Source organism: Sebastes umbrosus, chromosome 15 (assembly GCF_015220745.1).
Source record: "Sebastes umbrosus isolate fSebUmb1 chromosome 15, fSebUmb1.pri, whole genome shotgun sequence".
NCBI classification, from domain to species: Eukaryota; Metazoa; Chordata; class Actinopteri; order Perciformes; family Sebastidae; genus Sebastes; species Sebastes umbrosus.
Genome location: NC_051283.1, coordinates 26,897,611 through 27,041,789, shown reverse-complemented (window position 1 = coordinate 27,041,789; position 144,179 = coordinate 26,897,611). Strand labels below are relative to the sequence as shown.

At 40.8% G+C, this 144,179-nt stretch overlaps 7 protein-coding genes across 15 annotated transcripts in view; 5 read left to right on the top strand and 2 right to left on the bottom strand.

The window, feature by feature from the left end:
• LOC119503749 (zinc finger protein 2-like) overlaps positions 1–4,955 on the top strand; it is a 15,863-nt gene extending 10,908 nt beyond the window's left edge. The window contains exons 2-3 of one of the 2 annotated variants that reach the window (XM_037795710.1): positions 629–808; positions 2,617–4,955. In XM_037795710.1, coding sequence (XP_037651638.1) covers positions 629–808; positions 2,617–4,736 — 2,300 coding nt within the window. In that variant the 3' untranslated portion in view covers positions 4,737–4,955. The remainder of the gene's footprint in view (positions 1–628; positions 809–2,616) is intronic. The other variant, XM_037795711.1, reaches the window with a different exon arrangement.
• A 20,164-nt stretch (positions 4,956–25,119) lies between these two features.
• On the top strand, positions 25,120–42,861 carry eppk1 (epiplakin 1). The gene is made up of 3 exons (XM_037795637.1): positions 25,120–25,244; positions 30,914–31,011; positions 32,350–42,861. Exon 3 carries the CDS (start codon positions 32,364–32,366, stop codon positions 41,904–41,906), a length of 9,543 nt encoding a protein of 3,180 aa, XP_037651565.1. The 5' UTR covers positions 25,120–25,244; positions 30,914–31,011; positions 32,350–32,363; the 3' UTR covers positions 41,907–42,861.
• A 310-nt stretch (positions 42,862–43,171) lies between these two features.
• On the bottom strand, positions 43,172–50,481 carry fbxl6 (F-box and leucine-rich repeat protein 6). The gene is given in 11 exon segments (XM_037795758.1): positions 43,172–43,678; positions 43,886–44,129; positions 44,981–45,215; positions 45,701–45,814; positions 45,898–46,005; positions 46,548–46,679; positions 47,202–47,265; positions 47,395–47,553; positions 48,603–48,796; positions 48,798–49,218; positions 50,364–50,481. Coding segments are annotated over 10 exon segments (1,722 nt in total). The 5' UTR covers positions 49,140–49,218; positions 50,364–50,481; the 3' UTR covers positions 43,172–43,548.
• Positions 50,482–51,751: 1,270 nt separating this feature from the next.
• LOC119503742 lies at positions 51,752–57,249 on the top strand. Of its 3 annotated transcripts, none has more exons than XM_037795690.1 (3): positions 51,752–51,849; positions 53,909–53,975; positions 54,259–57,249. In XM_037795690.1, exons 1-3 carry the CDS (start codon positions 51,766–51,768, stop codon positions 56,808–56,810), a joined length of 2,703 nt encoding a protein of 900 aa, XP_037651618.1. In that variant the 5' UTR covers positions 51,752–51,765; the 3' UTR covers positions 56,811–57,249. The 3 variants fall into 3 exon arrangements, with proteins under 3 accessions (XP_037651618.1, XP_037651619.1, XP_037651620.1); XM_037795691.1 differs by lacking the exon at positions 51,752–51,849 and adding an exon at positions 51,859–51,984; XM_037795692.1 differs by lacking the exon at positions 51,752–51,849 and adding an exon at positions 52,836–52,859.
• A 2,869-nt stretch (positions 57,250–60,118) lies between these two features.
• Positions 60,119–65,783, top strand: slc52a2 (solute carrier family 52 member 2). Its single transcript, XM_037795785.1, has 4 exons — positions 60,119–60,416; positions 61,787–62,636; positions 62,750–62,873; positions 63,476–65,783. The coding sequence occupies exons 1-4, from the start codon at positions 60,287–60,289 to the stop codon at positions 63,683–63,685; spliced, it is 1,314 nt and encodes a 437-aa protein (XP_037651713.1). The 5' UTR covers positions 60,119–60,286; the 3' UTR covers positions 63,686–65,783.
• Positions 65,784–69,560: 3,777 nt separating this feature from the next.
• Positions 69,561–73,414, top strand: si:ch73-196l6.5 (riboflavin transporter 2). Its single transcript, XM_037795782.1, has 3 exons — positions 69,561–70,573; positions 72,316–72,439; positions 72,577–73,414. Exons 1-3 carry the CDS (start codon positions 69,576–69,578, stop codon positions 72,784–72,786), a joined length of 1,332 nt encoding a protein of 443 aa, XP_037651710.1. The 5' UTR covers positions 69,561–69,575; the 3' UTR covers positions 72,787–73,414.
• Positions 73,415–79,987: 6,573 nt separating this feature from the next.
• Positions 79,988–131,206, bottom strand: nfatc1 (nuclear factor of activated T cells 1). 6 transcript variants are annotated; one of them, XM_037795694.1, is made up of 11 exons: positions 130,841–131,204; positions 127,631–128,666; positions 127,181–127,340; positions 120,373–120,578; positions 117,701–117,873; positions 112,865–113,005; positions 101,625–101,680; positions 97,387–97,519; positions 92,933–93,550; positions 84,720–84,837; positions 79,988–81,313 (listed from the first exon to the last, which is right to left on the bottom strand). In XM_037795694.1, exons 1-11 carry the CDS (start codon positions 130,857–130,859, stop codon positions 81,307–81,309), a joined length of 2,667 nt encoding a protein of 888 aa, XP_037651622.1. In that variant the 5' UTR covers positions 130,860–131,204; the 3' UTR covers positions 79,988–81,306. The 6 variants fall into 6 exon arrangements, with proteins under 6 accessions (XP_037651622.1, XP_037651625.1, XP_037651623.1 ...); XM_037795697.1 differs by lacking the exon at positions 84,720–84,837 and having other exon boundaries at positions 97,387–97,484; positions 130,841–131,206; XM_037795695.1 differs by lacking the exon at positions 84,720–84,837 and having other exon boundaries at positions 130,841–131,198.
• Between the last annotated feature and the right edge of the window lie 12,973 nt (positions 131,207–144,179).

Below are 144,179 nucleotides of genomic sequence, written 5' to 3'. Positions count from 1 at the left end.
GATTACAGCCATTTGATTGAATATGATGGAGTCATTATATTTTTTGACTTTTACAAGGCCTTTGACATGGTTGAAAATCCATGTATTATAAAAACACTGGAATATTTTGTTTTTGGGAAAAAGTTGATAATTCGATTTTTATGTTATATTAATATTATTAATATATATATATTAATATATGTATTAATGTAATTAATATTATTAACATATATATTAATATTATTAATATATATATATATTAATATTATATATATATATATATATATATATATATATATATATATATATATACTGTATATATATGTGCAAGGATCAGAACGTAAATGGTCCAAATTATGTAATTATGTGTACACATTTTGTTCAGTTTTTCAACATTGCAGTAGAAACAATATAGAAAATATATACGATATACATTTTTTATCGTTTTGATGATATCATATTGCCCAGCCTTAATTTCACAGTATACTGGATTTGAAGTATCTGTGATGACTTATCTGCGCTGGCGCACCGGTGGTGTGTTATACGTCAACCAGTCAGAGCTAAAGGGAGCAGCAATGACTGAGGAACGGGGATTCAAACTAATTCAGTTGTTTCTTGATGTCTCTATGTGCGTCATTCTGTCCTGCAGACGTCCAGCTGCTGTTGGTGAGTAAAGAAGAGGTTCCCCCTGAGCAGCAGGAGTGGAGCTCCAGTCTGGACCAGGAGGACCCAGAGCCCCCACACATTAAAGAGGAACAGGAGGAACTCTGGAGCAGTCAGGAGGGAGAGCAACTTCATATCACCAAGTTCAATGATGAACAAGGTTCAGGTATGAACAATGTGGATGTGTGTATTTAACCCTCTGGGGTCTAATCCATTTATTTTTTTGCTATTTTTGGTCCGCCTGCTCTCCTTTTGTAATAATTACTGTAGAATCTCAAAACTATAATGCACAATTGACAAATTGGGCTATCAGAATATGTAGGCTGCAAGGATGTCACATGAATGTATAAATAATTTAAATTACCATAAAGAGAAGAGAAAAAACAAAACGAAAATTGATTATTGCAGAAATGTATTCAAACCACACAGAGAACAATAAGGAACAAGGTTTTGGGCTTTTGAAAAATGTTCTCTCAAGTCTTGGGTATCAGGGGAAAAAAATTATCATTCTTTCCAACACATATAAAAAAATATTTTCATTTTTTACAGAGAAGTCGTTTTTCTGTCTGTTTTTTTTCAAAAAGTTACCTTTGCCCTGCCTTTGAGCAGTTCCTGTCAGCAGTGAAGCAGAGAGCCACACTACACTCCATACACTTCCAGGTGTTAGTCTGATTGACCTGCCTGGTCTGCCTGCACTGTACACAGGTCTTGGGTCCATATCTGGCCCTCCTCCTTGCATCAGGTTGATGTAGATCAGCCACTCTGTGGCAGGAGGGACAGCAGATGTGACTCCACACATCTGGGCTGTGAGCTCCAGCTGGAAGGCCCTGTGGTTCATGGCTTCCTCCTGCTTCTCTCTGCAGAGCTCCTTGTCTGTTGCTGGGGAGGATGCTCTTCAGGTTCTTCAGCAGCCTGTTGCTCATCATGATAAATTACACCGCCCACATTGTTTCTGTGGTCATACTGCTTAAAGGGACTATTTGTAACTTTCAGAATTGCTTGTTAACAGCGACACCTGTGGCCGTTAAGTCAACGAAAGTCAGCGTCGGGCTCACGCTTGCTCTCTCTAAATATACCTGAATGAGCATCGCTCAAAACAGTGAGGCGACACACGTCAGCTAAAACCACAATATCACTCTATATTTCACCTGCTTGGCAGTAATGTTAGCTGACATGACGAAGGTCTCTCCATGAATCACTGCTGGCTTTTCCTGCTCCAGTGGCTTTTCCTGCTCCAGTGTCTCCCTCTCCGGAGGGAGACGACGGAGAGGGAGACACCAGAGGCTGAGCAGGAAAAGCGGGCCGTCACTTCACAGGACATGGGAAATCTCTGTTGGTCTGGAGGAGCTGCAGCAGTTATTTCTGCACAAACCTCCACTGTATATTCACTAGATATTCCCAGAGCTAAACTAACTCTTCTGCAGGGTGGAGTGAGCGCGCGTTCACATCTAGAGGTGGAGCGAGACAGCGAGGACGCGCGCAGCTTGTGTCAGTGAAGGCAGGCAGGCAGCGGAAGAGAGACAGCGGCCTCACGCGAGCGTGCATATGCGAGCGCGCATGTGTCCCAACCCGGTACACTTATACGCTTAAAAAGTTACAAACAGTCCCATATAGACTCTTTTTTTTTGGTGGGGGGTCTTTAGGGGGAGATAGCAGGTCAGCAGTAGATGTCATATAGAAGTGGTTTACATGATTTGAAAGCCATTTAACCGTTTTCTACCACTGAAGAAAATTGATAAAAATGATCAATAATCCCTCTAAAATACCACAATAAGACACCAAGACCTTGAGGAACACTATAGAGGAAGCCATGCCACCATCATCAAAACAGCAAATGAGGGAACATCTTCTGAAAGAATGGTGCTCTGTGTAAGGTGGAGCAATATCACTGAAAAATCTAGTCTTAATTTTTTATCCTTACTTTCATGACTTTTAGTAAATTTACACATTAAACGTGTTTCCTGTTCTCTGCAGACATCCAGCAGCTGTTGGTGAGTAAAGAAGAGGTTCCCCCTGAGCAGCAGGAGTGGAGCTCCAGTCTGAACCAGGAGGACCCAGAGCCCCCACACATTAAAGAGGAACAGGAGGAACTCTGGAGCAGTCCGTCAGAAACATCCTGGAACTCCTATCCAGATCGACATTTACGGCCTGAAAATGACAACAAGACTTCAGACACTTCAAAGTTTACGACTAAAGTCAGTAATGATGATCGGACGGAGAACAGAGAAGCTCAATCAACTTTAAACTCCCTGAAGATTATTGAAGTCCCTGTCGGTGATCTGAGATGTAAAACTGGCAAGAAAACATACAGCTGCTCTGAGTGTGGGAAATTATTTGGCCGTAGCCCACATCTTAAGATACACATGAGAATTCACACAGGAGAGAAACCGTTCAGTTGCCCATTCTGTGGTAAAAGTTTTTCACAAAAAGTCAATCTGACATATCACATGTCCGTCCACACAGGAGAGAAACGATTCAGCTGTCGTTTCTGTGACGAAAGATTCACCTGGTACACTCAGCTCAAGAGTCATCGGTGTGTTTGTGAGTCCTCTCAGCTTCACCAGAGTCACACTGAGGACAACAGAGAGGGAGAGACCGGTGAGAAATCATTCAGCTGCTCCGAGTGTGGAAAAATATTCAGCCGCAAGGATAATCTGAACATACACATGAGGATTCACACAGGAGAGAGACCGTTCGGCTGCTCTGTTTGTGGTAAAAGTTTTAAACATGGAGGACATCTGACACAGCACATGTCCGTCCACACAAAGGAGAACAGGTTCAGCTGCAGAGTTTGTGACAAAAGATTCACTTGGCTTTATCAGCTCAAGAGACACAAGTGTGGTGGTGAATCCTCTCAGCGTCAGGAACTCCCGACCAGTCAGGAGGGAGAGCAGCTTCAAGGGCTTGAGGAGGCTGATATCACCAAGTTCCCATTCATTCCTGTCCCTGTGAAGAGTGAAGATGATGAAGAGAAACCTCAGTCCTCACAGCTTCATCAAAGACAAACTGAACAGATGGAAACAGAAGCTGATGGAGAGGACTGTGGAGGACCAGAACCAGCAAGGAACACAGATCCAGATACACATTTACAACCTGATAGTGATGACAAGGCAGGAGACTCTGAATATAAGGTTGAATTCAGTGATGATGACTGGACGGAGACCAGAGATCCTCAGTCAGGTTTAAACTCTGATATAGGATGTAACACCAGTAAGAAATCGTTCAGCTGCTCCGACTGTGGGAAAGTATTTGGCCGAAAGGAACATCTACAGAATCATGTGAGAATTCACACAGGAGAGAGACCGTTCAGCTGCTCCGATTGTGGTAAAACATTTGGCTGTAAGAGGTCACTGCTGGGCCACACGATGAGTCACACGGGAGAGAAACCATTCAGCTGCTCTCAGTGTGGGAAAAGATTTGGCCGGATGGTCAATCTGAAGACTCACGAAAGACTTCACACAGGAGAGAGACCGTTCACCTGCCCATTTTGTGGTAAAGGTTTTACACAAAAGGTTCACATGACTCAACACATGGCCGTCCACACGGGAGAGAAACAGTTCAGCTGCAGCATTTGTGACAAAAAGTTCACGTGGCTCTCGGGCTTCAGACGACACAAGTGTGGCAGCGAGCTGTCCGACCTCGACGATAGCCAAACTGAGGAGAACTCGGAGGTAGAACCAGGCGAGAAACCATTTCGCTGCCGTCAGTGTGGCAACAGATTTAATCACAAGCACAACTTGAAGGCTCACATGAGAATTCACACAGGAGAGAAACCATTCAGTTGCTCTGTTTGTGCTAAAGGTTTCACTGCAAGTGGAGCTCTGAAGAAACACTTGAGAACTCATTCGGGAGAGAAACCGTTCAGCTGCTCCGTTTGTGGCATAAGTTTTACACAGGGAGGGAATCTGAAAAGACACATGGCACAGCACAAGGGAGAAACACAAGAGAAACCGTTCAGCTGCTCCATCTGTGGCAAAAACTTCACACAAGTGTCAAACATGAAGCGACACATGGCACAACACGCCATGACTGAAACAGGAGGTAAAGCTGTGAGCGGTTCCGATCTTACACAGGATCAGCAGGAAGAAACCTAGAGGTCGTATCGTCACTGACTGCAAACTGATAGTAGAAACAGATATTTAACGTATTTTATTGTATTATAACTTTGTTTTGTTGTAATTTTGTATTTATTTAAATAATAACAGGGCACGTACACTACCTACTCCTTAAATCATTGATCGTTTGGTCTGTAAAATGTCAGAAAGTATTAAGCTTCAATTTGATGTCTTGTTTGATAAAGAGTCCAAAACACAGAGATTCAGTTTATCATCATATAAGAATATGTAAAGCTGGGTTAGTCCCAGAGTTCTATAATCAGAGTAGGGATGCACCGATACCGATACCAGTATCGGATATCGGGTCCAATACTGTGCTCATGTACTCGTACTCGTACTCGTACTCGTACTTGCAAAAACGAGCCGGTCGCAGCACACTGCGTCATATGCGGGACTCCCGAGCCTGCCGTGTTTGCTCACACCCTCCAGCTGGCTGTTAACGAGGGTCTTTTAGCACAGAGAAGTACTCGTATCGGTACTCGGTATCGGCGAGTACCCAAATGTAAGTACTTGTACTTGTATTCGGTCGGAAAAAGTGGTATCCCTAAATCCGAGTATTTGACTGTTATTGATTACTAAAAGAGTTGCTGAAGGATTTTCTGTCAATCAATGAATTGTTGCAGCTCAATCCAATGTTTCCATGTGAACACTTTTAACCATCAGACTGATGAAATGAGGAAGACAGACTTCAGATCGGCTCTCATGAGGATAAACTGCAGGATCAGCCGACATTTCTACCTGAACCTTACTGGGACCTGTAGTTGAATTAATAACTTTTAAAAGCTTAAACTGTCATTTACAAACAAAGATCAATGCATGTACTGTGTTGAAATTGTTAGTTATTAATTGAGTCTCAGCTCCTGAGTAAATACCACGTATCAGGAATTTATTTCTTGAACAAGTGTTGACTCAAAATATACTACTGTGTTTGTGTGTTAGGGGATATGGCCGCGAAGAAGTTCCGAGATATGCCACTTTATGACTCCTACTGAAAATTTCATGAAAAAAGTAAGAGTAAAGTATGCCCAAAAATGTCATGAAAAAAAGTCATAGTCAAGTATGTCAAAAAATTTCATGAAAAAAAGTCATAGTCAAGTATGTCAAAAAATTTCATGAAAAAAGGTCATAGTATAGTATTTCGAAAAATTTCATGAAAAAAAGTCATAGTATAGTATTTCGAAAAATTTCATGAAAAAAAGTCATAGTCAAGTATGTCAACAAATTTCATGAAAAAAAGTCATAGATAGTATTTCGAAAAATTTTATGAAAAAAAGTCATAGTCAAGTATGTCAACAAATTTCATGAAAAAAAGTCATAGTCAAGTATGTCAAAAAATTTCATGAAAAAAAGTCATAGTATAGTATTTCGAAAAATTTCATGAAAAAAAGTCATAGTATAGTATTTCGAAAAATTTCATGAAAAAAAGTCATAGTCAAGTATGTCAAAAAATTTCATGAAAAAAAGTCATAGTATAGTATGTCAAAAAATTTCATGAAAAAAAGTCATAATCAAGTATGTCAAAAAATTTCATGAAAAAAAGTCATAGTATAGTATTTCGAAAAATTTCATGAAAAAAAGTCATAGTCAAGTATGTCAACAAATTTCATGAAAAAAAGTCATAGTATAGTATTTCGAAAAATTTCATGAAAAAAAGTCATAGTATAATATTTCGAAAAATTTCATGAAAAAAAGTCATAGTATAGTATTTAGAAAAATTTCATGAAAAAAAGTCATAGTCAAGTATGTCAAAAAATTTCATGAAAAAAAGTCATAGTCAAGTATGTCAAAACATTTCATGAAAAAAAGTCATAGTATAGTATTTCGAAAAATTTGATGAAAAAAAGTCATAGTCAAGTATGTCAAAAAATTTCATGAAAAAAAGTCATAGTCAAGTATGTCAAAAAATTTCATGAAAAAAAGTCGTAGTATAGTATTTCGAAAAATTTCATGAAAAAAAGTCATAGTATAGTATTTCGAAAAATTTCATGAAAAAAAGTCATAGTCAAGTATGTCAACAAATTTCATGAAAAAAAGTCATAGTCAAGTATGTCAAAAAATTTCATGAAAAAAAGTCATAGTCAAGTATGTCAAAAAATTTCATGAAAAAAAGTCATAGTATAGTATTTCGAAAAATTTCATGAAAAAAAGTCATAGTATAGTATTTCGAAAAATTTCATGAAAAAAAGTCATAGTCAAGTATGTCAACAAATTTCATGAAAAAAAGTCATAGTCAAGTATGTCAAAAAATTTCATGAAAAAAAGTCATAGTATAGTATTTCGAAAAATTTCATGAAAAAAAGTCATAGTCAAGTATGTCAAAAAATTTCATGAAAAAAAGTCATAGTATAGTATTTCGAAAAATTTTATGAAAAAAAGTCATAGTCAAGTATGTCAAAAAATTTCATGAAAAAAAGTCATAGTATAGTATTTCGAAAAATTTCATGAAAAAAAGTCATAGTATAGTATTTCGAAAAATGTCATGAAAAAAAGTCATAGTATAGTATTTCGAAAAATTTCATGAAAAAAAGTCATAGTATAGTATTTCGAAAAATTTCATGAAAAAGTCATAGTATAGTATTTCGAAAAATTTCATGAAAAAAAGTCATAGTCAAGTATGTCAAAAAATTTCATGAAAAAAAGTCATAGTATAGTATTTCGAAAAATTTCATGAAATAAAGATAGTATAGTATTTCGAAAAATTTCATGAAAAAAAGTCATAGTTTACCATGTCGAAAAATTTAATGAAAAAAGTGATAGTAAAGTATGCCCAAAAATGTCATGAAAAAAAGTCATAGTATAGTATGTCGAAAATTTCATTTAAAAAAAGTCATAGTATAGTATGTCGAACAATTTCATTTAAAAAAAGTCATAGTATAGTATGTCAATAATGTCATGAAAAAAAGTCATAGTATAGTATGTCGAAAAATTTCATGAAAAAAAGTCATAGTATAGTATGTCAAAAATTCATAGTATGGAATTTTAAAAAAAAGCTCATAGTATAGTATATCGAATAAAGTCATATTATAGTATACTAAAAAAAGTAATAATAACCACCCCCACTCCAATCAGGTGCATTGAACGGCCAGCTGAGTGGAGCAGTGCGTCCCCTAATGTTCTCGCTGGACATGTACCTCTGGATTTAACATTCTAAACATGACCACTGTCTATTTGTATAACAGTTTAGCCACAAATTCACAGACTGACCGTACACGGTCCAGACATATATACTCAGTTTTGCCCCGAGTCTTGTTTGCTTTATGTCACCGGGGTGCATGCTGGGCAGCAAGGAGTAAGACCCAAATGCAAACAGTAGAGCAGACAGGAACAGTTCAGGAATTTAATCACAAAATGATAAGTGAACAAACTTACCGAATCATGCGACAGGAGGGTCAAATCCAGCAGGAAGGTAGAATCATCCGTTCGTGGATCAGGCTGGCAGGTCTGGAGGGAGTGAGTGGTAGTGGACTGACTGCAGGGCTTCTGTAATCCTAACGCACCCTTGTAATGTGCATGTACACTTTGTAATAATGTCCACTAGGGGGAGCGGGCACACTTTGAGGTCCCGTCCCAAGTTCTGTCACTCTCAATACCTCCAATGGTCTGTCAGGCTGAGCTCACAATCCTTCTACCAGCCACACTGCTCCATCTGAAATAATAACTTAAAGGGATTATTTGTGACTTTCAGAAATGCTTGTTAACAGCGACACCTGTGGCCGTTAAATCAACGAAAGTCAGCGTCGGGCTCACGCTTTCTCGCTCTAAATAGACATTTTGTGCATCACACAAAACAGTGAGGCGACACACGTCAGCTAAAACCACAATATTACTGTATATTTCAGCTGCTTGGCAGTAATGTTAGCTGACCAGACAAAGGTCTCTCCATGAATCACTGCTGATCCTAGTATTGGCTTTTCCTGCCTCAGCCTCCAGGACTAAAGTAGGAAAAGCATTATCGTCTCCGACCGGGTGCAGCAGGGAGACACCGGCACCCGGTCGGAGACGATAAAGTTTTCTCGCTGTGGAGCCCCGTCACTTCACAAGACACGGAAAACCTCTGTTGGTCTGGAGGAGCTGCAGCATTTATTTCTGCACAAACATCCACTGTACATTCACTAGATATTCTCAGAGCTAAACTAACTCTCCTGCAGGGTGTAGTAAGGGCGCATGCACGTGAGGTGGAGCAAGACAGCGAAAACGCGCGCGGTGTGTGACGAAAGGCAGGCAGGCAAATTTTGCAAGAATTTAATTTTTTGGTAATTGGATGGCAAGCACTTCTGTTGTGTAAACTGCTCAGAAACCCCCTTAATGTCAATCTAGCTAGGAAATCCATCCATCCTCTGAATGCTCTAGGTCTCTAGTTTGCGGCTGTAAAGTTTCATGAGGCTGTGATTATCCTAGAGGTCACCACAGGTCATTTTATACAGTGAGGTCAAGTTAAAAAAAAAATGGTCTCACTACAATGAAATGGCTCCTATGGGGACTAACATCATCACACATGATTACAGTTGGGCTCATTGGATCCACAAGAGTCTCAGTTTTACAGTGATACTCAATTTATGTAATTTCAAGACTGTTTATGGACCCCAGTATGCAGAAATATTAAAATACACCATTTTATAATATGCGGAAATAACAGATTTATACTGCATTCAAAAAACTGCATGTGATTATCATAAAGTGGGCATGTCTGTAAAGGGGAGACTCGTGGGTACCCATACAACCCATTTACATTCACACATCTTCAGGTCAGAGGTCAAGGTATGGTAAGGCATGGTTGGTACCAATGGATTCTTTAGGTTTTTCTAGTTTCATATGATTCCAGTATCTTCTACCTTTAAAACTGAGCCCACTACAACCTCTGAAAGACCAAATGCAATTTATTTTTTCTTTTGTAGGCCATTAATAAACTCACGTCACCTCAGATTTATCTTGTGACCCTTTGGAGGGATCCTGACCCCTATGTTGGGAACCACTGGATGAAACTACCTAGTATATAAAGTAGTTACAGCTACAACAGTAAAATGCTGCTTAAGCATTGATGCATCAATATTAACAATCTAATATAACATATCTAATAACATATCAGTCAATTATTGGGTCAATTATCTGCAGAATGAGAACTTTTACTTTTGATACTTTTAGCTGATAATACTTCTGTACTTTCACTTAAGTAGGATTTGGGAATGCAGGACTTTTACTTGTAAGGAAGTACTTCTACATTGTTGTAGTTCTCCTTGAGTAAAAATATCTTAATACTTCTTCCACCACTGGTAATCACATTGAACCTAAATGTGGATGTGGAGCAGATGATGCAGAACACCACAGTAGGTGTACATCACACTGTGCTGGTTTCTTACTGATATTTGTCACTAAAGTGTCGGAGCTTAATGAAGGATTCCAGGAGGAGGCGTATACAGTGTGACAACGCACCCCTCTGGCTTCTCCATGCCGGTGGGACTTTCACCAGACTGATTCATGTTGGCATCAGCAAACCTCGAGGAGTTTACTGAAGTGCAGCTAGCAGGAGGTGAGGATTGTGTGTGTGTGTGTGTGTGTGTGTGTGTGTGTGTGTGTGTGTGCGTGTGTTTGTGTGTGTGTGTGTGTGTGTGTGTGTGCGTGTGTTTGTGTGTGTGTGTGTGGTGTGTGTGGGCGCTTCTGAATTCCTGAGAATACTTCAACCAAATGAATCACTTCAGCTCTCTTCCTCTGTCTTTATCTCTCTCCCTGGTGGGTTTCAGCCCCAGTGGAGACATCTTTGTTAGTTTTAGTAGACGTTGTCGCCACTTTCAGTCATCTGTCTGAAAGGCCACGAGAAAGAGGTGAGTCAGGTGAGACAAAACATCATACTGCATGAACTGCTAGCAACTCTATGAGGCTGTACTTAGAGCTAAATGCTAACATCACCTCATCAGTATGTTGATGTTTAGCGGTCATGTCTAGATAAAGGACCCTGAGGCTAGTACAGCTGAGCCATTAGCAGATATTTAGTCATGAACCAAAATGTTGGACGAACTGAAGGTTCTGAATGATGATGATGATGATGATGATGATGATGATGATGATGAAAGTCAGGGAAGTAATTACAGTTCATCCTGACGGGGACATGAATGTCTGCACCAAATTTCATGGCAATCCAACGGCTAGTTGCTGAGACATTTCACTCAAAACCACAACTGTCAACCTCATGGGGGTGCTAAGTCAAAGGAAAGTCAGTAGTACACATTGTCTGAGGACCTTTTGTGCCAATTCATCTGGTAAATATCACAGCTACAAACTCATCACTACAGTCGGCCGCCGTAATGGCCGCTTCAGCAGAATCTTAAAGCTCCCATATTGTAAAAAGTGAGATTTTCAGGTCTTTTACATTATAAAGCAGGTTTAAGTGTTATATAAATACTGGTAAACTATCAAATGCTCAATATACGGCGGGGAGACAGGGCGCAGCCAGCCCTTTGACCACGGTGCGGCGAGTTCTGGGCGGGGAGCACTGTAAAGCTGCGGCAGCGAGCCACCTTCGCCCCGAGCCTTTCCAAGCCGAACTAGAGCCGGACGCGGCGCACCGCCTCGTATGCGGGACTCCCCAGCCTGCCGTGTGTCGCTCACACCCTCCAGCTGGCTGTTAACGAGGGTCTTTTGGCACAGAGAAGTATTCGTATCGGTACTCAGTATCGGCGAGTACCCAAATGTAAGTACTTGTACTCGGTCTGAAAAAAAGTGGTATCGGTGCATCCCTACTTACTGACTTTTGGTGAAGTTCACCGTGTTGAATGAAAAATATGTCACCTGCGTGACTCGAGTAGAAAAGCACTTGCTGCACTTGATGCATGACCGTGCTACCTACTTGAGCTTGCAGCTATGAAATGTTGAGATATTTCACTGGATAAGTGAAAACTTTGGGGATTAGGACACAGAAAAGAACCCCTATCAGTCAGCACAGACTAAATACAGCAAGTCAACACTGGTCTTTGTATGAATGTACGTCTGCAGAAGAAGTTCCAGAGCACAACACCACCCTTACCTGCCCGGGCCCGGACCTTCAAAGACTAAGAGGATCTCACTCCCACTCTTACTGTCATCACTCTCAGTAGTTTGTACAGTATGAATGTTTAAACTCTATAATGTAAGTGAAAAGATAGCATGGGTCTTGAAATTCTTACTAGCTTCTCCTGACTTTCACATATGACCTTGTACGGATTCCCCCCACCTCCAAATATTCACTTTTGTCCAGATTCCAGGTGATAAACTCATATAATATGTTACATATTATAACACACAGGTCTGACACTCTGGAGGGGAGAGACTTCAATCAATAAAACTTTTCTATTTTCTATTGTGGTCTGCTTTCACTACACAGACTCTGTCTTGAAAATCATGTCATGCCTAAATCAGGACTATAATCAGATTTTATTATGTGCAGCATGTTCCCAGATTTCAATTTAATATAACGGGTAAAGACATGCCAACACAAGCCAGTATGTGCTAGCATACAGAAATATGCAAATTGAAAAACAGTATATGACTACGACTGGCTTGTGCAACTTCTGAGGGGAATTCATAACTTCAGAGAGGCTACTGTGTCAGCTGGTTATGTAACTCTCTTCACAGAGAACACAAGAGCAGCTTTAGAGGAGCTGGTTTTGATTTAACAGATGGCTGGAGCTTCAGTAATACTCCCAGAATGTTTGGCAAACATTTCCCTGCTTTTATTTCTTTCTGTAAAGGGTGAGCGCAGCCACAGCTTCAGTCCTCACAAGCCCTCCGTCTACCCATAAAGTTTTTCCAGGCCAAATGTCCGTGGTGGAAGAAGGATTCTTTCCTTTCCTTTTGTATCGTCAGCAAAATGTACTTAAAGTATCGAAAGTGAAAGAACTCATTATGTAGTAAAATGGCCCACTGCCATGGTTATAGTACTGGATTATGAATGCATTAAAGGGGAACTACGGCCATTCCTATGGCCTAAGACGGTACAAAGAATATTAGTAAACATGAAGAACTCTCTCCTAAATCCAAAAACTAGAGCGCTAATACTCAAACCAGTGATGTCATAGGGTATAAAGTGTGGAGCCGCTCCATAGACAATGAATGGGGAGAGATGTTCTAGATGACACTGAGAGCATCCAGGGGTGTATATGGGAACATTTTCTGTTTCACAACTGAAAACACTACAATAGAATAAAGCTCAATTAACCCTACTGTTGTCTCTGGGTCAAATTTGACCCGTTTTCAAACTTCATTATATCATAAATATGGATGTCTTTCACCTAATTGCCCCAAAATTACATGGATGGTTCCCTTATATGGTCTTTGCAATAAACAAATTAATGACCACTACTTTCATTGCATTATGGGTATTTTATTCAAAATTATAACACCTGCAGTGTTCCCACAATGTGTCACACTGTCACTAAACATTTTTTTAATATAATAATATTTATAATATTCTGACTAAACTTTGACATATACCGGTCTGTGATAATCCATCAACATATGTTCCTCCAATTTTGAGTATAGTCCAAATAATTCATAATTTCTGCATTTTTTCCTAAAAGAATTAGGTTTAACTTCATATAAATTAGGTTTATTGACCATGAATTACAAAAAAAAGTGTAAAACTTGTGGTAATGAGTTGGAATGAAGTTGGTCAAAAGGGTGTAATACAGAATCGGGTGATAATTTATAATGTATGCTTTAAAAACAGTCAAACCAGACCGGGTCAATTTGGACCCGGCAAGACAAAAGTTGCATGGTCGACGGGAAGACAACAGGAGGGTTAGGTATAAACAAGAAAACAAACATTCTGTGGGTCTTCCATTCATTGTCTATGGAGCAGCAACAGACTTTATACTTGATGACATCACAAGTTTGAGACTTACTTCTCTGGTTTCTGGCTTTGAGAGAGAGGAGGTAATGTTCAAACATATTGATTGAACTGTACTAACCATGGGAATAACATATTGGAATTCTTAATTTGGGCGGTGTTCCCCCCTTTAATATGTCAACAGCATTTTAAAGGTGCCCTGTGGAGTTTTTTCTTGTAAACAAAGTTTCTGTTCTGTTCAGCGGCTCACCAAAACACAGTGTGTAAACACAAACAACAAACAAATCAAATGCATTTCCTTCCTCATTAAAACATTTGCAAACCCAGATTTCTTTTTTTTCATTTTAGTTTTAATACCTGCCTTGTTTACATCCGTGTTTGCTTGCTAGCGTTCTTCTTCTTCGTCCCTTCCTTTGGTTGCTGCTTCTGTTGCCCCGTCACCGCCACCTTGCACAACAACAAACAAAATGGAGACCCATTTATGAAATGCTTCATGCTTCATAGTGCCTGTCCTGGTCAAAAACTCAACAAAGGATATCGCTGGGTAGTTCAGTCTTTAAAATTACATCATACTGATTGTATGTTTTGAATATAAAATCTTAAAGAGTGCTTCAGGGATGACGTATTTTTGTAGGCTAACCAGGAAGTTAGCATCGCTCTGGTTCTCTCAACAAAAAGCCAACGGGATTCCTCCATTGGGTTTTGAATTATTGCAGAAAATAAGCTCTGTGGCCAACAAATGTTTATGATACTTACACTTTTTGTTCAGCAAGATAATCTCCACTAATGAACACCACTTCTAAGATTTTTAAAGTGTGAATGCAATCACCAGAAGTAAAAAGCTAACGTTAGGCTATAAACGAACTACACCACGGTCACATGAGAGCGAGTATACACAACGAGGCTGCAAAGGCGGACGAGTCGGCGTGATGACGTTTAGTAGTCTCATGTAGCCTCTTGTTAGCAACCGCCTTTTTTAAGATACATAACGACTTCAAAATTCACAAGCGGGATATTTTTACTTTTCTTAGAACAAAACGTTAAAATCTTTTCAGCTTGTTTTAACCACAGACCTTATTTCAGGCATCTAACTAAAAACCCATCGACTTCCAGATGAGGGAACCGGAAGTGCTAAAATGCTAACTCATTTCCGGGTTTTAGGACTCATTCCTGTAGCGCTCTATAGACCTCAACGTCTGGCCTATTTCGTCACGGTTAAAGGAGCTGCAAGAGAATTTGTTTGAACCAGACATTCAAATCCAAGCAGACACATACAATTTGCATAAAAGCATTTTTTTTGTTGGAAAAATCACCTGTTTCAACATCATATGCCAACAAGAATCTATGTGATTATGTGTACAGCAGTAAACATTGTGTGTAGCTCGAATTAACTAGAAAGTGTAGCTGTCAAATATAAGCAGTGGAGTAAAAAGTACAATATTTCCTTCTGAACGGTTAGTGGAGTATAGGTATGAAATAGCAGAAATTAAAAATACTCAAGTACCTCAAATGTGTACTTATGGGTAGAGCACACAGTAAATATATACTTACTTTCCAGCCCGCCAAACATCTACAGGGGAAACATCCAACAGTTCACAGAGCTCACTGGCTGCTGTGAAAGGCCTGCGGTTGCCACAGTAGCTCATTGTCAGATCCCTCGTTTAAAGCATTGCAGTTTGCAGTTTGTATTAAATTACCAGCAATGTGCCAGATAAAGCTTGACATCTTACCAAAACACTTTATAATGACCTTTTAGGTACACGCCTAAAAGAAGCATGCACGCAGAAAAAAGTTTTCCTCAGAAGCTACACCCTTTTGCGCCTTTCCCTGCAATGTGATGATAGAAGAGTCTGCTGTGGTGACAGGGGACACGGTGATGAACAATGATTAAACCAGGCAGGAAATTTCATGTAAACTGTCCCACGGAAACTAGTTTGGTTTGATTTCATAATCAGCACAACTAGGAGAACACTTGTGCAAGTAGTTTCTTGTTATTTTCTGTATTTGTTGGCAGGAGTATATCTATACTGATCAGCTATAACATTAAGACCACTGACAGGTGAAGTGAATAACATTGATTAGCTTGTTACAATGGCACCTGGCAGTGGGTGGGATATATTAGGCAGCAAGTGAACATTTTGTCCTTGAAGTTGATGTGTTGGAAGCAGAAAAAATGGGCAGGCGTAAGGATGTGAGCGATTTTGACAAGGACCAAATAGTGCTGGCTAGACGACTTGGTCAGAGCATCTCCAGAACTGCAGCTCTTGTGGGATGTTCCCGGTCTGCAGTGGTCAGGACCTACCAAAAGTGGTCCAAGGAAGGAGCCAGGGTCAGACCCGAGGCTCATTGATGCACGTGGGGAGCGAAGGCTAGCCCGTGTTGTCCGATCCAATAGAAGAGCTACTGGAGCTCAAATTGATGAAACAGTTAATGCTGGTTCTGATAGAAAGGTGTCAGAACACACAGTGCATCGCTGTTTGTTGCGTATGTGGCTGCGTAGCTGCAGACTGGTCAGGGTTTCCACGCTGACCCGTGTCTACCGCCAAGAGCGCCCACAGTGGGCACGTCATGAGCATCAGAACTGGACCACGGAGCAATGGAAGAAGGTGGCCCAGTCTGATGAATCACGTTTTTTCTTTCACATCATGTGGATAGCGACGAGTTCGAGGTGTTGACTCGGCCTCCAAATTCTCCAGATCTCAATCCAATGGAGCATCTGTGGGATGTGCTGGACAAACAAGTCCGATCCACGGAGAGGCCCCACCTCGCAACTTATACAGGACTTAAAGTATCTGCTGCTGATGGCTTGGTGCCAGAGACCACAGCAGACCTTCAGAGGTCTAGTGGAGTCCATGCCTCGACGGGTCAGGGCTGTTTTGGCGGCAAAAGGAGGACCTACTCAATATTAGGCAGGTGGTCATAATGTTATGGCTGATCGGTGTATGTTGAATCAATATTGTACATTTACTTAATTATTGGTAAGAAAGCGAATAAGCTTATTTCCCCAAATCTTGAACTAATCCTTTAACACAGAATTCACTATTTGATACTTCTTTTTTATTATAATTACGAAGCATTAAACCTGCAGTATGCAGAATGTTTTTGGCATCAAAACCTTTCAGCATATTGCAATTCAAGTGTTCCGAGAGAAAACTAGACTTCTGCACCTCCTCATTGCTCTGTTTTATAAAATATAATATAACTTTTTTTTAATCATATTTGCCCCATTTCTACCCACTGCAGCTTTAATAAGCAGGTTTCACTGGAGATTCTTGGGGAAGAGGCACAAGTTGTGTTCACGTCTTACAGAGTTCACATGTACTGTATATCAAATAACCTAGAACATTATGTTCAATATGTCACACGACTGTTCTCCAGCACACCAAGCTCTAACGTTTTCAGCTATCTCACCTGCAGCAGGGTAGTGTCACTTTGATGAAGGCAAGATAGAATAAAGATCAAGTGGATAAAAATAGTTGTTAACGATTAGATTTGTGTTTATACTTCCACAGTTGAGCACTTTTGGCATGTGTAATTAATTAGGGAGTCAACAGCTCACTGTCAGGGTGCCCAAAGCTGTCAGGACTTTTGTTCACTACTGATTCATGTGAAGAGAAAGGCTGGGTGTGCCAGAGATAACACCTGCTTATAAAACCTATCCAGTGTGGTCCTGGAATGCAGAACACCACGTGTTTGAGGGGGCGAGGTTCAGATTAAGGCGTATCAACAGTCGACAGATCATTGAGTGTTCCCAAGAATCAAGAACAGTGAAACTATAGACGAGCATGTTGCAACGAATTAAGTGTGATGTCAACGGGGTTCAGGGACAGGAGCTGCAGAATATGTTGATGCAGCATTTTGCTGTCGATCCATATCATAGAGATATGTGCATTCTATAGTTGTGCAGCTAGATCTTCGTGACTGGTTCTCACTCCTTCAAGGGGTGAGTTTCAGATTAGGAATTGGGTTTAGAGTAGGGCTGTCAGAGTTAACGCAATAACTCGTTAATGCAAATTTGTTTTAACGCCACTAATTTCTTTAACGCATTAACGCAACTCAGTTTTAAAAACTAGAGTGAAGATACTGGCATCATATGAAACTAAAGAACCTAAGGAATCCATTGGTACCAAACATGTCATACTAACTTGTCACAAAGGAGGCTAAATAACGCTCCACATTTATGTTAAATTTTGGTGAGGAAAAACTACCATGGCCATTTACAAAGGGGTCCCTTGACCTCTGACCTTCAGATATGTGAATGAAAATGGGTTCTATGGGTACCCACGAGTCTCCCCTTTACAGAAATGCCCACTTTATGATAATAACATGCAGTTTGGGGGCAAGTCAGAGTCAAGTCAGCACACTGACACACTGACAGCTGTTGTTGCCTGTTGGGCTGCAGTTTGACATGTTATGATTTGAGCATATTTCTTTATGTTAAATGCAGTACCTGTGAGGGTTTCTGGACAATATATGTCATTGTTTGGTGTTGTTAATTGATTTACAATAATAAATATATACATACATTTACATAAAGCAGCATCTTTGTCCACTCCCATGTTGATAAGAGTATTAAATACTTGGCAAATCTCCCTTTAAGGTACATTTTAAACGGATAAAAAAGTGTGATTAATTTGCGATTAATTGCGATTAACTATGGACAATCATGCAATTAATCGATTGTCAGTCTTAGTTTAGACTTAAAGTGACAGTTAGGACAAGGATTAGGTAAGAGACACGGTTTGCATGCAAGCAGCGGAGAGCTTGGTATGAAAAGTTCGTCGTCAATAGAGAGAGAGTCGTTCTGATTTTTAAATAATCTGAACAAAAAGCACATAATCTTGGCAATTTACTTTTCGATGCATCTAAAGAAAAGCGGACAGATATTAATGAGGTGAGGCAGTCGGGATCTCTCAGAGCAGAGTGAGCTGGGCGTGGTGCTGGCAAGAATCGACAATGGAAAAACATTCTTGGCCGGTGTGGTACATTAGTTTCAGGCAGACTGAAACAGATTGAGTAATATCCTGCAGACGCTTCAACAATGTGGACAGTTAATGAAGAAAAATTCCACTCAAAAGTGGGCAACCTTGTTGGAATTGTGCCCTGATATTGCACAATAGTTTTTTTTTCTATAAATAATAAAGTACAGTCTAAAGTTACGTCAGCGCAGTTTACAGTTTAAGCCCGATACTCGGCTCAGGATCAGAGCAACAACGGGGGCCTCCGGCTGACAAAGTACTTCTGTGTTCTGCTAAAAAGCAATAATCCCTGAGGTGAGTTCCCCGATCTACCTCCTGATTCTGCATCGATGCATCCTTAAATACAAGGCTCCAATCAATATTTTCTATATTAGCAATGGGTCAATTGAATATGTGTAATATATGAAAGCGGTCTCTCATAGTGATGAACCCACAGAGAAGCACCTGCAGCTCCCATCAGCTTTATAGAGGTATTTTAGCGGTAAGTGCTATTAAAGCTGAAGTAGGCGAAATTGGAGCAAACACGATTAAAAAAAGTTATTTTTATAAAACAGTCGCTATATCGGGACAATATTACCTGGAACAGGTAACCTGAAAAAAAATCATGTGCCTCTGTGTCCTCCAGAGCTCCTAACGGCAATTGCAAGATTTCACAGACCGGAGGAAAACAAGCAGTAAGATCTGATCTGAGGTCTGCTGTCCATCTGCTTTCTATGAGAGACGGCTGTCACTCACTCGCAAACTACGACATAAACGGTCAAACTACATTACGTAATTACGTTAATGCCTATTTCTCGCCTCATATGTTTTCAGAATCATCTTGTAGTGCACGGTTTAGCTGTAAAATGAGAAAGTTTGTGACACCGCTGAAATCTGGTGAAAAAACGCCAAGTTCTGGTCACATGACCGGAACGCAGCCAATAGGAACGCTCTCTCAACGAAATGACCTGTGATTGGTCAAAGTCTCCCGTCACGGGCTAGATTTTCTAAAGCCTGAAAACAGAGCCATGAGGAGGAGCAGAAGTCTAGTTTTCTCTCAAAATACTTGAATTACAATATGCTGAAAGGTTATTATGGAATTTTTGCCCAATGATGCCAAAAATATTCTGCCTACTGAAGCTTTAAATGGTATTTATTTTTAAGAGAAATTGATGCTTAGATCTGTGACTCGAATGCAGCCTAATGTTTATACACCAAAGGCACAAACTGAGGCTGGTGGAGACCAAAACTGAGATAAAATTAAGGTAAATATTGGTCTTTCATTCATCAGCTCCCAATAACTGCTAATGTTGCTCCATATCTGCCAAAATTAATCTTATTTATTCTTATTCTATTCTTAATCTTGTTGTATGCTTGATCTATCTTTTGCTGCTGTAACTCAGAGATTTCCCCTCGGGGGATTAATAAAGTACCTACCTTGCTACCTCATATGTAAATAGGAGAATTGTCTGCTGACAGATTAATGTCCTGAAATAAATACGCACATAACATCTTTTGGCCTGATGATTGAAAGTAGCATCTGTATTCTGCAAAGCTGCTTATCAGCTTGTTCCTGAGAAACAATTAATCTGCTCAGGTGTTGCACAGTTCAGTGGAAGCCTGCAGGATGTTTGGCAAGTAAAAGTGAAAGAAACAAACGCTTCACTGGAAATGGCCGCAGCATCTGCACATTCAGGTTTGTTGAAAAGAGCCGTCATGGTGTAATATAAAACTATGAAGATACACACTCATTTAGATGAAGCGTGTGAAAGTTGTATTTATTCATGGTTTCATAAAAGCAATCACTAAAGTAAATACTAAAGCATATTTCTCTTTGTGTGTGTGAAAGTGTAAAACATTAGCCTGTGTGGTTTAGGATTGTTTAAACAGCAGGTGATGATGTGATGAGGAGTAAAGTACTGTGCCTAAGAGTGAGAGTGAAACAGAAAAAGACCTTGTTCATCCTGAAATTCTGTGAGTAGTGCCCAGTGGTGTAATGTAACAAAGTACATTCACTCAAGTACAGTTTTGAGGTACTTTATTAAAGTATTTTTATTGCTACTAGAATGTTTTTCAGAGGGAAATATTGCACTTTTCACTCGCTATAGTTACTTCTTTGCATAAACTTATTACATACTAAACATATGATAAGGTTTTAATCCAAGAAGCTTTGTTTTAGATTAAACTGACCAACAAAATATAGAAATATAAAGTAGTTATTTATCTCCACCTGCATACATAGCTGCTGCTTAAAGCTGCATCTGGGGACTTTGAGCAAATATGATCAAACGTTATTTTTTTTGTAAAACTGTCACTTTATCCTGACAGTAGTGCATGTTGTTGTGACCGCGGGGGAGGAGAACGAGCCCCCAGGAGGAGCGCCGGTCTCTGATGCTAATTTTTGTAGTGGCCAAATGGTGGTACTACAACGTCCGTGTCCGTCACGTGATGCCATTGGGCCCAAAAAGGCATTTTTCAAATAGACTTACATTGGGAAAGAGACGTCTGTAACTCAGCGCATAATTTTTTTTTAGGTGAATCAACTTCCCAGTATGAACACTCTAATAGCCTTTATTTAAAGGTGTCATATCGGGCTAATTTTCAGGTTCATACTTGTATTTTATGTTTCTACAAGAACATGTTTACATGCTGTAATGTTAAAAAAAAACTTTATTTTCCTCATACTGTCTGCCTGAATATACCTGTATTTACCGTCTGTCTGAAACGCTCCATTTTAGTGCATTTCAATGGAATTGCAACGGAATTGCGTTTCTAGGCAACCGTTTGGGTCCATGTTTACTTCCTGTCAGCTGATGTTATTTACATACACTGCAACCAGGAAATAAACTGGGACACATTTAGAATGTTTACGTTTAAAACCGTGTAATGGTCTATATATTGTATATTTGTGACATCACAAATGTACAGAAATGCTAATGGCTTGTTTCAAATGCACAATTTCTGAATATGGGCTCTGTGTATTTCGCCGTATATTGAGAGTTTTGATAGTTTAACAGTATTTATAAAGCACTTAAGGTTCAGGTGACTTTATTTGTACCCGTAGGTAGATTTGTTTTGCAGCAAAAAAAAGAGGATGACATCCGTATCGACAATGAGGTAGAGCACAGACAAGAGACAGACATACCAAAAACATGACAAGGGGTACTCAAGGGCTTACTGGAAACAGGACCCAGCAAGCACTTAAACCTGCTTTATAATGTAAAAGACATGAAAATCTCACTTTTGACAATATGGGACCTTTAAATCATCACGTTCATGTGAATGAGACCCAGGCCGAGGCTGGAGCGAGGGCTGGGAGGCGGAGTTAAAGGAAGCGCTACTGCGTCTGCTCTATGGGGCCCAATGGATGAGGAAGATTGCCGGATGATTCGGATACTTTATCACTCGGCAGTCGAGCCATTTTGGCTTCATGCGCCACTGAGCAACTCTCACAGGAATGAACGGGAGCCCGCCACCAACGCTGTATCCAGTTCTCTTTATACATCCATGGGGAGGAGGAGCGGCTGCCCCGGTAAACTACCAGATGTCTTCCCTTCAAAATGTAACGTTACGGCAATTTCAAGCCGTAACAAAGCCTCGCATCACTTTTAAGTTTTAAGGCGTAGTCGCCAAATATATATATATATAAGTATTTCCTTAAAGTGTGGGTCGATCACCCTGTTGTTAATTTTTATCGATCTGTGGAGCATGACAGCTCGCCATGACACCCGCTAGATCCATAATCTCCTTCTGTTTTTAGCAAAGGCATGTGATCCCCTCGGAAAAATTAAACATGTTAAATCCATTTTTTTCTGTGGTTGGTGCAGTTTACGTAAGTCCTTGACATGTCGTGCTTTCTGCCCCCACTAGCTGCGCTTGAATCTCTGTGATGACGGTGCACAGAAACCCGTCTATAATCCCCAGTAAGAGTTACTCAGCATGATTTAGCGAGCTTTGCTGCAACATTTCAAGGTTGTGTCAAGGTTGGCAAGGACCCATTAAATGTGCACTGGAGGTGTTTGAAGCAAGTGACAACAAAGTGAAGTAGGCTTTGTAGTTCATCAATCATGCTGCAAATTTGTTCTCATCTTTATTGCCAACCTTTAAATGTCAGCTGACAAAGCAAATCTTTTTATTCACTTATTTCACTTTCGACTTACAAAGGAAGTTTATTTCCCGCAGGGCAAACAACCAAATGTCAGAGTGTGAACCCTGAAGAATTTATCAATCTGCTTCCAAGTCACTCAGAGGTGTGTTGATACATGTAGTCCCCCTTCCTGTGCTTCTCACAAATCATCCCTTCTGCAGAAACTTGTTTGTTACCACCCCCGGCTTTAACGATGGCACCCTGCGTCTGATGATTCTGAGATAAATGTGAGAAGACAGGTAAGAAAAGCACTGAGTTGTGCAATCTACTGACTTGATCACTCACACTTGATTTGTATTTTTCAGAGGAACACAATCATGGCCCACGCATCAGCTAATGAGTTATTTTAAAAAAGCACAACCTTCTGTTAGTTTGAGCCACTAACTTGAAGTGTTCTCACTATAGGGCTGTCAATCGATTAAAATAGTTAATCGCGATTAATCACAAATTAATATTTTTTTTATCTGCTCAAAATGTACCAAATCTTCGTCACCCAACACCACCTACCTCAAATACTCACGACGACACAGCCATTCTTGCCCTACTCATAGACAACAAGTCTGCCCTGGACTATCACAACACAGTTGCTCACTTCACTCAGTGGTGTGAGGACAACCATCTTCACCTCAACGTCAGCAAAACAAAGGAAATACTAATCGATCCCACCTCACCTCAGCACCCCATTATCATCAACGCCCAAACGGTTGAAGTAGTTGACAGCTTCAAATACCTCGGAGTGACTCTGGACAATAAACTCAGGTTTGACCAGCACACCAATGACATTCAAAAAAGGAGCCACCAAAGACCATCAGTCATCCGCAAACTTAAAGGACTTGATGTTGCCCCCCCCATTTCCTCCTACTGCCATACCCGAGCATTATCCAGCCAATCATACTGTACTGTTCCACCCGCTTTTTTAACATGTTATCCGTCACTAACCGGGCAAAACTCACACGCATAACTAACTACTGCTTCCAGGATAATTGGTCTCCCCACACCCAACCTCACCGGGCTAAACAACAAAGCCATTGCACGCATTACAATCTCAATAGCACAGGACATAACAAACCCACTCAATCACCACTTTACTTTAATGCCCCGCTCCGGGCACACTTACAGAACGCTGACATGCAACAGGGCTCGCTTTAGGAAAAGCTTGATAGGTACGGCTGTCCGTCATTTTCTGTTGTTGTTGTCTCTGTTGTATTGCTGTTGCTGTGTTGTCATGTGTGTTGTTGTCTGACAAGTGCAGTGCTGTGGAAGAGAATTTCCCCCTCTGGGACAATAAAGTCTAAAGTCTACCTTAAAGGGAGATTTGTCAAGTATTTAATATTCTTATCAACATGGGAGTGGGCAAATATGCTGCTTTATGCAAACGTATGTATATATTTATTATTGAAAATCAATTAACAACACAAAACGATGACAGATATTGTCCAGAAACCCTCACAGGTACTGAATTTAGCATAAATAATATGCTCAAATCATAACATGGCAAACAACAGCTGTCAGTGTGTCAGTGTGCTGACTTGACTATGACTTGCCCCCAAACTGCATGTGATTATCATAAAGTGGGCATGTCTGTAAAGAGGAGACTCGTGGGTACCCAGAGAACCCATTTTCATTCACATATCTTGAGGTCAGAGGTCAAGGGACCCTGTTGAAAGTGGCTATGACACAAACAAATATGCGTTAACGTGTTATTATCGTGTTAACTGTGACAGCCCTGCTTCTCACACTCGATTGAGTGGAACTTTGTTATCACCTGTCGGAGTTGAAGCCACCTGGGCAAAATGTTTCCACCTGCACATTACTCATCGAACAATGTACGACTTCAGTGTCGTCATTACATGATGAATGATGTCTCTACATCTGGTTTATGCCGGTATAAAACAGATGTTTTCCATACAGGTTGTCTCTTTTGACTGTCCCGTCAAGTCTCTGTTATTCACACTTTAAAACCTGCCAAACCTGAGGGCAAGTTCACTCACTAAGACAAAAGCTTTGCAATCAACCAGGCATCCGGCTCCGCTTGTCACAGCCTGTGCCGTTTAGATAAGGAAGATAAGCGTCTGCATCGCTGCTCACCTTTAGTAATGTATGCAAAAAAATAATCATTTACATGTCCATCAATAAAAGACAAAGAGGGTTTAAGACCCCTGAATAATATTTCACACAAGTTACAATCTATCATTTGAGCCTTGGTTACGTGAGTTTAATAAATCTGCTCACCTATAGTACAGTAAGACAGGATCAGTCTGCTTACTTGTTATTGTTCTAGAGCACAATGGACACTGAGGAAGTTGACTGCAGGAATTCCCGGCATCCGGAGCTCAGAGCAAAGAGATCTCCGGCCGTTACTCCCTCGCAGTCTGAGGAGAGGAGGCTGTATCTCCGGAGGGGGTGGGACTTAACAGCTGGACCTGCTGTATATATGACCTGTGAGCACAGACGACTGGTGTTGAGTTGTTGGGGAGCACCTTTAACAACCCAATCCCTCTCACACCGGCCGAGACCGACTGCTAACCAGCACCGACCAGAGTGGAACTTTCTACAAACGTCAGGTAAGAGCAGATTATTTTTTTAAGGATTGGTGATGGAAAATTCAAATCATTTATTTTATTTGTTTCTAAAGAAAGACGTCTTCTCAAGGAATTCTTTCAGTGAGGGTGTTCTTTAATCCGAAGTAAAAGCACATTTAAACTGCAGCTTAGTTTCTGTTTGAGTGGGACTGAGATAGTGTTGAAATAATCAAAAGAGAAGTAACCACTCTGTGTATCCTGCACTGTGAGACAACACCCTTCTGATAAAAAGGGAAAGCAAACATTCCTCACTGATTAACTCTTACCACACTTGTTAAAATAAAGTTTCATGGAATAGCCTGTGTGTCACTTTCAAGGCTTTTGACAAGGCTGAACACTGTTTCCACATCACCCCTCGGGGCTGTTGACACACATAATTTCAATCATACTTTTCCCACAGCTACAGAAACTATTGCGCAACAAATGATACCGCATTGCCTCATTCATTCCTGTTTCTTTTATTGCTGAGACGGTGTTGAGAATGCAATCCTAAAACACTTGAGTGTCATAGAGATGATGAAACAGGCTGTGCGTACTAATCCAGATGTGAGAACAAATAGGTAATTTGCAGAGTGGTGTAAAATCTTAGATTGGTCTAGAACAGAGGTGTTCAAAGTGTGAGGTGGGCCTCTCCCCAGAGGGGGGTTCAGCGGAGGCTCAGTGAATGGAAGTGAAAACATATTACATTAGTAATTACTAGGGCTGTCAATTAATTAAAATATTTAATTGTGATTGATCGCAAACTAATTGCACATTTTTTATCTGTTCAAAATGTACCTTAAAGGGGGTTTTGTCAAGTATTTAATACTCTTATCAACATGGGATCAATTTGGCTTTATGCAAATGTATGTATATATTAATAACTGGAAATCAATTAACAACACAGAACAATGACAGATATTGTCCAGAAACCCTCACAGGTACTACATTTAGCATAAAAAAATATGCTCAAATCATAACATGGCAAACTGCAGCCCAACAGGCAACAACAGCTGTCAGTGTGACAGTGTGTCATGGTACGTGTCTGCAGGCTCCGTCCTTTCCACGCTTCCCATTCATTGTCTATGTAAGCAGCCGTGCAATGCACTCTGGCAGCGTGGCGGCGCGATTCGAGAAACGGAGCGTCACGACGCCCGCTCCTTATTTGCATTAAGTTGAGGGCTAGTCTACTTTATGCAAATCACGGGAGTCCGACTCGACTCGCCGCCTCTCGAGGGGGAGACTCGTGGGTACCCATAGAACCCATTTTCGTTCACATATCTTGAGGTCAGAGGTCAAGGGACCCCTGTGAAAATGGCTGTGTCGGTTTTTCCTCACCAAAATGTAGCGTAACTTTAAAGCGTTATTTAACCTCCGATGGATTCCTCCGGTTTTCTAGTTTCATATGATACCGGTATCTTCACTCTAGCTTTAAAACTGAGCTGCTACAACCTAAAGATTCGCAAGTTGTCTTAATGTGTTAAAGAAATCCGTGGCGTTAAAACGATATCGTGTTGACGTGTTATTATCGCGTTAACTTTGACAGCCCTAATAATTACATTAGTTATCAAAAGAAGGTCACAGAGTAGCCTAAATGTGTGTGATATGATTAAAGAGATTTTCAGTTCAGAGATAATTTGGGGAAGTAATAAATGCCTGAGGACATATCTTTTTTAATGTATGTGGTGTTGTCTGAAGTTATGTCAAACAGCAATATCAGGCTGTCTTGTTTGAATTGTTGAGTAAACACAGACACACGGGTAGCAGGTCTGCTGGTTCGTCAACAATAACATCTTCTAATCACTCAGACAGATTCTTGGCTAAGTTGACACCACAGTTGGAAGCCGTATATAACTCATTCAGACAAGTAGGCGTTACATGTCAAAGTCATTATGCAGTCCTTGAGAAAAGTTTCACTTTTTTTTGCAATAAATCAACGTCAGTGAATCAGTTTTAATTCCTTATAAATATTCACATTATAAAGCAGTTTATAATGACTTATAAGGGCAAGTATCATAACACTTTGAAATTGCTATGGACTCAGACATTTTTTTTTTGCGATGATCATATTGTATTATAATTCCCATAGTTGTACATACATTATAGTCTTTTTATAATGAATCACCATTTTCCTTATTAAACTACTGTTATACATTTACATTTCACTGCACATCCTGTATGAGTACGTGACAAATAAAACTCTTGAAGTATATAATGTATTTTAAAAGTCATCCACGTCGTGAAACACCTAATCAAGGTCAAAGGCAACCGGATTTGCTTTGTAGGCTGAAGGAATGAATGAAAACGTTATTTAGCTGTCTCATGACCTGTTACAAGTAAATATATATTAATTGTGAGAATGTTCTGCTTTTCCTTGTTTATCATTATCGTAAATTAAATATATTTTATATAAATGAAGACGTCACACCTCGGGCTCTAAGACGATTGTGATGGCCACTTTTCCACCGTTAAGATTAATCTTTAGTTGCAGCTCTTATTAGGATTTCATTAGTCATAGATTCCAAACGGATACTGAGGTGTAAATATACACCTCTGTACGTGTAATGTCTAATGCAATCCAATACAGCTGCCCTGCCGTTAAGTCTACTTTTATGACGCCTATAGTATTCAGCCTTTGTTGCCACTTTCATAGAGGTGTTAATTAAATGATATGTTTGAATGCGGTGGTGTTACTGTATTATATTTATATGTGTTTCTAATTCGGCCCCCCCCTACATGGCAGGGACAGAAAAACAGAAACACGTCAGTTCAACACCACCTTTAACTTTGACCTTAATCATAAATTGAAGGTACACATCTCTGACGATGGCAACAGAAGCGTAACACTATGATTTTTGTAAATATAGATGTAATGGCAGAGCTGTTGTATTGTGCTGCATTACATTGCACAGGTGTACCTAATAAAGTGGCCACTTTTTCTTGAGACAAAAAGAACACAAAGTGTACTTCGTTGTCAACACTATCTCCTCCGGGCCATAAAAGTGAATTTGACTAGGTACTCAGTACACAGTGAAGCCACAGTATGTCAACACTGTTGAGCTCCATGCAGGTAATACATTTGCTTTTTACGATATGATAAGCAAACTAACACAACATAATAAATGTACATGTTCAACACCTGAACGATCAAACATTTACAAAGTGGGTGACGGTTTCAAAGAACACATTCAGCAGTTGCAGGCAGAAACACTGCAGCACCGCATGACTGATGTTGTACAAATACGCGGGCTTCAGTCAGTTACGACATGCCCATGATGTTGTAACTGCAGCATAGTGACCTCACAGGTGTAGCATCGCATACCGTGAACACACCTTCAGTCCACTGAGATTAGAAATGACAGGAGAGCCCCATTTTTAACGCCAAGGTATACTCACAGGCTATTGTGCAAAATGGCTTGAATGGCAGATGAGTAATTTCTCATTCAGTGAAACTAATTGAAGTGATTTTCTGACACAGTGAGTAACATTTGGACGTAATAATGTAAAGAATAGAGCCTTGTCTAGATTTAACCTCTATGCATTAAAACAGGGAGCAGGTTTGTGAACGTCATGGGGGTGTTCCCCTCCACATCCTGTTTTCTGAGAGTGAAATCTTCACTCCTGCTGGAGGCAATGAAGTCATCTATCATATAAAACACAGTCATTAACATATCAACAGAAGGGGTGGAAAAGGCCACTGGGTTTACTCCTTACAACTTAACTGTATGAGGTAATTTAACAGTACTGGAAGTGTTGAAACTGTGTTCTCGAGTTGAGAGTTGAGAAATGTAATTTACTGACTTAACTGATGGGGAATTGAGCCGTCAATGTTTAAGTTTCCCCTTCAACTTTAAGCGGCTATAACCAATGTTTTGATATTAATAATGGATCGCATGACTACTTGTACGTGAAAGGAAGCTCTCTCAGTGAAATGTGTATGTTAGTCTCAACCAGTCTTCCCTCGCGCGCCTACAACTTGTGCAAAATGCTGCTGCTCGCTTTTTAACTAACACTTCCAGACGTGAAGACATCACCCACCGTACTTTACTCACTCCATTGGCTTCCAGTTCGCTTTAGAATCTATTTTAGGCTCTTGATGTTTGTTTTTAAAGCAATTAACGGCCTTGCCCCACCTTATTTGTCCGAGATTTTAACCCTCCTCGAGCATAACAGGGCTTTGCGGTCATCGGGTCAAGTCCCGAGGTCGAGGTTTAAGCTGTGGGATGATTGTGCTTTTGCTGTCGTTGCTCCTAAACTATGGAACAAGTTACCCCCTGATATACCCACTATACACATATACGTCACTGACCTAATACTTTTTAAATCTAAGCTCAAGACTTTTTATTTAGGTTGGCTTTTAATACCTAGTAGCGCTGTGACATTTTCCTTATGCTTTTTATGTACCTTTTTATGATTTTATGATATGTTATGTTTTTATTCCTGTTATTTCTTGATGTTAATGTAAAGCACTTTGAGTACCTTTTGGTTATTGTAAAGGCCTTTACAAATAAATGTTGATGTTGAAAATTAGCAGCTCTAAGTAGCATTTTAGCGTATTGTTCTGGTTCACTTTTATTGCTCTTATTAAAGTTGTTTCAGCAGCAGCGGTGGGCATGTGTTTTCACCTAAAATAACCACTGCACACTACCTGCCCAGCACTAAACAGCCGATAGACAAAGTTAGCCACTAGCTGGTGAACACAGAGGAGCATTTAGCAGCTAAAGAGCCAGTTATTTCCCCCTTAGGAGGTGGTGGAGACCAAAAAACAGAGGGTAAAAGGATGGTTGAACATTGAGAGTTGTAATGATGAGGTTTAAGGGTTAAGAATTGCACAGTGTTTGGGTTTCATGTCTGTCGCTACAACACGGGGCATCTGGCTGTTCCAGTTTGGAAACATTACGCCTCGTCGTGCCAAAGTAAACACACGATGCTTGTAAAACAAGTTCATGAACTGGCGTTGGAGTTCATTTTCAATCTGTGCACGGAAATTATGAAATGAAAAGAAAATGTTACCCTAATTACAAAATGTTTTTTTTTTTTATCTATGTGCACCATGTACTAATGCAGGAATTACGTATGAAGAAAGTTGGACCACGCATTCAAAAAATATTTTTAATAGGTCGTTAAATTCTGTAAGATATGTAGAATAAAGGTCTAAATTTGAATTTAATTACTGGGAGGTGGTCACCAGGTAGACCTCTTTATTTATTGAATTAAAGATATTTCAAATTGTTTAAATCAAATTCTAAATAAATACTTCTATTCATATATCCAACATACATTACCTTTTATATCTACACAAAATAAATTGTGTACTGTCAAACTAGAAATACTATTAATTTCACAAAAAAAATCTATTTTTTGTTAGTTTACTTTTGTGGCAAAAGAGCATTTGTATTTGATTGAGTGTAATGTGTGCAGAGCCAGTGTTGTAACAATATCACCCGTATTATAATCTTGCTCTTTCTTTGATGATAACTAATCTGATATCTGGTGTGTATCAATTGAATTTTATGGTGTTGCTTTAAAACAAGTAAATAAACTAGGTGCAATAAATATTTAGAGTACATGATAAAAAACAATAAAAGGTATAATATAATAACGTCAAATCATAAACAAGCTTTTGAGGAAGACATTTGATAAAACAATTTTTACTTGCCTTATCTCTTCAGGGACGGAGACCTTTGCTCTTTATCCAGGATTTTGGAAAGGCCCGTCCGGACCATCCGAGGATTTGAAGCTGCCCACAGACTCATAAGGAAACTAAAAGGTTTGGAAGACAGAGCATATACTGAAAAACATATCTCATGGTGCCATTCAGGTTCACTTCTCTGTCTTTAAAGCTGCGGTCGGTAACTTTGTGCAAATATGATAAAAAGTTATTTTTTTAATAAAACTTTTACTATATCCTGACAGTAGTGCATGAGAGAGATAATCTATGAAAAAAAATAATGTTCCTCAGTGTCTTCTCAAAGTGCCCAAAGTAAAACAACCAATCAGTGCTGAGGAGTCTCTAACGCAGCTGTCAATCACTGCTCGCGAAACTCACAAACTCCGATCAAACTGTCAAACCAGGCAGCGCTGATCAAATAAGAATCAATATTCTGTTACTGTAATGCCTATTTCTCGCCTCAAATGTTTTAATAAACATCTTGTAGTGTACTGTTTAGCTGTGAAATGCTAAAGTTTGCTCAGGCCGGTGGGCGGTGCTTGGTTGTGACTCGACAGTTTTCAACTGTAGCCTGGTCACAACAGTACACAATTTGTTTCTGAAAACATTTGAGTAGCATAGACCGTAAATAAGAAGTGGATGTAGTCGCGTGACATCACCCATTAGTTTGTGGACTGTCGTTTTGAAGCCTTGAGTTTGACATTTTGGCTGTCGCCATCTTGGCTTTTTGCAACCAGAAGTAACAGGAGAGGGTGAAGCTAGTAAACAAGTACAATCGAATGCTGAACAAGACATTTTTAGGTGACCAAAATGTTAAAATTAACTTTCATGAACATAAAACACACTGTGAAAGGGTTAAAGTTCTAAGACGAAAACAACTCCCAGACCGAACAACGCCGTGGTAGCGACCTGTTAATCACAAGGTAGCCCCGCCCTGAAGCATCCCCTGCTTTATGGTCTATTTCACTCTAAATGGGACCATAATTTACTAAATGAACATCATGCTGTGTTGAAGAAGACTTGAAACTAGCGATTGAGACCATAAACTCATGTTTACAATGTTTACTGAGGTAATAAATCAAGTGAGAAGTAAGCTCATTTTCTCATAGACTTCTATACAATCAGACTTCTTTTAGCAACCAGAGGAGTCGCCCCCTGCTGGCTGTTAGAAAGAATGCAAGTTTAAGGCACTTCCTCATTAGCTTCACTTTTCAAACCGGGAGGTTGCAATGTAGAAGCACCTTTCAGTGTAACAGAACTCAACAGATCAACTTCAGCCTCCAAAGTGACCTTAATATAACAGTAAATTAACCTCTTGATAAGAATCTCTGTATCTATAAAATTTTGTAGTGAAAAAACTAAATATTTTTAATGTTACTTACCGACAATGCATGACATATCCAAACCAATTTAAGCAACTGTTTCTGTGTTATTCAGCTCCTTAGGCCAAGATGGACTCTGGGCAAAATGGCCACACAGAAGTCCACGGACCTGTGGCTGGCATATTGCTGGAGAAAACAAACGAGAAGATTACCATATATCAAGCCATGAAGAAACGTCTTCTTAAGCCAGGAACAGCATTAGCCCTGCTCGAAGCACAAGCTGCCACGGTGGGCATCGTAGACCCAATAAACAATCGAATATTTCCCGTTATAGATGCTGTTAAGGAGGGAATAGTTGGACCGGAGATGAGAGAGAAACTCCTCACAGCAGAGAAAGCTGTCAGTGGCTATGTAGACCCCTACACCAACCAAATGATATCTGTATTCCAAGCCATGCAAAAAGATATGGTCCCAAGAGATTATGGATTGAGGCTGCTGGAAGCACAGATCGCCACACAAGGCCTGTTTGATCCGGTTGAGAAGTCAAATATTTCAGTTGAGTCTGCGATTCAAAAGGGCTACTTTGAAAAAGGTTTGCTCAATAACAAGATGTCAGAGCTCAAAGTGTTCTACAACCCAAGCTTACAAGAAAATCTTAACTACCAAAAACTACTAGAGAAATGCACTGTGGAGCCTGACACAGGCCTTGTGCTACTTCCAGTTTGCATCACCTTCAAAGGTCTGCGAAGAGGTATCTCCTCCACTGAACTCCTTGAGTCAAAGATCATTGACAAAGAAACATATGATGACCTACAGAAGGGAAAGACCACAACACAGGATGTGATGTTGATGGAAACAGTGAAAGAGTACCTGCAAGGCAAAAGCTGTATCGCAGGCGTTGTTGTACTCTCATCCAATCAGAGAATGAGCATTTATCAAGCCATGAAAAAAAGAGTACTGATGCCTGGAACAGCACTAATTCTACTGGAGGCACAGGCATCGACTGGATTCATGATTGATCCTGTAGAAAATGAAAAGTTCACTGTGGATGAGGCCATCAAAAACAATCTTGTTGGCCCAGAATATCATGCAAAGCTGCGTTCTGCTGAGCGAGCAGTAACTGGATACAAAGACCCATACTCAGGTGAAACTATATCCCTGTTTCAAGCACTGTCAAAAGACCTCATAGTTAAGGAACATGGGATCCGCCTAATTGAGGCGCAAATTGCTACAGGTGGAATAATAGACCCGATCAACAGTCACAGGCTACCAACAGAAGTGGCCTTTAAGAGAGGCTATTTCGATGAAGAAATGAACGCCATACTGGATGACCCAGGGGATGACACAAAGGGTTTTTTTGACCCAAACACAGAAGATAATCTAACTTATCTTGAGCTGATGCAAAGGTGCGTCACTGATCCCATCACTGGACTGTGCCTCCTCCCACTCCATGGTAAGTCAGATGGGCTGAATTTCAACTTCATCGACTATCAAACGAAATTGGCCTTCAAAAAGGAGAAGGTGAACGTGACATGTGGGAAGTACATGGGAATGACAGTATCTTTGTGGGAACTCCTGATGTCAGACTACTTTGATGAACACCAGAGACGAGACATCATTCAAAAGTACAGAGAGGGGAAGCTCAATATCAAGACGATCATCACAATGATTCTGGAAGTCATAGAAAAGTCTGTGAAAACAACTGCCGTCTTTGAAGGCATCAGAGAAACTGTCACAGCCAAACAGCTTGTGGACGCAGATATCATCAGTGAGAAGATTATGGACGATCTGGATAAAGGAAAAATGTCAGTGAAGGACGTGATAGCAGACGAAAATGTAAATATGTACCTACAGGGGAAAGGCAGCATTGCAGGCATTTTGCTTCCTGATTCTCGGGTCATGAACATCTACCAGGCCAAACAAAAAGGAAAGCTGATGCCAGGAACAGCTCTGATTCTACTGGAGGCACAGGCAGCAACAGGGTTCGTAATTGACCCTATTGGAAACAGGAAGTTTTCAGTGGATGATGCTATCAAAGCAAAGATTGTGGGGGCCGATGTGTGTCAAAAGTTGCGCTCAGCGGAGAGAGCGGTCACTGGTTACAAAAATCCATATGATGGGAAGATAATCTCTTTGTTCCAAGCCATGCAAAAAGACCTCATCGTAAAAGACCATGGAATTCGACTCCTGGAGGCACAAATTGCCACCGGTGGGATCATTGACCCAGTGAACAGCCATCGTATTCCTGTCCATGTGGCCTACAAGAGGGAATACTTTAATGAGGAAATGAACGAGATCCTGAGTGATCCAAGTGATGACACCAAAGGATTCTTTGATCCCAACACCCATGAGAACCTGACATACTTGCAGCTCATGGACAGATGTGTCACAGATCCCAGTACAGGCCTGTGCCTCTTGCCACTCAAAAGCAAAAGTAGCAGAATTAACATAGATGATAATATGAGGGAAACGTTCAAAACAACAACAGTTACTGTGAAGTATGGCAGGTTCCAGGGCAAGAACACAACACTGTGGGATCTTATCAATTCAGAGTATGTGACGGAGGACAAAAGACAGGAGTTTTTCAAGCTCTTCAAGTCAAGGAAAATCACAATTGAGCACCTCATTATCACCGTTGTAGAGATCATCGAAAGTAAGGAGATAAAACGGCAAGCAGGGCTGAACTTTGAAGGTCTCAGAGGAGAGGTCTCTGTTGTGGATCTTTTGAAGGTTGGAATTGTGGATGAAAAAACATACAGCAGTTTGATCGATGGAAAGATTACAAGCACTGATGTGATGAAAATGGACAGTGTGAGAGCCTACCTACAAGGAAAAGGTTGCGTAGCTGGGGTGATACTGCAACCCTCCAATCGGAAACTAAGCATCTATGAGGCCCAGAGAATTGGCATCCTCACACCTGGCACTTCCCTCTGCCTCCTTGAAGCACAAGCGGCCACAGGGTTCATTGTTGATCCTCTGAAAAACAAAAAACTCACAGTGAAAGAAGCTCTCAGAGAAAAGGTGATTGGTCCACATATGCTTGAAAAGCTTTTGTCTGCAGAGAGGGCGGTCACTGGTTACAGAGATCCATACACTGGTCAAAAGATCTCACTTTTCCAAGCCTTGGAAAAGGATCTAATAGTCAAGCAGCATGGCATGCGTTTACTTGAGGCCCAGATTGCTACAGGTGGCATCATTGATCCTTTGAAGTGTCTTCACTTGCCTCTTGAGGCTGCATACAGGGAAGGATATTTTGATGCAGAACTTAATCAGATCCTATCAGACCCAACTGATGACACAAAGGGCTTTTTTGACCCAAAGACACAACACAATCTGACATACATGGAGATGTTGGGTAGATGTATAAAAGATACAGAAACAGGACTGTTTCTTCTGCCACTGAATGACAAATCAGAAGCTACTGGAACAAAGGAAAAAGTGTACACTGACGCAGAGATAAAGCAAGAGTTTGACAAGACAGCTGTGAGCATATCGGTAGGACGCTACTCAGGAAAATCAGTTTCTCTATGGGACTTGATTCACTCTGGGTACTTTACTGAGGATCAGCAGCTTGCATTCTTTGAAAAATACAGAACAAGGAAGATTACCACCCAAACTATAATCACATCAGTGATTACCACCATTGAAAAATTGGAGAAGAGAGAAATTCCCAAAACAATAATGGGTCTGAGAAAACTGGTCTCTGCACAACAACTACTGGATTCTGATATCATTGAAGAAGATACATTCAAACAGGTGAAAGAAGGAACACTCACTCTTGAAGCAGTAATCCAAAACGAAACTGTGAGAGGATACCTGAAGGGAACCGGAAGCATTGCTGGAATTAAGGTTCATCCATCCCAGAAAGTAATGAGCATATATGAAGCAAAACAGGAAGAACTGTTGACACCTGGCGTTGCACTTGTACTGCTTGAAGCACAGGCTGCAACAGGATGGGTCATTGATCCTCTCAAAAACAAGTTCTATTGTGTTGATGAGGCAGCAAGAGAGAAAGTTATTGGGCCAGATGTATATCAGAAACTTCTCTCAGCTGAACGAGCCGTCACTGGCTATAAAGATCCATTCAACGATGCAACAATATCACTGTTTGAAGCCATGGATGAAGAGCTGATTCAAAGAAGTGATGGCATTCGTCTTCTTGATGCACAGATAGCAACTGGAGGAATCATTGACCCGAATCACAGTCACAGGCTACCTGTTCATGTTGCTATTAAAAAGGGATATCTGAATGAAGAAATAAGCAAAACTCTGTTGAACTCCACTAATGACGCAAAGGGATTCTTGGACCCAAACACCAAAGAAAACCTCTCTTACCTTCAGCTGACAAAGAGATGCGAGAAAGATCCTGAAACTGGGCTACTTCTTCTACCCTTGTATCAGGCGGAATCCCATGTATTCCACACAGATGAGCAAATAGAGCTTGCATTCAAAAACAAAACTATTGTCATGAATGCAGGGAAATTCAAAGACAAGGATGTGACACTGTGGGAAGTGTTGCTCTCCGAATACATATCAGAACAAAAAAGGGAACAGCTCATACAACAATACAAGACAAGAACCATGACAATAGAGGAGATCATTGAAATACTCACAGTTATCATTACAGAGGTATCTTCCAAAGAGAAAAAGTTCAAAGGACTAAGAAAGCAGGTCTCAGCCAGTGAGTTGTTTGAGTCAAAGATTATCACAAAGGAGCTTTTCACCCAGATTATACACGGGGAAGTAACTGAAGAGAATGTTAACAAAATGGAATCAATTCAGAAGTACCTTGGAGCTACAAACTGTATAGCAGGTGTCAGAGTTGAATCTACAAAGAAAGTTATGAGCATCTACGAAGCCAAAACCAAACGCCTGCTGACTCCTGGTACGTCTCTGATTCTGCTGGAGGCTCAAGCTGCCACTGGCTTTGTCATTGACCCGGTGAACAACAAGAAACTTTCCGTAGAGGACGCTGTGGCTCAAAAAGTGGTTGGCAATGAGTGGAAAAAGAAACTGCTTTCAGCAGAAAGGGCAGTCACAGGATACAAAGATCCCTGGACTGGAGACACAATTTCGTTGTTCCAGGCCTTGCAAAAAGATCTCATTGTGAAAGATCATGGAATTCGTCTCCTTGAAGCACAAATTGCCACCGGAGGCATAATTGACCCAGTGCACAGTCACAGAGTGCCTGTTCAGGTAGCGTACACAAGAGGTTACTTTGATGTAGAAATGAACCAGATTCTGTCTGACCCTGATGATGACACCAAGGGCTTCTTTGACCCAAACACACAAGAGAACCTCACCTATCTTCAGCTGGTTGAGAGGTGTGTCACAGATCCCATCACAGGCCTTAGCTTACTGGTGATTGTGAAGAAAGGCGAGTTTTATTTCTTTGTTGATGAGGCAACAAAACTCATTCTGAAATCTACAACAACAACCAGTGCAGGAGGGAAATACCAAGGAATGACGGTGTCTCTTTGGGATCTGCTCTACACCAGATACATCACTGAGGAGAAGAGGAGAGAGCTTGTGCAGCAGTACAAGTCTGGATCGATCACAATCGAACGCTTCATGGAAATCATCCTGACAATCATTGAGCAGCAGACCGAGACAATCTCATCGTCATCAATGGTCATGTGCCAACCGCCAGTAACACAAGTGGACAGCAGCACAACAAAATCTACCATAACCACTACAGTCACAGAGACAACTGATGTTCAAAACTTCCATGGAATCAGAAAGGATGTCACTGCTTCCGAGTTGCTTGAATCAAAAATCATCGATGATGACCTCTACAGAAAAATTACCACCGGAAAAGTCACAGTGACAGAAGTAAGTGAAATGGAGTCAGTACACAAGTACCTGGAAGGGACCAACAGCATTGCAGGAGTGTACCTGCCATCCACCAAGGAGACGCTGAGTGTCTATCAAGCCAAAACCAAATGTCTGCTGACTCCTGGTACTTCTCTGGTTCTGCTGGAGGCTCAAGCTGCCACTGGCTTTGTCATTGACCCGGTGAACAACAAGAAACTTTCAGTAGAGGAAGCTGTAGCTCAAAAAGTGGTTGGCAGTGAGTGGGAAAAGAAACTGCTTTCAGCAGAAAGGGCAGTTACAGGATACAAAGATCCCCACACTGGAAACACAATTTCGTTGTTCCAGGCCTTGCAAAAAGATCTCATTGTGAAAGATCATGGAATTCGTCTCCTTGAAGCACAAATTGCCACCGGAGGCATAATTGACCCAGTGCACAGTCACAGAGTGCCTGTTCAGGTAGCATACACAAGAGGTTACTTTGATGTAGAAATGAACCAGATTCTGTCTGACCCTGATGATGACACCAAGGGCTTCTTTGACCCAAACACACAAGAGAACCTCACCTATCTTCAGCTGGTTGAGAGGTGTGTCACAGATCCCATCACAGGCCTTAGCTTACTGGTGATTGTGAAGAAAGGCGAGTTTTATTTCTTTGTTGATGAGGCAACAAAACTCATTCTGAAATCTACAACAACAACCAGTGCAGGAGGGAAATACCAAGGAATGACGGTGTCTCTTTGGGATCTGCTCTACACCAGATACATCACTGAGGAGAAGAGGAGAGAGCTTGTGCAGCAGTACAAGTCTGGATCGATCACAATCGAACGCTTCATGGAAATCATCCTGACAATCATTGAGCAGCAGACCGAGACAATCTCATCGTCATCAATGGTCATGTGCCAACCACCAATAACAAAAGTGGACAGCAGCACAACAAAAACTACCATAACCACTACAGTCACAGAGACAACTGATGTTCAAAACTTCCATGGAATCAGAAAGGATGTCACTGCTTCCGAGTTGCTTGAATCAAAAATCATCGATGATGACCTCTACAGAAAAATTACCACCGGAAAAGTCACAGTGACAGAAGTAAGTGAAATGGAGTCAGTACACAAGTACCTGGAAGGGACCAACAGCATTGCAGGAGTGTACCTGCCATCCACCAAAGAGACGCTGAGTGTCTATCAAGCCAAAACCAAATGTCTGCTGACTCCTGGTACTTCTCTGGTTCTGCTGGAGGCTCAAGCTGCCACTGGCTTTGTCATTGACCCGGTGAACAACAAGAAACTTTCAGTAGAGGAAGCTGTAGCTCAAAAAGTGGTTGGCAGTGAGTGGGAAAAGAAACTGCTTTCAGCAGAAAGGGCAGTTACAGGATACAAAGATCCCCACACTGGAAACACAATTTCGTTGTTCCAGGCCTTGCAAAAAGATCTCATTGTGAAAGATCATGGAATTCGTCTCCTTGAAGCACAAATTGCCACCGGAGGCATAATTGACCCAGTGCACAGTCACAGAGTGCCTGTTCAGGTAGCATACACAAGAGGTTACTTTGATGTAGAAATGAACCAGATTCTGTCTGACCCTGATGATGACACCAAGGGCTTCTTTGACCCAAACACACAAGAGAACCTCACCTATCTTCAGCTGGTTGAGAGGTGTGTCACAGATCCCATCACAGGCCTTAGCTTACTGGTGATTGTGAAGAAAGGCGAGTTTTATTTCTTTGTTGATGAGGCAACAAAACTCATTCTGAAATCTACAACAACAACCAGTGCAGGAGGGAAATACCAAGGAATGACGGTGTCTCTTTGGGATCTGCTCTACACCAGATACATCACTGAGGAGAAGAGGAGAGAGCTTGTGCAGCAGTACAAGTCTGGATCGATCACAATCGAACGCTTCATGGAAATCATCCTGACAATCATTGAGCAGCAGACCGAGACAATCTCATCGTCATCAATGGTCATGTGCCAACCGCCAGTAACACAAGTGGACAGCAGCACAACAAAATCTACCATAACCACTACAGTCACAGAGACAACTGATGTTCAAAACTTCCATGGAATCAGAAAGGATGTCACTGCTTCCGAGTTGCTTGAATCAAAAATCATCGATGATGACCTCTACAGAAAAATTACCACCGGAAAAGTCACAGTGACAGAAGTAAGTGAAATGGAGTCAGTACACAAGTACCTGGAAGGGACCAACAGCATTGCAGGAGTGTACCTGCCATCCACCAAGGAGACGCTGAGTGTCTATCAAGCCAAAACCAAATGTCTGCTGACTCCTGGTACTTCTCTGGTTCTGCTGGAGGCTCAAGCTGCCACTGGCTTTGTCATTGACCCGGTGAACAACAAGAAACTTTCAGTAGAGGAAGCTGTAGCTCAAAAAGTGGTTGGCAGTGAGTGGGAAAAGAAACTGCTTTCAGCAGAAAGGGCAGTTACAGGATACAAAGATCCCCACACTGGAAACACAATTTCGTTGTTCCAGGCCTTGCAAAAAGATCTCATTGTGAAAGATCATGGAATTCGTCTCCTTGAAGCACAAATTGCCACCGGAGGCATAATTGACCCAGTGCACAGTCACAGAGTGCCTGTTCAGGTAGCGTACACAAGAGGTTACTTTGATGTAGAAATGAACCAGATTCTGTCTGACCCTGATGATGACACCAAGGGCTTCTTTGACCCAAACACACAAGAGAACCTCACCTATCTTCAGCTGGTTGAGAGGTGTGTCACAGATCCCATCACAGGCCTTAGCTTACTGGTGATTGTGAAGAAAGGCGAGTTTTATTTCTTTGTTGATGAGGCAACAAAACTCATTCTGAAATCTACAACAACAACCAGTGCAGGAGGGAAATACCAAGGAATGACGGTGTCTCTTTGGGATCTGCTCTACACCAGATACATCACTGAGGAGAAGAGGAGAGAGCTTGTGCAGCAGTACAAGTCTGGATCGATCACAATCGAACGCTTCATGGAAATCATCCTGACAATCATTGAGCAGCAGACCGAGACAATCTCATCGTCATCAATGGTCATGTGCCAACCGCCAGTAACACAAGTGGACAGCAGCACAACAAAATCTACCATAACCACTACAGTCACAGAGACAACTGATGTTCAAAACTTCCATGGAATCAGAAAGGATGTCACTGCTTCCGAGTTGCTTGAATCAAAAATCATCGATGATGACCTCTACAGAAAAATTACCACCGGAAAAGTCACAGTGACAGAAGTAAGTGAAATGGAGTCAGTACACAAGTACCTGGAAGGGACCAACAGCATTGCAGGAGTGTACCTGCCATCCACCAAGGAGACGCTGAGTGTCTATCAAGCCAAAACCAAATGTCTGCTGACTCCTGGTACTTCTCTGGTTCTGCTGGAGGCTCAAGCTGCCACTGGCTTTGTCATTGACCCGGTGAACAACAAGAAACTTTCAGTAGAGGAAGCTGTAGCTCAAAAAGTGGTTGGCAGTGAGTGGGAAAAGAAACTGCTTTCAGCAGAAAGGGCAGTTACAGGATACAAAGATCCCCACACTGGAAACACAATTTCGTTGTTCCAGGCCTTGCAAAAAGATCTCATTGTGAAAGATCATGGAATTCGTCTCCTTGAAGCACAAATTGCCACCGGAGGCATAATTGACCCAGTGCACAGTCACAGAGTGCCTGTTCAGGTAGCGTACACAAGAGGTTACTTTGATGTAGAAATGAACAAGATTCTGTCTGACCCTGATGATGACACCAAGGGCTTCTTTGACCCCAACACACAAGAGAACCTCACCTATCTTCAGCTGGTCGAAAGGTGCATCATAGATCCCATCACCGGCCTCAGTTTACTCCCCTTGCACAAGTGAAAGAAAGAAAAGCTTTTCATAAGCCTTTGCTCGTTTTTTGCCAGCATTATCCTATTTTCTTTCTTTGTAGTTTACTCGTAATTGCAGTACTATTTCTTCTTTTAGTCACAAAATGCATGTTTAAAAAAAAAAAAATGCATTTTAGGTTGTTAACGAAACCTTAGAAAAAAAATAATATACATGTATACTGTACTGTGCTGAATACTGTTAGTGTTTATGGTTGAAAAAGAGAGCTAGAAATGGATTAAAGAAATTGGTCTATTCTATTATAGGAAAAGGTGATTTGGTTACAAGTTTTGATCACCATGTGCAATGTAGACCTTTTGAGCTAATTGTAATTTAGCCATTATTAAACACCCTAAAATGAACTCAATCTGGAAAAATTGAGAATGGATAGACTCAAAACCTCACAGTATGTGCAGAAATGGTCTCATTTCTAATAACCATGTTAAAATTCTATATACAATGCTTTTAGTTATACACGTCAAATGTCTGCTGTGAAAAAAAAAGACTAGTGAACTTACATGAGTTAACACTGAAAAAATACAGTATATGTGTGGCCTCTGTCTTTTCCTTGTTTTTAGGGTATTTGTAGTTTCTTAATTCTGATCTTCTTTGACTACATACATGGCTGTAACTGGGGTATCAACTTTTTTTTAGGATTTGCTACTTATTTTCCCTGTTTTGTCATGTTATTTGTGGAATGTATGGATTTGATTGTTTTTAAACTAATGTAGGGTTCAGCTGAGCACACTTTAACTTAGCCTATAGAAGCTTGACTTGGTTATGTATTACATCATTTAGGGAAAAGCTTTTCTTTCTGAAATCTTTTGTTTCTTAAGTAAACTTTGCTTTGACCTCACCTGCAAGCCAACCATGCACTTATTGTTTTTGTATTAATGTAAAACATGCTCAAACTGTTTGTGTGGCCCAATAAACAAGTGAGATATGAATATTATATCTTGTCTTTCTTTCAACAATTTTGTTAGAACTTCATGTGTACATATGAACTTCATGCTCAATACACACATACTGTAAAATGAGTCCTCACCTGGGCTGGACAACTTTTAGAGCACCCATACCGGTTCAACAACAATAAAGCAAATCAAATGCAAGCATTTGTAAGTTTTAAATATGTCTCTCACTTTGAAATACTTGAATGTTTTTCCTCAACAACTGTATGAACGCAGCAAGAAAGACCCCATTCGGTCATTCTGTAAATGAGTGTACAGCACTCTCTAGTGGAAAGAAAGTATATAACAAACTTTGTAGTGACATGTTGAACCTTTATTATTAATTACAAATTACAAATATTTCTTGCAAAACTTTTGTCTGGTGTTATTGTAACTTGGTGTCAAAATGTATAAAACGACAGTGTAGGCAGTGTTCTTAACTTGTTAACTGACAATAATACAGCAGCAATAGGTTTTCTCACTTGATTCCAAACCCTTGCTTTCTAGCACCGTAAGGAGGGTTTTGCATGAACTGTTTTGTGCGAACAATATACATATAAAACAATATTTACAGAGACACCTGTGGGTAAAATATCCATATTGCTTTAACAACATAAACCACAAAGAGGTGTGTTTTAAGACATTCATGTATGCCTGGAACCATTTTTGGAACCAAATGAATATGACAACTACTCCAATTTGTCCAGCAGCTGGCGAATGTCTTCTTGGCCCCGGTAAATTCTCTTCATTCCTCTTGGAAGATAACGGCAGGCTGAAAGGTTGAGGTAGCTAAGAGCAGTCATGTGGCCGATGACTTGCCTGCAAAATAAAGTACAGATACCAATTTGAAATCCTTAGAAAGATGATGACAATGCTAAACCTTCAGTACTCAGGATTTACAAATGTGAATGCTTGATTCATGCTCAGTTCTGCATGCCTGCAGACTGACCCTTAAAAGTGTTGGTTCATTGTTTATTTGACTATTTGGACTGGTAGAGTTAAGAGGGAAAACTATGAATTGAGTACCTGAGGGCAGGTGGGGTGATCCTGGTCCCACTCAGGTTTAGTGAACGCAGGGTATCTGCCTCTGTGGCCTGAGCAAGGTAACCCATCGCTATCTCCAAGTCCTCCTCGGTGAAGAGCTGATTTGCGATGTCAAGCTGTTGCAGTGTTCGACTCCATTTCTGGGTCACCACGTGAAGCCCCTTCTTAAGTGATGACAACCCAACGTTGCTGCTGAAATACTGTCCCCAGAACAGACACTCAAGCTCTGCCAAATCACAGCAAAAGAAGGTAGGGTTGATTAATAAATGGGTTTTTAATGCAAATCCAAATTTATATTATGAACACAGCTGGGTATTTTATTTCTAAATTCAAGAGCTATCAATCGATTCAAATATTGAATCGCAATTAATTACGATTGTCCATAGTTAATTGCGATTAATCGAAAATTAATCACACATTTTGTATCTATTTGAAATGCACCTTAAAGGGAGATTTGTCAAGTATTTAATACTCTTATCAACATGGGAGTGGGCAAATATGCTGCTTTATGCAAATTTATGTATATATTTATTATTGTAAATCAATTAACAACACAAAACAATGACAGATATTGTCCAGAAACCCTCACAGGTACTGCATTTAGCATAAAAAAATATGCTCAAATCATAACATGTCAAACTGCAGCCCAACAGGCAACAACAGCTGTCAGTGTGTCAGTGTGCTGACTTGACTATGACTTGCCCCAAAGTGCATGTGATTATCATAAAGTGGGCATGTCTATAAAGGGGAGACTCGTGGGTACCCATAGAACCCATTTTCATTCACATATCTGGAGGTCAGAGGTCAAGGGACCCCTTTGAAAATGGCCATGACAGTTTTTCCTCGCCAAAATTTAGTGTAAGTTTGGAGCGTTATTTAGCCTCCTTTGCGACAAGCTAGTATGACATGGTTAGTACTGATGGATTCCTTAGGTTATCTAGTTTCATATGATGCCAGTATCACACAGGTTTCAATTGGTTGCATCACTAGATGCCGCCAAATCCTACACACTGCACCTTTAAGTAACTTAATAACTCCAAATTGACCAAAGTTATAGATTGCACGAGTTAGGCCTACCTAGACAGGGTAGTGTTGCGAGACCGGACGGTGTGATTCGAGAACAGCCACGCAGGTCCAACACCCGCAGCCTGGTGGAGCCAAAGAGGATGTCCCACAAATCTTTGTCGGTCAAATAGGAAAGAGAGGTGGTTGCGATACACAGCTCCTCCAGTAACGGGAAGCCTAATGTTGAATCGGCACCATGATTACGCATCGTCTTATGCAGAGGTGTGACATTCAGCATCCGGAAGGTCTGATGGGAAGCACAATAGACGTAGAATAGATGTACAAGTTTCATGGGTAAACACTGTTCACACACACAGTGCACTGACTCGTAACATGGAAAGTGCAAAATGTTTCACTGACAAGAGACGAGATAAAACATAGGGCTGCAACTAACGATTATTCTTATTGATTAATCTTTCCTCAATTAATCATTTTGCTTATGAAATGTCAGAAAATAGTGAAAAATGTCCCTTGTATGTACTCGCAAGAGCTCAAGGTAACATTTTCAAATTTTTTGTTTTATCCAATCAAAGGTCCAAAACCCAAAGATATCCAGTTCACAATGATATATGGCAAAGAAGAGCATCAACTCCTCATATTTGAAAAACTAGTACCAGCTAAAGCTTGGCATTTTTGCTTGAAAAATTACTTGAACGATTAATCAGTTATCAAATCAATTTCACAATAGTCACATTGGCGTAGAAAACTGCAATATTAGATTATTTTTTTTACCTTGAGTTTAGGGCATGCCATCTGTAGTGCCTGAATGCAAACTGGAAGTTCACAATCTTTACTGTCGAGCTTTGTGTTGACTTCCAACAACTCCAAATCTGGACAGCACCCCCTCTGAAAAGACAAATACGATTGTGTTTAAAATAAACATGAAAAAAAACCATGCAGTTTGGAGAGAAGGGGAGTGGGAGGCTTACCGTGATGGCGGACAGAAGCCTGTCATTCTTTATTCCATGAGTGAACAAAATTTGCTTGATTTGGCTCCCATGATTTTCCAGGTACTCCAGGAGTCCCTCCACCTGAAACTAAAACAACTAGTATTACCACCTTGTTGTTGTGTTCCTCCCGCCAACCAGTCAAGTTGCAGTTTACATCCATGTCTGTCCAAAATGTCATCACTTCATCATTTTATCCTATTAGGCATTAGTGTGAAAATGTCATAATTAGCATACAAATTATTGAGTTATGGCCAAAAATGTGTTTTGTGGGGACCCCTTTGAAAATGGCCATGACAGTTTTTCCTCGCCAAAATTTTGTGTAAGTTTGGAGCGTTATTTAGCCTCCGTTGCAAAGCTAGTATGACATGGTTGGTACCAATGGATTCATTAGGCTTTTTAGTTTCATATGATACCAGTATATTCACTCTAGCTTTAAAACTGAGTCCCCTACAATCTAAAAATCGCAAGTTGCGTTAATGCGTTAAAGAAGTTAGTGGTTAGTTATTTTGCATTAACGTGTTAGTACCGTGTTAACTTTGACAGCCCTAGTTTCAGGATGCATCCACCACATTTTCCAACATTTTTTTACTGTGAAACTAATAAAACAACTGAGCTGGTTCTTGATGTACCTCTGAATACTGGAGGTCCATGCTCTGCAGAGACCGGCCGTGCAGACCAAGGCTGTGGAAGGCTGTCGCTGCCAGGCCTGTACAGTAGGAGAGTTTAAGGGACCGAAGGTGAGGGCACAGCTGCGACACAACCTAAATTTGATCACAACATAAGCAGAAAAAAAACATATGGTAAATACAAAATGTGTTGATAAAAACCGCAACCTATAATTCACAAGACAATATTTTGTTAAAAAAAAAGGTAGTTTTGTACCTCTTATTTTAGATCAAAACTCTTCAATGGAGCCTATTAAGACTCAACTAACAATTACATTCATTATTGAGTCATCGGCTGATTATTTTCTCAATAGATTGTTTTGTCTATTAAGTGTCAGATTATAAAGCCCAAAGTAAGGGATGTATTCAAATTGTCAAACAAACACCCAAAAATATTCTTTAACTTTATTGTCATAACCCAGAATCAAGTCCACACATTTGAGAACATAGAACCAACAAGTATTTGGCATTTTTGGATGAAAAAAAACAGAAACATGATCATAAAAATAGTTGCCTGATTCAATTTTCCGTCCAATTGGTGAGTTGACTAATCTTTTCAGTTCAGAAGCTTATAAAATAATAGCTGAAAAGGACAGATATCTAGTCTTGACGACTTACCTCTACAGCATAGGTGGCATTCTTTGTCCAGTGACAGAGAGAGAAGTCTCGTAGCTGAGAGAATCTAGAGACCAAGAAGTAGTTTATTATTTATTTTTCAAGATATCAAAGATATAAGACATCTAAGCACAAACTAGATCACAGTTCACTCTATGTTAATGTCAAACGTTGCCATAAAACTAACAATACTGACCTGTTTTGTGCCAGCCAGTTAAAAGTGTCCTTAATCTTATTCTCAGTTTTAGGTAGCTGGGTTTTCCCTGGTGCAATCCAGCAGTGACCTACAGTCACTTTACGCCACAGGACCGGACTGGAGGCCGCAGCGTTCCACAGACGACAAACACTCCCCACCCTACACCGGAAACACAGACGGAAAGAGGGATTTAGTTCAGTGTGGAATTTATGGTTCCCGAATAACACTCCAGCTGAATGATATAGATGAAAACAATGCTATTATTGACATGAATAACTGAAATGAAATGTGAATATCTGCTGGTTTTCTTGGTCTTATATGGTAGCAAATTGATTATATTTGGGTTTTGGACTGATGGTTCGACAAAATTGGGAATTTTAAGACGTCATATTGAGCTCTGTGAAATTGTGATTATTCACTATGTTCTGACATTTTATGGACCAAATGATTAATGAAGAAAACAACCAGCAGTTTAAACAATTATGAAAATAATCGTTATTTGCAGTCATAATTATGATCTCATATACAGAATCTTACCTATAACAGACAAGACTTATATATATATATATACACTAGGGCTGTAAAAGTTAATGCGATAATAGCGTCAACTCAAATTCGTTTTAACGCCACTCATTTTTTTAATGCATTAACGCAACTTGCAATTATTAAGTTGTAGAGTGAAGATGCTGGCATCATGTGAAACTAGAAAACCTAAGGAATCCATTGGTACCAACCATGTCATACTAGCTTGTCACAAAGGAGGCTAAATAATGCTCCAAACTGGCATAGCCATTAAGTCATAGTCAAGTCAGCACACTGACACACTGACAGCTGTTGTTGCCTGTTGGGCTGCAGTTTACCATGTTATGATTTGAGTATATTTTTATGCTAAATGCAGTACCTGTGAGGGTTTCTGGACAATATGTGTCATTGTTTTGTGTTGTTAACTGATTTCCAATAATAAATATATACATGCATTTGCATAAAGTAGCATATTTGCCTAAGTTTAAATACAATTTTGGAATAATTAATTTGGACAACATGATTTTGCAAAGCTATGACATGATATGATCATATCATCATCATAGAAGGTTGATAAATGATAACATTGAAATAAAGGATCTCACTCTGGTCATAGTAAAAATCTCAGATTATTTAAGTATTCACTAATCACAGCTACATCACATCAAATACGAGTTTATTATTACCTGCATAGAAATGGTACAGCACCATCTTGGACGAGCACCATCTGAAAAATACTGATTAGCACCTCCTCGGGAAGACTTTGACCCCATCTGTGGTCTGTGGCTTTCTGTGGCACAAACACATTAATGTCCTCTTTTTCCTTGGCAACTGGATTATTTGTCAGTTTAGGCGTTGCACGGACTGTCTTTTTTCTCTTAAACCGGTTTAGCTTTCCCTTTTCCTTTAGTTAGCTTCTTCTTTTTGCTTCCCTTCTTTGGGGGAGTCCAGGCTGAATTGTGGTACTGAGAAGTAGAACTTGATATGACAAGAAGCATATCTTCCCCTTGATGGACAGTGTAGCCGAGCGGAGGCGGCCTGGAGACTCTGGCCTTTTTATGCTTCTTGGCTTTTGCATTTGTAGGCTTACCAGTGGTCCTCTTCAAAGGTGCCTTCTTTGGCTTTGGTCCATCTTCTCTTTCACCTGATGTATTTGACGTGCTTGGGGCGGTGTCTTCTTTTCGATCACTGTGGGTTGAGACCTCGGCTTCAGGGGAATCCATTGTGTGCTGCTAATCAGTCTGTATATCGAGCTTCATTCAAGGAAAACCAGATGCTGTCTGAGAAGTGACATATCAGCATCTGAAAATAGAATCAGAATAAGATCTGTTTGTATTCGTAATACAGTATATACAGTACATCTTTCTTGACACAATGATGTCACATTATAATTTAAAGATCCCATATCATGCTCATTTTCAGGTTCATACTTGTATTTTGTGTTTCTACCAGAACATGTTTACATGCTGTAATGTTCAAAAAAACTTTATTTTCCTCATACTGTCTGCCTGAATATGCCTGTATTTACCCTCTGTCTGAAACGCTCCGTTTTAGCGCATTTCAAGGGAATTGCAACGGAATTGCGTTGCTAGGCAACATTTTGGGTCCATGTTTACTTACTATCAGCTGATGTTATTTACATACACTGCAACAGGAAATAAATTGGGACACATTTAGAATGTTTACGTTTAAAACTGTGAAATGGTCTAAATATTGTATATTTGTGACATCACAAATGGACAGAAATCCTAACGGCTTGTTTCAAACACACAATTTCTGAATAGGGCTTTGTGTATTTCTCCATATATTGAGTGTTTTGATAGTTTAACAGTATCTATATAGCACTTAAACCTGCTTTATAATATAAAAGACATTAAAATCTAATTTCTTTTTTACTATATAGGACCTTTAAAAACAACATATAGTAGATGACACACAAAAGCCAAGGTTTCTCAGCAAAGTCAGACCTACAGGGAGGGGATACTACAATCCAGATTCCTGCACAGGGCTGGGTACGTGCTGGTACATGATGGGGAGCTGTTATGCGAGTATTTCTTTTGCACAAATCAAACTATTGTGTGAGCATTGTTCAATATCTATCTTTGCTCAGGGTCTGCTCTGCCAGCCATCCTCTGCACGTTTGTATAAGTGAGACAAAAAGGCTATAGAATAATTAATATACATTATAGAACAACGTTTTTTTTGTGTGGTGTTAAATACAAACTACACATTTTACTCATAACAGCAGAGCTAACGTTGGTTGTTGTTGTTATTGTTAAACTGACGTCACTGTTACCATTAACTAGGTTAATCTGTTAATTAGTCTCCATAACGCAGCAGTACGATGACGTAGCAAGTGTTGCTACTTTAACAACTAATAATATTAACAGAAACATTTTCTGAAATTAAAAAAAATATGTATTTTATTGGTATTTTGCTTTAGTTACCTGCTGCTGGTTCACCAACACGGCTAGCTTCCTCGCTTCTCTTCTGCTTCTTTGGTGTTTATTGTTGGTTGGCAAACCAGCTTAGAGGTGCATTACCGCCACCTACTGACTGGAGTGTGGAACAGGAGATGTGCAGAAACAAAATAAATAAAATAAAATAAAATAAAATAAAATAAAATAAAATAAAATAAAATAAAATAAAATAAAATAAATAATAAATAAATATTATTATTATTATTATTATTAGTTATAATAATAATAATAATAATAATAATAATAATAATAATAATGATGAAAACTAGATTGGTTTAACTAAATCAGTTTCTCTTAAAAGCTGAATAATTTCACAGTATATGCTGTATTCCCCAATAGACCTGACAATGAAAAGTCCTGATGTTTTGCCTTCCTTAGTGACTGTAAAAGGTGATTCCTCTGGATGCTGTAATTCCTGCAGTGTATCAGTACATGTTCGACAGTTTCTGGTTGATTACAATATGTGCATTTCCCAGTTGGGTGCTTGCCTATATTCTATATAATGTATGGTTAAAGGACCTGTATGTCCCATTCTCAGTCGAGTGATGACATTTTCTTCCCTTCTATTCCAGCCCACCTTTCTCCCTGCTCCAACATGTTTCTGTATAATGTACATATGCCTTCCAGTTTCCTGATCATCCCAGTACTCCTGCCATACTGTTGGTGCATATGTCTTGATGCTCTTATCTTCTCTTCTTCCTGTGCTTCTCTTACTACATCCATGCTTTTTTTTTTATTAAGAAATTTGCATTACAATATGGCATCGTACAGACCAGTCCACAACTACAAGGGAACAGATAAGCCTGGAAATTGGCGTACAGTGCATAAGAGTGTGGATGAAGAGAGAAAAAGAAACCCCAAAACAAACAAACAAAAAAACAAAACAAAAAACAAAGTAATGGAATGTGTGACTAGTGCTAATAGTGCTATAGGGGTTCTCTGTTAGGTGAAGGTCCTCAACTAACACTGAAAGCTTCATAGCATTTATTTTTCTTCATATGTTTCAGAGATGAAAAGTAAAAACACAGCTCCTTGTGAAAAACAGAGAAATTTGGTCTTGACTTCAGCAATCTATTTTTATGTATAAAAAAACTTTCCAAGAATGATTATGGAATTGATTGCCAGGTCATGTAACGGGATCTTTCACAATCGTATCAAATATAACATTTTCCTTTGTTAGATTAGAAAAATTTACAAATTTAGTGGACTATTATTATTACATTATATTATAAATATTATATTATATTGTATTATTATTTAGGCACTATTAATGTTCTTAAGAGACACAGGATTGGAGGGTAGAATTTAAGAGTAGCAGTAATGTGTAAGATGACATGAAGTTACACACTCTTGTACAGTAGGTGGCGGTATGAAGCTTAAAGCTGGTTGCGATCCGCCAGAAAGCAGAGAAGAAGAAGAAACTAAAGCTCCACCGTGGTGTTGTAGCTTCTGGGTAAGAACTTTTAAATGCTTCTTTTACTGCTCTTACATTTGAAATTATTTGTAAATGCTACAGCATGCAGCACAGCGCGTCTACTCTGGTGTTATTCACAGACTATTGTAGTAAATAAAGCTAAATGTCCTGCAGGTAAAGTTGGTGCTAACACTAGCATGTTGCTCACTGAAGGGCTAACATCAGCATGCAGATGTAATGCAGCATCATAGACTAAGCTACTGGAGTTACCCTGCACTATACTCACTTTTAACAGTCTCTTCTGCACTATACTCACTTTTAACAGTCTCTTCTGCACAATACTCACTTTTAACAGTCTCTTCTGCACTATACTCACTTTTAACAGTCTCTTCTGCACTATACTCACTTTTAACAGTCTCTTCTGCACTATACTCACTTTTAACAGTCTCTTCTGCACAATACTCACTTTTAACAGTCTCTTCTGCACTATACTCACTTTTAACAGTCTCTTTTGCACTATACTCACTTTTAACAGTCTCTTCTGCACTATACTCAGTTTTAACAGTTTCTTCTGCACTATACTCACTTTTAACAGTCTCTTCTGCACTATATTCAGTTTTAACAGTCTCTTCTGCACTATATTAATTTTTTTAGTAGTCCTGTATCACACTTGTTACCCTGCACTATATTCTCCTTGTATATTTGTATCTGGTATATTTTTTTGTGCTTTGTACTACGAACCTTTTTAATGCCTTTTTACTAACATATTTTGCACTATGGAACTGTGATGCTGGAAACTTGAATTCTTGAATTTTGGAAGTCTATCTATCTATCTATTTCTCTATTAGCACTCATTTGCAGATGTAGCTTGCATTCTGTAAGGTTCTGCTCACAGTTAGAGACAGTAAACCATGGAGATTGTCTTGGGTTGTTATTGTTGTATCTGCATATTATGGTAAAGAATGAAAAGTCTTATTCTTGCATGTGTACTGCTGTAAGTAAATCCAGTTGTGGTGGATGGGAGGGAGAGATTCCCCAACTCCCACAAGGTGACACAAAATAATAAGATAAGATAAGATATTCCTTTATTAGTCCTGCAGTGGGGTAATGTGTAGTGTACAGCAGCAAAGGGGATAGTGCAAAAAACAAGATGCATCAGCTAACACAGTAAAAAAAAGAGCTAAACAAAATGTAACAAAATGTGAACCATTTAAATAGAAGGAAGTGTAAAAAATAAGAGCAGTATATACAGTATTGACAAAAAACAGACTATAAACAAAATTGCACAAGTGGAAAATGATATTGCACAGTGAGAATGAAATTTTGTTTTTGGTGTGTAAGTGGTCTACTGGGAGCAGTGCTGGTTGTGGAGTCTGACAGCTGCAGGTGTACACTAATTTTCCAGTTTATTAGGTATACCTTTCTAAAAGATAATACAGTCTAATACAATGGTGTTGAGTTATGATGATTGTCCGTCCTCTTTATATCAGTGAGAGTAGACTAAATGTTAGAAACACCTCTCAGTACTAGGGATGTCACGGTATCAGAAATCTAGTAGTCGATACCAATACCAGTGAATTTCCACGATTCTTGATACCCAATTCGATACCATGGTACAAAAAACAAAACAACAACAATAAATCCCCTGTACTGTAATTCAACATGTACTCTTTTATTAAAAACATTTGAACATTACAAAAAACAGAGGCATGTAGCCTTTAAGTAATAAATAAAAAGAATTGACCCATTTTGTTCATTTTGGCGTATCAGCGGCGTGTTATCAATCGATAGTCAGACGACGGACGCTACATACTGACCGTGAATGCATTTGGTCCGTCAGCTCAGAGTAGCAGGAGTAGGAGGCAGAGGATTTATTGTCGAAGTGAAAAGCAAACGCACCTATTTGGCAACATTTCACGTTTAATCTCAATGCCATAAGGGAACCATAACTTCAACAACTGAACTATTCAGTTTCACACACTCATTTTCTCACAGGTATGATTACACATGGATACTGTACACATCCCCTTCTTCTTTAAATGGTTATGATAGATGATGAGGATTGCAACTCTTTTACTGTGTTTCTCTTTTAAAACAGCACGCAATGGAGGAGCGCCAAGATTTCTCCCTTAATGGCAGAGCAGTTGTAACTGACGTTAATCTGAGTAAGTAAAGTGCAGTAAAGCTGTTAAGATAACTGTATCACCCAATTCTCTATATAATATATTACTGAACATTTTTCTTGAATTGTATTTTTTAAAACATAACCCCAATACTTTCAGAAAACTTTGCATCTCCAGTGGATAGATTGTTTTTTTATACGAAAGCACAAATTAATAAATTTAATCTAGTACAATGACAGCAATCCCCATCTCCTCCCATCCTGCAACCTCACCTCTCTGTCAACCACTACTTTTCTGCTCACTTGCCAACTTTTCTGTTTTTCAGAAGATGAGTACTATTGGAAGCTGGTTGCAGACTTCGTTGGTCCTCAATCGGGAGAGGGACTAGAGCTTCAAAAGGCACCATGCAAGAACAGACTTTTGATTCAAGTAGGACTCATGAGAGAGGACAATAACTTTCCATGGATTGCCATTGTAGACTGGCTACAGAAGAGTTTTCCCCGTCACCAGTCGGCTGACTTTCGTCGTTTGATCGAAAGAGGCATCGCTACAACATTGAGTCTTGGAAGTGATGCCAGGCTGACCTTCCTGAAGTCAGACGTCAACTTCAACTTTGTCGGCCCAATATGTGACAGCATCGGAGTTGAGCGACAACATCTTTTGGAAATGAGGGATTTCTCAGAGCGAGCACAGTCAATCGAGGTTACAAACGGATTGATTCTTGAGTTAAGCAACTTTGTCACCAGGGAGAAAATCGCACCAGTTGTTTTGGTGACATGGCTTAGAAACTTCAACGCTGACTTTTGTAAGAATGGGGATATTCAAAAGGCATATAAAGTCCTTAGAACCAAGATAAAAAAGTTAAAACAGAATTACCGCAACTATGAAACGAGGAGTAACAGGAGGAACGCAGCGATGGAAAGTTTGCTCCAAATTCCATTTGAACTGGTGCGGAAAAAGACGCCAAAAGTGATTGTGAGGAAACGCATGAAAAGAGAAGACGCCATACCTTATGAAAAAGTTATAATCAAGGAGGAATACGAGACCTATGAAATCATGCAATATGACGACTATGACGTGAACAGAGGAGGGGTGAAAAAACTAATGCCGCAAGACGATGTCGATGAAAGTGATGAGGACATGGATGACTCCAACAGTGGAGAAGAAACCTCAGATAACAATCACAAGTCCCTGACCCTGCTCGACATTGCGATGGAGTCTGTCCAAAAGCTGTCAAGCGTGTACGGTGGAAAAAACGAAGCCTGCAAGCAAGTTTGCTTGGATCTCCTCAAAAACCAGTATGCTCTAACATGCAAGGAGCATCCGGCCATGGCAGAGTTTGAGAAAAAGCTCGACACGCTCTGTGAAGACATTTCACTCGTTTACCCTGTGGTGTTTTTAAACTGCAACGCCAATTTCCTCGTTGAGGTTCATGATGCCGTGGAGCAGCAGATCATGAGCTTTGAAAAAGAGATCATTAGTTCGACGGGAGAGAGACTAGGCCGTGACAAACTTCCAAAATTCAAGAACTTTGTGAATTTCTCCGAAAGCGCCACCTCACGCTACATCCACATGGCTTGTGACATCTTAAGCCCGAGCACCCCTGGCATGCAGAACTACAGGAAACACTGGGTGGCTTTCTGTGAGGAGAAGAGAAATCCCTCCAGACTCGCAGTGAATCAGTCAAACCCATTCAACAACTACTTTGAATCTGCAGCGGGTCTCACCCACCATCACAAAGAGATGGCTCTCTTCTTCTCTGATTTGCTGTCGATGACCAACGACGAATGTCCAAACATTATTCTGGAGTGTGTTGTCGCTGATGCCACAGATTCTGTGATACAGAGCCTTGTGTGCGTCCTGTCTATTGTTTACTGCAAAATCCTCGGCCCTTACTGGCAGCTTCTGAAAAGCGGAGGCGAGTACTCGCTCTTCAGCCAGTACATACTCTGTCTCTACCAAAAGTTCCTCGATTGGTCCAAAAATCCTTCAATGCTGCTGGAACCCGAAGGGGCCACAAACGTTTTTCTGCAGTTCCCGTTGCAGGAGAAGACCTTCGATGGAGTGTTCCATTTCTGTGGCCAGTGGCACACAAGTAGGGACCTGATCAGAGCTTGCCTGAAGAGGATAGTAAAGGTGATTGCTGGTGTCACCGAGGAACACCTGAAGGATTTCCTGCCAGGAGGAACATTTGCTCGTGTCCCCTCGCCAGATTTGAGTTTACAACTGGTAAGTTGCACATTCTCCGTCTTAATGGCGGAATATCCTTCCAGCCAAGAGTCCCCTGACACGAAGAAAAAACCCCACAAGCCCTCCAAATGCTCCTCACACAAGAACTTGGATAGCTCTCATGAAGATGATGACCGATCTGGTTTATCTGACGGCAGCTCCGACGAATCTTCCGATTGGCAAGCTAGAAGGAATACCCCCGTTGACCAAAAGGATGCCTACAGTCCGCCAATGAAGAAAGGTCTCATTGTTAAAAAAGAAAAGCTACCAAAGGTGCAGGAAGTGCGTGAAGAGAACATGGATATGGACTACATAACCGCTACAGTGCAAACCAACGGAGGGCCGTGCAAGTCGCAGCAAGATGTCGACAAAATGATGCTGCGTTTTGACGGGAAGACCCGGGCTGAGAAACGGGAAGCGCTCCGTTGCGAGATCTTGTACCAGAAAGTGGTCCTGAACAACACGGATCGAAACTTGTATTGCGATTTCGAAAACGGCACACAGATGGCGTTGAAGCTGAAGCTCACACTTCCTCGCGTTAAACCTGGGTACTCTCTCGTTTTGGCGCCTAAAAAGACAAAAACAAGGCGCGTGTTCCAAAACGCAACGGATGCTGCAACTGGTTTGAATGAAAACAGCGGCACATGAGAGCTTTCGTTGTGCAACACTAAAAAGTGTGATTATTGAGGGATAGAGGATGATGTGATCATGTGACTTCCTCATATGATAAAATAATCAGAAATACACACAATGACCTCAATCTTTCCACACAAATACAATAGAATGTCTGATTCTGTATATACCAGATGCAGCTGTCATACGTGTGTTACATACTGTATTTTCAATGCCAATAGTTGAAATGATGAGGTTTGATTATGTAGCTCTTATACTTTTGATATGGTTGTATAGTTTGCATAATGCTGTATTGTAACAAGACTTTTCTAGAAAGTACATTTTTTTTGTTGCTGAGAAGGAAACTTCTATTTTTTTACACAAGATTGTACCATTTTGATCATGCAGAGGTCAGTCGATAAAGATTTAAAGATGTTGTATGAACCACTGACACAATAAACTCCCTTTGTTCATATTTTTTTGTTTCCTTTGTCAACCTGTGTGATAATCTAGGCCAGGGGTCAGCAACCTGCGGCTCCGGAGCCACATGGCTGAGAACCTTTAGCTCCTCTCCAGTGGCTCCCTGTGGATTTTTAAAAATGGAAATGAATAACTTTTTTTTGTTTACATTTAAATTTTTATGTATCATTGTTGTAGGTTTATGGTACGACGGTACGATGGAGTATTAGCGCCACTTTGAGGGAAAAAAATAAATCTGAGATTTCAAGAATAAAGTCATATTACAAGAATAAAGTCAAAGGTTTACGAGAAAAAAGTTGTATGAGAATAAAGTCAATATTATAAAGTAGTAATTCTACGTGCTATTTTCTTTTTTCTCGTAAAGATATGACTATTCTCGTAATATTACGACTTTTTTCTCGTTAAGTTATGACTTTATTCTCGTAATATTACAACTTTTTTTCTGGAAGTTGTGACTTTATTCTCGTAATATTAAGACTTTTTTTCTCGTTAAGTTATGACTTTATTCTCGTAATATTACGACTTTTTTTTCTGGTTAAGTTATGACTTTATTCTCGTAATATTACGACGTTTTTTCTCGTTAAGTTATGACTTTTTTCTCGTAATATTACAACTTTTTTTATCGTTAAGTTTATGACTTTATTCTCGTAATATTACGACTTTTTTTTCATGAAGTTTTGACTTTATTCTCGTAATATTACGACTTTTTTTCATGAAGTTTTGACTTTATTCTCGTAATATTACGACATTTTTTCTCGTAAAGTTATGACTTTATTCTGGAAATCCCAGATTTTTCCCCCTCAATGGGGCCCTAATACTATTACCTAGTGCATTTGCACTTTGGCCCTTACTGCATTAGACTTATATACTATATACATAGACTATAAGCTGTGTTGCCTTCATTACAATGCTTAAATGTTTGCGGCTCCAGACAGATTTTTTTTGCCTGAAATGGCTCTTTTGATAGTAAAAGTTGCTGACGCCTGATCTAGGCTAATGTCTAGTTATCGAGACAAGAGTTCAGTGTTGCAAAATCAACCCAGCTTTAGTTCTGACTATTTTCCTCCATTAGTCAGGGTTTTGGTTTTGTCAGTCACATAATAACACTTGTGTTTCTCAGATTCAAAGGGTTATTTGTGGTTGCATCCACGTGTCAGCAGTGTCCATGAGTTCATTGCTTATAAATAAAAGTGTTGACTGGGAGGAACTCAAGGAGAAAAGGGGCTTATTGGGGGGCACTGTGCCAAATGTCAAGGCCTTAATTCATTAATTTTCCCAAATATATATTGTCAAAGAAAGGAATTAAACTCACTATGACTCCTAGAGAATACCAACCATTTGATTTGATGTTATAGTATTGGCGGTTGCTTTTGCAGTTGTATCTAAGCAATAGATAGCTTTGATATATCAGAATCAGAATCGTGTTTGTTGCCAGGTGTATCAAGTATACACTAGGAATTTGCTTTGGATTGTTGCTGCAAATAAGCAGTAATAATAACAATAGAATAGTTAAAAACCTTAGAATAAAATAAGAATAAAAAACTAAAATTGTACAAATATAAATATGATATTTATGTCACCATATACAGTATAAACATATTTACAGCCAGATAAAAGTCCCCAAATTTGACATTTTTAGGGAAAAATCTTGCTTTTGAATGAGGTGTCTCTAAGACACCGCCCACGTCAGTTGTCAGGTGTAGTAAAAACGAGCGCACCCATTTCATCCAACCACGGGTTTCTGAGATGATGATGCCTTCAGGATACTCGGAAATCTCGTCATCGCGGTTACTGGATCCACAGCAAAGAGGTCATTGTCCACTGCAACCACTGATAAGAGCCGCAGTCTCACACTAAATTGTTATGTTTAAGTATTACTGAACTGGTTTCATTTTTAGGCATTTTAGCTGATGAAAAATTAATTTGGAAAAAAACCATATATTTTATTTGTAATAAAACTGTGAAGTCACTAGGAATCATCAGCAAACTAAGAAGTTTCATAAATGTTTCTTGTTTATTAACCTTATATTATTCCATGATTATCCCTATTTGATTTATGGTAATATTGTTTGGGCAAATACATACCCCTCCAATCTTCATAAACTTTATTTATTGCAAAAACGATTTGTAAGACTGGTAACTTTGTCAAACTCTAAGGAGGCCTCTGCTCCACTGTTCAGGAAACTGAACATGCTTTCAGTTTATGACATAAATATTCATCAGAAATATGTGTTTATATATAAATAAATGCTCTTGCCTTCTTCTTTACCATCATCGTTTAGCAACTTCTTTAAATCTAATTCTCAAATTCATTCACATAATATTAGACAGGTTAATCATCTTCACCTGGACATGGCCAGTACTCCCTCAGATATCGTGGTGTACAAATATGGAACACCAAAATAAATGTTATCAAGAGCTCGTTATCCTTAGAACATTTTAAAAGGAAAATATCATCATTTAATTCATGATGTCTAATTACAGTATCTTTTGATATGTTTAGATACATTTTCTTTTTTTCTGTACTGTTTTTTTGTATGTATTTCATTGTTTTTATTGGATTGTTTTCCACTGTTTGGTTAGGTTTTTCTGCACATTTTGTGTAATTATTGTTGTTGTTTAACTTTTGTTGTATTTTTAAAATTATGTTAGTTCAGATCTTTCTTTTTTTTTTGTTATTGTTTTTTTTTTCTCCTGGGGTTGGGGGGAGGTCGTTTGTATAAGCCTGTGGCTTCTTGACCTCTACTGACACACTTCTTTTTTTTTTCATTGACTGGATTTTGTATATGTACAAATAAAAAAAAAAAAAAAAAAGGAATTAATTAATTAAGAAATTAAAAATGAACTGCTTCACAAGGCACTTATGAACTAGGAATTTCCGAGGGGTAAGTGAAGGCAACCGGAGGGGCGGTAACTTTGCGTAGTGTCCTCCATTCTTCAAGTGAGGAGGAAGAACGCGCTCGTTGTGTTCTTACGCAAACAAAGTCAAACGGGTTCCCAGTAGGTTCTGTTGGTCCGGACTGAGCGGCACTATGTCGGGCAGCTGGTGGAGCAGCGAGGCGGTGACTCACGGCCTGGTGGCTCTGTTCGCGATGGGATCCTGGATCTCCGTCAACAGTCTGTGGGTCGAGCTGCCGGTGGTCGTTAACGTGCTGCCGGAAGGTCAGTCAGTCAGTCAGTCAGTCAGTCAACCTCTGGAGAGAACAGATGTTCATCTTATCTGGTCTATTAGATTCAAGCTCTTATAGTTAAACTTGTGTTATTAGTGAATATCTGGTGTGTTCAGAAACCTGGAGGTGATGATCCTAGTAGCTACAATTCAGAATTACGAAATATCAAATGTAAATGTGTAGAATAAATTGTAGTTACTGGTACAATAATATCAATTAGCTAATAAAATAGTATACAGAATAATGCACATTATTCTGGTCCCATATCGTGATCATTTTCAGGTTCATACTTGTATTTTGTGTTTCTACTAGAACATGTTTACATGCTGTAATGTTAAAAAAACACTATTTTCCTCATACTGTCTGCCTGAATATACCTGTATTCACCCTCCTGTCTGAAACGCTCCGTTTTAGTGCATTTCAACGGAATTGCAACAGAATTGCGTTGCTAGGCGACAGTTTGGGTCCATGTTTACTTCCTGTCAGCTGATGTCATTCACATACACTGCAACAGGAAATAAACTGGGACACATTTAGAATGTTTACGCTTAAAACCGTGTAATGGTCTAAATATTGTATATTTGTGACATCACGAATGGACAGAAATCTTGACGGCTTGTTTCAAACCCGCTATTTCTGAATAAAGGTTGTGTGTATTTCTCTGTATATTGAGCGTTTTGATTTATAAAGCACTTAAACCTGCTTTATAATAAAAAAAACGGAAAATCTCACTTTTTACAATACGGGACCTTTAAGTTACATTTAAGTAACGATGCTCAGGCAGCTGTTACTGTATTTGAACGTACAATTTTATGCTACTTCAATCATGTTTCAGTACATTTCAGAGGGAAACATATTTATTACTCCACTACATTTATTTCTAGTTATTACAAGCATGTTATCAGATTCAATCTATGATGTAGACTTTTTTATAGTCTTATTAATGTTATATTACGCAACAGTAAGTTAATAGTTAACACTCTGCACCTCCAACAGCTACAAAATAAAAATACTGCTTACACAGCAATGATATATTTTATAACACAGAGGTCACTTGTGTACTTTTAATTTTGATGCTTTATATGTATTTAGCTGTTTTATACTTTTACTACTTACTTTTTAAAAGATTTATCATGCAGCATTTATACCGTAGTTGCAACAGAGTATTTTACTGTGTAGCGTTGTAGCGTGTAAGTAATTTTTTCTATCAAGTTTGAGTTTGTTAGTATTTCTAAAAGCACCAGTTGTCAATCCCAAAACATTATTATATATTTTTTTATTTTAAGATGTAATAATATAGTAATGTTTTTTTCCCTATTCCTCATCATTCCCCTAACTGTTAGTTGTCTTTCCTTGTTTTAGAGTGGAACCTGCCTGCCTATCTGTCAGTGCTGATAGCGTTTGGGAACATTGGTCCAATAGCAGTGACCGTTACACACCACTGTGCTCCAGGACGTTTAAACGAACGCATCGTCATCCACTGTATCCAGGTGCTGGCGGTGGTAGCGTCCGCTCTTCTGGCTATCTTCTGGTCACACACCGTCACGATAGCTGGAGAAGACAGGTCACTGCTGTTCCTGATCTTCACCTTCGTGTTGTCTTTTGTTTGTTGTACGTCCAACGTCACCTTCCTTCCTTTTATGTTCAGTTACCCCCCTCAGTATATTCGTACTTTCTTCATTGGCCAGGGCCTCAGCGCCTTGTTCCCTTGCATTGTGGCATTAGGGCAAGGTGTTGGCAAGCTGGAGTGTAAAACTGTGAATGGCACGGTGCAGCCGGAGTATTTGGAGGAGAACTTTCCGGTGCAGAACTTCTTCTGGTTCTTGTGTGTCATGCTGGTGATCTCAGCTGTGAGTTTCCAGGCTTTAATGCAAAGACGGACAGCGTCGCAGGAAAATGCACCGCCGCAGGAGACTGACGATGCAGCGGCGGCAAAAAACGGAGAGGAAACGCACCCTCTACACAACGGAGGGACACCGGCGTCTGAGGATCAGGTGCAGCTGGAGGAACCGCCGCAGACATTTTGGACAAGGCGGAACATCTACCTGCTGTCGCTGCTCGCGGTCTCCAACGCCCTCACCAACGGGGTGCTGCCGTCTGTGCAGAGTTTCTCCTGTCTGCCCTATGGACGCATGACCTTTCACCTCTCCGTGGTGCTCAGCAACATAGCGAACCCCCTCGCCTGCTTTCTAGCTATGTTTGTTGTCCTGAGGTGAGAAAATACAAGAGCAATTGAACACATACATTACTTTTAAAATAGTAATAGTTTTTTCTTATAAAAACTTTGGGTACAGTGTTTTGATTGGCCCCGTTGTTGTCTTCCAGGTCCTCCACTGGTCTGGGCGTCTTGTCTCTAGCAGGGGGAGTATTTGCTGCGTATCTCATGGCGTTAGCAGCACTCAGCCCCTGTCCTCCACTCCTGGGAAACTCTGCTGGCATGGCTTTAGTGGTGAGTGGCGATGCATAGCGTTTAAAATGGATCGGTACCAAAACAACACTTTCTTCAATACATTAGTTTGAGAATTATTATCTTCTTCAGGTAATAAAAGTCAAAGTTGTCAAAACACAACTGTGTTAGAACTTTGCCTAAATGAAGTCGTCTAAAACTGGCAACATTTAGATTTAAATTAAGAACTATCTCATCAAAAAATCTGAACGTTATGAATATGACCAGACATTTAATACCATTTCCTACTCTGCGACACATTTCAGTCTTTATGAAAAAAAGTATTAACCTGTTCCTTTAAGAAAACGTACAAATAGACAAAACATAAGCAAATTAAGAAACCATCTTCACCAATTTGACAAAACACGTGCATCATTTAGAAACAAGGCTGCAAAGTGAGAAAACACGACGTGCTGCAAGTAGCACAGACGACAGTGGAAACTGGTTCCAGGGGACACTTGAAGAGTGATGAACACGTCTGAGACACGCTTCATATTTCTCACCAGATTCTTAAAATACAGAAGCTCTAGCCTCATCTGTTTTTTTCTTCTCCCTGTTCAACATGTCCACCACTGATTCCAGCTTCTTGTTGTTCCCCCTTACAGGTCATATCCGGGATTATTTTCACTGGCCTCTTCTCCTATCTGAAGGTGGTGATCGGGACTTTGCTTCACGAGGCGGGTCACGCTGCCCTGCTGTGGTGCGGCATCTCTATCCAGGCCGGCTCCCTTATCGGAGCCCTCACCATGTTCCCTCTGGTCAACGTCTATCACGTGTTTAACCGCTCTCAAGAATGTGTGGATAACTGCATTTAGCAGGAGTGAGATATGTAATGTTTTTTTTTATGAATTCAAGTTTTTTTATAGACACAGTTCCCATTTATTCGCCACAGGACAACGACTGTTTTAACCCAGTTTTTTGGGGCTCCTGAGTGAAGAACCAGATCCGTCTTGTTGATCCTGCCACCAATGAGGCATCCTCTCGTGATTCAGAGGCCTCGGAGCCGGTGAAAACATTCCCAGATAATGGAAGCATTGTGTTTCTGCACATTGGTCCAGGGGGATGTAAAATACTTATGATGTAGTAATACCACAAGTGCTTTGTGTGCTATTTTGAATCTCTATAGTTGTTTATTGTACCACAAACAACAGCTGATGGATTTTGTATTTCCCACAACAACAAAATCACGTGAAATGTTATTTCCTCAGGGACACAATTATTAACTTATTCATCCACATTGTTGCTCCTGAATCTAAATATTCACACTGTTAGTTGAACACTACCTGAAACATCCATACAGAACGGGAAGTATTTTATTTTTTTTTAATTTCAGTGACTATTTTCAGATGTTTGTCTACCTCTTCCCTTTAATTCCACATAAGCTTATAATATGATTTTATTTACAGTTTTATCAGAGTCAGATATACAACGCAGTTGTGCTGGTCAGCTTTATGAAAACTGTATAACTTGTAATGCGGTTACTACATGCAGCGACATTCCTTGATTTCACGCCAAAATTATTTTTTCTGTGCCTGAAAAATGTTGACCTTCATCACAAATTTCCATTTCCTTTAGATTTGACTGTGTTTCTCATGTTTTATACATTACAACACTAATAATATTTGTATTCATTGCAGATATACAGTAATGTTATTTCACCTTAAGGGAACAATAGCTGACCTAGCAAAGTAACGAGTAAACAGTTTTGGTAAACAAGGGATTGTGTCATCTCAGGCTTTGAAATATAATAACGATAACAATGTATATCTTTGATACGCACTAACTAATGCCTTGTAAGGTAACTGTATTAACCAGGCTGCTACATTACATCAGATTTAATAACTTCATTAAACTCCACAGAAGTTTTACAGAGCAAGAATATCTGTTAATGTTGCCTTAACTTTATGGTGCTTTTTAAAGGCATCAATCTGTTAAACTCTGTGCTGACTACTAACGGCCTGATTGTTTGAACAGTAAAGTGATTGAAGGTGCTTTTTGCTTTTTTTATGACTGGTATTTTTTGTTGATTTTTTTTAGTTGATTGTTGAATGGCTGCGGTTAAAGGGACAGTTCACCCCCGAAATCAAAAATTCATATTTTTCCTCTTACTTTTAGCACTATTTATCAATCTAGATTGTTTTGGTGTGAGTTGCAGAGTGTTGGAGATATCAGTCGTAGAGATGTCTGCCTTCTTTCCAGTATAATGGAACTACATGACACTCCGCTTGTGGTGCTGAAAGAAAAAACAAAAATGCCAACAGCGATATCTCTTTCCCGAACTCATGACCCGGTTACTCAAGAGAATCCACAGACCTTGTGAGCAGTTTCTTGTAGGAACTATTTTCTTTCTTCTGAACTACACCCACCAACCGTATCACAGCGCAGAAGGAAGCGTGCATCTATTCTCTATAGTGCTATAAGCTAGCTAACGTTACAGCTCAGCAGGAGGACGCCGTTAATGTTCACGTCTCCCGTTGTCACGAGAACGAACCTCTCATCTGTGAGTAGATGCATGCATCCTGCAGCGCGGTGATACGGTTGGCTGGTATAGTTTGGTAGAAAGAGAATAGTTCCTACATGAAACTGCTCACAACAAGGTCTGTGGATTATCTTGAGTAACCGGGTCATGATTTCTGGAAAGAGACATTGCTGTTGAGTTTTTTTTTGCCACTTTGAGCACCACAAGTCGAGTGCCGTCTAGTTCCATTATATTGGAGAGAAGGCAGACATCTCTACGGCTGATATCTCTAACACTCGTCAACTCACACCAAAACAATCTAGATAAACGGCCCTACAGGTAAGAAGACAATTATGTATCTTGTATGTATCTTTGATTTTAGGGTGAACTGAACTTTGAAGTATATTATGAAGGCTATGAAATGACTTATAAACAATAAAGAATTGTTGAAAAGGTCTGAAAGCTTTTTATTGTCTTAAAACAGCAGTGTTGGAGATATTTAGTTTTGTATGATCTGTGGTTATAGGATTAACACTGATATTAGCGCTTATCCAGAGTATTAAGGTACAGTGCCATATGAAACCTACACTACAGCACTAGACATGACTTCATCACATAATAGAAAAAAAAAGTTAGTTAAGTATTTAGGACATATAAGAATATTGCGGCATCATTCATCACCGATCGGCATACATTTGGTTATGAGTTTAATTCAGTGACTGAGAATATCAACATAAACGTCTTTAATTCTGTTCTGTGCAGGTGAGTTTTGTTTCTTTCTAAATCCATCTGACATCAGATGAAAAATTATCTGTAATTAAAAATGACTGGTCTGCTGAAGAATATTGGACTAGTGTCCATTTATTAATCTGGAGAATAAAAAAGTATTTAAAGAAACAGTGTGTAGGATCTGGCGGTATCTAGCGGTGAGGTTGCAGATTACAACTTCTATTGTGTGCCAAGCGTGTAGGATTAGAGTGTGTGTGTACGTGGGAAGTGAGTGGTGAAGCAAGAGAGAGAGAGTGGCAGCGACAGGAGCGAGTAACGTTATCGACTCCGGCTCAAGAAGGAAAAGTTAACGGAGTTTGGTTTGTCCGTTCTGGGCTACTGTTGAAACATGGCGGACTCTGTGGAGCGGACCCGCTCCCTATGTAGATATAAACGGCTCATTCTAAGGTAACGAAAACACAACGATTCTTGTGTTTGTGACCCAACACCCGGTACACTACAAGATGTTTCTGAAAACATCTGAGGCAAGAAATAGTCATTACAGTAACAGAATATTAATTCATATTTGATCAGTGCTGCCTGCATGTAGTTTGACTGTTTGATTGGAGTTTGTGAGTGATTGACAGCTGCCTCCGTTGAATGAACAGCCAATAGGAACGCTCTCTCGGGCTAGATTTTTTTAAGCCTGAAAACAGAGCCATGAGGAGGTGCAGAAGTCTCTCGGAACACTTGAATTACAATATGCTGAAAGGTTATTATGGAACTTTTGCCCAATGATGCTAAAAATATTCTGTCTACTGCTGCTTTAATGCCATTTGTTAACAACGGGTTATATAATCATCTTTTTTTTAAAGTGCATGGGACTTTGCAATAACTCCCACAATATAAATAAAGTTTCTCATAATAACTCCCACCTTAAATCCACTAATGAATTATACAGTTGTTTAACTGAACTGTGTGTAAACACTCTGCTCCCGTGATCCCCCTTAAGCAGAATTAACGAATTCTGTAGATTCTTGAACGCGTCTCACTCGTTCAGAAATCACCTCAAGGCAAAGAAAATCACACGATGAGGCTGACAATCACAACATGTGATGTTTATTGATGATGATCCTAAAAAAGCCTCGACGGTGAAGGTACTGGAAGGTTGAGACAATGATCAGTTAAAGCAGACATGTGTCAGGGTTGGCTACATGCTCTCACACCACCACACACCCCTCCTCGCCCCAAGGAGGGTTTAATCCCTTGGTGCACATACACACACACACACACACACACACACACACACACACACACACACACGCACACACACACAGTTTACTGCACCGGACTTTGGCTTCTTTCTCTCTGCAGAAAACTCCAAACTCTCCAGCGAGCAGCATGTGAGTATCTGCAGGGATGCATTTCATCCATTTCATTCTAATACTTTAATGATTTGAAATATTTGCCTCTAACAAGATTTATTTTTCATCTATCATGTGCAGCATATCATGTAGATGTTTTAAACATTTATTTGATGATTCTATAAAATTCTAATGTTCATAAGCTAAATATAACTTTAACTAATAAACATGATTTCAGACAAAACAGATGATTTTTTTTATTTTAGTCAACGCTCTGCTTTGAGGACTCTCTCTTCTAACATTCTTTCATTGATCCCTGCATGCAGCTCCTTTTCCCAATAAACAATGCACTAATCTGATGTTTTCCTATGTTATGTAAGAGTTACCAGTGCAGTAGGTGGTCATGTTTCCTTTACTGTATGCTTGGTGTTTTAAGAGGCTTTAACCCACACACACCCTGCCTGTGATCAAAAGAAAACAACTCTTGAACGACTCATCTGAAGTTTTGGTCTCAGTCGACTAAAATTTCTTTAATAGATTAGTCGTTTTTTATGCTTTTTTTTTCATGCTGAATGATTTATTTCCAAGAAACTTATGAGCACATCTCTGGTAGACGCAAGATTTAAAGTGGTGCTTTTAGATAGATAGATAGATAGATAGATAGTAACTTTATTGATACCGAAGGAAATTCAAGTTTCCAGCATCACAGTTCCATAGTGCAAACATATTAATAAAAAGGTAGTAGTACAAGTAGTACAAAGTATATATATTTATATATATATATAGATATACCAGATATAAAAAAATTAGGAGATGATGAAAACTGTTAAAAATGAATATAGTGCAGGGTAACAAGTGAAACAAATGGGAATATAGTGCAAAAAGTGATATAGTGCTGGATAATAACATATAGGAGATATACAGTAGAGACCAGGGGATTAAGAAATGTCAAATATGGAATATAATGCGGGATGAGAACTGAGGTAGAGAGTTTTAAAAATAGACTAACGTGCAGAATAAAGCTGTTGTAAAGCTTTTTGTGTGATTCTTTGTGGAGAAACTCAGTTTTACAGATCTGTCGATTAAATCAACTGATCGATTAGTCGACAAAATCGTATGAGTGTTATAGGTGATTAAGAATTTCTTTGGTTAAGGACAGCCCTATAAACTGACAACGTCATTTTAAACTCAATGATTTACACATTTACAAACCTGTCAATCAGCTATAAATACAACCTTTCTGTCACTGTATGATCACCAGTAAATTCCTCTCTGAGCATTTCCCCTGGTTGTCAGCAACATGCCTTTAGTATTCAGTGTTACCTCAGTGCATACAGTAAAGTAGGGCTACGCAAGGACTATGAGCCCCTACAGACATTCGATGGATCTTCTCTAATAAAACTTGCATCACTGTTGAGACATCAAAAGCATCTCGCTGCTGGCAAAACGGCATCTCTGCCAGATTTCTAACACATCACACAGGTATCATTACAGTTGGTGTGCACTAGAAACAGTGTCACGCAGAAACCCAACACCAAGACTGTGATCACACACTGACGGAAATGCACTAAGGATTTCTTTGGTCGAGGACAAACCCTAAACATGGAGCAAATCTGGCACTTTGCATGTAACTTTTTTTAGCATGTTTCAGCTCACGTGACTGAGAATCTGCACAAAACAGTGCTGGTTTCACAGCTAGCAGAACAGGAAAAGACAAGACTTCAAGGAAACAGTAAACATTAACCAAACGCCGGAATAAATCACGTAATGCTCTTTTAACAAGTTGGCAACAGAGGGAGGCTTCCTCCCTGTAACACATTAATCTGCGATGTCATTGGCATTTTATGCAGTAAAGCTTTTGTTGACTTGTCTTATTGTTTTACTCATTACCTCCTTCAAGGCCAAGGACCATCTGAGGAACATGCATATACTGTATGTACCAGATTTCATAGCAGTCAATATAATAGTAGTTAAGAAATTTCACTTAAAACTAAAAATGTTACCCTCATCCATGGAGCCATGGACAGCTTCAGAATTGAGTTTTCAAATTCAGTCGTGGTCTGAAGGTCAGAGTTCATTTGATAAACAAGTTTGGGATGAAACTAACTAGATAATGTTCCCCTCCATGAAATTAATGAATTCTTTGTCTTCTAGTTGTAGAAAGACACCTCCACCATGTCCCTTCTCACCCACCTGTTGGCGTGTCTGTTTGGGATGGGCTCCTGGGTCTCCATCAACGGCCTTTGGGTGGAGCTGCCCCTCATTGTGCCCCAGATCCCAGAGGGTTGGTACCTGCCCTCCTACCTCTCCGTCCTCATCCAGATGGCCAACGTCGGGCCTCTCTTCGTCACCCTGATGCATCGCTTCCGGCCCAGCGCCCTGAACGAAGTGGCTGTCGTCTACGTGATCATCGGCCTGGGCACCGTGGCGAGCTTCCTGATGGGTTTCTTCTGGAAGGAGACCGTCGTGGTTGCGGGCGCTCCTCGCAGCGTAGCCCTCCTCGCCTTAACGTTCTTCCTCGCCGCTGTCGACTGCACTTCTTCCGTCACCTTCCTCCCCTTCATGATGCGTCTCAAAACTCAGTACCTGACCACGTACTACATCGGGGAGGGCGTGAGCGGCCTGCTGCCTGCTTTAGTGGCTTTGATCCAGGGAGTCGGAGTGGTCCACTGCATAAACAACACCCAGTCTCTGAACCACACCCCGAACTCCTCCGACAGCTCCGTGACCTTTGACCTCCAGGCCCAGTATCAGCCAGCCAACTTCTCCGCCGAGGTGTTTTTCTTCTTCCTCAGCGCCATGATGGTGGTGTGCCTGGTGGCGTTCCTGCTGCTGAACTACCACCCGTCGGTGGCCAGGGAGCATCCCGGCGGTCGATACAAAAACGGCGTGAGAGAGAAATCTCAGAGAGACAGGAAGCCCATGATGGATCCGTACAGACCCGCCGACCAGAAGCGCAGGAGCAGCTTCGGTACCGGCTCTTACAGCTGGACGCAGGTGTTGTATATCTTTGTGATCCTGGCCTGGGTGAACGCTCTGACCAACGTGGTGCTTCCATCGGTGCAGTCCTACTCCTGCCTGCCGTACGGGAACAACGCCTATCACTTATCAGCCACCATGGCTGCTGTGGCAAACCCTCTTGCCTGCTTCATCGCCATGTTCTTCCCTATAAGGTCAGTGTGCGGCTTGATACACTTTTTTTAACTCAATTAGTCAATTTTACTTCTATAGGTCAAAATGACAAATTTGCTTTGAAGCTAATAATAATAATAATAATAAACTAGCAGTGGGCAGTATGCGGGATTCTCTATCTTAGACCATCAGTTTTCATTAGGAATTAGAATTTCCCTCCAGGCGTTCCTGAGATATCGCGTTCACGAGAAGGACGAACGGACGGATGGAAGGAAGCACAACCCGAAAACATAATGCCTTCAGCCACGGCTGTGACTGGCACGGAGGCATAAAAAAAGTCCTCAAAACACCCTTTAACTAGGAAAGAAAGGAAGAAATCTCAGAAAGAGTAAGAAAGTTAATATAAAAATAAAATAACTTATTTTTTTAGTTGTAAAATGTGGACAAACTGCGTTCAAGTTTCTAAATTCGTACGTGTTTTTTTCTTATAAGTTTAAGCGCTAAATGTATATAATTGACTCTATTTCTTAAGCATTTTGTCTCAACATACTGACAAAAACAGACTTTTCCCCCCTTGTTTAGAAAAAAATATGTCAAATCCCTTTTATGTGAATAAATCATTAGATTGTTTAGATGAGATGAGCTCATCACGATTAATTGACACAGTCAGAACAACTATTTATATTACTGATTAACCTGCCTTATTTCCTCGATTAATCCATGAATAGTTTTGTCCAGTTTCCAAGAGCCCGAGGTGACACATGGGGTCATTCCTGTTATGCAGCAACATTTCAGCCTCATGAATTTCATTTTTCATCTTTTTCTTTTTTGCATTATGTAAAAATAGTTGACATGTTTAACTGTCAGGAAAACATATTGGCCACATATAGGCACTCAAACAATAACCCTTATGGGTAGACTGGTTTATACTGGTCTAAGTTAGCCATATCTCTGTGAGTGTTCCAGGTTTAGCCAGCTAACCGTCTACACACAAACAGCACTTTTATAACTATATCAAACATGTTTTTCAATTTTTTTTTAATCGGACCAACTTTCCTCATAATTAAGCCAAACAGGGTGGAATTTTAAGAGCCTGAAACATGGAAAATGCAGACATGAGTGAAAGTTTATGCTCATTCTACTTCACTCCTTTGAGTTTTCTCCCCAAAAAAAAAGTCACTTCCTGAAAATGGTCTCATGGAATTGTAGTCTTTTTTTTGGGAGGGCAAGAAACTACAAACTAACAAGGTGGAAAATTACTTCAGGGACAAACAGTAAATGATGAAAAAAAGAAGAAATTAAATGAAAATAATAATAATAACTATAGTTCTTCCTAATATATATATATATCTTATCATTTTATGGTTTATAGTTCTTGTAGAAGTTGATTACTTTGCACAGGGGACGTGGTAAAACCGAACACATGTACCAAAAAAAGCTCACTAAAGTTCAACAAAAGTATTTTTAATGTGCATTATTCTTTGTAAATGTTATAAAGAAGACCTTAATCTATAATTTAAGCCATTTGTTATAAATATTTGACACATTTTAAAGAAAATATGATGTAGTAATTCATGGGGACAGAAATGTTTGCAGCATAACAATGACCCAAATTCAAATCACTTCCATGTGCAACTAACACCTAACTAAAACAGACATTATAACTGGAAAGCTGGAAGTAGCAAGTGTTGCTTAAGGAATAACTCAAAACAATCAATAGATTATCAAAATAGTTGCCAGTTGATGAATTAATCTACTAATTGTTCATTTCATTTCCCTGCAGATCTCTGCTGTTGATGGGAGTTCTCACGGTGCTCGGCAGTGGACTTGGAGCTTATATAATGGGCATAGCAGTGCTGAGTCCATGTCCACTGCTGGTTCATGAAACTTCAGGTGGTGTCATCATTGTGAGTAACTTTTAGTCATTTAGTCAAATAACCTCCATTAACTTCCTAACTTGTGTTAATGTTACTGAAACAATACTTATAGGCATCAAAACTAGAAACATCTAGGTTTAAAACTCACCTCTTTGTCCCTCCCACAGGTGCTGGCCTGGATCCTGTTTGTCCTCACTCTGTCCTATGTGAAGGTGATCATCGGGGTGATCCTGCGTGACGAGGGCCACAGCGCTCTGGTGTGGTGTGGAGCTGTGGTGCAGCTGGGCTCTCTGCTGGGAGCTGTGACCATGTTTCCAGTGGTCAGTGTGTACAGCTTCTTCTCATCAGGAGACCCATGCAACACCAGATGTCCCTGAATGAACGAGTCAGTAGGGAGAAGAGACTGGAGGCAGATTCAATAAAGACTCCACAGGTTTCACTTCCTTGTTTGAACCAAGATATTCAATGGAGGAAGTCTATTTTTCTTTTTCTTATTTACTTTGAAGCATCTAAATTTAAACCTGTCATTTGAGAGCTTCCACTTGTTACAATAGAAGCAAGCCACAAAGACAGAGGTGCATAAAGTTATAGGCCAATGTAGCTGGCCGTAGTTACGACCATGTTGCCTCACCTGAAATGAAACTTGACATGAAAACTTTGCATGTTGTGAAAAATACTCCACTACTTAGTAAAATTCCTGCATTCAAAAAAAATAAATGTACTTAAAGGTGCTAAATATGGAATTCAGAGCATTTCTATCGCCTCCGCACGGCTCTCAACATGACGACGGCAGCGACATTCTGAAAGCGCTAACAGTGCAAACAATGTCCACAGTGCTGTCAGAGCTGGGCGCTATACGCTTCTGCTACATCACTGTCAGTCAGGACGGCGTTATCAGCTGTAACCGCCGTATGAGAGCAGTGCAGAGCGGCAGCCGTGAGCTAGCCAGTGGGGCAGCTAACATGCACTAAAAGCACTTGCAGCCGGCCCGGCTATGTCAACAAAGCACAGAGAAGCTGTGACTACAACACACACAGAGGGAGAGAGACTTCACGCTCTGCTCAGGTAGACATTACTCCTCTATATCTTTACATAGCAAATAGTTCTTTGCTGCTATATTAATGCTCTGAATCCCATTTAGAGAACTTTTAAAGTACCCTATCAAAAGTAAAAGTACTCACTGTGCAGTAAAATGTCCCGGTCAGTGTTTTACTATTATGTTTAATACTGCTGCATTTACTGCTGTAGATGTTTAAGGTTGTGCTCATTTTAACTCCGTTACGTGTCTCTAAAAAAGTCAGAAAACAGCCTGTTTCCAGCTTTGTGAAGATGCATTTTCCAGCTGATCCAAGAGACTTTTTAAAGAGCTTTTTTATGAGCTTAAGAATGAGGAGAATTTATTTTAAAGCATCCTTCAGTTTATCAGAAACATTCAAAATCTCCAAATTTGGAGATATTTCACTGGACAGGAAAAATGTAATCTGTAAAGTAACTAAAGCTGTCAGACAAATGTAGTGGAGTAAAAAGTACACTATATAAGATGTAGTGGAGTAGAAGTATAACGTTGCGTACAATGAAGATACTCACCTCAAATGTGTACTTTAGCACAGTACTTGACTAAATGTACTTAGTTGCATTCCACTGCTGTATAAATCTACCCTGACGGCTGTACTGTAGAGCCATTAGGGGCATTTATTCAGGATAAAACAACTCTTGATGTCAGATCTCTTGAGAACCTCAGAAGCAAAAGTCCATAAATTATTATTCAATTTAAAAAATACAAGAACAAAATGTGTGTTTAAGAGTAAAGTTACGACAAAAATATGGAGGAGTTTCACTCATTTATAAGTGCTTGCCTTTCTTATTTGTCGAGTCTTTGGTCCAACCTGTTTATTTAGCCTGAAGTGTGCCTTTCTGTTTATATACAGTATGACTGGTCCAACAGCTCAGTGTGTTGAGAGTAACACTATCTGTTACATCTGACTAGTACAGTTTGTAGAAAAACTCATTTACATAAGTTGTACTGAAACGAATGATTTGTAATAATAATAATTCTGCAATCACATTATTTGTTTTGTTTATTTGCATGTGCTTTAATCATATTGTTTATTGTGTGATATGACATAACAGTATAAAGATATAATCCCAACATTACTAAGAACATAATGCACTTGTTTTCTTTATACTCTGACCTGACTGGAAACAATCAGGCAACGATAGATTCACTCGTATAGTGCGTAATAATATGCAAATATTTGTTAGATTAAAACATCATCTATGAACTATTTTAGATATGAAAATAAAGTATTATTAGATGAACTATGAAGCCTTTTGTAAAAAAAAAAAAAAGAATAAGATTTTACAACCTGAAACCATCAAATGAGATTCTTTTTCTGATCTAAAAATACACAACACTCAAATAAAACATTATTTCCATGACCGCAGACATACAGCACAGGGCAAGAGAAATATCTGTCAACACACACATCTGAAGTCCTCTTGATTTACATAATATTTTCATATCATCATTTCCATACTCTTTCCATTTTGGCGTTAGAGGCTGAAACCTGCAAAACTGATGAATCATTCAGTCATTAACTTGCCGTGGCACCTTATATTAAGATTTATGACAATAATATCATTTCTCCATCAGAGAATTATTGTTATGGCTAAATCTCATCTCATCCTGCATTTCTTCAGACAACTAAAGTTTACATGCAGTTCAAGAGATGGAAATGTTGTTAGGCATTGTCAGATTTTTTGTTTACGGAAGACTAATAGCGCCAGGCATAACGGAGAAAAATTAGGAATATTTTTTTTTTCTTTTTTGCATTTCAATAATGAAGTCTAAATGTCGAGAAAAAGGTCAAACTTTTCGTATTAGTGTCAGGCATAAGAAAAAATTAATCAGAGGATTTTTTTTTTTTTTTTCCATTTTGAGAATAAAGTCAAAATGTCAAGAATAAATGTAGAACTTTTGAGAATAAATCAAACTATAGCATTAGTGCATATGCTGAAATTTCAACATTATTCTCGACATTTCAACTTTATACTCGCAATGCAAATAATAAAAAAAAATCTTCCTCCTCGCATTTTTTCCCCTTATTCCTGGCCCTAATGCTCCTCCGTAGATTAAAAGAAAAATCATCCGACTTTCTTTTCTCACTTTAAGCAGGTAAACAGCTTCCTGTGGGCGGAGATGTAAAACAGTGGATGCACAATACTCGCAGCAGACATCAAGAATATGCATGCAGGTGTGATTATATATACATAAATAACTTCATTATTATAGTTAATCTTCTGCAGGATAGTAACTGGAATGTAACAAAACAAGGTGACGACTGAAATGGTACGGACAGTTGTAAGGGCTCTCCTCTTGACAGGATGCAGCTTGTCCCTCCCTGGGCCCGACTTCCTCAGCGTCTTCGAAATTCTGGAGCTGCACCACACCATCATTGCTGCCATGGCAACCATCACAGAGAGCGGGAGACTGTCCAACGCCACCCTTGTGAGAGTGTAGAGAGGGAGAGTCTCCGGAGCCAAAACGGTCGCCAAAGCAGCGGGCAGAGAAAGGAGCCAAACCGTCCCGGCACAAACCTCCCTGCATCTGTATTTCTTCAGCAGAGGATAAGACGTGGGGTGGGCCACAGCGACGTATCTCTCCAGGCAGATAAAAGACAAACTCATTGGCCCTCCGACTTGCACGTACACAAACAGAAACACGAGGATCTTTTGGTGGTGGCATGGCAGCAAAACCAGGACAGTGAAATGGACGATGGAGAGCGAGTACTGCAAGTTGTAGAAGAGAGCTAAATTACAATTCAGGATATCTATCGTCTTCTTGGACGTGAAGGTGATCCACAGCAGTGCGGCTACCACCGGCTGTCCCATCAGAAGGGTAATGATGTCGATCAGTGAGAGACCCAGGACATTGCTCACTAGAAACACACACTTGCTGGAGTCGAGTGTGACATTGCTGGATAACTTCTCCATCTTATCAGACTGGTGTTCAGAGCTGAAAGAAACAAACCATCAGAGAGACTGATGGACGATTAAGAGTGTACATCATCTTAGTTTTACCTTTTAAATATAAAGGCAAAGGAACATAAATACAAAAGGGGTCCCTTGACCTCTGACCTCCAGATATGTGAATGAAAATGGGTTCTATGGGTACCCACGAGTCTCCCCTTTACAGACATGCCCACTTTATGATAATCATTTTTGAATGCAGTATAAATGTGTTATTTTCACATATCCTTAAATGGTGTCTTTGAATATTTCTGCATACTGGGGTCCATAAACAGTCTTGAATTACATAAATTGGGTATCACTGTAAAGCTGAGACTCTTGTGGATCCAGTGAGCCCAACTGTATTCATGTGTGATGATGTTAGTCCCCATAGGAGCCATTTCATTGAAGTGAGACCATTTTTTGAAATGTGACCTCACTGTACAAAATGACCTGTGGTGACCTCTAGGATAATCACAGGCTCATGAAACTTTACAGCCACAAACTAGAGACCTAGAGCATTCAGAGGATGGCTGGCTTTCCTAGCTAGATTGACAATAAGGGGGTTTCTGAGCAGTTTCCACAACAGAAGTGCTCGCCATCCAATCGCCGAAAATTGCAATTCTTGCAGAAATCTCCAAATGTCTAAAGTTTTTGATACCAAATCACAGCATGGCTTTTTCTATGGTGTACCTCAAGGTCTTGGTGTCTTAATGTGGTATTTTGGAGGTATTACTGATCATTTTTTATCAATTCTCGAATGGTAAAAAACTGTTAAATTTAGCACCAAATCTGTGTAACAAATGGTATCAACCCAAAAATATGCTGTAACAATTTATGATACATAATTGAGCATGGGGATGACCATCATATACTTCTATCATAATGTTCTAAACCCTTATACACTTTCAAAATGTATTATTAATTAATGAATTTATGACTAGAACAAGTTGACACACAGTGCTGAGCTGCATCTCAAATTAATCTTCAGGTTCCCAGCTTTCACATGATGTACACCACTTCTATGTGACATCTAGGGAGTGGAAAAGGTTAACTACAGTCAAAGAAACTTAATAATATATATTTCTGCAGTGTAAGATTTTTTTTTGTTTAAATTTGAAATTAAGTTAAATTTATTTTGTAAGGACGTAAAAGCAGATAAAAACATTGAAGGTAACATTCGATATTAGCTGTCTTCATAACTACTGTCTTGTTCTAAATCAAGTGACAGCTGACAGTTATACCTATAATCAATCCTATAATTATATATAATTCAACATTCAACACTCATGAGGTCAGAGCTTACCAGGTGTATTCAGCTGCTGCTCGGATGTTAAAGGATCACCTGCGGAATAATCGACTGAGTAAAAATGACACCTGATTTCCCTAATAGACGTATAAGACAGGCGCCAGGCAGCCGAGCAAAACCAACAAACTGTGAATCCATCACGCCCTGATTTTCATAACAGCAGAGTTTCAGTGTCAGTGGAGGTTGGGCAGGTATTAAAAAGAAAAACAATAATCTATGAAGTGTTTGTCAGCACTGAGAGTCATTCAATGTATAAATCTCCAGCAGGAATCCTGCAGACCAACCACAGGGTGTCAGTGTTCACCGCAACACAACATCCAGCCGCTGCACCAGAGCGGCCTTGAAGACTAATATTACATAATAAAAAAATAGAAAGGCTTGTGAAACAGTAGATGTTTCTGATGGTGGATTTATTACGTCATCACTTTATTTATGTTGACGAAACTGACGAGTTTTATTCATTAAAGAAAGTTGATTTAATAAAAAAGACTAACTCATTTAATGCATTAAATCACTTTACATTTATTTCTGTACGATAAGAAAAGCTGATTGTGATTGTGAATCTTGCTTCGTAGTGATATGCAACATGTAAAACCAACGGTATGGTCCTTTAACATAAAATCCTGCCCAGTGCAACTGTAACTATGTCTGGAGATGATTATTCCACAAGAACAAATGGATGTTGAGGCACAGAAACTTAAACAGATAAGTTATAGCGTGTTAATCTAATCTAAAGGCGTCGTCCTCCCGGCTGTAATGTGATGACACGCAGAGTATATATTGATCTATCTACAGTAAGAAACCGATCGTTCCGATGAAAGAGATGACGGCTTATTTATTGACAAATACACAAAATAGATCACAAAGCAGAATTATGAATAGCAGACTAACAATAACCTCCTCGGTAAACGTTCCAGTATGGCTTACAAAGATTAAGACTCATAAATACATATAAAACCTGGGAACGGCGTGAAGCTGCTCAGTTTTACTATAAGAACGTAAACAAATGAGTAGATAAACCACAGTATGTAGGTAACCATGTAAAAAGAGGCTGTATGATGAAACATGAATAAACAGAGCACATGCTAAGAGAATAAATATGAAAAAACAAGCATTAAAGAATCTATATTTGTATTGCTGTTCACCGTCGTTAAGTATTCATTGGATTAGAGACCATCCCTGTTACATTCTTTGAGAGGCGAACGGTACGTTGCATAGCTTCCAGGGAAAAGTCAAGCTTAGTCAAAACTTCTTTGAAAAAAGTCAAACCAGTGTTACCGTAGCCGACCGTTTACTCCAAAGTTTATGTTATTTTCAAGTCAGTACGACACAAAATGTCTCATTATTCTGTGACTGTTTTTTATGGAAGCCCTGAGAGGCAAGTGAATAAAACTAAATCTGGTGATCCAAGTCTGATAAATAAGTCTGTAAATAGTCTTCTCTCCTGTGTTTAAGACTTAAGAACAGGTGAATTTCTTTCTTCTTTTTCTTTTGTCAGGATAATTTTTCAGCGTTTGTTGTTGTAATACTCATTTCGGCCACAAGAGGTTGTATTGCATCATTACCCCGTGTTCTAAATAGGACTAAAATTCACAGTTTCTTCCAGGTGAGTTTTAATTTGCATAACTTGCTAACACACAATATATTTACCTTGTGTTTAGAGTAGGGCTGTCAATTGATTGAGGTATTTAATCGCGATTGATTGCATGATCGTCCAGAGTTAATGGCAATTATTCACACATATTTTATCTGTTCAAAATGTTCCTTAAAGGGAGATTTGTCAAGTATTTAATACTCTTATCAACATGGGAGTGGACAAATATGCTGCTTTATGCAAATGTATTTGTATATTTATTATTGGAAATCCTTTAACAACACAAAACAATGACAGATATTGTCCAGAAACCCTCACAGGTACTGCATTTAGCATACAACAATATGCTCAAATCATAACATGGCAAACTGCAGCCCAACAGGCAACAACAGCTGTCAGTGTGTCAAGTGTGCTGACTTGACTATGACTTGCCCCAAACTGCATGTGATTATCATAAAGTGGGCATGTCTGTAAAGGGGAGACTCGTGGGTACCCATAGAACCCATTTACATTCACATATCTGGAGGTCAGAGGTCAAGGGACCCCTTTGAATATGGCCATGGCAGTTTTTCCTCGCCAAAATTTAGCATAGATTTAGAGCGTTATTTAGCCTCCTGGTTGGTACCAATGGATTCCTTAAGTTTTCTAGCTTCATATGATACCAGTATCTTCACTTTAGCTGAGCTAAAACTGAGCCCGCTACATCTTAAATTTTGCGTTAATGCGTTAAAGAAATTAGTGGTGTTAAAACAAATTTGCGTTTAACGCGTTATTATCATGTTAGCTTTGAAAGCCCTAGTTTAGAGTGAATGGAGAAATTAAAACTGTCCTGGAAGAAAACAAGAATGTTTTCAGTCCTATTTAGAACGTGGTGTAGCGGTGAACTTCAGCCTCTTGTGGCTGAAATGAGTATTACAACAACAGAAGCCTCACTTGCCTCTCAGGGCTTCCGTAGCATTTGTACTGTATGAGTGCATAAAGACATATGAACTCTATATGAGGTTCGGGTAACTTATCATCTGGAAATTGTGACTTCATGTGACACAAACTTGTTGCCTCAATGGAATAAACTACAAGTAATACCACAGGTTCAGTGGTTAAGTGCTTATTGTTGGTTGTGAATACAGAAAATGTATTCGATTTTAATAATCTTAACTTAATTGGTCTAAACAAATATGAATTAAGGTGAGATTATGCAACTTCTGGAAGAAGAAATAACTTCTTTTTACAAATGAAAAGTTGAACTCATGAGAACTAAAACACACCTTTACAGCCTCACCTGGCCTGGTGAGCTTTTGGTGACTGATGACTCTATTTGTGCTACCGTTACACTGTCTTTTAGCATTTAACATTATCCCATAATAAGCATGTGTTGCCACTATTCAGCAAAAGAAACATTATCTCGCTTTATAAAATCTTTTGAAGTAGAACGCGTGAAGCCACGTTTTCCTATTTCCAGTTAAAAAAAGGCACTTCTCTTTAAATCGTCTCTCTGTAAAGCCAGATATGCAAACTGAAGCGCTACAGATACTGTATATACAAATTACATAACTCATAGGCACTGAATCATTTACAAACTGCAGCAACAAAAAAGACATATAAAAAACATTTTTGGTCCTCTAAAAGCATACTTTGTTGTGGAGGCTGGGTTTGGTGGCAGGTTTGGTTGCTACATACTCAATTTACACGTCTTAAAAAAAGTCAGTCATGTGATTTATTCCTCAGATAATTTCTGTTAAAAAGGCATTACGTATGAAAAACAAGGCACGCGTTGGACCCTGGTCATCTGGACAACACATTTACATTTGTTCTCTTTGCATTTCCTATTTGCTGCTTCCTGCACGCTGTAGTCCAAGCATGAAAAGCACAATGTCAATTTATTTTGGTTTTGGTGTTTCCCTTTGTTTTGTGTTTCCCGTGTCAGTTTTGTTGGGAAACTACGCATGGCTGTGGACGGAGATGTTCGACAGGTCGTTCCTGATGATCTCATTGACTGCAAAGGAAAAGAGAGAAAAGGACGGTCAGTATGCTGAGTGCGTGCATGTACAGTATAATGTTGCATGTTATATCATTAAAGCTCCCTGAAAACCTACTTTCTCAATTAGCTTCTAGCTAGTGATAAGATCTGACATGAACACATTTCAAACTAATGTTTATTAAACATCTAAAATTAACATGCATGGGCTTTAAAAATACCTTAAACTTGCATGAATGTGTTTTTTGGTGCTGTAAACACAACATTGACATTTAACCCTATAAAGTAGCATGAAGCAGACCGGTGAGCAACATTAGCATTTGTTTGAAGTTTATGTTTCTGACCCGATAAATGCAAGTCTAATATTCACTCTCCTTTTAGCTCTGATTTTGGGGAAATATCTGGCTCTCTAGTTGCTAAACGTTCCACTTTGATGACCGACTAGTCGCTGACCTTGTCGGTTAGCCGTTTGGTGCTGAGCACGTAGTTATGGAGGACGGAACCCGACAAAAATAAATAAATAAACGACTCATTAAATAAATAAATAAACAAATAAATAAATATGTCATTAAATGTAGCAAAATAAAATAAATAAATGTATCCATTAATTAATTTATAAAATGTGACATGAATTGATATTTCTGTTTTAATTTGCTTCTTTATTTAGATTTGTATTAATTCCTTTATTTATTTACTCTTCTGTTTCATTTTCCCTTTTATTTATTGATGTATTTATTTTTATAAATGTTTTAATTAATTAATTTATTGTTGCATTTATTTTTTATTTTTAAATGTACGTATTTATTTATGTATCTACCCATTTATTTATTTATGAACGATTTTCCCTTTGCATTTCACCCCTTATTTATTTCCTCAAACTTATTACTTCTGTTTTCTTTTCTTTATACATTTCTTTTACATTTCTTGTTAATGTAACGTTGTTTATTTACGGTAGTTACGTTGTTACGGTTGGTATGTTATTATTTTAACACAAACCATGATTTCTTTCGAACATTAACGAACTAGTTTTGTTGCCTAACCAATCGTTTCACAACAGTAATATACAATATAACATATATATATATACATATATATTATAAAATATAACAATATGTTCATATAAAAATATATTTTAGCGCAGCTTTAAAGTTCCATTTTCAGCCCCTGCGAATATAATTCCCTGAGCTCTATAGGACCTGTTATTTCCTCTGAGCCAACCTAATAGAATCACTTTATATCGGAGATCCCCAGACCTTTCTTTATCAGGAGAGATGATGCAACCTCCTGCTGTCTCTAAAGGATCCAGGTGCACTTGTTTATCTGTTTTTATCAGCTGTGTTCTTTGGCTGCCAGAGGAGGGGGGCGGGGGGAGATGATCCAACAGCAACTGAGCCGGCTGACTGAAGCTAAACCAGGATAAATATATAGATATCAATGTAGTGATAACACTGAAAAAAGGACAAATCACTCATTTCTTCCCCTCACTAAAGAGGACGGAGCGGGTTCATTTTTCATTAGCTTTTACCGTTCTTATCTGTGAACTCATTTATTACTTTGAAGAGATGGTCTCCACCGTTCCTCCCTCTCTAATCAGCTTCTCACTTTTCTAATCAGCCTCTGGGTTCAGGATCAGGGCCCTTCGCTCGGCTCTCACAGAGATGAGAAATGCGAGAGGGGAAGGGGGAACACCCCTGGCTGGATCCGGCCCCCGAGAAGCCCAGCCAGCGGGCCGAGGGAGGAATTCCCTCTGACTTGACTGACTGGACGCTGGAAAAGCAGCCTCGGAAACCTGAGATCCTCCCCCCCACCCGCCCGACACAATGGAATTACTAAACGTTTATTTTCATCGCCGAGCAGCAGAGCAGCCTCGGTGACCCGGCACTGGCACACAGACGCTTCCTACCAGAAATACCACTCGCTTCCTATCACGAGAACGATGACGGAGATGTATGTGCCTCACAAGAAGAGGAGGAGGATGCTGCCATGGTAAAACAACAACAACAACAAAATAAGTTACCAGGAACTGAAAATAACAAAGTGTGAAAGTGTGGGTGCAAACCAACAAATCACCCAGATGGCACAGAGCGATACGTTACACTTGTCTAGACATGAAGTTAATGTGTTTGGCTCGCTGATTGACTGCTATTAATACGGCAACAGGAAAACATATCATGAGAGGTTTGGTATCTGTGTGCAGCAGCGATCTCACATGAGTGTGTGACAGAAACACACACGGACATATTGAACCTGTTATGTGACTACGAGATTCACAGCGATACGTCTCTATGGAGAACTTGGCAGCGTGGAAGATACCCGTCAAGACGGCAGTGACATTTATATTCAGGTGCTCTAAATCACTTCCTCTTGACAACAACTCATCATCCATGTTCAAAAGTATATTCTTAAAGGGGAAGTACACCGATTTTACACAATGTATAATGTCTTCTGTGGTTCTAGATAGAGTTGTCTAAGCAGACTAGAGGCGACGCTGCGGAACAAACCGAAAACACTGGGGTGAACGACGCTCAGCGGCGGCCCCAAACCGACGGCCCAAAAAATATGTATTTCACAGGGAGAAGCGAAAGCGGGCACGCAACGGGATGCTCCATGGGCAAAGATGCAACGGCGGTGGTGTTTTTTACTCCGACACAACCTAATATCCTACTGCGAGGTCTGGCAGCAGTTGCGCTGGGAAGGTCCGATGACATCATTCTGCATAATAAGTAAGTAGTGCGCTTCTGTTTACAGCTGTGTGCGTCTGTGCTCAGCTGGTCAAATTCACAGCCAGGACGGAACACGTCGTGGAAAGCAAAAAAATAAATCAAACATGCTAGATGTCGGGACGTCGTGATGCATTACAGACGCGACGTCGGTCGTCGTGTACTATGACACGACACTCATTTATCGTTCCCGATCTGAGTCGACACCCCACGCCGGCCATGTCGGGCTATAATCGGTGACAAGTTGATAATAATAATAACAATAAATAAACAATCTCAAACAAGAATCAGGTAAGTTGACATAGTTTGTGTACTGAAAAAGAGGCTGCCTAGAAGGTAGAAAAATCAACCTAAGAACTTCTGCTATTTGTATTGTGATGGGTTAAAACATGCAAAGCAACTGGTTTTGACAGGATAAATGTATAAACCCATCTGTTGGTGTGGAGAGAATGAAATCTGAGGTTTGACGTGACTGAATTAAACCTGAACTCTTCCGACTTCAGCTTCAGTTTCATCAGGATTACTCTGTTATGGTAACAGCAGGATTAGAACAGGTAATATTTCTGTGTATATGGTAATGCAAGATGCTTTCTAACATAGCTCATCATCAGGACAGCATGTTGCCACCAGCCATGTGAATGTGAGAATATGACCAATATCACCAAAAAAGACATACTTGAACCAGAAGAAATAAACAGTCTAACCTCATCTCCACCCTCCTACAGCGTGTCGTTCCGCTGCCATGTGTGTGCTCTTCCCGGCCCAGACTGAACTGACTGACCTCCTCTCCTCTATTTGATCTGGCTTTGACCTTCTGCGCATCTGGAGGTGGAAGGATATAATCTTTGAGTTCAAAACCTCAAGGGAACGTCATCACAACGGCTTTTTCTCAACGCGAACATCGAGCCCGGACGGCGGCTGTAAATTTAGCACATCAAGACATCGTCCGACCTCCACATCATGTCATCACCTGAACGGTAGCTATCAAAATCACGGGTGAATTACGGCGTTCAGATATTTTTCCTTATGCGTCATGGTGTCCCACATGTGGTGGAATAGTCTTTGCATGATAATGAAAGAATAAAAAGACATAATTCAGTAGTTTTATTCTGATGTAAAGCAAAACAGAGCCAGGCAGTAAAACTCTCTCTTTTGCCCCACTGAGGCCACAGCATTTGCTGTTTACGTGTCCGTCGCCATGGCCCACTTTTCATTGTGGCGTCACATTTGATGTGGAGGATCTAATTGAAAAAAAAAAAAAAAAAAGAGTCAATCTATTGATCTCTAAGTGTGTTTACGACAAAGTCCTAAAAATAGGCCCAGCACCAGTGTGACATCTGTGTCACGTGTTCTCCGGTCACATCGATTTGCTCAGGAGACAGTCAAGGGATAGAGACGCTTCAAACACGCTAACATCAACCGAGTGGGAGAGTAAACTGGGTCATATGTGATCTTGAAAGGGATCACTATTGTTGTACAAAAATATGATGAGGTTGTTGAGGAAACAATCTCACTTCAAGGTCCATTTAGTAGCTGTTCTGGAGGTTTCCATCATATCACATGATCATCAGAGAAGTAGTGGAGTTTGCTCAGTTGTCATCTGTTCAAAGCTCAAAGTTTATCATTACTGATGTGATATATTGACCAAAAGCTCCAGAACAGCTGCTAAACGGACCTTGAAGTGAGATTGTTTCATCCGTTGATGTTTCCAGGGTCAAGAATGAACTTCATCTTTTAAGCCAACATGGAAGAAAAGTCCTTAAAGGGGAACACACCTATATTAAGAATTCCAATATGTTATTTCCATGACCTAGGAAAGTTCAATCAATATTTGTGAATTTTTTTTTTTGCAAAGGGTCAATTTATTGTCTACGGGGCAAGCCTCCAGGAAGATAGACTTTAATTGGGAAAGAGACTTCTGTAAATCAGGGGATCATTTTTGTTTTTTTTGAGGTGAATCAACTTTCCAGTACAAACACTTGAATAGCCCTTATTTAAATCATTAGGTCCTAACAGCTGAATCCAGAGTTATTTTCCTACCTCCGTTCATGTGAATGAGATCCAGACCGAGGCTGGAGCGAGGGCTGGGAGGCGGAGTTAAAGGAAATGATACCGCGCCTGCTCTACGGACCCAATGGATGTGGAAGATCGCCGGATGATCCGGGTACTTTATCACTCGGCATTCAAGCCATTCTGGCTTCATGCGCCACAATGAGCAACTCTCGTAGGGATGAACGGGAGCCCCGCCTCCAACGCTGTATCCAGTTCTCTTCATACATCCATGGTCTATGGAGCAGTTCCGCACTTTAACCTCGATGACATCACAAGTTTGAGTTTTAGCGCTCTAGTTTTGGGATTTGGGAGAGAGTTGTTCATGTTAAGTAATGTTTTTTGGACTGTCTTATACCGTAAGAATAACGTGTATACATTTTCAAAATGGGCGTATAGTTCCTCTTTGAAGTGCTCAGAAAAGTTTAAATTTGACCATACACGCTCCCATGATATCTGGTTGAACTCCATCAGCTGAGGAAGATCATATGATATGATTGAAAGCTCCAGAACAGCTACTGTATGGACCAGAAAACAAGTGTGTTTCTTATGAACAACATAGACTGAAAACATATGAATATGCAGTATACTGTATTTACATTATTCAAGTCATGCATGTAATATAGTGTGGTATTAACTTGACTGCAATGCTGTTAATTTAACACAAGGCACTGCAATGTCAGTGAGTTCATTAGTCTCAAACTCTACAGTTATGCAACAGCGAGGAAGGTGGGGTTCGATATGAAGTAATCCAGGAACTGCTTTCCTGTCCCGTGGAGGTCCACAGCAGCTGGAGCGGACTGATACAGCCCCGGCTCTCCGACCAGGAAACCCCTAGACGAACGAGGAACTCCCAAACAATTAGCAGGACAGCGCTGTTCACCTCATTAAGGGCTGAAACGCGTCAACACGATCCGGCGCTGCAATAACACAATACTGCAGAGGAACCGAGGAGGCGGCCGGCGAGCTATTCAACAATCGCTCTGATCGCTGTGAATAAATCAGCTGAGGGAACCAGAGCTGAGACAATGAGAGAAAAAGGCTGGGAGGGATTGGGGGGCAGAAAACACCACAACCCCCACCCACCCCCACCGCCACCCCCTTTACTGCCACGTCAAGTCCCGGCCACAAGCCACGAGATGTTCTTGGCCCGCATAATGAGGCTCCTACTGGGTTACTGCAAGCCGGTCCCACAGAGCGGTTCTGTAGTTCACCACACATTCTGCCAACATTTTTTTTTTTTGAACCCAGGTATTATTTAAAAAGAAAACGTCTGTGGACAATAGCTTTTTGGAAACTTTGTAGGCTTTAAGAAAATAGAATAACAGAAAGGGAGTAGACTTCAGCGAAATATTACCACAATGAAAACGATCTTTCATACACGGAGTAACCAGAAAAATAAAAACCCCGGCGCAGTAAAACAATCCTGTAATAAATGTCCTTTATGAAACTGTTTGTTGACGATATGAACGCCTACAAACTGTTTCACCTATATGCCAAGGCATATATGAGCAATAAATACACACATGCACATGTTGTTTTATCCTGAATCTATTGTATCATTATGTTTGTTAATCTCAATTTAATAAGCTTTAACTAGACGCCCTACTGTATAAACAGTACGGCTGGGCGGTATGGAGAAAATCAAATATCACAAAATTTTTTACCAAAATACATTGATATCGATATTGCATCGATGTTTTGGGCTGACTATTGGTGCTTTTATAAAATATTTACACAATGAGATTTTTAATAATGAAATCATCAGTAATGTGTCTATAATAACTAAGTGTAAAAGGCACATAATAGAACAGCTATAGCTGTCTGGTAAGTTCAGAAAATGACATCACTTTAATTGTAATGCCGCCTTTAAAACCAGGAAAAGACAACACTTATGCCATATTATGATATCCAAAACCTAAGACCTTATCTAGTCTCATATCATGATATCGATATAATATCGATATATTGCCCAGCCCTAATATACAGTACATATGTTGCATTGCTTCTTTCTATGTAACAGTGTTTATCTGCATTGTTTCTGTAAGATAAACTAATAACTAAAACTCTGTGGTCTCTGCTGAGGCTGTAGTTCTTGTTGTCGTATCGGACTGTATGATACTGTAAAACGCTTTTAATATTTATGCTCCTTCACATATTCAAATCAGGTGGACAAAATATTAGAAACACCTTTCTATTCTATTACCGATAATTCAACACCAAAGTTCAACCCCAAAACTGAGTCAACACATCAACGAAGTAAAACAGTAATGAAGTAGGTTTTCTACAAAAACTGAACCTTTTAAAGGAGACATACTATATCGTGCTCGTTTTCACGTTCATACTTATATTTGGGGTTTCTACTAGAACATGTTTACATGCTTTAATGTTCAAAAAACACATTATTTGTCTCATACTGTCTGACTGAATATTCCTGTGTTCACCCTCTGTCTGAAACGCTCCGTTTTAGCGCCTGTCTCTTTAAGTCCCCCCCTCCTGAAAAAGCCCAGTCTGCTCTGATTGGCTTGCAAGAAAAGTACGGCACACCTTTGCAAAGGTAGTTCTCAAGCAGAGGGTGGAGATACTGGTCGTGTCTAGAAGATAACCCCCCAAGTTACGAAAACGCTCGCGAGACTCTACGACTGCCCTACGACCTGTTCTGCATGTGACATAGGAAGGGGAACCAAATCTGAACGGCTTGTTGAATCACATGTTTTCTGATCTATACAGCCCACAAAAAACTAACTGGGTTGTCTTATTTCACAGTTTGTGGGTTGGTAGGTTCCAGATACCCAGATGTATGTGAGTTTTTCATGATATGCCCCCTTTAAGTACGGCTGTTTTTAATTGCAGAGCTGTTGCATTGCATTGTATCATGCTGGTGTTTTTCTTTTCCTTTCTGGCCACTCATCGTATTTAGACATGCATCAATAACTAACTGGTGACAAGTAATAAATAGCAGATGTGGATGTTGATGAATACGTGATAAACCGCCGATATACTTCCTCCAAGGACACTACGCTAAGCACAAATTATTAATAAAAAGAATAGCTGATACTTAATTCCAACCAGAAATGTCAAGTCGGGGTGAAAATGCTTTATGTTGATCATACAAACAAATGCTTCTTTTTGCAAGCTGTGGCTGCAAATAATTTGAGCCTGCAGTCAGATACTTCTCACAAATTTACTCTCAAATACTTTCCCTATGATCATCTAAAGTCTCTGCTCATCAATTGTGCTGTTTTGACATCTAACAAGGCCACAGCACGCCATAAAAGAAGCATTTTGTAATGCTCTTTGGCTCAGATCGGACTTCGAAATGCACATGTTTTACTCACGTTACCTCACCGCTGACACAGAAGTCGTCGGCACACTACCGTGCAGTATAACGTATGGCTTTGGCCACATCTTTCAGACCGCCCTCTGAGCCAAAGGGGGAAGCATGCAAACCTCTCCAGTCAGCAAGTTTTATGGCAGCGTGGCCGGCTTCCATCTCCATCTCCCTCAGCCTCAGCAGCGTTGGGCTGTGCACCCTCGCGGCCCGTATACCTCCGGCTCAAGGCCAGACGGCACGATTCAGACTTTCCGTGAGCAGACATGTTTGTAACCTCTCAGAGGACGGTTCGCAAAAAAAAAAAAGTTACAAAAAGGGGATCCTGATTAATACGAGAGAGGGCTGCACATACAAGAAGAAGATATCGGCTCTGTTTACAGACAAAAGGGCGACAAAAACACCTGACTGTGTCACTTTCATTCACCAGTGAAGCTTAGTGCAGCTACTTGACAGGATAAGTGGTTAAACATTCACACATTTAAACTATTTGCATCAAATTGTTGTGAAATTAAATTAAAAAGCTTCAGTAGATAGAATATTTTTGGCATCTTTGGGCAAAAATTCCATAATAACCTTTCAGCTTATTGTAATTCAAGTGTCCTGAGAGGCTTCTGCACCTCCTCATGGCTCTGCTTTCAGGCTTTAAAAAATCTAGCCCGAGACGGGAGACTTAAGCCAATCACAGGTCATTTCAGAGAGAGAGCGTTCCTATTGGCTGTTCATTCAACAGCTGTAAATAAACAAGCTTAACAGTTCACTAAAATATGTTTCTGAAAACATTGTACGCGAGAAATGGTCATTACAGTAACAGAATATTGATTCATATTTGATCAGCGCTGCCTAGTTTGACCGTTTGATCGGAGTTTGGGAGTGATTGACAGCTGCTCAGAGACGGCAAGGCTCCAGCTCGGCTCTGATTGGTTGTTTTCCTCTGGTCTGTGAAATCTTGCAGATGGCATTAGGAGCACCGGAGGACACAGATACACATGATTTTTTTTCAGATTACCTGTCTCATGCACTACTGTCAGGATATAGTGACCGTTTTATAAAAATAACCTTTTTTTAAAATCATATTTGCTCCAATTCTACCTGCTGCAGCTTTAAATAAATAAACGCCAATGATTAATCTTGACTTCTGGCAATAATGCACAGATAATGATATAGTAAATTACAGCCCATAAACACAAACATGATCCTATTTTCATTTGTAATAACAGTCAGTGTCTCAGCTCCCTAAAAGTCTCAGATATCGGGAGTTTTAACGAGCGCGGCCGACATGAAATTACAGTAACACCACACCTGAGCGAGACCATAAAGCAAAAAAAGTCGTATCAAACTCTGCCAAAGGTTTTAATGAAGTGAGAAGCCACATTAAGTTTGGAATGCTCGGTATAATATCCTTCAATTTGCAAAAGAAAACAAGTGTAATAGGCAGCGCAGCTCCTCAGAAATGTCCATTATGGTTACGGTGGCGCACTTTAAAATGTACATTTCTGACTTTAACTACACCTGGTCTGAACTGAAATATGCTCACGAGACGGGAGCACCAGTTGGAGTATAATTACAAATCAAATCTTTAGCTCGAGCCAGCCAAATATCCCCGCAGACGGGGCTAACAAGTGTTAATGCATTTACCCAGACTGTTCAGAGGAAGTGGCATGGGAACAGTCTGAGTCGTGCCGTCTGCGGCCCCACTACAGCGTCTCACTCTCCATCGCCAGGAAGCTCGTCCAGACGGTGCGGCAGGGGCTCTGGTGACGGATCAAAGCCCGCTGATAGCTGCTGGTTATTGTTGCTTCATCTACTGCACTCCCCTCTCTCCACACGCAGCCAGGGACTGTTTCTTCTTGCCCCGAGTAAAATCATTTATCCAATTTATTTCAAATCACCGCAGCGCAGAGCACGCGGCCCCCAAACCTCAGTGGTGAGCGCAGAGGGCCTGAGCAGTGAGATCATAAAGTCTGTGCTCCTAAAAAAGCTGCTCGCTGCGAGAGATAAATAAAGGGAGGTCGCAAAAGAGCTGTATTCAGTATATCAGCGAGCTTTAGAGCAGGCTTGTCTCATTCGGGGTTTACAGCCACATATACCAAATACTAGACCACCGGGTTTCTTTGATCTAATCACCCTAGAAGGTAGACGACGAAGAAAGCTCAGCGGAAAGAAGTACTACAAAAGTGAGAGAATTCGTAAAGAGATTTGGACTTCTGACTGCCTCTAATCAAGTAAAGAAGGTCTCGCAATAACAGGGATAAACCTTTCGGCACAGTCATGCTCCCACACCAGTCTGCTCCTCCTACAGTGACCTGTAACTGACACTAACAGTGACATCATGGTTTCACAATATAGAGAAGTAAGCTTGCTATCTAGGGCTGTCGCGGTGAAGGAATTTCCCCCTACGGTGACGATGATTGGCCTTTTTGTTTTTGTTGAAAATTACTACTACTTGCTATGATACGGAACATCCACAGACGTAAAAATGTCGGCACAAGGTAGAGAGAGTACTGGCCCTGGATGAATGGAAGGCTGAAGCACGTATAGGGAGAGAGGACAGACCCACCGGTCTATGTGCGTTCATTTCTCCTCAATTTTTGTTGTTTTTCAGCACTTCTAGCCTACATCTAGGGCAGCTATTCTCAACCCCTGGGCCGAGGGCCAACTGGTGGGCCTCAGAGCGCCATCTAGTGGGTCGCGGAGGTACTGCCAAATGGTTAGATTAACTTAAAACTCTGACGGGCGCTATTCTGTCTTTCAGAGGTTGTAGCGGGCTCAGTTTTAAAGCTAGAGTAGAGATACTGGTATCATATGAAAATAAAAAAAACTAAGGAATAAATTGGTCCTGTGTCATGCTAGCTTGTCGGGAAGAGCACTAACTGATGCTCCAGATAGACATAACGCAAAATTTTGGCGAGGAAAAACTGGCGTGGCCATTTTAAGGGGTCCCTTGAGAATACGGACGGTGGCATATTTATATATATATATATATCCCAGTTTCTCATTTATTTGGGAAGGTGGTCTTCGGAATTTTTTTAAACAATCAGAAATGGGCTTCAAGTTACAAAAGGTTGAGAACCCCTGATTGGCCTTTGTGGTATTTGTCCCGCCCCCTCCTCCATTGTGATCGGACGTCTGGGTAAAAAGTGAGAGTGACGAGCGCAGTTTTACCCAAAGTTGAACGTTTTTCAACATCAAACGTGCATCGCTAGGCGCAGGATAGACATTCAGCACGTCGTCACGCTGCAGCTCTGGTATCAGTGTCCTCATTTAACTCTCAGCGAGAAAGCAAAATTAAGTGTTTTTCCAAAATGATTCCTTTAAATAGCTAAATGGCCAAAAGTTTCAGCTCCTGGCGAAGTGATCGGTGAGTAATACTGTATGTTATTGATGAAAAATCAGCTGCAGATATATTATGATCGTTTTGCGCTGGGGGTAATAAAACCCTTTTTGTTTAGTTAATTATGGGGTTGGACGGGTTGTTGGCTTTATAATTGTTTCCATGCACTTATTTTGTTTAATAATGAAGACTTTCTCACTCACCATCATCGAGGTACATCTGGTCCAGCTCCTGTGGTTCCTGTTTGATGCTGACAGCCAGCGCCGGCGGGCTGCCGTCCTCCTGAAGGGAACCCCGCCCCCTCTGTGGCACCTTGGGGTGCTGCTGAGCTGCTGGGCTGGTGCTGCCACTGCCCGGCGGGGCTGGCGTCATGCAGAGGGCGGGAGAGTAAGGGCCGTCGGTCGGTGTGGAGGGCTGCGAGGTCGGGGAGGAGGAGGAGGGGGAGCTGCTGGGCAGGTAGAGGCTGAGCGGCTGGTAGCGCCCGGGAGTCTCCTGGATGATGGAGACGTGCGGGATTGGGGACTGCTGGTCCGGCGGGCCGGCGGGGAGGCACTTGGAGAAGGGCGGCGGCGACAGGTCGTGCAGTTTGGGGCTGGTGCTCGGAGAGGACGAGAGGGGCAGCGAGGAGGGCTTGGCCAATCTCTGCTGGCTGACAGAGTAAGCCCCGCCCACCACGCAAGGCCTGAGGTCCGAGGTCACCATCGGGGTCACGACCTGAGGGGGGAAGTATGGCTTTGGGTGCAAGGACAGGCCGGGGCCGTGCTGGCCGCACACCAGAGGGGCGTCGTAGTCGTCGTGCGGCTCCGTCTTTATCGTCGGCGCTGAGAGGGAAAACAGAAGAAGGAGCTAAATGAGCAAACAGCCTTCCTGCTGCAAGTGTGAGTGAGTGAGTGGGTTTGTGTCTAGGATACCCGCTGCCAAACAAACACTCTCATCAATGAGACTCTGTGTCTGGGCCGGAGCTCTCCCACCCGGCTCAAAATATTCACCGAAGTAGAAAAAAAAGCAGGAAAAAAGGGATGAGTCATCAACACGAGAAACATCCAGCTGCTCCTATAATAAAATGCCTATTTACTTTGGATCCTGCCCTGGTGCTAATACCCACTAAACGTGCGATATGAAATACGTTGCTGTAACAGCAGCTTTATACTCAGCAGGGTTCAGCAATTTAAAATAAATTACTGCTCGCTCATTGAGACAAAGAGAAAAAAAGTTTAGCTGAAAGTAAAAGCTGCTTTTTAAAAAAAAAAGAAAAAAGAAAAGAAGCTGAGTATAGTGGTTATCATACAAGTCTTGGCCTCCCAGTACGAGACATGTTGGACACCGAGTATTTAAAATGTGGGGCGTCAATCTGCTGCAGCTCCTGACACGACATCAATCTTATATAACAAGCGTTTGAGTCCAGTTACAAGGAAACGTCAGCACGGCTCTGACCCCGAGCTTCATCACTGCATCACTAAACTGGATCAATTTCTTCTGTTCTTTTGTGGTGAAGCCGGTTTTGAGTTATAATATGAAGCATCTGCTTGAAATCAGAGCTGAAGTGGTAAATTACTCGTACTTCTGCGATTCTTATTTTTTATTTTTTTTTGCACTGTAATCATTCGGCTACCAAGGCACTCCTTTATTCTTATATTTTACACAGGGCTGGCTTAAGGCATAGGCCGTGAAACTGCTTCAACACTTTTAAGACAACAATATCAGGGACCAATTGTTTATTTTAGGACTGTCAATCGATTAAAATATTTAATCGCACTTAATCGCAAATTAATCTCACATTTTTTATCTGTTCAATTTTGAGATTTGTCAACTATTTAATACTCTTATCAACATGGGAGTTGACAAATTTATGTATATATTAATAACTGGAAATCAATTAACAACACAAAACTCTCACAGGTACTGCATTTTGCATAAAAAATATGCTCAAATCATAACATGGCAAACTGCAGCCCAACAGGCAACAACAGCTGTCAGTGTGTCAGTGTGCTGACTTGACTATGACTTGCCTCAAACTGCATGTGATTATCATAAAGGGGGCATGTCTGTAAAGGGGAGAACCCATTTACATTCACATATCTTGAGGTCAGAGGTCAAGGGACTCTTTTGAAAATGGCCATGCCAGTTTTTCTTCGCCAAAATTTTACGTAAGTTTGGAGCGTTATTTATCCTCTTTCGCGACAAGAATAACCAATGAATTCATTCGGTTTTCTTGTTTCATATGATGCCAGTATCTTCACTCTAGCTTGAAAACGGAGCCTGCTGCAACTACGTTATTCTCGCGTTAACTTTGACAGCCCTAGTCTATTTACATTAGAATAAATACAGTTCATTTATGAAAATAAAAATCTTAATTTTTGTCTTAAACCAATGAGATGTGTGTTGTGGTTTACGGTGCTAGGGATAGGGTTCTCTGGGGTTGAACCCTAACCCTGGAGCGCTGCTTATTTAATTGTTTTTTGTGTTCTTGTTTGCTTCTGTAAATCTCTTGAAAAAGCTATTTTTAACCTTACAGGGTGTATACCAGGCTGAATAAGAGGCTAATTAGACTAAGAGGAGTGAAACTAAGAGACGTGTCATGTCTTACTGAAGCCTCCGACGTCAACAACTGTAAAAGAGGAACTGCGACGAGATGGTTACACCAACCGCAGCACTAAAATAGCACATGCACCTTCTATTTCGGGGCCTGTTTGGAGGAAGTGTGTCTGCCTGCCTGTGGAGGATAGGGCACATGCACAGAAAGGGTGCAGAAGAAGTTTGTCTTGCCACAAAAAGGGAGCGTGCCCCTGGGTTCTTCCGGAGTGTGAAAACCAGCCGTGTGTACTGTATGTTCCCAAAATAAATCTGTTAGCTGTTGTAACACCTGCTGCTGCTGCTGCTGCAAAAAAAAAAAAGTGACGTGATTTAAAAAAATAGGAAAAAATTAATTTACATGTCAATATTGACAATTTTGCCCTTTTTCTGTGTTTTCACTCTGCTCGTTTGTTTGAACATTTTCTTGCAGACTTGCGAGATCATATTGTGTTTGACCCCGCTGGCTTGTTGCCGTTACAGACTCACCCCCTTTAAGTTTAGGAGACACTGACCAGACCAGCCGTCCCCCGGTCTCTCCCCTCCCTCACACTCTGTGCGTCCTGAGGACAATGCTCCACTTTCACAGCGGGGCACTCCGTCGCCCACATACAGGGCTGGGCCAGTTCACTTGAGTCACTGCTTTGAACCACCCACTGGATTTTCGCTCCAAGCCCGGAGCGCAATTAGCAGTGTTTTTTACATTTTCACTTGGTGGGTCAGTGTTTATATTTAGCTTGGCAATAGCTCCTCTATTCAAATAACAGGCTTTTCCCATGCCCCCTTCCCCCCCGCCCTCGGGTGTCCCACCGCTGCAGCGTACAGGTATGGAAAAGAACAAGAGATTTTATAGATTTCTTTTTTTTTTACAATGGAGGAATAATAGCGTTGCTTTGTTCCTCCCTAGGAAACCACCAGACAAGGGGGAATACAAACAGTTCTGGTCTTCAGATGTTGGCTAAAATGTTTCTAATTAGTCTGGGATATGAAAGGAAAAGAGAAGACTGGAGAGTGGTGAAGTGCTGCGGGCGGCGATGACAAGAAGGTGAAAGATATGCTGAGAGCTTAGAGGTAATAAGGGGGTATTCTCTTATTTTAGTTGACAAATTTGTACGACAATTTAATGTCTACAAAGCACTGTGATGACACCAAATGTCAGCACAACACCAAACTCTACTGGAAGAGGCTGTTGGCTACGGCATTATGGCAAATCTACACCAGACGGAGCTGGTCACCGGTCACTCAGCGCTACATCACAAGTCGATGATCCGATGATAACGCCCCTTGAAAAAAAAAATTGAGAGGTTCCAGACTAATTCACATTTGCAATTTGGTCTGGCGATGTCAGGCTAGTGAATCTAACACTCGGGACAGACTAGGCAGCGTGACGACTGCCTCGCTGAACTGCTGGGTCTCTCACGTGTGTGTGATGTCAATACCGGCAGCGTTTCGTGCTGCTGTGCTGCTGCCAGCCGTTTCTTTCTATATTGAGTTTGCCTTTCATAATGGCCATTTCATTTAGTTATAAATATAATTTATATTTATTTCAGACAGAAAAAGGTTAAGAAGCGTGTGCTAATTTGTAAATAATAGTAATAATCCACAGTTAAAACCCCGTACTTTATTCATTCATGGAGCCCTGCAAGTCACTGCATGTTCTACAACACTGTCCCGTACATATTTCAGAATAAAAGCCTTGTGTTAACAAATGAAGGAATTCTGTCGACAGAAAAAAAAATGCTTGAGGGCTTTTATTTTTAAACAGAAGCAGGAAGTGTTGAGGTAAAAATAAATCTTTACTTTTTTTCATGCCTGAGGATTGAATTACATTTTTAGTTTTTGTTTTTCAATATTCTTTTTCCTTCACCTACATTTTGTTATTTGTTGCATAATTAATTTTATTTTTATATTATTTATACTATGAAAAAAAAGTTGTGACATCACAGTGAGTGCCAGTTCAATATGTCTTGTTTGACAAGTGAGTTAAAGTAGACAGGAGACGCAGCTAAAGAACATCACTGACTGTACAATTATTCCTAGTGAAGAAGTAAGCAGTAAATGTGGATGAGGAGGAGGAGAGCTTTACCACTGGCAGGGACGTAGGTGAAGCGTTGGTACTGGCTTCTTTTCCTCTTGCCGTTGCAGACGTAGAAGTTCACATGGACCGGAGTGGAGAGTCTTTGGCTGCGATAGGGAGGGATTTCAACGAGAAGTGAATTCTGTAACGAAGAATTAAGAAATGCATTCTTATAGTTTATATAAACAAATAGATAGTGCCCAAGTTATTATATTGTATAAATCTTTCTTATTTTATTTATTGTATAGTTGTTTTTTTAATTTTATTTACTGTATACGTTCCTGGACTTACTTTTTATAGCTATTTAGCTTTAATTCAATCTGATCTAGTTCTCCTTTTTACTTTTTTAAAGGGGAAATTGAGCTTATTCATAACTTATAGTAAAAAAAAAAAGGGGAAATTGAGCTTATTCATAATTTATATGATTTATAAATGAATTAATTCATAAATTGGTCCATTGCAGGAGATTTTTGTGGTTTAAAAATGGAGAAACTTTATGTATTCATTAGGGCCGTCAATCAATTAAAATATTTAATCGCGATGAATCACATGATTGTCCATAGTTAATCGCGATTAATCACAAATTAATCGCACATTTCTTATCTGTTCAAAATGTACCTTAAAGGGAGATTTGTCAAGTAAAGGGGAGACTCATGGGTACCCAGAGAACCCATTTTCATTCACATATCTTGAGGTCAGAGGTCAAGAGACCCCTTTAAAAATGGCCATGCCAGTTTTTCCTCACCAAAATTTAGCGCAAGTTTGGAGCGTTATTCAGCCTCCTTCACAACGAGCTAGTATGACATGGTTGGTACCAATGGATTCCTTAGGTTTTATAGTTTCATATGATACCAGTATCTTCACTCTTGCCTTAAAATTGAACCCGCTACAACCTAAAAATCACAAGCTGCGCTAATGCGTTAACGAAATTAGTGGCGTTAAAACGAATTTGCGTTAACGCGTTAACTTTGACAGCCCTAGTATTTATTGTTTTTTTTAGTTGTTTGTTTTTAAGTCTTTTTCCAATATTTGATTTCAGACAGTTGACTATTTGCTGCTAAGCATGACTTCTTCGTGCTATAAATTATTACTACCTATTATGAGTATTTTAGGGAAGCCCCAAGAGGCAAGTGAGGAAAAAAAAAACAGAGATGAATAAAAAACAAAAAACTTTTTTTCCACCTGTTCTTAAGTCATAAACACAGGAGAGAAAACAATTCAGATCCGACTCAGAAAATGGATCACCAGAATTTTTTTTTCTCATTTGCCTCTCAGGGCTTCGGTAGTATTTTGTATTGTTTCTGTCTTTGTTTGCAGGTCAGCTAAGAGGATGTGAGGTCTGGATTGTACTTAGTCTTCTTTCCTTTAAATCCATAGCCTGAAGTTGTGCGTGTTGACTAGGGCGGTGGATAAAATCTGAAAATCTGGTTCTAATCCCGAACGAGACCATGAAGTAAGGTTACAGAGAGCCGCGGTTGTTTGCATAGTGAATAAATTGAACTCCAGATAGTTTATTTCCCCAGCAGAGCTTCCTGCTGTCTGAGGAGAGAGCGAAGGCCAGGAGCGACCACGTTCATCAGCCCCATATGTGTGTGTGAATATACATATGTCTGAGTGTGTTGGAGGTGCTGCTCGGTAGCAAGGGAGGAAGTCATCCGTCTGCAAAACTGTGCTCCGGAGGACGGCCGGCCCCGACTGTACAGGTGAGAGCTGACACACGTTATATCAAATCACTACAGTCGTAAAGCCAAGTGAAGCCAGATGAGGCTTTTCGACTTCTCTTATTCAACGCAATTCCACCTCGTCCTTCGGAGAATTAGCTAATATAAAAACTCTGGGAAACGGTTCACCATTTGCACTGCGTAAACCGTAATCGTGTCCAGGTTTAACGTGAATATTTGCAGCATTTCACTCGTGTCGCTGCTGTCCAATATGTCAATTTATGCATATGCATAAAAACAAAAGACTGGCCACATTTTGGATCTAAAACATGCACGAGTGAAATCACTCAGACACTTTTGAAAGTTTTATGTGCACATGTGTTGTTTTGGAAAAATCCTCTCCAACCCCACTGAGGACAGAACGGACCTGTTCGCAATCCACAAAACTGAGATGTTTTTTACCTGACAAAAGTAATTTCTCTCACGAGGAGGGAGGGAAGATAACATGTGACAAATTGAGCATGAAGGAGCATTCTTGGACTCCTCAAGGGAGCGCTTCGAGGCCATTTGTCTCAGTTTATATGACTCATCTGATGCGTCTAATTGAAAATAATTCTTAAAATTAAAAACCGAATCATCCCTCTTCTCCCAGATCTACCTCCCTCTTGGGGGAGGTCAGTCCATGCAGGTGACGGAGGCGGTGATGTATTCTCAATTTGTGGTTTGGTCTGCGTAGCGGTGGAGCAGCAGAGGTTAAACCTGGCCAAGGCAGCGGCAGTGTTTAAAATGGGACCAATCCAGCAGACTGGGCTGAGAGGGGAGGGAGGAGGGAGGCCCTTTGTCTATTCAGGCAGACAGATGTGTCCCAGCAGTCGCTGTATATGTATGTGAGAGAGAGAAAGTGTGTATGTTTTGCAGTGGGAAGACACTGTGAGCAGGTGCACCGCCTCACATAGAGACACCCTCTAATCCCCTCGTCTATCTCCCAGACTCCCACCACTACATCTCTCTCTCTCTCTCTCTCTCTCTCTCTCTCTCTCTCTCTCCCTCTCTCTCTGTCCCAGGCCAAGACAGGACACACTGCCGAGCACTAACTCCCTCAGGATGAAGGTTGAACTCTTGAAAACCTTTTCCACACGTTTCAAACACAACACTGCTGTTTCCCGCCCTCGAGGGTGTCGTCTGCCCCGGGACGAGAAAATCTACAATCCAGTTACACTTCTGTGTTTGTGTGCTTTTGTAGACCACATATATATTAACATTGTGTGCATTGTTCCTTTAAACTTTAAAGGAATAGTTTGACATTGTGGGGAAAAAAACAAAGATTGATACCACTCTCATGTCTGCACGGTAAATATGAAGTTAGCCTAGCTTAGCACAAAGACTGAAAACATGGAGAAACAGCTAGTCTAATTAGTTTTAACGCCACTAATTTGTTTAACGCATTAACGCAACTTGCGATTTTTAGGTTGTAGCGGGCTCCGTTTTAAAGCTAGAAGTGGCATCATATGAAACTACAAAACCTGATGAATCCATTGATACCAACCATGTCATACTAGCTTGTCGAGAAGGAGGTTAAATAACGCTCCAAACTTACGCTAAATTTTGGCGAGGAAAAACTGGCATGGCCGTTTTCAAAGGGGTCCCTTGACCTCTGACCTCCAGATATATGAATGTAAATGGGTTCTATGGGTACCCACGAGTCTCCCCTTTACAGACATGACCACTTTATGATAATCACATGCAGTTTGGGGCAAGTCATAGTCAAGTCAGCACACTGACACACTGACAGCTGTTGTTGCCTGTCGGGCTGCAGTTTACCATGTTATGATTTGAGCATATTTTTTTTGCTAAATGCAGTACCTGTGAGGGTTTCTGGACAATATTTGTCATTGTTTTGTGTTGTTAATTGATTTACAATAATAAATATATACATACATTTGCATAAAGCAGCATATTTGTCCACTCCCATGTTGATAAGAGTATTAAATACTTGACAAATCTCCCTTTAAGGTACATTTAGAACAGATACAAAATTTGATTATTAATAATTGCAAAATAATTGCGAATTTTAATCGACTGACATCTCTTATTTGCATTAGTCTGTGGAAGGCTGCAGCAAATAACGTAGTACGAGTGATGTGCAGATTCAACGTTCACTTATTTTTGTTGCCTAAACCTAACTAAGCAGTTTTGTTGCATTTTTTTGTTTTGTTTCAATTTACGCTAACCACGTGTTTAAAACTGTTTAAAACTGAGATCGTAATCTGGGAGAAAATACGTTTTCCCCTTGAAATATAATTGAGAATGCAGTTTAGTTTTATGGGAAAGTCATTTTGTAGGAGACGGGGTCGGGGTTAGCGGTGCCCTTCAGCCTCTTGTGGCCGAAATGAGTATTACAACATGTTTTTTCTCACTTGCCTCTCAGGGCTTCCGTATGTTTTAGACATCAGTTATTTTGTTCTATGTGAAGATTGAAAATATTTTGCCACTAAGTGATTGAGAACAGCTGCTTTATTGTCAGCGCTTTTAATCCTGAAATGAGACCGGATTCGTCACGATAACAACATCAGATGTATCACTTACAGGCTTCGAGGCGTCTCTGTCGACCTTGGCCTCAGTCTCCCAGAGGTGGTGGCCATCTGAGAAAGAGAGAGAGAGACAAAGAGTTTTGTAATCAGAAAATAATCCACCTACTTGGCTCCCAACTGAAATGAAGAAAAGGTATGAGCGTTGTTATTATTATCTGTTACATCAGTGATATATAAAACAGCCACACGTCATGCTGTCTGACCTCGCCGCTCATGAGCTCATATCCTCAGTCTAACAGACCTGAGACCCGACAGAGAGACGCAGACAGAGAGAGAAATCTGATGCAATCCTAAAAAAACCCAGAGTCATACCAAAGAGATGAGCGACATCTTTGGTGGATGAGAGAAACCTTGACTTCATCGCTGTGTGGAATCCCGACATGCTCCAGCAGCTGGTGGGCTCGTTAATGCACGGCGACTGGAAACTGACAACTCGCCTCAACTTTTCTTATTTCTCGTGTTCTCATAGGAATCCTTCTGTTATCCCCATATAATGACTGTTAAATGGTATTTGCTCTTTTTCTGGTCGTGTGTTTTTTCTTTTCTCCCTAAAGTTGCCACAATGAAGAGGTTTTCCCATCAGGCAATAAAAACAATAAAAAACGAGGCATCATGTGAGCTGTTGGAAAACACAGGCCTGCTAAAAAAGCACGTTTGATTTGTCATTCTGCCCAGTGAGGTGTCAGTAAAACTATATTTTTACCAATTTATTAGACACAGAAGGAAACCATTGCAATTTTCTTTAGACTCCTGACTCATTAAAAAGGCCCCATAAAAGGACTGTGAAAATGAGTTTACGTGGCAAAGGAAGCTGCAGTTTAAAGAAAAAAAAAAGGTCAGCCGTGGCCTAATTTCTTCTTGAAGGAAATTAAGTGAGATATGTGCCGTGTTGCTCTACTGGGCCGTCTGCAGCTTGATAAGTGGAGCGCTTGAATTGAGCGGACAGCGCGGTGCAGATGGAGAGAGAGTTGTGAGGTGGCAGAGACGGAGGAGGTGCAGCTTGGCACTGACAGCTTCTATTATGTCTGAGACGACACTGGAAACCTGCTTCCCTTCCCTTTATTTTCCCACACTGTCTGTCAGTCTTGGAGTGGAGTTTTAGCTCCTGCTCTCCAGGAAGAAGTAATATCATGTGTCAGAGAGTAAGAGTTTGAAGGGCCACGTGTGAACAATTTATTTCAGAGTTTAAATCAAATACATTTTTCACATGTGGCCCTAATTGTCTTCCGTAGCACCCTCTAAACCCCAACGGAAAAATAAATAAACAGCCAGATCTATGAAATTAGTGCACAAAATTTGTTTGAAAAAGGGGGCAGAGATACAGTGGGCTGTCATTATACCAATAACCAATAATCAAAGCCAGACGTGACCAATTCGATGCCCTTGGCAAGATTCTAGCTGGAGCCCCTTTTGTATCGCAGCCAATTCCACCACCGATCATTGTGTTCACACAGAAACAGAACTATGTCTTTAAGACTAAGCTATGCAGATCACAAGGGCTGTCAATCCATTAAAATATTTAATCGCGATTAATCGCGTGATTGTCCGTAGTTAATCGTGATTAATTGCAAATTAATCGCACATATTTTATCTGTGCAAAATGTACCTTAAAGGGAGATTTGTACTCCTATTTAATACTCTTATGAACACGGGAGTGGACAAATATACTTGCTTTGTGCAAATGTATGTATATATTTATTATTGGAAATCAATTAACAACACAAAACAATGACAAATATTGTCTATAAACCCTCACAGGTACTGCATTTAGCATAAAACAATATGCTCAAATCACAACATGACAAACTGCAGCCCAACAGGCAACAACAGCTGTCAGTGTGTCAGTGTGCTGACTTGACTTTGACTTGTCCAAATGTGATTATCATAAAGTGGGCATGTCTGTAAAGGGGAGACTTGTGGGTACCCGTAGAACCCATTTACATTCACATATCTGGAGGTCAGAGGTCAAGGGACCCCTTTGAAAATGGCCTTGCCAGTTTTTCCTCGCCAAATCTTTGCTTGAGTTTGGAGCGTTATTTAGCCTCCTTCGCCACAAGTTTGACATGGTTGGTACCAATGGATTCCTTTGGTTTTTCTAGTTTCATATGATGCCAGTATCTTCACTCTAGTTTAAAAATTGAGCAAGATACAGCATAAAAATCGCAAGTTGCGTTAATGCGTTATAATCGCGTTAACTTTGACAGCTCCAGTATTAACTTGTGCCATGCCTGAACCAGTTTGCGTTCAAGTGTGGACGGAGATATTTTGTAAAAACAAAGTTTGTGTGGACAGATTTTTAAAGAGTTTTAAACGGAGGGGAAAATATCCGTTTTTAAACATATCTGTATTCTTGTAGACAGGACTTAAAACTTCAATCTGCCAGTCTGTGTCTGTTTTTTCTCTCCTCTCCTGCTCCGTCTCTCGCTGCCTCTCTTCACTTTGGGAACCTCTCCAGAAGGGAAGCCTCTGCAGCCGATGTCGATCCACAGGAGGTAAACATGTTTTTCAGATCTCCCTCTATGTCTCTCTCTGTTTCTCCCTGTCTGTCTGTTTTTCTCTCTCTCTCTCTCTCTCTCTCTCTCTGGCTCACATCTCACATCATTTTTCACATCAATACAGAGATAGAAAAATCTAATTTAGCACTTTGTTTTCTGTGCCCGGCTACCTACTGCCAGGAAACTTCTCAAGAGCCGGAAAAAAAGAGAGCGAGCGTTTGAACGCGTGGGATGCCTTTTGTTTGAAAAGAGTGTAACGGATAATTGATAACCACAGAATGTAATTGATAACCACAGAATGTTCCAGAGTTATAGGGCAACATCTGCGCAACGCCTGCACCGATCCAATGAAAAAACTCCAGCAGCAGTTACTCTCCAGCTCCCAAACTCCTAGCGAGCTCAATATGGTTTCTAGCTCCCTGGCCCACTGTGCTGGATAATATCCAATATTATCTAAGTTAAACAACTCAGCCTGAAACCTCTCCCCCAAAACCACCCCGACCATATAAACCCAGTACCCCTCTCCAACTCTCACAACGCCCAAGCTCCACTTGCCTTGGCAGCGTCCCAGCGCTCGCAGAAGTCTTACAATTCACATTTCGTTAGCGATGGTCTATACAAATCATTACTGCCTCGGAACAGACATAACACAGAGCAGTCAATGGCACAGCGGCGGTGCGCCGTATAGAGTCACGGCGGCCGAGGGTGATCCAACAATATACAATACAGTTATTTGTCATGTTGGGTTTATAAAAGGGAATCAAACGGCTCCTTGTGCTCCTTAATTGGGGCTGGGTGGAGTGAAAGTTTGGTGCCCAGAGTGAAACAGCGGGGTGGCGTGTGCCCAAGCCCTCATAACGTACAGTAAATATAAACACATGCTCTACCCAGGCACACTGAAAGAGTTCCCTTGTCCTCCGACTGATGACTGAAACTTCTTCCTTCCTCCCGCCCTGAAAGCACGTGGATTTTGGAAGTTGCATGCGAGCCGCTGCGGCGGTGTGGGGAGGGGGTGGCGACTGAGCCGATAAATGGCAGCGGTTCGAGGACGAGATACTGACATCCACCGCTCCGCGGCAGCGCTACAGTGGCGCCTGTCACTTCACAGCGGCATCTGGAGCGCAAAGGCAGCGCTTTCACCAAGAAAATCAATCTCTGGAGTCTCTCAAACGGGGCCTGCGACTTTTTTATGAATCATGCACTGTAATTTATGAAAACATAATCCCCGCTGTTTATGTGGCTGTAATTGATTTGTTTATGAAAACAGCCATTGTTCTCAGAAGTGTCAGAGGCTGCCAAACCACTGAACGGCTTCAAGTGGAAGTCATTGTTCTGTGAGGTTTTGCTGACCGCCCTTCTCCTCCACACATTAACCACTGCTGAAAGCTAGCAAAGCTAACTGAGCTACCACATGTTACATTACTGTCATCTCGCTCGCGGCTCTCATGGGGCTTAAAGGAGGATGGTTATCTGTAATTTTCTACAGGTAATTCCAGACACCATCTGGCAGCCCTGCAGCACCATAATCCTCTCACAGTTCGGTTTTCAGGTTCCAGTTACTTGTGCATCTGCACCGGCCAACAACGATTAGACTAAATCGTTTTGGGGGTTCCAGTCAACTCGTCCGGGTCTCTACCTGTCTGACGCTCTGACTCGTCTGCTCACAAAAAGATGGACAGGTGAGGAGTCAACAAAAAACACACAGCTACCCCGGCAGTTGAGGAGGTTTGACGCGCAGGGAAATGGTTATTCACAGCGATACTGAGTGCAGGCAGCTGTCCAGTGCAACGGACCAGATGTGAAAGAGCTCTTTTCACAAGAGGGTTTCTCCTCCTCTGCAAGGATTTCCTTCAGGATCTCTCACTGAAATTAAGCTATTATCAATCATTAGTGGGGAAACACTGAGCAGAACACCACACTTGATTAAAAAAAGACTGGAAGAAAGTAATCAATAAGAAAATAGAAAGAGGTAGTACACAAAACGTATCCGTACACTTTATGCAATGTCCATGTTATAAAGTATTAGCCAGAATTGGATGGTGTCTGCTGGAGGGTGTGCATTATTTTCAGATAACTGCACGGTTCAGAAACAAAAGTATTCTTTATCAAAAGACAGTGCCAATAACAAGTATTTATTTAACCCCTTCGAATCTTTCGTCTACTGTGGTGGACTCCGTGTGTTTCTTGGTTTCAACTAATGAAAATCACAATTTCGGTTAAACTGTTTTTTATAGGTCCAGTTTAGGGATGTTAATAATTAACTGTTTAACCGTTAACCGATATTAAGCATTTTAACCGATTAACGTTATCGGTTAAACAATTAAAAAAAATGTTAATAATGAATTAAAAAGCTGAGAAAAACTTGTCATTTCAAGGAGAACAGCTGGTCCACCTTAACAGCCCACCTTAAGACAGTGTGAGCTGGCGTTACGGATACCGGAAGTCGGCTCCCGTCTATAGCTCGTTTGAGCGGAGCGAGTTGTAGCCTCAACAAGCCTTCTTGTTTTTTTGCAACCAGAGGTGGCATGAAAGGATGGAACTAAGCACAACTGACTGCTGAATGTTTTCAGGTGACTCAAAAGGTTATAATTAACTTTGCTGAACAGAAAACACACTGTGAAAGGGTTAAAGTTCTAAGACGAAAACACGGACAACTCCCAGACCGGACAACGCCGTGGCAGCGACCTAAAAGGTAGTCCCGCCCTCAAGCATCCCCTGCTTTATGGTCCATTTGACTCTAAATGGGACCATAATATACTAAATGAACATCATGCTGTATTGATGAAGACTTGAAACTAGCGATTGAGACTATAAACTCATGTTTACAATGTTTACTGAGGTAATAAATCAAGTGAGAAGTAGGCTCATTTTCTCATAGACTTCTATACAATCAGACTTCTTTTGTGCAACCAGAGGAGTCGCCCCCTGCAGGCTGTTAGAGAGAATGCAAGTTTAAGGCACTTCATCATCGGCTTCACTTCTCAGACCTGGAGGTAGCGCACTGGGTAGGACCTTTTCAGTGTTGACTTCTTCCTTTCAAACATATAATATTTATTTATTTAGTTAATTTAGAATTTGCTGTTTATGTTTACTGTTCATTTTATTTGTTGTTCTTGTTTTATTTGTTACATGTTTGAAATAAATCGAACATAATTTCTGTTTACTTTAATTCAGATGTGTTCTATTTACTTTAGTTTTATTTATCTATCCTCTACTAAGCCTACACTAAATATAGTACATTATACTGTGCTTTGCTATGAGATATTACAGTAATACATTTTACAAAGTATTGTAAGATATTTGCATCGTCACTGTCCAAATTGAGTGTTTTTGACATCCCATTAGATCAGTCAGATCAGCTGATAAATGCACTGGAAACAAGGATGTTTTTTCTCTCAGCTAATGGAAACTGACATTTTGGAGACACATGCAACGTGTCACACCGCTGCTCTCATCATGACCAACATGTGAGTTTTGAAGTTTCATAAATAAACAACAAAGATCAGACTCTTTTTTTTTTTTCTTCTTCACACTGTGTTCAATCTTTGCCACGGTGACAAAAACACTTATTTTCAGGTGATTATATACTAATAATATATATATAATAATAATAATAATAATAAAATAATAATATATAATACTAATACAAAAACGTACTTATTACTATCATATTCCATTTCTGCCAATTGAAATGCCACACACTGTTCCTTAAATTAAACAAAAGAGTAGGACCTTACACATGTTTACTTCTGCCTACTCCTTTTCAAACATATCATATTTATTTGTTTATTATATTTAGAATTTGCTGTATATGTTTACTGTTCATTTTATTTGTTTGTTTTCTTATTATTTGTTACATATTTGAAATAATCAAATTTCTAGTCTAGTTTTGTTTATTTTAATTTAGATGTGTTTTCTTTGCCTTACTTTTATTTACTTTAGTCTAACTCTATCCTCTACTAAACCTAAACTAAATATGTATTTATGCTTTGATATGAGATACTACAGTAATACATTTTACAAACTATAGTTGCATCGTCACTGTCCAAATTTGGACATTTCTTTCAGAAAAACAGACATTTTTCTGCCTTCTTCATCAAACCGAACCATTAAAACCCCATTAGATCAGCTGGTAATGCATCAAAAACAGGGCTGTTTTTCTCAGCTAATGGACACTTTGGAGACATATGCAACGTGTCACACCGCTGCTCTCATCATGACCAACATGTGAGTTTTTTTCGATTTCATAAATGTACTTGTTTTGAAAACAGCAAAGATCAGACTCTTTTTTTTTCTGCCTCACACACTGCGTTCACTCTTTGCACTTCACTCTTTCATTTCTATCTGGATTTTGGCACCTTTAACCTTTTTCTTTCAGACAATAAATTACATCTGAGAACTCCTCCGGCCGAACACTAAACCACACAGAGAAGAAAAGCAAGAGGTGAATAAAGGACGGGAGGGCCTAATTTCCCAAATGGAGTGAGTGTGACTTATCAGAGACAGCATCTCCTGGGCAGCCCCGGGGCGAATGAAAGCAAGGTGAGAGATTGAGTCGGGGGTTTAGATTACAGGCCGATGTCTGCTGCGCTGAGGCCGCGCGGTAATCTCTTTATGACTGATTGGCTGTAACCAGGAGTGACAACCGGACCGATGCAATCTGGCTTATTTCTACTGAGGCGGCATCGAGGCTCAGGAGGGCGTGATATAGAGCAACGCTGACATGCAGTTACTGTTTTCAGATGTTGTGCTCTGGCTGAGGAGCAGGTGACCGAGTGTGTATCTATGGGGGGGAAACAGGGATTTCCTTCTGCGTGAGTCATGGCTAGCAACAACAACACACTCAAAAATATGAAATAAAAAAAAAGACATATGAACTCTCGCTGTCACCGTCTCCTCCTCTCTCGCTCTCACACACACTCAAACATGTGTCGTTTCCCCACAAGTGGAAACATCATTCAGACCGTCGGACACTAAAACAGAAACCAAAACAAATGAGATTCTCAGTTCGTTGGCAGCTTCTTAAAGCAGGGTGACCCATCCTGCCTGTAATGACAGGGGAAACTCTGACACACACACACACACATGCTTGTAAGGACGGGACGCATGCAAACACCCAATATGTCAATGCCCACATGTTCTGTTACCGCAGCTCTGTGAACGTTATTTTGCGAGAGTGCTTTATTGGAAAAATTACAGGAAAATAGTGCATCGGTAAAATGAAATACTTTTGAGCTCTTTTGTGGCAACAACATCCACCCGCTCCGGATTTATGAGTTTGATCGTTAAACGTTGGCACGAGTAAAATAACAATAAAGGGATATTAAATTTCCAAATTCTATCATCATAAATATGCAAATTTGTTGTTTTGCTTCCTGCCATATTTGTGTCTTATCACACCCCTCCACAGATTAACAATACTTGTCTACCGTATCTATTTATCGATCTATTCATACAGAGAGCAGCTGTAGAGAAGACCCAGTAGGATCCACAGATCACAGAGTTAATGAACTGGTGGCACAGAGGCAGCTTGGATAGAGAGAAGTGGAAGGATGGAGGGAAGCAGAAGGGGAGGTGGAGGCGTGGTGGGGGGGGCAGTGTTGTGGAAGCCTGGCTTAAGGGTGTTTCCATGGTAGGATTGCCCAGGAATCTGATGCTGATGCCAGACGCGGGGAAACCCTCATCAAAAACAAGGGAGCACACCCAACAACACCAGTCCAGAGGCTGCACATGGCCCCAAAGACAGTCGGATTCAGAGCTCAAACACAACCAGAGCAGCGACTGGACTGACCCACACAACGCCGTCAACTTCTATATCTGGTGATGCTTCAAAACTAGTTCAATTGGTTGGAGTTTTATACCCTTTTTCCAACTAAATGTTACGTAGGTTTTTAAACAAAACCCACTAAAATACGCGTTAGACTCCTTTCCCATTAACAGTAGACGAGTATGCCTTTCTGTTTTTTTCTAATGTGTCTCATTCAACGTCACAAACGTGCAGGAAAACAGGGTTAGTAAACAGCGATGCTGTTACGGTGGTTACTTCTTTTTTGTATCTGTTACTAATTGAGTCTCTCTTTCAAACTCTCAAACCAGAATTGGTGATTGTTGGAGCAGTGAAAAGACGTAAGGCCCTGACACACCAAGCCGGCGGTCGGCTGTCGGACAGTTTTGAGCGGTGAGCGTCTGTCGGCCTAGGTTTTTCGGTGTGTCCCGAACCGTCGGCTCTAGAGTTTTTTCGGACGATTCAGCATGTTGAATCGGCCCGTCGGTGAGAGAAATCACTCTGATTGGCTGTTCTGCTCAAAAGAATCAGTGCACGAGAAGAGAAACGGAAGTGAGGAAAGCCAACGAGTAAAGTCAAGAGGAGAAACAAAGAAGGCTCTTCTCATTTTTCATCTTCATCTCATCTGATCGTTCCAATACACAGATATTTTCACAGCGACATGGTCATCTGGAATGATGATTAAGTGGTGAGTGAGAGTGGTGTGAAAATGGTCGGCAAACGCCGCTTTTGTTCCATGTACGTATCATAACAACGGCTTGTACAGTATATCCGCCGTCCACGGTCTTCTGGTTTCCCGTTTTGAATGACGAATACAGACTACTGCCACCTGCTGGTAGGGAGGGCAGAAAGTACGTGGTAGTCGGCCGTCGGCTGGAGTCTTTGTGGTGTGTTCGAGTGCAACTTTTTGGCCGAGACAAAGGCGACGTAAGGCAAATAATATATTCACTTAAAAGTCGTCACATAGCATCACGCTGGAAAAGTGGTGAAAATTAGCGTGTCCACCCGGCTGTCACGTTTCCATCACTGCCTATCGGAGCTGGAGCTGATAAATATCGTGACTACTACAGAGTCATTTGTCTCGGGAATGGATGCCGATTGTTTCCCACTGAAGACAAAAGCCAGATGTTAGTGGGTGTTAGTGGGTTTTCTGTCCAGTGGGAAGGGAGCTTTAGTTCCATATTTCTCAGAGGCAGAAGTAAACTTATTGGTTGGCAGAGCTGAAGAACTTATTGTGACCGAGTCAAACGGGGTCGGACTTAGAAACTGGTACGAGATGTTCATTTATGATTTCGGAAAAAACTGTTTGACTAAAAGGAATCCTAACTTCCACATATTCACTTTTTCTGTATCTTTCATAACATCACATTGTCTTCCTCAGCAGACGGAGTTTCATTTATTATTGTTATTATAGGATTTACATTATTTATCATCAGAAGATTGAAGATATTGTAACATGATTCATTTTTGTTGAGATTAATTTAATATGGATAGACTTCCTCTACTAATATTTCCTGGAGATTACTAATGGAACGATGTCCAATTCTATATTTTGAATATTTGTACAGATTTGACAAACTATTTTATTTTGCTCATGTATCTTGTTGTGATGTATTAACTTTATAGTTTGCTTTACCTATGACCTGAAGTTATTTTTTATGCTCAGGGAAGTTACCATATAGTAGCCCCTATCATGAAAAATAGCAATCTAACTGAAAAAATTATGTTCCAAGAAAAATAAATAAAAAAAGACATTTACGAGAAAAAATCTGTAATTATTATTATTTTGTACCTACAACGGCCCTAAATATTGTACTTCAGACTATTTACCGTCATATTTAATTAGGTATTTTTTTCAAATTCAGTCCATTGGAATGGACAGAAAAAATAACATATAATAAAGTATTTTAATATTTGTTTTATTGTTATTGATTTATGGGTGCATTTAGAGTAGAAATCCACCGTTTAAATATTTTTCTTTTGGTGTGTGTTTGGAACATAATTGGGTTTTGAACGGGTTTCTATTGAGCTAGAATCCAAGTATTAATAAACACAGAAGATGTTTCCAAAGTATTTTTCTTTTTTGAACCAGAGCTCCATCTTTGTTCTTTGTCTGTTAACTGTAGTTTAATCCAACCAGTGACTTTATCGTCTCCAGAGCAGAAACGTTATACGACTCAGCTGCTCCTCTCAGGAAGAGATCGGGGTTAATCGAAAAGGTTGGGAAGAGAGGGAGTGACAAGGCCTCGGCTCATTCAATCACTTCCTGTTTTGATAAACAATCTCACTCCTCCATTGTACGGAGCTGATTGTGTGGCCCGAGCAGCCTTGAATTCCTCCTTTCACAGGTGGAACAATGAAAGACTTCCCCCCCTCTTTTTTTTTTTGAATGAGTCACCGGGGCCGACAGGATCACACGTGTTTACACTGCTCAGCCTCGGCCCAAACCGAACCTCACGTTGCTCCGCTGAAGCTAATCAAGGAAATTGCTGTTTGTAAACCTCCTCGTATCAACATCTGGGAGCAGTCCCCCTCTCCCTCCAAACCAACACGGCTTCAAGTCACTAAAAGAGAAACAAATACTGACGCATGGCACACACACACACAAAAGTGCATGCATCCACTGCACGTGCACAGCCACCCACACGTGCACGCACGCATACACATGCTGCATTTGTGATCCATTCCTCTGCTGAACAGGCAATGGAAACTTCTGCAAATGTAAATCTGCTGGGTTAAAAATACAGCGCATTAATGTGCTCCACATGTGGCACTCTGGCAGGATGGAGGATATTTTGACGGCGGGGGGAGAGGAGGGAGGGAGAGGAGGGAGGGAGGGAGGAGGCAGTCCTGGGGATTCTCCAACAACGGAGAGGGAGACACACACACACACACACACACACACACACACACACACACAGCTGTACTAAGAGTCCAGAACTCCTCCTATTTTACCTTGAGCCTTTTCCACAAACACCACCTTGGAGTCGTGCTGGAAGTTGTGTCCGTCGATGTGCATCCTCTCCCCCCCGGGGGCGGGACACGTCTCCAAGCTGCGTTTATCCACCAGCGGCAGCTCCTGGGCCGATCTCTGGGCTGCGGGGAAGGGAGAGAAGAGAGAGAGCGGCCCTCATCGTTCAGCTAACACACACACACCCACTCCCCATGCAGACCTGAGCATCCAGACTGAGGCTGAATCGCTACCTAGACCGCTCTCACAGCTGTAAACCTCCACCTCTTTATGCTAGAATGAAGCCGCCTCTTTGCCAGTGAGTAAAGAGAGGCTCCATGTTGTGTTTATTTGTGTTTTCCCCAAATTATGGTGGATGTTTTGGTCTCAAATATTTGGTTTAAGAGTATCTTTTCCTCTCCCTGTGTTATTTTTACTTCTCTCTCTTACCTTCTGGCTTCGCTTAGTTTTTCTGCAAATATCTATTACTTGCCATGAAATATTTGCAAACCTTTTTCCGTCTAAATGTAACACTGGCCAGGTCTCTCTCTTGTGAAAGATAGCTGTAATTTCATTGTGATTGACCGGGATACATAAATAAAGGGTTCAATAAAACCTGAATATTTGTCCTCGTGCGAGGATCATCTTTTAGTAATTCGACGCTCCCGCTTTCTGATTTTGATAAAAACTCTAATTCCCTGTTTTTGGAAACCATCAATCGTTCCCACATCTCTCTGTTTCTGTGCGTCGTTCTGCCTCGCTCACACACACACAAAGTGGTCAAAAACAATTGCTCCGTGGCAGTCGTTCAGAAACTAACAATGGTCTATTTCAAGGCGCTGAGATCATGGTTTAACTACTGTCTTTCATTTACCTCATAAGACTTAATCTCTATGGCAGCTCTCGGTGCCAGAACCACATGAAGTGGTTGATGTGCCTGAGGTTACCCCGGTCCAGTGAGAGGTCAACTCCAGTGCAGCGCAGGGAGTCGATAGAGTTTATCGAGCAGGGCTTTCTGCACTGCCTTTACACAGACAAGTTCAAATGTAGCTCACAATCACATGCACCAGTAGCTACACGGCTGCATCGAATGATTGCTGTTCTAATGTTTCTCTTTTGATCCAGCGATTAAGGCGAGACACTGCAAAATAGTTTTTCACGCACTGCTCGATAGTGAGATTTTGACCTCTTTTGCTTCCATAACATGTCTTCTTTCAGACTAAAGGAAAGAAAACAACCAAAATACACATTTAAAGTGTTTATTCATTTGATTTTACTACACTTTGCGTCAGTAGATTTCTCCTAAATTCACCAAAAGTTAGCATTAGAAAATGACTCATTTACATATTTAAATATTACATTTCAGGGCTGTCAAATATAACTGAATAACAACACGTTAACGCAAACTGGTTTTAACGCCACTAACTTCTTTAATGCAATAACGCAACTTACGATTCATAGTCATAGTGTCAAGTCATAGTCAAGTCAGCACACTGACACACTGACAGCTGTTGTTGCCTGTTGGGCTGCAGTTTGCCATATTATGATTTGAGCATATTTGTTATGCTAAATGCAGTACCTGTGAGGGTTTCTGGACAATATGTGTCATTGTTTTGTGTTTTTAATTGATTTCTAATAATAAATATTTACATACATTTGCATAAAGCAGCATATTTGCCCACTCCCATGTTGATAAGAGTGTAAAATATTTGACTAATCTCCCTTTAAGGTACATTTTGAACAGATAAAATCGTGTGATTAATCGCAATTAACTATTTTAATCAATTGACAGCCCTACCTGTAATACAAAAAAGAATTGTCTTAATGTAAGTAATCAACTGGGGAAGTTTCATGGTGATATTTAGTAGTCAAATATTGTTTTATCCTATTCAACTGAAGTCTTTATCATATTTTTAGTCAGACTCTGAGCCAGAAATCTCCACTTCAGCAGCACTCACATACGCCAAACTATCCAGTTTCATTCTTATCTATATTCTAAAGGTTTTTACAGAGGGAGGGTTTGTTCATATAAAAACATGGTGAAAATAGATTTTCTATATCTGTTGACAGTATCTTCTGATTTAAGGGTCGATACAAACAGATACCAAAAATACCCTTTGACTCTAATGTGTCAACAAAATGAAACAAGAATTATCCAATGTCCAGATTTCTGTTCTGGAAATGTATGCAAAGTAGCACATATTTGATTTAAGATAATGCCTCATTTGCATATTTAAACATAACATTTCAGAAAACGTGTAATACAGAAAAATAATTGTCTTAATAAGATATAAATTAGGGAGGTATCATGGTGATACATATTAGTTCACCTGTAGTGTCTCCTTAAGAGTTTAGTCTACAACATTTTTATAAACTTGTGTAACTAATCCATCATAATGTCTTCGAAGGTTTATTTAGTCAGTAAAACTGCCCAAAACACAAAAAGCAGCAGATCCTCACATGAACTCAAAGCTTGAACCAGTGACTGACATTACTGCTAGATTAATAACTTTAATTGATCATCATAGTTTCTTCCTTTCGACTAATTGATTCATCCGTTTCTTCCCGACCTTTTTATCTTGTGATCTTTTTAAATTAAGCAATTTCCACTTGACCCCCCTCGTCACATGTGTCATGTTCTTATGAGTACTTCCACAAAGTCTTCTACCTTATATTGTTTGATTTGAGTAAATATTGGAGGCCTGGAAGCTAAATCCAGAAGTTTACAACAACAAGAGTCTACAGTCGTGCTAGTAGCTCTGTGAAGCTGCTTCAGGCTAAATGATCAAATCTGCTACCATGTTCACAATAATGATCGGGATGATACATGATGGGAATGAGATTTCGTTTCGATTTTTTTGTAGGTATTTGCTACGATGGAGTATTAGGGCCACATTGAGGGGAAAAAAATATCTGAGATTTCGAGAATAAAGTCGTAATATTACGAGAAAAAAAGTTGTTTCCTCTTCCACAGAAGAGTCAGTTTCGCCATCAGGTCCGTGTGGTTCTTTCTTCGGAATAAACACAGTTTCTTGCACAATCTTTTCAAGGTCCTGATACTCATGATAATGTGGTGCTGATGAGCTAAAAGATGAAGTAATTGGTTATTTGTGAAACATAAACTAAAGTATAACTTCACAAGATGCTCCACGTTCCTCATTTTCACACTATTTACCCTCTAAAATAACACGTTAAATTAATACTTTATAATACAATGACTTTTCTCATAAAGTTATGACTTTATTCTCGAAATCTCAGATTTATTTTTTTTCCTCAATGTGGCCCTATAATACTCGTAGCCGTAATTTGGTCATAAATCAAAGTATTGGACAAATTTAAATTTGAACTTGATGATGGCGCTATAGATGAAACGTCCGAGGATCATCAAAGTGATTACAGTTCATCCTGAGGGGAACATGAATGTCTGTACCAATTTCCAAGGAAAACCATCCCAAATAGAACGGATCAAATAATCAGAAAAAAAGTGAATGTACTTTTGTGTAGCAGAACATTTTCTGGCATCCCATTGATCAACCCCTAAAGCCTCTAGACCACCTCATATTTGATATTATATGATTATAATTATGGTAATATTCAAAGCATTAAATCACTGTGGAGAAAAATCTGAGTCATCCACCACTAACATGAATTCAGTGCTTAACTCAGTTTCTCAGAGAGAGAGAGAGAGAGAGAGAGAGAGAGAGAGAGAGAGAGAGAGAGAGAGAGAGAGAGATATTAAATAAATTAGATAAAAATTAGATTTTTTTTCAGAATCTAAAAAGAACATTTAAAGTGTGATTCAATCCATAAAAATGTTAATAAGATACTGTATAAATTTAATACAGTAGTTCAACATTCTGAGAGATTTGCTATTTCTCTTTCTTTCTCAGAAGAGTTTTTACGTTTTCCTTTTACTCATTGAGACTATGCGTAAGATATAAACGCAGATGGTAAGAAAATAGTGGCCATGGGTAAAAAATATTTTTTCCACACGGTGCGTCCCCTGGACGGTAAAGCATTACGCGGTCATTGTCATTGATCGGTGGCCGATCTTTACCAAGATTGTAGCCTTGATTGGTGAAATGAAATCTGTGCTGTGACCGGTCGGTGAATTGTTTTTAGGTTTCTTTTGTTTATTTCTGTTTATTTCAACATGGATTTGTTGTTCACAACGTAGTCGATAGTGAGCTTACTGTGTCCTTTCAGATTTTAATGCGTTAGAGACGCAGGACAACGTGTTGATAGTCGACTAATTAAAGCAATATATAAAAGGCATTAGATAAATATATAAAAGGCATTAGATAAATATATAAAAGGCATTAGATAAATATATAAAAGGCTTTAGAGGAGCGAGGAGTTTAGGTGATATTTTTAAGGAAGATCAAATATGAGATGATTAGACCACTTGTATTTTTTTGTAGTATATGTTTTCATTTTATTTGGATGTAGAGTATTTGGGCAGACTAATGGACTTCTGGCATATAAGATGTATTTCTCTCCATCAGCTAAAATGTATAAACATCATAAAGTTTGATTTATGTAAACAGAAATGACCACTGACTGTTAATTTGTCCATTTCTACACGGTAAAGTTTATCAGACTATTGTCTGGGATTTATCCTATAATTATTATTACTGTCAATGTGTACTTTATTTATTTTAGTTTTAGTTTTTTTTTTAATCTTATTTCCTTTTCTTTCTCTTAACTTAAATTTAACTTTGTTTTTTGTTCTTTATCCTTTTTGCATCGTCAGTGGTTGAGGGTTGAGTGAGAGGGACAATCTGTTTGTATGTTTCTGTACACCTGATGTTACTCCCAATAAATGCTTATGATGTACTCACAGCACTCGATGGGGTTGGATGAAGCCTGCAGGGACACCGTTCTCCCCGTGGCCTGGTTGATGTGAACTCTGAACACCATCCTCACACGTGTGTTCTTGCGTCCGATGTCGGTCTCCCCCTTTCTCAGCTCGATGTCCGAATTGCGCAGCTTCAAGATCCCCGCGCAGTCAATTCTGTGTTTTGTGGGGAGACAAAAGGAGAAAGGAGTTTTGCCAAAGTCCGTCTGTCAACGAGGCAAAAAATAAAGACATACAGTATATACTCTCACAGTTAATCAGGCTGTGATTTATATATACGGCAATGCAGCCAAAATCAAAAGGGATTTCCACTCTGGACTCCATCATGCTGCACAGCCCTGACAGAGGCCGCAGTCATGTCAACAGAAGATTAACACCACCACCCCCCCAACAGAGCGTTCACACCTCAGTGCATCCGCTCTTGGGTGGAATTCAAACTCTATAGAAAGAAAAGGCTGGGAACATTCATCACATCAGGAATATCTCTGTTATGACCCACAAGAGATGCTGAAGTACCGTTACGCTTCCACAAATCTGTAACGATTTCTTTTACAAAGTCTTCATCAGACACTTAATAAAAGCCCCCTTCCTCCTCTTCCCTTCTCCGTCTGCACTCATCTAACGTTTTCACGCTTAAATACTTCGAGCCTCTCCAAACGCTTTCTGGCTTTTCCATCGCTGTGCTACTTGATGCTGCATTCCTCAAAGCCTAGTAAATGTCAACTTTTACACACATTTGAACACTCCCTAACATTCTTGTCTCCAGACACCGGGGTCTGCTCCGCTGGCGAAGTAATCAGGTGTTGATGCTAAGGACCCCAGCTGTTCAGCTCTCCGCCTACGCATGCAAGCGGAGCGCAAATCCACATACTGAGGCCGTTCGTTCAGTGCCTGAGACAAAACGTTATAGAAAGAAAGTATTTAATGCTTAATCATTTCATTTATTAAGAGTTAATTGGAGTCATACCATGTTGACCGACGCCATTTGTGGTTTCACGTTAGCTAACTGCTGTTGATTAATGATTTAATATAACACACTGGATCGTCATGAAAAACTATCTGAGAAATATCATGATGCCTGTTTCTATACCACATAATAAAACGTCTATATGTCACACATGTCAAAAGGAATAAATCTCCCACAAATCTGTTAAGTACTCCGAGGCGTGTCCCCCCAGTGAGAAACCGTATCCTGAGGTGAAGTCGTTGTATAAGGGGAGCTTATGTGTTACATCCATTAAAACGCAGACAAAGTGCTGACGCTAGCGGGCCGCTACTGCCTGCAGCTCAGACAGAAAGCCCAGGTCTCTGTTAGCGGCCCGGAGCTTCCCCAGTAATCTGATCTCTGAGGCTTACAAAATGGGAAAGCCACACTTAACACTTTCACAACCCAAACGCACAAAAGGCAGAATACTGAACATCAGGAGCAAACTTCAGATCTCCAGATTGTTAGCTTTTTCATAGAAAGGCAATGATCTGACATGTTTTCACAGGATTTCATCTGCTCAAGTGGGACAACATTTCCCTCCTGAAGAGGACCGACGGATACCTTATGCCCGGTTCAGACTACACAATATCAGCCTGATTATAGTCCGACACGGCCGTCGTAGGGTGTCGACTCGGATCAGGAACGATCAATGAGTGTCGTGTACGAAAATCAATCGTTTTATCTTGTGTAGTGTGTCATAGTACACGACAACCGACGCCGCGTCTGGGACGCCTCGCGAGGTCGCGACGTCCCGTTGCGCGCCCGCTTTCGCTTCTCCCTTTGAGTTATATTTTTATTGTTTTCCCCTGGAGCCTTGTGGGCCCCTTTACATGGTCGGGCCCCGGGGGCTTGAGTCCCGGTGAGCCTGTATATTAAGAAATAGAGAACGGGTCGTCTTCACAGAGTCCGCCATGTTTCTACAGTAGCCCAAAACGGACAAACCAAACACTGACTCTAGAGAGAGCCTTTAACGTTTTTATATTACTTGCAGGCCACCGTACTTCTCCGACACGCTTGTGAAACTGCGGTAACGTGAGCCGCCGCCTAAATTTCGTTGCTCCTAAAGTAGTGTTATTATGTTAAGGATGTCCTCTGAGCGAGGCGAATGTCCTGAAAGATACCACAGCGTTACAGTTTTGCACTCGGCGGGTCACGTTACTGCAGTCTTTGCAATCTGCAACCTCCCCACTAGGTGCCACGAACTCCAACACACTGTACCTTTAAGTCAAGTCTCAAGTCAGTTTAGACCAGTGAAGTCTACGTTCACCAAGTCAGGACTTGGTATGTAAAAAAACAGCTTTGAAAGGTAGATGTTCACATGCTGTATTATTATAATGTGCAGAATTCATACATGATAAACTTGTTTATTGACTTGTAATTTACTTATGGAGACTTTTGACTTGACTTGGACTTAAGGACTTGTCTCAAGTTACTTGGACTCGCCCTGATAGACTGGAATATAACTCTAAAAAGTTTCACTTTCTAACCAGATTCAACCACTTTTCACCTACACATGTAGAATTATTAAGACATTTGGGACAAGTATCAAGTCATTTAAGACGGGCACACGTCAATTCTTGAATGAATCGAGACTTGACGTCCAAAACAAAGTCTTAAATTACTTGAGACTTCACTTCACTCCTCACTGGACGGATACTGATACTCACATGGCCCGCATGTTGTTCTCTGGCAGCAGAGGGATCTCCAGGATCTTGGTGTTGTTGTTGTGCAGGGCCTCGTGGCTCGGGGTGGACACCGTCTTCCCGGTGATGCGGTGGACCTGGTAGAAGGCGTGGGGCCTCAGCAGCCGGTCGTCAGCCGTGCCAATGAACAGCTGCAGGGTCAGAGGCTCGCTCTCCATGTAGCCGTGGAGCTAAGAGGGGAGAAAGAAAAGACACAGTTGTGGTTAAGCCCTTTCCAAAGAAACTTCCACTTGCATGCTGTTAAGGAGAAACGTAGGTCTTTCGGAGGTCAGGCTCTCAGCATGATGGTTTTCAAACAAAGCACCCATTTAGGATCTGGTAATCACCCATTTCATCTTCTTCAATTTACTACCAAAGGCCTGTGTACACTTCCTCAATCAGTTCATGTCAGGCCTGCCAAGATGTTGATCCTACAGTAGCTGAAGCTCAGAGGGCAGCCACTGCCAGAGAGCAGTAAGAACCACCTACAGCGAGCAGCGTTGGGATTTGAGACAGGACTAAGCTAGTGTTTCAGAAAAGTCAAAGTCATGTCAGTCCCACTGAGCCCCGGCCAATCAGGGTGAAGAAAAACTCTCAGCGGTGACCCCGCTCTGATTTTTATCAGTAAAACGATCCCGCCGCGATGGAGTCGGAGACAGCACAGGAGCGCTGCTCGCTGTAGCCGGTGGGCTCGTCCCGGAGCGTCTAAAAGCACTCCCAGACCTCCATAGGTGTTGCTTGACAGGAGGCCTCCTGCCTGGATGACCTCAACCACCCAAACTGCAGAGTGCAGGCAAGAGGCCCAAAGCCCACAGACTGAAACCTGAGAACAGCAGCTACTACTGACACACTGTCTGAGTTATGTATGTTGATCCATACAGTGAGACTGGGAGGAATCACAGAGGAATACTTGGCTTTTTGACATTTACTTTGATAGCCCTAGTTTTTAACTGAATTAAAATGAACGAGATTTTCCCTGTGAGGGTTTCCGGACAATATTAATTATTGTTTTGTGTTGTTAATTAGTTTCCAATAATAAATATATACATACATTTGCATAAAGCAATCATACAGTATGTGCCCACTCCCATGTTGATAAGAGTATTAAATTCTTTACAAAGATACATTTTGAACAGATAAAATATGTGTGATTAATTTGCTATTAATCGCATTTAAATATTTGAATCGATTGACAGCCCTTGTTTAAATATAATTGTCCAATGAGTAAACAAACCGGCAGATATTTTGGCGGGCAACAATTGCGGTCAAATGCTTCGTCCGGTTGCAATTTGCCATTAAAAAGAAGAAGAAAAAGAAGCGGTCAAATGTTTGTGGTAATGCTTCGTCCGTCTAAAAATAATAAGAAGAAGCGGTCAAATGTTCTGGTCAGCAGCGTTCGATTTGAGACGACACTACCCTGTCGAAATTCACACACTACAAGTAGTGTACACAGTGTACTAATGGAAGTATCTGAATTGAGACGCATCACAGGTCTTTTTTTGGCAAAACAGGCTAAGAACCGTTCTGTCTTTTTCATTAATATTGAGCAGTTTTGCTGCTCTTCAAACGTGGCCAATAGTCAGGTCGGTCTGAATAGGAGGAAGTACTATTGTTGGCCATTCAGGGTAAAGTAATATTATCGTTCCATCTATGAGGAGTTGATGTTCAAATTCATGCAATAATAACTTTTAATTAAACTTCACTTCAATTGCAAAACGTAAGGAATATTCTTATCTATAGCATATATATAAAAATAAAATAATCTGACCTCATGAGTCAAAACTGGCACGAGTGGGCGAGGAATATATGCACATCACCATCCCCAGACCACAGTGTTATAGAGGCAGATGCTGACCTAATTATACGCTGCTGTAGGATCAGATTGTCAGCTGAAGCGATCGGCGGGGAAATGTTGAAATGAAGACCGCAGCTTTCACTTGCATAAGAAAGAGCACTTGAGGAGAGGAGCGGCGCCCACAACAAGAGTGAAAGGCTCCCGACCGGGGAGGCACAACATGTGATTTGGAGGAGGATCCCCTGTCAGGGTTAAGAGCCTGCAAAGGCCCTGTATATTTGTGTAAGGAAATGGGTTGCTGCCTAGCAATGCTGTTTATTTGGGCAGCAGGAAGGAGTGTGATGAAGTGAGGAAGCACAAGGTTAGACGAGTTACTTTCAAACTGCAATTACAAACACATCGCTGATTATGTGCTTTGAGTTATTATCAGCATGAAATTCTAAGCAAATAGAAATAATCAAACCAGATAAAGTCATCTGAACGATTTCAGCTGCTTCTGATCGACTCCAAAACTTTAAAAAAGTACTCCTCCGTGGAGACGTTTGTGTTTTGTGTTTCATTTTAAGACATAAAAGTGGCAACCTTGAAATCGAGAAAACTGCTCTGAAGCATCTGTTTTATGAAGCAGCTGCAGCACACAACAGTTATGATTTGTTGATGCAATTAAATCCCTGTGATACCACTTCATGTAAAGCCTCCGCTCCTCCACCCTGGCAGTTTGACATTGGCAACCCCTCCCTAGTTCATATTATCACCCACAAGAGGAATGCCGAGACTCCGGCTGTTCAAGGCACCAGAGAAGAGGAGAGAGAAGGAGATAGGAGGAGGAGAGACGAGGAGAGAGGAGGAGAGAGGAGGAGAGAGTTGGAGAGAGAAGGAGAGAGTAGGAGATAGGAGGAGAGAGTAGGAGGTAGGAGGAGATAGGAGGAGAGAGGAGGAGATAGGAGGAGAGAAGAGGAGAGAGGAGGAGAGAGTAGGAAAGAGGAGGAGAGAGTAGGAGATAGGAGGAGATAGGAGGAGAGAGGAGGAGATAGGAGGAGAGAAGAGGAGAGAGGAGGAGAGAGTAGGAGAGAGTAGGAGAGTAGGTGATAGGAGGAGATAGGAGGAGAGAGGAGGAGATTGGAAGAGAGAGGAGGAGAGAGTAGGAGAGAGAAGGAGAGAGGAGGAGATAGGAGGAGAGAGGAGGAGAGAGGAGGAGAGAGGAGGAGAGAGGAGGAGAGAAGAGGAGAGAGAAGGAGAGAGTAGGAGAGAGTAGGAGATAGGAGGAGAGAGGAGGAGAGAGTAGGTGATAGGAGGAGATAGGAGGAGAGAGGAGGAGATTGGAAGAGAGAGGAGGAGAGAGTAGGAGAGAGAAGGAGAGAGGAGGAGATAGGAGGAGAGAGGAGGAGATAGGAGGAGAGAGGAGTAGAGAGGAGGAGAGAGGAGGAGGTGAGGGTGAACGGGGCTCCCTCTCCAGACGCTCCCAGCTCTAAAAGGATGATCTCAACCACACACAGAGATGGAGATAGCTCAGTGTGACCAGCAAGTCATCCTGTCATGCTTTTTTGCTTCACATGATATTTTGAATACAGTTTTGGTTAGAAATTTAAATTTGATCAAGGCCGAGAAAAGGCGCATGACTCCCGAGATATTAATCTACAAAAATGCACTCTGAAAACAACTCTTTTGGGTGTGTTTTTTAAGCAATGGGCTGATTGTGAAAGAAGACCTCACAGACTTGAATAGGGGGTATTTCCTCTCCACCAAAGTACAGCATGAAACCCTGAGCATTAACTGCGGTGAGGACTGCACACAGCACTTCACAGGGGCATACTTCAGTCTGCTGCTGGCGTTAGGGCGGGTGTGCGGTTGAGGCGGGCAGGCAGCAGCGATGGCATTGAAAAAAGAACAGAAAATAGCCGGCTTAGCTGCGCGGAGAAAAAAAAAAAGAAAAGTGCACCACACAGAACAGAACCTTCCAGAATAAACTCTGTAAAAGTCTGGGCAGGGTTTGAGTCAGGAGGGGCGGCGGGGACGAGCCGCAGAGGGTTCGTCAGCCAGCGTCCACAGCCGAGGCTGCAGCGCCGTGTGTGTACCGTGTAATCAGGAAGTCACAGAGATGAGGCTGCCTTGTCTGAGGCTCCCTCCAACATCCCCCCGTCAGAGCCTGCCAGAAACGTGTGTGGTTTTTAGTCGCTGCCGCCTCCGCAGGACGCGGAGCGCGATGATGTCAGCCGTACACACGGGAACTTTCCTAAACAAAGGGAAGTCTGTGTGGTTGGGGTGGTAGCTGGCGGAAAAGTAAGGGGGGAGGTCTGGGTTTAGGTTTAGAGAGAACACACACTCTCTTTTTTCAGCCCGGGGTGAACCCAGACCCCTGTCATTAAATCATTAGCACCTTCTCAAGGACAAATACACGCGTCCTGTACAGATGTGTGGCTGGAGGTTGCAACACGCTGGACGGTACAACATGTTTTGGTTTCTAAATGTCACGTTCCACAACTGCATATAAATATAATACTTCTGTTTTTCACAATATCCTAATATAACACATGAATAATGATTTGTTAGAGACACAGTGATCCTCTGTGGGATGAAACTTCTGTACTATGTGCTTATTGTCATGGTATAATGTTTTTGCAATTAATAGAAAAGAGAATGTATATAACCATTTAACATTTTTATTGTTTTTCAAGATCTGCCTGGAGCAGTCTCAGCCTGACTGAGCCAATATTATCTGCCATTTAGCTAACCATTAATATTATTAGTATTAGTATTATTAAGATAAGTTGACAGTGTTGTCAACTGATTGATGGGGAGGACAAACAAACACAGGATCTTCACCCACCGTTGTTGGTGCCACGTGTGAAACGAAAAAAATCAACGTTGACTTATCTTAACTTACGTAAGTAGTTTAACTTACATAACATACTTAAGTTACTTCACCTACATGTATATTAGTTAACGTTAAGTTACGTAACAACCCAAAACATGATCATTTACTAAACTTGACCAAGTATGTTGTTTTCAATTCACAACGTTAACCACGTGTTTAAATCTGCGACCGTCAAAACATAATTGAGAGAGTTTCATCGTATGGAAACGTAATTTTTAGGAGATGAGCTAAACACACAAAATGTAGGAAACAGTGTCTTTTTTTTACACGTCAAGCAGATACAGAGCAACATTAGCATAATTTGCCACCTGAAGAATAGAAGACGAATATTCAGTCTCCTTTAGACTCTGTTTTGGTCTCCACCAACTCCTGACTGATAAATCTGTCTCTTTAGCTGCTAAATGCTCCACTATGTTCACGAGCAAGTCACTAACTTATCTCTCTGGTGTTGTGTAAACTTAATTATGTCACACTATGTGCTTAGAGTTCGTATGTAGTATAGAATTGGGACACAGCTTGTTTGTCCTTAAAATAGCTGCTTAGCAACGTTAGCATCCCCACCATTCAAACTAAGGGCATGATTAGCTAACTGCTCCTCTGTGGCAATAAGGGAAAGTACTCATGCTAAAAAGTCATTTTATCAAAAGTGAAGGGCAGACATAGAAAACTCTGCCTCATATGTGACGAATGTCTGGTTAACTTGTAGACTTATTGTAATGTATTAATAAAAAAGTTAAAATGTATTAATTAAAGTGACAGCCCGGCTCACCGCTCACTTTGTCCGACTCGGTGTTGCAGACCCTTTTATTTATTCAGAGACTGAGGTCAGCGGTGCCGAGTAATGGTCGGGGGACCAGATGGGTTTAAAACCAAAACATATCTGCAGTTGTCCACATTTTTTTCCCTTTAGACTCGACCACCAGAGCTACTGTGGTTAAAGCTCATGACTAAGCTCTTACTGGCCATGCTACATCACTTTGTAACTGTCTGCGCTGCACTCGACTACGCAATGGAAAAGTCTGAGTCACCCTCGTCTGGACAGGAACTGACTGAGTGGACCGGTCTGCCTAATAGCATACCTATGGTATTCCATTCAGAAATGTGACATCTTTGAGTAGCATAACAGCCAGGCCATGAAACACATGTTGTCCCCATCTATTTTAACACATGAGGTAAAAAAAAACACAGGAAAGTGTTGAGGCGAGAAGTGACGAGGTAAGGAGAAGGAGTGAAAACGAGTCTAATGGCTGCACCGTGTGTTGGTCTAATCAACACAGGAAACCAAACAGTCTAGCTCAGTGGTTCTCAACATAGGGTTCGGGCCCCTGAGGGGGGTCGCGAGAAAAATCTGAAGAACTGCAAGATGATGAATGTGAAAATTATGTTTTATTTTGTTTTTTTTAAATGGGATTTTTACTTTTTTTCTCGTGAAACACTGGATCATTTTAGCTCTAAAAATATTAATATAACACAATCTAAAGAAGAGAAAATCTAGAAATATGGAACCTGTGGTAGCAGCCTAGTTGCACAGCAGTTTGTGAAATAGTCATGAAATTGAATGTATTGATTCGTGTACATAGACACGAATTTCCAATTTTTTTCGTGATGAATCAATTCGTATGTATTCCACATAACTGTGAACCGGGAAGTGGATAACGCCACACAGGGAGGAGGTCGGGGTGGATGTGACTTTCGCTCAGGAGACCGGTGTTCGTGTCCCGTGTGAAACCACAAGTCAAAGTTGATTTATTTGATTTATTTGCGCTTAAGTTACGCCACTTCCGATGTTATTTAAACTCAAACCGTGATCACAATCAAAACTAAGTAGTTTTGTTGCCTAAGCCTAACCAATTCGATCTATTCCTAAATCTAACTTAGTAGTTTTATTTTGAAAAGACTGGAGCGGAAATTTACACACGTGTTGCTGGACATTCATGGGGAAACACAAAAATACGTTGTTAAAAGTCGTGCTGAGCGTCGAGAAAAAAAAAGGGAAATTGGTGTCCATGTACACAGATCGAATAGATAAAATGTTGTGACTATTTCACGAACTGCCATGTGACTGTGTTGGAGGTAGATACTGCTCTAAGCCAAAGAAGTTAAGAAGCAGCGGTTTAGCAGACCTGAACGACTGGATGTCCTCCTGCCAGGGCCTTCACCGCTCCCCTGCTGCCCTCCGTCTCGTAGTGGGCTCGGTGGTGGGACTTGGGCTGCACGTCGATCTGCAGGCTGTACGGCCCCGAGCTGGACGGCAGCTGCCAGTCGAGGGCCGGCAGGGATGGGCTGCCGGGGCGAAAACATGTCCGACATGTCAACTTAGCGAGGAGGGAGGAGGGCTTATTTTAGATGCACTTATCAAGGTAGAATGTGCAGAATGTGAACAATGTTTGATTATATGTCAGAGCTTGTGATAAACCTGTTATGAAATTACAAATATGTTTAAACTTGCTTCTCAACAGTAAATATTCACAAGTTGTAAGCATAAATCATAAGCACACAAAAAGCTATTTCCCCTCAGGCTTTAGTTCAGGTTTGAGCAAATCTTGCTCCGAGGTGAAAATCCTCTTGCTTACCTGACATATTGCTTTGGCTTGGACCAGGAGTACGGGTGCTGTGGCACATCCAGGAACCCGCCACAGTAGCCCTCCTTCTTCAACGGCATTCTGTGTTCGTCCTGACAGAGGTCCCCTGGAAGCTCCTCGCCTCCAGGCTCCAGCTTCAGGCTGACGTTGGGGCTGTGCTCCAGGCTGGTCTTCCGGGCTTTAATGGGGATCCCCTCCCCGAGGTCAGCCACTCCGTCTGTGGTCAAGGCGTTGATGGCTGCCAGGATGGCTGAGTTGGTGTACTGGTTGGTGTTTGGCAGCCAGCTCTCCTCTGTGATACTGAGGCGAGGGGAAGTCTGCGGGGACAGTCCGGGGGAGTGGTTGGGCGAGTACGGGAAGTGCTTGTGCGTCGCCCCGCTGCCGTTGAAGCTGTACTTCCTCTTCGCGCCGCAAGGGGAGTTGGGCCTGGAGCCACGCTGGCCAATCCAGGTGTCGTCTGTCACGCTTGTGCGAGGGGAAGTGGAGGGGGAGTGGCGAGGGGAGCCGCCGGAGGTGCAGCCGTCGCCTGGCAGGGCGAGGGTGGAGCCCTTGGGGGAAACAGAGGGCGACTGCCAGGGGGAGTTCTGGGGCGAGTTGTCGTAGTTGTAGGAGAAGCTTGACTCGTAGGAGGAGGCGTCGGAGTGGCAGCTGCGGGATGAGATGCTGCTGGCTGGGCTCAGGCAGCTTGGGTCGCGGTAACTATCCGCACTGGGGAGGGTCAGCGTCACGATGGAGTTGACCCGCTTGGTGACAGGAAGGTTGCTCTCCTCCACCGCATCCTCAGGAAACTGACCGTAGGCCGTGATCTCGATACGAGGGCTCTCCAGGGTCGGGGCCCCGTTTGGGCGGACGCCTGACGATGAATAGTAGCCGGCCGCCCTCATGTCATCCTGGGTGTCATAACTGTGAGGCTCGCTGACAGAGACGGATATGACGGGGCCGGACTGGAGGCTGTGGTACTGGGAGGGAAGACAAGGGTTGCCCAGTGGGAGGGAGAGGCTGACGTTTGGCGTGTAGCCATATGCATCTGGAAAACAAACAGATTGACTTTGTTACCATGATAATCAAACACACATTCACTGGCTCCCCTTACTGAGTGGGAGACAGTTGCCAAGTTGAGTCTTATGAGAGCTGTTGCAGGGCAGAGGTGTTGCCTGTGATGGCAAAACAACAGCTTCCTTACCAGATTTGGATCTAGCTATTTCCTCGAAAAAACTTAATCTAAATGGGGATCCCCAAACGCACCAAGGCAAGCGACACAAAACATCTCCGAACGTCTCACATTATACACAGCAAAAGGTGGGAGCCACGAATAAAGGTGGGTAAATATAACTCCAGTCCAAAAATAACCAAAGGCAAACCCAGGTGTCTTTTTTTCCACTTCACATTGCCAGATTTATGCCACTTAATGCTGCAGCCCATAACATTATGAAAACACACACTCGTGCTTTTGTTGGCCAGTTTCATGTTCCAACAGCCATTGAAAATAAACACCGGAGGGACGCGATCGGTTTATTTGCATGCTGTAAAGGTGCACGCTGCACCCAGCCCGGGTGTGGAGGGGGGTAAAGCTCGTGGTCTCGTGCCAACGGGTCATATGAAACTTCTGCTCGTCTGTGGCGAAGGCTGAGGTCACAACCAGGGGCATGGGGAGGAGGAAGGGCATGGGAACTGGGAGTTGTGGTTATATGGTGCATGAGGCTGAATGCGACCACAGTGGAGCACATTGATACGGATGGAGACAGACACACAGACAGCCCTGCAGTCACCACAGCTCCTGTCTGCTGTAAATTAAAGAGAATTAGGGGCCTTCAACCATAAAGACCATGACATCAGCGCGGCACCGTGTGACTCCTTGCAATAAAAGAAAATGCTGCTTGCATTTAATGCTGCTTGCGGTTTGTGACACAGTAGCACTGAAATGTTTGTTTTCTATAGTTAGACTGCTGTGAGTTAGCTGGCACCCTAATAGGTAGCCTGGGGGGAGTGAGGGGTCTGCACCACCACCTTCACCATCACCATCACCATCAAATCACTCTGCTGAACACTCACAATTTGACCCACAATGCAATTAGCACAGGTTCAATTCGGACTATTTTGGGAACACTTTTTAGTCATGAGTGTCTCCACAACAGCAGCAGAACCACGCCCACACACCATGCCCAAATCACAGGGAGGGGCTCACACTGAATATCTCTTTGATACTGCTGCTAACTGCAGAGCACCGGGTGCTGGATTACACACATTAAACTGGGCACAAAGTGAATTTAATATAACATCACAGCTCAATGTATGGCATGTAGGTGTAAAGTGTCAAAACAATGACGAGAAGTTGAATAAATGACACTTTAACAACTTTACTGCACTGTGATAATAAAAAAAAGAAGGGAAGCCAAAAACCTTTTTACTGGGCGACTCTGTTCCTACGCTTACACTGTTGAGAATTTCCCAGTAAAATAACAGTAAAGAACTGGCAGCAGGGTTGCCTTTATGTTACTGTAAAATTAACATTATTATACTGTCGCTGAAATTTACAGCTTTGTACTGTTAATGAAAATTTTTATTAATTTCACAGTATTTTACAGTTAATTTACTGTTTAAAGATACATTATATAGCTGTTTTTCACCTTTCTTTTACATTATCTTACTGATTTGTTTTAATGCACTATTTATTTTTTACATACATTTTAATAAACATTATTTTTTGCCTAGATGAATAGACTTAGCAGGTTACAGACATAGGAATAGTCACACTTAATACAATTAAAGGCACTTTAACTTGTTGACACTTTTCCCAAAATGTGTGTCTCTAGCTACAAGCACAGAATGCAAACCATAACAACATGCAAGTGAAGAACAATAAAGCTAATTCACTGATTTTCCAATCATGTACAATGTACAAGACTCACATGTGCAGATCAGGTCCCAGAATTAAAAAAAATGCTGCATGAAACTGTTACTGATGATACTTTAGACAGTTGATCAGCAGTAAAGTGATGGTTTTTAAGAATGCAATTTAACAGGTTTTCTTCTGTAATAATAGTAAAGCACTGTTTTTGTTTTTAGCAATACTGTTGAAATCCTGCTGTAACTTAACAGCAGTTGTTTACAGTGCAGCATTGGCTTCATGTTCCAAACAGACGCTGTATTATGACAGATTTCTGGATGATATCTGGGTATAAATAAAAAGTCCAAACTCACCCTCCTCAGCTGATTTCATGTTCTTCTTTTACGCACAGAGACACGTCTGAGATCAAACTCTGAGTTCAGATGGGAGCGACTCCTTATCCATATAGCAGAGTTGATATATTCCACAGCTGTTGCTCAGGATCTTCTTCCTCTCTGCAAACAGTTAGAAATAAAGTCAGAGAGAGGCTGGTGCTACTGCAGAAAAATGGAGGAAAAAAAAAGTTGCATCCAAAATGGAAATCTAAACGATTCAGATCATGGCTGATGCAGACGTATTCTCTCTCTTTGAAAAGCTATTTGTTGAGATGTGTTATGCCTGCTGTGCTCTGCTGGGTCTCTGTGACGCACTGCTCAGACGCACTGAGGACTTCTGCGCTTTTAAACTGGGGGATCACCTCGGCTGCAGCTCCACCTCCTCCTCTCTCTCTCTGGTCCTCTGACGCATCTACATCTACACGCCCAGAACCACCAGATGCGTCCAGATGGAGAGAGATCCTCCTCTCTCTCTATTCACACTGGGGTTTCCAGAGGAGAAGGAGGGCCAATTAGCGGAGCTGGCAGTGAAGCCTGAAGGGCTCTGAGATGATGAGTAAAATAAGCCTCGCTGCAGGAGAGCAGACGCACCAAACCTCCAGTGATGTGAACAAACATCCCAAAGAGGCTGCAGCGCCTGCTAGAGATGAACATGAGCCAGGGGTGAACATAGAAACAGTGAAGTTCAAATACATACACTGGCTCCCAGTAAGTCACAGAATTAACTTTAAAGGTCCCATATCATGATCATTTTCAAGTCATTCTTGTATTTTGTGTTTCTACTAGAACATGTTTACATGCTGTAATGTTAAAAAAAAACTTTATTTTCCTCATACTGTCTGCTTGAATAAACCTGTATTTACCCTCTGTCTGAAACGCTCTGTTTTAGTGCATTTTGACGGAATTGCAACAGAGTTGCGTTGCTAGGCAAAAGCTTGGGTCCATGTGTACTTCCTGTCAGCTGATGACATTCACATACACTGCAACAGGAATAAACTGGGACACATTTAGAATGTTTACATTTAAAATTGTGTAAAGGGTCTAAATATTGTATATTTGTGACATCACGAATGGGCAGAAGTCCTGACAGCTTGTTTCAAATGCAGAGTTTCTGAATAAGGGCTGTGTGTATTTTCCTGTGGATTGAGTGTTTCGATACTTTCACAGTATTTATATAGGACTTAAGCCTGCTTTATAATAAAAAAACATGAAAATCTCACTCTTTTATAATATGGGACCTTTAAAACACTACTGCTTGTTTACAAATCACTAAAGGGGGTAAGGTCTATATGTATGTATATATATTTATATATGAGGTTGGTTTCCTATGAGGTTAAACTTTCCTGTTAGCTGCTGCCTTTAATTAAACCAGATAATGAGAGCGATAGAGCTTTTATTCTTGTGTGTTATATTCTATTTTTGCTTCTATCCTTGCTTTTATTTTTAGCTTGTTTTTATTTTCTAATCTTTAATGTTTTTATAACTGTTTTAATTATGTCTTAATGTTCTTTTGCACTTTGTCGCAATGTTCTTGGATGTTTATGTAAAGCACTTTGCATTGCCCTGTTGCTGAAATGTGCTCTACAAATAAAGCTGCCTTGCCTTGCCTTGGTTGTATGTACTGTATATGAATATAAATATGTATGTATATGAATATGAACTTATCTCTTGACACTGCACTATTACAACGGGTAGTACTTTTTTCTTTTTCTTATGTTTCTTTTTTGTTTGTTTTTTATATGTTGTTGTTGCTGTCTGTATGTTCCTTTACAAGTATGTGTATGTATTCCTTTAACATTGAATAAAAATAAATAAATAAAAATAAAATTAAAAAAAAGGTCCAAATTACCTCCCAGATATGCTTCAGCAGTACACACCTACTAGACCTCTTAGGTCACTGGGAAAACATCTATTAGTAGTACCAAAGGTCAGAATGAAACATGGTGAGGCTGCTTTTAGCTGCTCAACTGTGGAACAAACTTCCAGATGAGATCAAAGACGCACCAACAGTGGCCACTTTTAAATGTAGACTCAAGACCAAACTGTTCTCAGACGCTTTATCTTGCTTTTATATATGTAAAGCACTTTGAATTGCCTTTGTGTATGAAATGTGCGATATAAATAAACTTGCCTTGCCTTAAAATGACACAGCACGACATAAAACACTATGATTTGTTGGCTGACAGATGTTAAAATAAACTCAAACTATGTCCCCCATCATCCATGACTGACTTAATGAGCATTAATCTGCAGTTTCCACCCACTTTATCTGCAGTATATCTGTTCCGCCTTTGGCTTCATTTACAATGGAGTCATCAACGTGCTGCTGCTGGAATCCCCTAAATCAAGATTAATGTGCAGACTAATCCTCAGGAGCGTTTTTACATTAAACCGCTGCCATTTTCACCGTGAATGAGCCATTCATCAACCGGTTACAGCCGAAAGGATGTTCGGTTAAAGCGGCAGTAGGAAGAATGTTTTTGGCATCATTTGGGCAAAAAATTCAATAATAACCTTTCAGCACATAGAAAACTAGACTTCTGATCCTCCTCATGGCTCTGTTTTCGGTGACGGGAGACTTTGGCCAATCACAGGTCATTTCAGAGAGAGAGAGCGTTCCTATTGGCTTTTCATTCAACGGAGGCAGCTGTCAATCACTCACAAACTCCAATCAAACGGTCAAACTAGACAGCGCTGATCAAATATGAATCAATATTCTGTTCCTGTAACTGTATTGTAGTGTACTGGTTAGCTGTAAAATTAGAACGTTTGCTCCGGCTGGTGGGCGGTGCTTGGTATTTCCTCAACTGATCTCTGCCGGGTCACAAACTTTCTCATTTAACAGCTTAACAGTACACTTCAAGATGTTTCTGAAAACATTTGAGGAGAGAAATAGGCATTACAGTAACAGAATATTGATTCATATTTCAGCGCTGCCTAGTTTGACCGTTTGATCGGAGTTTGTGAGTGATTGACAGCTGCTCAGAGACGGCAAGGCTCCAGTTCGGCTCTGATTGGTTGTTTTCCTCCGGTCTGTGAAATCTTGCCGATGCCATTAGGAGCACCGGAGGACACTGAGACACATGATTTTTTTTCAGATTACCTGTCTCATGTACTACTGTCAGGATATAGTGACCGTTTTATAAAACTACTGCCGCTTTAAAGGCTGCTGGGTTTTCAGATTGCAGCAGAAACAAGGACAGGTGAGCCGAGGGGGAAACATGCCAGAACATATGTGGCATCATGAGACATATATAAAACATCCCTCAGATGTCGTATGGGCGTCTCATGGGGATTTCAAGTTGTTGCAAAGGCAAATAATTGCCCTCCACTTCCTCCTGACAGACTGCACGTCTGCGGGGCACAAAACACATAATTATCCATACTTTCATAGACGCACTATATAAAAATCGAGTCATATACCCAGTCATTTGACACGCTGAACTGAGAATCTTCATAAAGTTTTCCATAGGCCGCTCTCTGCGGTCGGCGCGTTCGGCTTCTCTCTCCCCGGCGCGTTCGGTCCCATGCAGGCAGGCAGGGTTGTTGCTATCTTTGGCGGGTCTGGACCTCTCAGCAGCTGGCAGCCGGCTTGTGGTTTTCTGTGATGACAATAGTCACATGGTGGCTTCTCTAAAAGAGTCTGTCCATCCCTGGAGGTGGGAAGCTGCATTGCTGCACTACAGCATCTTATCAGCTGGCCCTGGTTGGTGGTGTGATCCTTAGAGGTGGTGGACTGGAGTGTCACTGCCACTCTCAGCCAGGGAGTGTTAGGATGCATCTTCATTTAAAGGTCATTGTTGTCTTTTACTACTACATATGTGCAGCAAAGTCTTTTCACTCTGGTTCGTGGTGTGCTTCTTTAAATTTCTTTTGGGACTTGCACATCCAATATGTCTTATGCAGGTGCATTTGGAGAGGCTCAATATGTTGCAGACTGCTCTTGCATCTGAGACTTTAACGATCTGAATGAAAACAGAGAAAAAGATGTCAAGATTACGAGTCTACAGTTGTTTTAAGTGTCTAATTTAAAGGTGCTAAATGTGAGATTGAGAGCATTTCTATTGCCTCCCCACGACTCTCAACATGGCTCGCAGCTAATGGTGCTAACAGCTCTAACAGCTCTAACAACAGCTACTGACTAACAGTGTTAAGCTGTGGAGGAACCTGGGCACTATGCTTCCACAGCGGCGCCGTCAGTCGTGACGGTGTTATCAGCTGTAACCGCCTTATGAGAGCAGTGCAGAGCAGGGGCTGTGAGCTAGCCAATGCTCATGCATGGCCGGCCAGCTCTGATTACAACACACACAGAGGGAGCGCGACTTCATTCTCTGCTCAGGTAGACATTACTCCTCTATATCTTTACACAGCAAATGGTTGTTTGCTGCTATATTAATGCTCTGAATATCATATAGAGAGCCTTTAAAAGGCACCTTTCGTGTTTTTCATTCAAAGTAATAAGAAAATGAAAACCTGCAAAAGGCCAAGAAACATAAGAGCGACCGTAAAATGTAGATTTGTCTTTTTTTTTACAAAATGCAAAAGGTGCAAAGTGTACTGCATTAAATCCTTTTGACAGTGCGCACGTTTTCAACCCCTTTTCGATATCAAAGTACCAACTACTTCCTAAACCCAGAGACTTCCAAATACCAGAGTATCCAACTGCAAGATTGTCTTCAAAGTATAACTCTTTCCCTCCTCCTTCTGGGATATTAGTAACTGCTTGTAGAAAAACTGTTTCGGACATCAGCTCTTAATCCACATTTGACTCCATTGTGCAACAACATGGCATGCGTGCCCCACAGCCAAAGCAATATTCCCTCTTCACCCACTGGGATCTCATTTTGGCCGAGCCCTCCCTCCAACAGAGTATCCGAGGGAGTGACGGCACTTGTGAAATCCTAGCCGTCTGTTTCATCATGGGGACGTGGCTCGGTGGCTCCCCAGTCATTTGAAGAACCCCACACGTTTCTTTGACCTCATGGAAATCTCTCATGAGGTCTGGGGGGGCCTAAATGGGGCACAAGGGGGGATTGCCACTCCACAGTTATGTGTAACTGAAACATGTGCTGCAGTAAACACTTCCACCCGTCTGCAGTTAATAAATAGCTCCACTGCTGATTGACTCGTGGACCGTTCTACGTCAGGGCGGTGCTGGGGCTTGTAGTTTTTCCAGCCAGGCCTGGTGCTGGTTAGTGGACACCTTGGTAACAGGCCACTACAGACCGGATGGATCCAGAGCCACAACTGAAAGAAGAGCACAGTAGATAATGAGAAACAACACCAACGTCCTGCTTTGATAATGTAGACGCGACAGCGTGAACAGAAGACTCCCTTTGATATCAACAAGTTGCTTTTCACTACTGACACGAAATGCAGAATTTGATCAGTAATGGAGCTGTTTTTAAGTCTCATGGGACAAGTATAAATCCAGTCTCAGAGGTCAGTTGAGACAAGTCCACGTCAAGTCTTGAGTCTCTACCTGCCCAGCACCAAACGTTAGCAGCTAGCTGGTGAGCATTTAGTAGCTAAAGAGCCAGATATTTCCCTCAGAGGTTGGTGGAGACCATAAACGGAGCTAAAAGAAAGTGAATATTGGACTTACATTCATCGGGTACAATACCGCCCCCTTACGCCAGTTTTTCCTCGCCAAAATGTATCGTTATGTCTATCTGGAGCGCTAGTTAGTTAGCATGACACAGGACCAATGCATTCCTTCGTTTTTTTTTGTTTCATACGATACCAGTATCTCTACTCTAGCTCTAAAACTGAGCCCGCTACAACCTCTGAAAGACAGAATAGCGTCCGTCAGAGTTTGAAGTTAATCTAACCACTTGGTAGTACCTCCGCGGCCCACTAGATGGCGCTCTGAGGCCCACTGGCCCCGACCCAGGGGTTGAGGATAGCTGAGTACATGTCTACATCGCTGAAGCAAAGTTCAACCATTGGATGACAGCGAAAACAAGGCTTTCAGCTGCTGTTAAGTTGCTCTTTAATACAAAGACTGCCTTTCACACACAGTATTGAGGGTTTAAGGCAGTGATACACAGGGCAATTGTTGGGCAACTTGGATGGGCAGCGATGAACTGGCACAGAGTTGCCACTTTAATCCCCAGAAGAACATCTTATTACCATGAATTAAGTGTACAGACCCTGTGGCACACTTTTTTGCATGTCATTATTGCCCAAGTGCATCCGTTTAACTAAAAGACTTAAAAAGGTTTCCCATGTGAAAATAGCTTTTTGCCATCACAATATAAGTGTGTTTACAGTGAGACCTTCACACTGTGCCAATGCGTGACCTTAACTTAATTCAAGTGCAGCTTAGTGACACAAACACAAACTAATATGCTTTACACCGCATCCTTTATGGTGCAATCTTTTTGGCTAATGAGTGACACACAATCACATTGCTAATTTAATCAGACTGTAGATCATCTGGTGTCCAGAAAACATTTAAATACATTTTTGACCCCCACGTCTGACTGTGATCGCCACTGCCAGGAGCATTGCCCAACTGTGTTTCCCAAAGTTGTGCCTGTGTATCATTTTAAGAGTGTGGGAGGGGTAAAGTCTCAGGGGTTTTAGGGGTGGTCTCACTGTCACAAGCCCACACATTTTTGTCGTTTGCCATCCCGTATGTGGCCACTGCCAAACTTTGCGAATACTCTGCCCGGTATGACGTGGTTTGGCCAACAACGAGGTGGAAAAGACCTCAACTCGCCTTTCTTTCCACAGTTCTAACCCTCGGAATCCAGTGCCTGGCTTTATTTGTGTCTGAACCAAAAACACGATGGAACATTGGACGGCGTTGTAAGTTATTCATAAACTAAGAAACAACCCAAAATGCTGGCTTTCCCTGCTGCTGAATCACCTGTTTGTTTTGGAAAAATGAATTGGAAGGAAACTGAAAAAAAAGAATATATTACTGTACGTCTTTGTGTTTTCGAGGCCCGCTCACACACCCCTCTCGCCATATGTGTGCTCATAATTGCTATTTTATAAAGTGTTTCTTGATGTAGAATAATAAAACAGTATAAATATTCTCTGACCATGAGTTCAGACTGTGCCGAGAAAACTGGTTTCAGGGGACATTAAGTAATCTGTAACCCTCTACTTGGCGACCAAATCCTGGGCAAAAAAAACTTCAAAAGGGTCTTTCGCACAGCTTCCAGTGACCTGAAAAGACACGGGAGATGACAAGAAAAGGTAATTAGAGCCGAGATCAAACAGAAATGTGTGGTGTTACATATCACCACGCAAAAACAATACATTAATAATGCAGCTTTTGTCACTGCTTGACAATGAAATGTTGAGTTTTGGACGCCAGAAATCTCACCACCTGGTGATGTGAACATTGAATCACTGGTATTAATCAACCTTGTATTTATGTTATAGTCAGTTTGAGCTATTACTGTTTGCACCTCTAAAAATGCCTGTTGGATATTTGAGTGTTATTCGGCCTGTCAGAGGAGTGGTGACCCCCTCACCGCACCACACCCACCACCATCCCTGCTCTTTCTTACAGTCAGACTTCCTGTCTCCCATCAATGTTCTCCTTTTTGCTCCGCCGCTGTGACGGAATCCCCTGCTCTGTTTCCTGTTGTGAAGGCCCCGTTGCTCGGTTACAGCCGAGGGAGGAGTTTTCATAGCCGAGGGAGCGCTCGCAGAAGGCCGGGAGGTTAATTTTCCCTCCCTAACGTCCCAAAGCCGGCGTTAACTCCGGCACAACACTGAGCAACTGGAGGAACACAGCACATTACTATCTCTCAGCTGTTGGTCACGGCTGCACAGGCTCCACGTGCCCACGGTCGTTTACATAAATAAAGAATGGAGCTAGTGTAGCTGCAGGGAAGTGCGTGTGGTACACACTGAGGTGGGTCTGTGAAGCAGTCTGTTGACATGAGGACGTTTAAACCTACACGATCCCAGTCTAAAAAACATCCTTGCAAGCATTTTTACTGATTGTAACAAGCACAACAAGTATAAAGATACCTGTGGATTCAGCTTTTTGAACATTGAACATTTGACAATTAGACTCCACAAACTATCATCCAGTGAGAGGAAGTGGACAGGAACACTGCTATGTGTGATTCACTCTAATAAATAAAATAAAAATGACAAATGAGATGTTGTACGGGAGTTGACGTTAAAGTTGAAGCACTTAAAGCAGTTGAGGTGAAGAGTGAGAGCCAAAAGCAATTGAAGTTGAAGTGTAATTATTGAAAGCATTTAAAATGTTTAAGCCCTGAAGGGCAGTTGAATTGCCAGAACTGAAAACAGTTGAAGAGTAAGAGCTGAAAACGTGAAATGTAAGCTGAAGAGTAAAGAGATGAAAAGCAGCTGAAATGTTAGTCATATTCAGAGCCATGACAGCAGTTGACATGCCAACTTGATGAGTTGGCACTGAAAGCAATCGAACTGTACTTTAAAAAGTAAGAGGTGAAAGCACTTAAAGTGTAAGTTGAGCAGTACGCAATGAAAGCAATTGAAATTGCAGTTGAAGTGCCAGAGATAGTTAAAATAGGAAAAAATATCTTAAAATGTTAATTGATTGCATGTGACAGGTTGTATGGAAGATGTTGAAGTTGAAGTACTTTAGCAGTTGAAGTGTCAGCTGAAGCACTGAAAGGGTTTAAAGTGTCATGTAGTACCAAAAGCAGTTGAAATCAACTGAAGTGTAATTACTGAAATGTAGTATTAAGTTTAAGCCCTGTAGGCAGTTGAGATGTCTGTTTCTATGTAAGCACTGAAAGTAAAAGGCGAAAACAGTCAAACTGTTAGCTGGAGAGTAAAGGATGAAAGCAGCAGAAATGTTAGTCAAATTCTAAGCAGCTGAAAAGCCACTTGAAGAGTCAGCACTGAAAGCAAATAAAGTGTAATTTAAAGAGTTGGAAGAGATGGAAGCACTAAAATTGTAACTGAAAGCAGTTGAACTGTTAAGGAAATCAAAATGAAGCATGGGAAATGTTAGCTGAACAGTAAACAACGAGTAATTAAAATTTGGATTGGATTTGAAGTGCGAGAAACAGTTGAAGTGTGTCCACTGTTAGTAGTTGAAGTGTACGTTGACAAAATGCCAGCTGAAGTAAATTGTCAGTTGAAGATGAAAAAATAGTCAGGTGATGTGTACAGTGAGCACTGAAAGCAGTTGAAGTGTAATTTCAAGAATAAGAGATGAATGCAGTTGAAATGTAAGTTGAACAGTAAACAATGAGTAATTAAAATTTAGATTGGATTTGAAGTGCGAGAAACAGTTGAAGTGTGTCCACTGTTAGGAGTTGAAGTGTACGTTGACAAAATGCCAGCTGAAGTAACTCAAGTAACCCGTCAGTTGAAGAGTAAAAAATTGTGTCAGTTGATGTGTACAGTAAGCACTGAAAGCAGTTGAAGTGTCATTTAAAGAATAAGAGATGAATGCAGTTGAAATGTAAATTGAACAGTAAACAGTGAAAGAAAATTTAAATTTCATTTGAAACTCAAGAGCCAGAGCAAGACGTTGAAATGCCAGTTGGTATGTTAGCAGGGAAAACAGTCAGTTGAAGTGTCTGAAACTGTCAGTTGAAAAGAAAAAATTAGTTGAAGTGTGAGTTGACGAGTAACAAATGAAAGCTTTATTTCTTGTGAGTAATTTCACTGAACACTTTGCACCACACTAACAAACTTGCGGTCAGCGCCCCACTCCTCAAATTCATCATCATAAAAGAATAAAATGTTTGAAAAGTCATCTGGAGATCTTTTTCTGGCAAAGATGCAGACGCTGTTAGCAATTTTTAAATCGCACTAGCTGATATTGCAACTGTAATGTATTTTGTATATGTATAAATAATTGCATGTTTTCCCTGGAATAGTCTTCCTCAAGATATCTTAACTCTTCTTCCCCCATCAAGCCAGTCAGGGAATATCATTACCAGTAACTTTATCTCTACTGGTTGTTGTTTCTTAATTCAAACAGGGTGCTGTGGAATTTCAGAACAACCTCAGTCAGATGGAATATGGCTACAGAAGCCACTTAGCCGCTTAGTAACAAGATAGCATAATGGCACGTCTCCCTCCAGTATATAAAAAAAGCAGCAAAAATGTGAAAAAAATATATACTCATTTTACAAATGTTCCATGCATCTGAAATTCCCGCTGCGTAAGTGTTTTGTATCCCACTTATGGGTTGGATGAAAGTGTTTTTTTAAAAAACGCCTCGTCGTCCTGGAGGGCTTCAAATTAAGTTACGGACGGCAATTTGTTGTACAAGAGATGAAACACTACATTATAAACTTCCATAAAGCTGTAAGAGCTCCACTGTTGTTTTTCTGCACTACAGATAAAAAAAGGCACAGAGATGTTGGCTTTGCAGTTCAGGTTTGGACTCTCATCAGTGTAGGCTTTACATAAAGTATGCACTGAATGTATGTAAACACATTTGACTGCCAAAGTGCTGCAGGGACTGAAAGAAGAAAACGTGACTGATATATATGCACTTTGGTAATGATTTTATAAAGCTGAGGAATACAAAGTTGGCTGTCAATCGATTAAAATATTGAATCGCAATTAATCGCATGATTGTCCAAAAAACACATACTAGATCTAAATGATCAGCAAAGTCTAAGGAACTGATCCTTGGGCTAATAACTTCCACAAATCCTCAACAAAACTAATCTGAAATATTCTGAAATATGACAGATATCATGTAAGATTAGGGCTGTCAATCGATAAAATATAAAATTTTAATCGCATGATTGTCCATAGTTAATTGCGATTAATTGCAAATTAATCAAACATTTTTTTATCTGTTCAAAATGTACCTTAAAGGGATTATTTGTAACTTTCAGAAATGCTTGTTAACAGCGACACCTGTGGCCGTGAAGTCAACGAAAGTCAGCGTCGGGCTCGCGCTTGCTCGCTCTAAATATACCTGAACGAGCATCGCTCAAAACAGTGAGGCGACACACGTCAGCTAAAACCACAATATCACTCTATATTTCAGCTGCTTGGCAGTAATGTTAGCTGACCAGACAAATGTTTTAGGATTTAGATCTGATCCTAGTGTTGGCTTTTTGGGGCTCTGCAGCGTGTCTCCCTGTTCTCTCCACCCGCAGCCGGAGAGAGCAGGGAGACAACGGCACCCGGTCTGGAGGAGCTGCAGCAGTTATTTCTTCCCAAACGTCCACTGTACATTCACTAGATATTCTCAGAGCTAAACTAACTCTTCTGCAGTGTTGAGGGAGCGCGTGTTCACGTCTAGAGGTGGAGTGTGCTGAGCGAGAACGCGCGCGCTGTCTGAGTGAAGGCGAGCAGGCAGAGGAGGAGAGGCAGCGGCCACAAGCGAACGCGCATAAGCGAGCGTGCATGTGCTGACTACATTTATACACTTAAAAAGTTACAAACAGTCCCTTTAAAGGGAGATTTGTCAAGTATTTAATACTCTTATCAACATGGGAGTGGGCAAATATGCTGCTCTATGCTGCTTTATGCAAATATATGTATATATTTATTATTGGAAATCCGTTAACACAAAACAATGACAGATATTGTCCCTTCACAGGTACTGCATTTAGCATAACAAATATGCATAGAACCTATTTCATTCACATATCTTGAGGTCAGAGGTCAAGGACCCCCTTTTGAAAATGGCCATGCCTAACCTTAACCTCCTGTGCGACAAGTATGACACGGTTGGAAATAAATAAATAAAACATTGTTTAATAGATTTTTAAACTTGATGCCTTAGTATATCCAGGTCTGAATGTTAGAAATACTGTAAATTAACAAACGACCTTCTGAATTGAACGTATTAGAACTGAATCATACTGACTGATAATGGTCACTAATTTCTATTTTCATGATATTCATATTCTGATATTATTGTGACAGTTGTTTTCTCTGTATCCAAAAGAACATTTTCTTTCCTGTGACCAGTATTTTTGTTTTTCATCATTAAGAGCGTCTTTCAGTTCCCTGGACACATGAAGCTACCGGAGCACTTAGCCTCATCCTCCCTCTCTCTACATAAAGAGTTATTTACGGATGACTTGGAATACTCCGGCTCTCTGTTTTCCTGCCTCACTCAGGAACAAATGTTGTGCCTTCAGACGGACTTGAAAAGCTGCGACTGGAGTGACGAGGGGCGTACAGACGAGTGAACACATCACTGCCGTACTGGCATCCTCACTCACACTTAAAAGTCTGGAGTTTCCCTGATACATAAATATGTATCATCTTACACTCTATGACTATGAACACGTGAGCAACCTGAGCACAGCATTGCAGTCTAATCCAGAATTAAACGACCGGGAAAAGTCAATCAGTACTATTTGTGCTGAAGTATGGAATCAACTTCACGAGCAGCTCAAATTTGTTAAATCTGTATTATATTTTAAGTCTGTTATTTCCAACCCGGTCTCACAGGAAGGCGTATAAATACCACAACATTACACGGACATTCCGCATGTAATGAGTACGCAATTTAGCCGTTTTGCTTGTCATTTGTACGCCGCTTTTTGTGTATTCATTTGTACGCCACGCAAACGTCCGCAGTTAGGTTCAGGCAAGAAAAACAGTTAGGGTTAGGGAAAACGTCACGGTTAGTCTTAAAATAAGTATGTAAACTAAGTAAAATACGTACGGAAACAACGTAACCCAACTATGGAAAACACGCTACAAACCTCAATAAAAAAACACATGCCAACGTCAATAATGCAACTTACAAAACAAAACACCGGTCAACAACGGTCTTGAACACGAGTCTCCTGGTTAGGGATTTTAATATTTAACCGTTTAACCGTTAAACGACATTAAGCATTTTAACCGATTAACGCTATCGGTTAAAACGGTTAAAAGAAATATTAATAGTTAATTAAAAAGCTGAGCGGCTCAGAGGAGCGGCTCGTCACTTTAAGGAAAAAAGCTGGTCCACCTTAACAGCCCACCTTAAGAGGCAGAGCCGGAGTTGCAGGATACAGGAAGTCGGCTCCGGTCTCTCCGGCTCGCTCGTAGTTTCGTAGCATTTATTCACCAACAAATAAACTGTACACACACGGCTACACCTACGTTCACAGCTAGAACGCCACCAACAACCTCACACTCACCGCCAACACACACACGGTCTGTTGGAAACTCACTAAAGTTACGCAGACTGCACGTGTGTGGCGGCGGCGAGCACGAAGCCTCCGGCAAGGCTACTACTAAACGTACCACAAATACACACAGTTTGACGGACACTCGCTGGACTTACACCGGGCAGAGACACAGCTGACAACCTGCTAAACTAAACTAAATGTGCGGTGGAGACTTTTACAGGGAAAGTGGCTGCATGTCCGCGACA

Excerpts from the sequence above, each read along its gene's own strand:
- si:ch73-196l6.5 (XM_037795782.1), top strand. The coding sequence starts at position 69,576 with ATGTCCCTTCTCACCCACCTGTTGGCGTGTCTGTTTGGGATGGGCTCC. Across the intron at positions 70,574-72,315 it reads GCCATGTTCTTCCCTATAAG|ATCTCTGCTGTTGATGGGAG; the intron begins GTCAGTGTGCGG and ends ATTTCCCTGCAG. Across the intron at positions 72,440-72,576 it reads CTTCAGGTGGTGTCATCATT|GTGCTGGCCTGGATCCTGTT; the intron begins GTGAGTAACTTT and ends TCCCTCCCACAG.
- slc52a2 (XM_037795785.1), top strand. The coding sequence starts at position 60,287 with ATGTCGGGCAGCTGGTGGAGCAGCGAGGCGGTGACTCACGGCCTGGTG. Across the intron at positions 62,637-62,749 it reads GCTATGTTTGTTGTCCTGAG|GTCCTCCACTGGTCTGGGCG; the intron begins GTGAGAAAATAC and ends GTTGTCTTCCAG. Across the intron at positions 62,874-63,475 it reads CTGCTGGCATGGCTTTAGTG|GTCATATCCGGGATTATTTT; the intron begins GTGAGTGGCGAT and ends TCCCCCTTACAG.
- nfatc1 (XM_037795694.1), bottom strand. Across the intron at positions 127,341-127,630 it reads AAGCCAAAGCAATATGTCAG|CCCATCCCTGCCGGCCCTCG; the intron begins GTAAGCAAGAGG and ends TCGCCCCGGCAG. Across the intron at positions 113,006-117,700 it reads ATCCAACCCCATCGAGTGCT|CCCAGAGATCGGCCCAGGAG; the intron begins GTGAGTACATCA and ends CCTTCCCCGCAG.
- LOC119503742 (XM_037795690.1), top strand. The coding sequence starts at position 51,766 with ATGAAGCTTAAAGCTGGTTGCGATCCGCCAGAAAGCAGAGAAGAAGAA. Across the intron at positions 51,850-53,908 it reads CGTGGTGTTGTAGCTTCTGG|CACGCAATGGAGGAGCGCCA; the intron begins GTAAGAACTTTT and ends CTTTTAAAACAG. Across the intron at positions 53,976-54,258 it reads TGTAACTGACGTTAATCTGA|AAGATGAGTACTATTGGAAG; the intron begins GTAAGTAAAGTG and ends TCTGTTTTTCAG.
- eppk1 (XM_037795637.1), top strand. The coding sequence starts at position 32,364 with ATGGACTCTGGGCAAAATGGCCACACAGAAGTCCACGGACCTGTGGCT.